Source organism: Lygodium microphyllum, chromosome 13 (genome assembly GCF_053477565.2).
Source record: "Lygodium microphyllum isolate KBCC chromosome 13, Lygodium_microphyllum_v1.1.10, whole genome shotgun sequence".
Lineage (NCBI taxonomy): Eukaryota > Viridiplantae > Streptophyta > Polypodiopsida > Schizaeales > Lygodiaceae > Lygodium > Lygodium microphyllum.
In genome coordinates, this window is record NC_141147.1 from 153,242,438 (window position 1) to 153,367,699 (window position 125,262).

The 125,262-nt window shown below is 42.0% G+C and overlaps 2 protein-coding genes and 1 pseudogene across 8 annotated transcripts; 1 reads left to right on the forward strand and 2 right to left on the reverse strand.

Moving 5' to 3' along the window:
- Positions 1–9,347: 9,347 nt before the first annotated feature.
- On the reverse strand, positions 9,348–101,222 carry LOC148027368 (trigger factor type chaperone family protein). Of its 7 annotated transcripts, none has more exons than XM_087691942.1 (17): positions 100,866–101,222; positions 77,887–77,970; positions 77,629–77,757; positions 68,193–68,281; positions 67,885–68,068; positions 67,680–67,770; positions 64,223–64,377; positions 40,392–40,484; positions 38,742–38,834; positions 38,539–38,619; positions 38,296–38,445; positions 35,040–35,135; positions 34,814–34,951; positions 34,696–34,734; positions 9,817–9,866; positions 9,693–9,724; positions 9,348–9,575 (listed from the first exon to the last, which is right to left on the reverse strand). In XM_087691942.1, exons 1-13 carry the CDS (start codon positions 101,139–101,141, stop codon positions 34,868–34,870), a joined length of 1,605 nt encoding a protein of 534 aa, XP_087548068.1. In that variant the 5' UTR covers positions 101,142–101,222; the 3' UTR covers positions 9,348–9,575; positions 9,693–9,724; positions 9,817–9,866; positions 34,696–34,734; positions 34,814–34,867. The 7 variants fall into 7 exon arrangements, with proteins under 7 accessions (XP_087548068.1, XP_087548065.1, XP_087548067.1 ...); XM_087691939.1 differs by having other exon boundaries at positions 34,671–34,734; XM_087691941.1 differs by having other exon boundaries at positions 9,348–9,724.
- Positions 16,671–18,725, reverse strand: LOC148027369 (uncharacterized; annotated as a pseudogene).
- LOC148027370 (uncharacterized) lies at positions 98,563–100,137 on the forward strand. The gene is made up of 3 exons (XM_087690659.1): positions 98,563–98,974; positions 99,227–99,567; positions 99,673–100,137. Exons 1-3 carry the CDS (start codon positions 98,563–98,565, stop codon positions 100,135–100,137), a joined length of 1,218 nt encoding a protein of 405 aa, XP_087546785.1.
- Positions 101,223–125,262: the final 24,040 nt, after the last annotated feature.

The following is a 125,262-nucleotide window of genomic DNA, read 5'->3' on the forward strand; positions in this document are numbered from 1 at the left end:
CTAAATAAGGCCAATACTGAGTTAGCCTCTGCTTAGGAGAAATTTTCTAACCTTTGTACGCAAATGGAGCAATACACAAAGCTCATAGATACTGAAAAAGATGAAATCTCTACATTGAAAGCTCTGTTGGTAGATGCTAGGTCTCAAGTTTGTTATTGTAACAGAGGAGAGGGATAGGTTCCAGAAGGAGGGTCAAGAGATGAAGACGGTAATAGCTGCCCAAGCAGAGAAGTTTAAATCCATCACAGATATCTTAGACCATAGCAATGCTTAAATCCAGCAACTCAAAGATTAGTTGGCTCTCTCTCGGTGTACTACACAGAGTCCTGGGCAGCCAGTTTTACTTTGCCTCCTGTGGACTTGGCAGTTCTCCAAAGACAAGCCACGTTATGCCCTTTGTTCTAGGCTGAAGTGGAAAGGCTTCAATCCATGATGGACTTATTCTGGTATTCACTTGAGCAGTTCCAAGAGTATGTTCCTCCAAATCACTCATTTGTTGTGCACTATCAGCAGCAAAAGTTGGCATTCTATATTAAGCTCTCAACGATGGATCTACCTCTTCGAGAGGATGGATGGACTGGGGCATGGTCTTCTGACTTGCTAACAGAAGTAGTCCGAATGGTTTTTGAAGACTCTGTGACTTCGAATACTATGCTTCTGTTCTATATGCATTTGAGAGGCGATCTATTAATTCCAAACAATGAAGATCCGGCTTGGTATGTTGGGGATGTAGTCCTGCAAGCTTCTTCGTATGTCCAGCATTTGGAGTTGATGATAGATGAAATGTTTCAGTGTTATTCTTCTAAACTGGCTACTTGCCTCTGACATTTCATGGCATACAATGTTTGATTATGTGATCCTAAACCAAAGATAAAACAAAGCATGTAATCATGTGCAGAACATTAACCAACTGAGGGTGAATCTTTTAGCCTATCTTTCTAAACAACCCCCATTTGATACTTTATTCTTTGACGTCTATCATCGTAGATCTCGTCCTTACCTTGTCTATCTTATTATCAACAAATGATGCTTATTTCTCCCTTTATAAATCCAACTCAACAGTCATTTTACCTCTCCTTTTCCAACCTCAGGGTGCTCCTCAAATTCCGATCTTTACCTATTGTTCTTTCATTGAAGATCGAGTATTCTTTCCTTCTCTGTCTTGTCCTTCCCCATCTATACATATTCCTTCCACCTTTTCTACTTATCAATTAACACATTTCTTAACCGATTCACCTAAATTCTCAGCTAATCCTTCTTTAGCTTATTCCGCATTTTATGATTTTGTCTACCCATCTCTTCATCCTCTTGTACCAGTTCCTCTTCCATCTCCTACCACTTCTATTTCTTAGCTCCCTCAGTTGGTAAGTGGACATGAAGGGTTTAATCAGTGGATTCCAAGAAGAAGAGGATGGAGTTCAATTGATTCTCTTACTGGACCATAGATTAATTTGCCATTAATTCCAGGGGAGTGGAGTACTGCCAGCATACCAAAATTATCTCCACTTTGCCCAACAATATTCACGATCTCCAGATCCTCAGTGAGATTGAGAGCCAACTTTGCTTGGTACCTAGCATATATGCATAGGCATTCACATAATGATCAAAAGGCCATTCCAAAGTTATATATAAATGCCAGTGTGAATATTGATTCCCAACAATTGAATATACTATATTTTCATTCCCTTTGTCTACCTAGTAGATGCCTTCTTTTGTTAGAACGAATGTGTTGCCTTTAATTCTTTTAGAATCCTCCAAAAACTTTTGTAGATGAATCCTTATCCCTGGATCATTTTCCTAATCATCAAGCCTTCAAGAGTGATCATTTTCACTGATACCTCTAGATGTATCTTTTATACTTCATAATGATATATCTCTCTTTTAGAGGTGCCATTTAGATGGTTATTTTGTGTTTGTGTTGTGTTAATTTTTCTATGTGATGAGTTCGTGGTGGTTGAATGATGGATTTGTTCGAGAGCTCTCTTTTCGACTATTTGCAGTGATGGTGATGATGGATGGAAAGTTCAAGATGCAAATATTAACAACATTTTATATCCTTTACAAATTTGTTATGATTTGGTGTTGTTTATAAGATATGTTAATGGATAAAGGTATTTTCCTTTTGTTGTATTCTTTGTTAGAACCGGGTTATAAATTGGGGTCATGGAGTTGGGTGGTTTCTTGAAGATGCTAAAGAAGATTGAGTTGAGCTCTTTAATGAACTTGTATTCCCTCTTTCTTCGGTTGTGAGAATATATTGAATGCTGAAATAACTTGGTTTTTTTGTTTGATTTTTGTTATTTTTTAGGTCTGAATGGTTGATTTTTTATGGAATTTGAATGATGATTGATTATTTTGAAAGTGTTTAGAGTATTTTGAATGAGGTTGATTATGTTTTGAAAGATCATGATGATTTTTAGTAAAGATAGGAGGCTTTGTGATGTTCTCACAAGTTCTGATGCTTTTCCATAGCTTCTATTTTGTTATGTTTTTCTTATCTATAAAGGATGGAGTAAAGATTGATGAAAGTTGAGGTTGTTTGAAAGCTCATTGAATGGTTTTTGATAGTTTGGAATGGTTTTAGTATGAGTTATGTGGCTCTGATGTTTTTTGTTGACCTTCTATAACCCTTTATTGAGCTTCTGTAGAGCCTCTATTCTTGTTTTGTTCTGTTCTTTATGCCTCTGTAAGTGTTTTGTGGAATGTATGTGTGACTTTGGAAAATTTTTCTAGCTTTGGAAAGAGGCAAATATAAGTTCAAAAGAGCTCAAGGAAGTGGAAAAAACAGTTGCTGAAGACTCAAGAGAAGACTGGAGTGAAGTGACAGTGATGAGCCATGAAGAGTCACTGTAGTGGCTTTGGTGACCTTTCATATCAAACACACCTTTTGGAAGGAGCATCCATGACCAAACAAGGGTTACTATGAGTGATTATTGAGTATTGTAGTGAGGAGATAATGTACTGTTGATAAAGCTAGAGAGAGAGAGAGAGAGTCACAAATAGTCAATTCTATGCAAGATAATGTATCTTTATATGAGAGATTGTGAGAGAAAACTATGAAGACAATGAATATGAATACTATGTGATTTTATTTGCATTCAAAGTGATGTTTCTATTATATTCTCTTTGTTAGTTGAAGAATTCTATAAAGATTATGAAGACAATGATCGATTTTGTTAAAGTTAAAGCCATTGGAGATTGTTTCTATAATGCTACATGAAGATTTCTTACTCATGGTGTTCTTTTCTTTAATGTGGTTCTCTAAAGAATGAAACAAAAGCTTGTTCATGATAAAAGATAGATTTTCTTACAGTAGAATCCATTTTTCCTTGGTGTCTCTCTTAGGGCTCCACTCTCGGTCTTGTGAAGGATGGTATGAAAGAGATGTGCATATGCGAGTAGAAGAGGAGTAGTTAGTAGTCAATAAATGAGGATTTGTAGAGGGTGGATACTAAGTAATAAGAATTGTTACCTTACTGTAACGAAGATACTTGAGGGGCAACTTGATGAGAAAGATAGGGGGTGCAAGTGGACTTACCTAGGGAAGTGATTTGAGTCCTTTAAGGTAGTAACATTCACAATCTTCATGGCACATCTTGCAAAAAAAGCTGCAAAATTTACGATGAGGGCACTCCCTTGGCACGTACTCTTGTTGACAATGAGTGGGTACACCAAGGAGTAGTAATCGTTATGCCACAAGTATCTACACTCTTGAGTTCCTCAATCTCCTTCCCTAAGAGTTATATTGCACTTTGCTCCTTTATTTGTGGCTTTTTTGTTTCCAAGGTATACAAGTCACGTGCTAATTGTGCAATAACATCATTGGAAGTGTATCATTAGGCCCAAGGATAGCTTGATGGTAATATAATGTATAATAATTTGTAATGCCTGTGAATTTGTCAATATATAAACTCCAGGACATTGAAAGAAAGGGCTATATTTAGTATGGAAATCTCTATGCAATCACCCCACACTCCTCCCTTTCCTGTGGTTCCTTTCTCAAACCCCACGCCCCCCCCCCCCGGGCCCAAAAAAAAAAACATCTCCTTTACTTTTAAGGTTAGAGGGGGAAATCAATGGATGCATATCCCTTATGTATATGCTTGTGCATTTTTTGACAAAAACCCCTCTCCCTTGTACTTACATGATTCCATAAGTTACCCATAGTGAACTCCTCAGGGAAGGTGAGAGGGGTTCCTCAAAGCAATATGCTCACTTTACAATCAATACATACTCCTTTGAATTCCTTAACATTGTTTGTTAATGCCCAAAGGACTAGAAAAGAAGATCTAGCAAAAGAGGAGAGAACATCTAGATAAAGAAAGGGGAGTTCGAAGATAGGAGAAAAGAGAGAAGATAGAGAAGTCTAGAGTCACGACTGGAGGTAGAAATTTTAGAGGAAAGAGGAAAGAGAAGGTGGTTTGAGACAAGAGACAAGGGAGAGAAGTCTAGAGTCAAGGATCATAGAGTGAGATGGTGACACCCGCAATGGAGAGAAACAAAATTACACAAATTTGCAAAGAGCACAGTTCTATTAGCACAAAATGATTGCTCAATGCACTAGTCACCTCCCCTTTGTTTCTATAGCTAAAGAGGGGGATCATCCACAATATCTAGATACCTTACAGTGGTGGAGAAGGTTTTCTCAAAACCTATGGCCAAAAAACTCTAGCTCAAGTAGCCTTGTAGGTCAAGTTCAATCTCCCTTACAAAGTCTCCAAACAAAAAGTCTAGAGAAAAATCTATGGTAGTGTGATTATTGAGGCAAGTTCGAGTCTAGTCTGCCAAGCTCCAAGAAGTCTCCTTAAAAAGTCTAGTCTTGAGGAAAGTAAAAGAATCTCTCTAGAGCGAAGACATAAGTCACTCACGTTTAAGTAGAAGATTAAGAAGTGACCTACTAAACTACCTTGTAAAAGATTGTTCCTATAATACATACAAAGTGAATACATCTTGAACACTTATTGCTATATACAAGTGTGAAATACAACTTAAAAACTTTTTATTCCATAAAAAAGAGCTCATGAACAATGTTCCCATGCGGTGTACAAGTCACTCACTGCTAGATGGCTCACTGTCCTTGGTGAGCATAAGTAAGTCTATCATCCAAGCCTTGAAAGAAATCATTGATAAGCATAAGTAAGTCTATCACCCAAGCCTCGAAAGAAATCATGGGCCTAAGGGTAAGGCGGGGAGGGGCATGGGTTGGTCCAATAGTGGGCAAGGTAGTGGGATGGCTCAAGTGGCGTGGAGGGCACAAACAGTCGCAGGGCGAGGCAAGGCGAGGCAAGGTAAGGTGGGGGGGTTGGCATGGCGAGAAATGAGGGGTTTGTGAAGTGAGGGTATGTCCAAGTCGAGTGAGGGCAAGGAGGGCAAGCAGAAGTGTACGGTGGGTTGATAAAGACAATGGAGTTTCAAGGGGGTCCTTGTTTTTTCCCCCTTTTTTTCATTTATTGCTTTTTTTCTCTTCTTTTACGCCTTCTTTTAACAAAAGTCATGTATCTCACTTGCCTATGCATGTATCAAGGCAAAGTGATATGTGCACTTCAAAAGTGAATATTGTGTGTGTGTGCATGTGCGTGTGCGTGTGCGTGTGCGTGTGCGTGTGCGTGTGCGTGTGCGTGTGCGTGTGCGTGTGCGTGTGCGTGTGCGTGTGCGTGTGCGTGTGCGTGTGTGTGTGTGTGTGTGTGTGTGTGTGTGTGTGTGTGTGTGTGTGTGTAGGGTACGTAGATATTATTTCTTCATGTAGCACTACACATGAATGTGTGTGTGTGTGTGTGTGTGTGTGTGTGTGTGTGTGTGTGTGTGTGTGTGTGTGTGTGTGTGTGTGTGTGTGTGTGAAAGAGAGAGAGAGAGAGAGAGATGTTAAATGAGTGCATGGGGTTGGTAGGACGGGATAGGAGCGGTTTAGAGAGCACGAGTATGTTGGGTCAAATCAAGGTGGGAGAGAGACGACTAAGGGAAGGGTGGGGTCAAGTAGTGGGATTTCAAGGTGATCCTTGTCTTTTTTTCTCATTTTTTCCTCTTTTTTCTCTTGTTTTTCTCCTCCTACAAGAGATGTACCTCACTTGTCTGTATGGATATCAACATGAAGTGATATGCGTACTTCAAAAGCAAATTGAGAGTGAGAGAGAAACAAAGAGATGGGAGGAAATATGCTTTCATCTATGGCAAGGAAACTACTTTATATATATATATATATATATATATATATATATACAGAGAGAGAGAGAGAGAGAATGTGTAATATATAGATATTGTTTCTTCATGCAACACTCCATGTGTGTGTGTGTGTGTGTGTGTGTGTGTGTGTGTGTGTGTGTGTGTGGAAAAGGATAGAAAGAGAGATGGTAGGGAGAGATATTAAAAAGAACAAGAATTTTACAATTAGAGGGAAAACTTCTTTACTGAAGATCCATTCACCAATGCTAAGGATGTATTGTTGTTTGTTTCCACTACCACTACTCCGTTGAAAAATATATCAATGACCGTGTATGCACTGTCCCATCATGGAACTAACTTAGGCTTCTAGGTGAGCTACTCTACATTGTAGACAAGGACTAGGTCTTCGATATGAAAGCTTAGCTTTAGAGGTGTCAATCATGCTAGGCCTTCCATCATTGTTGGATAGCATTTAGAGCTTACTCAGCATGGATGCAAATCCCTTCCAAAAGGTCACGACATCAAGATGTTGGAGGCAGCGAGTTATGTGTGGCTAACTTGAATGGCATGATTACTTCCGTGCCAACTAGAAGCTAAAAAGCTTTGGGACACATTGTTGTCGTGCATGTCGTGCCGTACGTCCATAAACAACCAAGCAAATTCACATCCCAAGGTTGGGGATGTAAATCATATGTGCAAAGGGCCTCCCATCATTATTGGATGGCATTCAAGGTTTGCTCAGCATGCATCCACATCTCTTCCAAATAGTGCAAATGTAGCAAGGGCTCCAAGAGGAGGGCCATGACATCGAGATGTTGGAGAAGGCGAGGTCTAAGTGTGGCAAACTTGCACCGCATGACCACTTCAATGCTAACTGAAACTTGAAAAGGTATGAAGCCCATGGTTGTTTTGTGTGTCATGTCGTACGCCCATAAACAACCAAGCAAAGTCTCATCCCAACGTTGGGGATGTAAATCATATGTGCAAAGGTGGCACAATGTTTTGTTGGTGTTTTTGCCTCAATCGTTGGCATGTGGATAGCAAGCATAAAATTACCAATGGAAAATCTTGCAAGGATAAAGAACATCATTTTGATAAGAGAACTATTAAATTGTGCGCCGTGATCCATCATAATAATAAGGGGGCAACCATAATGAGGAATTGCTCAGCATCCATCCACATCTCTTCCAAAGGGTGCAAATGTAGCAAGGGCTCCAAGAGGAGGGTCATGACATCGAGATGTTGGAGAAGGCCACGTCTAAGTGTGGCAAACTTGAATCACATGACCACTTCAATGCTAACTGAAACTTGAAAATGTATGGAGCCCATGGTCGTTTTGTGTGTCATGTCATATGCCCATAAACAACCAAGCAAAGTCTCATCCCAACGTTGGGGATATAAATCATATGTGCAAAGGTGGCACAATGTTTTGTTGGTGTTTTTGCCTCAATCGTTGGCATGTGGATAGCAAGCATAAAATTGCCAATGGAAAATCTTGCAAGGACAAAGAACATCATTTTGATAAGAGAATTATTAAATTGTGTGACGTGATCCATCATAATAATAAGGGGGCAACCATAACGGGAAAACACACAAACTCCTGCATATTGAAACCAATCTGCCTCACAAAGTCTAGGGGAAAATCTCCGATGGGCCAACTCTTGAAGCAAGCCTAAGATGTGTCCGCCAAGGTCCAAAAAGCCATTTATTGCATCAAGAGCAAGCTTCCATACATCAATATCAAATCATTGTGGTCAATGATTGTCTCTTCAATTGGTTAGACAAATTGTGAAGGAGTGAATCCTCAACAACTTGGTCGACTTGAAGAGGTTTTCCAATGAATTCAACTTTGAGAAATGGTTCATTTACATCCATCAAGAGAGCTTTTTCCTTATGTAAAGGTCACTCGTAGAGTAGCACAATAGATGCCCGTGAAGTTCCAAACCACCAATTCTCAAGAACCAAATAGATCACACTGAGCTTGTTTACACTAATTACTACTTTGATGACTCATGTCATGCAGAATCAGGAGCCCACTTCTGTGAAGGAGGCTTTACAACATGATCATCAGCGGAAAGCGATGGGTTGGAGTTGGATGTTGCTAATCTTCTAGATCATCAATGCCCACTCTCAAACACAATTCCCATAGTCCCCCATAATCAAGGAGATTGAGAAGCTGCTTCCACACCACATGAAGTTGAAGAAGCAACATGCCGTAGCTCACAAATCACCTCACATCCACCATTATGGGATTCAACAAAGATATGAAATAATAGACACACCACCAAACACAATGCACCCCTTGCAATGCTCCCAAGATCATTATGAATGAGTAAGAACACGTTCATCGATAAATGCAAGGATCAATTTCTGAGGTTAAGTCTTGATTTTAAGGCATTTAAAAGTGTGAAATAATTTACGCGAATTGTGCTTGTTTTAAAGGTTTTAACAATAAGTCTTTCTATAGCACCCTTCAAAAAGGCCCGACCCTAACCATTTGATTTGATGCATATATACCCAATAAGAAATTTCAAATGATTGGAATGTAGCTTGGTCGAGTGAACCCTTTCTTGTAGGTCCATTGAACACTTTAATTACAACACTGTTTCCCGGATCTGTCCAATGAGCTCTCTAGAAAATAACGAGACTAACTTGCATGCTTTTGTTAGTATTTGTCGAATCGTAATGCCCAGCTGCTAAAGTTAAAAGATGTTGAGGATATCTTCTGAATGAGTATGCCAATAGAAACTACTACTAAGTACTCTTGTTGATAAAGGCCCATTTATCTTGTTTTCTGCAACTTCATCATATAGTAGGCTATAGGGTTTTAAGACTTCATAAGTAATACTCTATCTGTAGGTACATACATATCCAGATGTATGCCTACCCATGGTACAAATGTGTTCGTATCTATACATTGTCTCCACGCAAACACCTTTTTTTTGTTTGGAGAAATGCGTTAAACGATGTAAATGCATGTTATGTTCAGTAAACAGAACAAGCAGTAAAAGCATTGAGAAAACAATGAATACATTTGTAGTCCATACCATGAAGAGAGAAGCAATCAAACAAAGAGTGCTGAAGTGATCTCAAAAAGGTGTAAGAGTCAAAGGATGAGTCTCAAAATAGTATGATAGTGAGACTACTCAACTGCCCATCACACCCAAGATCTCACACAATCAACAAAGTAGCAGCAATAAGTAAATATCTCAAAGCAGAAAGAAGAATGCCAAAGAGCCAGAAGCACATCCCAGATGCGCCACAAAAATCACACACACAAAAAACAAGGCTTCGGAGTCCTTGTATTGCATTTACATGATACCACTACTTAGTCCTTCTATTGGAATGAGAGACCTTATACCAGTTTTCTTGGACGATCTAGTCTGACAAAGGAACTGAGGAATCATAAATTCCTCCTGCACAACCAAAACCAGAGGAAGGATTGTGATCGTCAACCCCAACCCCGATAATTAGAAGTCCACAAGAACATATTATTTTCTCATCGAAATAATACAAAATCCTCTGATACATACAGAAAATATGCAGCCAGAGGAAAGAGCACCACCTATACAGTTCATGTCCAAACAAGCAATTTGTCAGCCATCATTTGGAAGAAGAATCTTTGTAGCCATTTACCAACTCTTCAATAGTCCATACCTCCAAGTTAGGTCTTGACAAGAGATATATCGCACTAGCAAAAAGTTACCCTGCACAGAAAGCAAGGGCATAGCACTAAAATAAGCAGTTGAAATGATAGTGTAATCAGCCCTCAGCCCTCCACATCAGAGAAGTCAGCAATTTTCACCAACTTAGTTTTTCAAATCATAAAAAACAGAAATAGTAAACTATCCTGGTTTGAGCCTATTTTCTCTGCCATATACAGCACAGCACTTTAACTTTACACGATTCTATATAAAGTTTTGAGATTCTTTTTGCATACAATGTAGCACTCCCTATCGTTCCAGTGGAAAAAAGACCAGATTCCTCTGTGTTCGAGCCCCTTCTTCTGTTACGCACTCTCACATGGTATCAAAGCATGGTGTTTGAGAGTGACACAGTTCATGAGGCCATCCACATCTGCGTTTGCTGAAAATACAAGCTCCTGGTAGCTGGCGACTGCATCTGGTGCTCAAGCATCATCATTTGGAGGCAGGCGATTGCTTCTAGACTTCCGGCATCAACATTTGGCATCAAGTGTAACATTTGGCATCAGGTGACATCAAGTCTACTAGCATTTTGATCAAAACACCCCCTACTAGGTGGAGGCAATCGTCTGTTGGCCAAGCAACTACCTTCTACAGTCATACGCAACCTTTCAAGAGCAAGGAACAGCATTCACGTCAGCGTTTTGGTGCTTCTGCATCCTTCATGAGCAATCAATAGTACTTCTCCCTCGAGTGAACTTTCTACATCGAGATCTTTGCATCTTGTAGCCAATTCCTCTTGTTTCAAAGCTGTCCATAGCCAAACACAACTTTTTGTGGGTGTTTTGTAGGTATATACAAAGATGTCTTATCACTAGTTCTTCGCCGACTTAGAGGAGGTCTCTATTCCTTCCTCTAAGAGAGGTCACCTAGCCCATTTGTACAGGATCCCTCTCCTCCCCATTCTCTCCATGTTTCACAAAAGGCCCATTCTGATGGCCTTCATATGGCTTCCATGGCACCCTCTATATAGGTGCTTGTACTCCCTTCTTTGCCCAAAGAAGACCAGCTTGATGGTTCCAACTACTTGCTTTCGTCATGTAAGGTGGAGTGTATCCTTTATACCTTTGATCTTTGGGAGTTTGTTACCCACCTTATTCCCCGTCCAGGATGCGCAAAGCAATGGAAGTGTGGACAAAGCTTGCTTCTTTGTACAATTAGAAGACATTTGCCCACTGGATTACTCTCGAGAAGAAATTATAGATGCTCGCTTTTGATCATTCTTCTTCCATGAAGAATCATATCAACAAGTTGGAGGATATGAGGGATGAGTTTGCATCCCTTGGCAGGATTATCTCTTCAGAAGATATGGCTACAATTCTTTTGACTCAACTTCCATCTCCCCGGTTTGATTTCTTCTACACCAACCTTGTTACATTGTGGACCTGTGAGAAGCTTCTATGGGAGGAGCTTGCCCTGCTTGTTTTGGAGCATGGCAAGCGCGCCAAAGAGGTAACCAATGGATCCACCTCCACCAAAGCTTTTGTTGCAAGTTCTAGAGATGGGATGAGAAGAAAGAGAAGTCAAAGGCTAAAAGATAGAAGAGTTCTTCAAGCTTTGACTTCAACTTGGAGAAGCCTAAATGCCTATATTGTGGGCAGGGGACACATTCAAAGGAGAAATGTTGAAAGAAGTACCCTCACCTTCATCCGAGAGCGAAGGATGGAGCTAATGCATCCGAGTATTCTATCTCTACTCCAGTAGGTACCCATGAGTCAATGTTCCTTCATGTTGTTGACTTGGAGGAGCCTTCTTCATTGGTTGCCTCATCTTCTGAGAGGCCTTGGCTGGATGATAGAGGAGCTTCTAGTCATATGACTCCACAAGGTGATTTGTTGTACAATCTATGCCCTTCTAAGGGTTCTATCACTGTTGCTGACACTGTTTCGGTGCCTATTTGTGGTGTTTGCACTTTGCCTTTATTTCCTGACCGCACGTCGACCTCCCTTTCACATGCCCTTTATGTTCTAAATTTGGGCTTTCCACTCCTCTAAGTTTATGGCCTTACTAGGCTTGGTATCCGGGTTGTCTTCACCGAGCATGCCATTTGTATCCAAGATTCTTCTACAAGGGCTATTATCGCAACAAGTTGGCAAGAGAGCAGGCTTTACAAGCTCCATTCCCCTTCTCTTATGCAGGGTCCTCCGAGGCGATTGTCTATTGCTACACCCGTTCCCGCTTATGCACCCTCTTTTCCATAGGTTCCTTCCCATCCCCCACCCTCTCCTCTGGTGCTTCCCTCCTACCCCCCATCCCTTTCAGAGGGAGGCACTCTGAGTGATATGGCTATGGATTTTTTGGCCCCTATTGTTTCAAAGGGGGATTCTTAGGATTGTGAGGAGCGCTTCTTCATCGACAGACTTCATCGACATTGGCATTCCTCTTACCATCCCAGGATCCGTTTCTTCCTTGGCCTTCTACCACATCCAAGATCTAAGAGGAGGTATTCGCAAGCATACTTGTAATGCCTTGTCATCTCCTACCTATGAGCCTCAATCTGAGTCAGACGAGGACTTTAGGAGCTCTGACCTATCTATCACCTCTTTTGATGGAGAGGGTAGCTCATTCTAGAGCACTCACTTTATTGTATTTCAATGCATTTTATCCTTCACTTGAGATTTTATGTGCATTTCCCGAGTAGTTTCTACATTCTTCAGCCTGCCTCACTTGTCAGACATTGTTCACCCGTTCTTGGATTTTTCTAAGCATTTCCAACATTTTTACCAGCATAGTTGGCTATATTTTTTGCCCCAGATTTCGAGTAGGTCAGTTTTCAGGATTTTTGGCTATTTATAGTCATTTCCCACTTGGCAGTCATATAGATTATTATCTTCCCTCCTTCCTTGGTAAGTGCACACCCCGACTTTATTATCTTCCTCTAGCTTCAGTGCTACCATCACCATTAGCCTAATCTGGTGTCCTGGACACTGACGTTGTGGACAGCGTGTAGGGACTGATCGATCCTTTTGCATTCAGCATTTGTTCCTTGTTCAGTGTAGGTTTCTTTTCTTCTTTTCTTGCAGATTCTCTCTCTTTCCCTGAGTTCAAATTCCTTCTTCCGTTGTGCACTCTCACAGAGCAAACTCAATAGATATTGGACCAAGAGTTCAACATGACAAACCTTGGGATTCTACACTTCTTCCTTCGATTAAAGATTTATCAGATGGCATAGGGCATTTTTATTTCCTAGCACAATTACATCTCTGGGCTTCTTTCGAAGTTTGGTATGGTCGAGTATCGGCCTATTTCTCCCATGGACCTCGAGATCCTCTTAGCAATACCATCCATTAATGATGCCTTGTTGGCTCTTTGATTTGCCTGATCCACACTCGGACGGAGATCTCTTTCGTAGTGGCTTTTTCTTTCATGAAGACTCCTACTTAGGCTCACTGATGAGCCGCTTTACGCGTTCTACACCTTCTAAAAGGAACTTGACCCTACGAGATCATGTATGGAGAGGGGACCACTCTTTTTGGATGGAGTGACTTCAATTCAATAGGTGATACGGATTCAAGATAGTCCACTAGAAGTTATGCGTTCTCCCTTGGATCGGTAGCTATCTCTTAGAGCAATAAGAAGCAACCTACTATGGCTCTTTCTTCTACAAAGGCCGAGTATTATGCCCCTTGGTCTACAAATATGGAGACAATTTTGGCTCTATCATTTGTTCGTGGAGATTGGCTTTCCACAGACACAACCTACAGAGCAGTGTGTGGACAACTGGAGTGAGTACCAAGCATTTATTGCAAGCAGCAAAACTGAAAATACAAATTTACCTATTAATCTTTGGACAATGGACACCCAATTTACCCCAAAATTGGAGCCCCTTTTGGTATTTATTTAGCTTTATTGAAGTAGAAATTGATTTACAATGGGATTCTCCCAATCCCCTTCCCAATCCAAACTCTCTTGGCTGTCTGAAGTGACCAACAAGTCTTCAATCTAATTTTTTCCCTTGATTTGGGGGGTTCTCTATACATTGCCATTGTGAATACTGCAAATCTAGTTCAATATAGCTTATGCGGAAGGATCCAACTGCATTGATATAAGGAGCAGAGACCTATCCAAAAAGCTTCCATACATCCAATGCCTTGTGAAGGTTCTCTCGTTCTGCTTTGAGAATCATGAATGTGTCATTTGCCAATGATTGAACCACAAAAGAATAGAGACCAGCCAGTTGTCCCGTGTCCACCAAATGAGAGAGCATGGAGAGGACTAGATGGATTGCCAAGGCAAAGGACAAGGGGCTCAAAGGGCAACCCTATCTAACCGAGCATGCAAGAGTGAATAGCTCAATGACCCCACCATTCAAGATGACCCACAAAGAGGCATCCGTGCTAACTTTGTGTATGAGTCAAGACATGCACGGATCAAAATTCATAACATACATGAGCTTTGCCACAAAAGACTAATCCAAATAATCAAAAGCCTCTTTAAGATCTAATTGAACTAGCTTGACTTCCTACTTAGAGTTTTGCACAATCAATGATGAGCTAAATATTCAGTACATTGTGCAAAATACTCCGATCCTTGATAAATCCATACTAACTAGAGTACACAAGGCCAGGGCCATACTTGTGGGGACAATTAACCATTACTTAAGAGAAGATTTTATACATAGATCCCATCAAAGAAATTGGCTGGCAATCAAGGGTGACTGCAATTTTAGAATCAAGTTAATGACTCCCACCTTCCATGAGGCAAACATAATTCCAATCTCCCTAACTTGTTGGCAGTGGCTATCAAGGGTTTCACCAAACTAGCAACATAGACTTCAAAAGACTCATTGGTCAAGCAGTCCCACCTTGGACTTTTGTCCTTCGGCAAATGCAACAAAACATCCATGACCTCTCCCTCCAAGATATCATTGTCCAAATCATCATGCATATCTAGCGACACCTGATCCTTGGCCAAGGCATAGAAAGCCAAGTGGGTATGGATGGTCTACTAAGTAGAAGGAGACAAAGAACCAAGAAGGTCAATGAAGTATTCTCTACACATATGCATAATGGACTTTAGATCCATAACCATCAAGCCATGTGTCTGCTGGAGATGCACCATATTCTCTCTAGCAGGAGAGGCATGCAAGCCTCGAAAAAAATTTATGCGAGTGGCATGAAGCATCTTGTCAAATCTTAGTCAAGCTTTGTAACTTGGCTTGCTGGTATGATCCCAACTAGAATTGTTAAAATGAGATTTGTCAACCTTCTGGTTGATGGTAGCAATCAATTGGCAAGGAGCAGACCAATGCTAGCATTGTTTCAGCAACGTGCTGATATTGCATGCAAAGAGAAGCATGATGAATACCATAATGCATGGCAACCCTCGGCACGTTATGGAGCAATTGCTCAAAAGAGTCACTGCCCCTAGAGGGGAAATCAAGCAAAAACTTGTCAATCAACTACTCCATATAACCATTAAAGGCTCGGTGCTTGAAAAAATATGAACTAAAATGCAATGGAAGCCATCCCAAAAATTATGCAAAAGGGATGACAAGGTGAGCAAGCATGTCAAACTACAAAGGGAAATGATCCAACAAAACATATTGTTGCAACATCTGGATGTCTAGAATCTCTAGCAAGAAAGCATCCTCATGCATAACATACATACAGTCCAAGCAAGACCATGTAGCAAAGTACAATGCTGATTGAAAAGTAAAAGTTGAATCCAATGGGTAGAGCCAAGATCAAATGTCCTACTTTAAAATAGCTACTACAAAATCATGCCACGCACAACTCTCAAGTGCATCCATCACCGAGTGCTCAGAGATAGACTACGAATGATGAACACACATATTGAAATCTCACTTCAACACTCCTAATCTACCAAGAGACAAGTAAGCTACCAACCAGTCCCACGGATCATGTCTAAACAACAAGTAATTTGGTGCATAGAGGCCTACCAACCATAATACCTCCCCTTCAAATAGAGTTTCAACAGCCAAAAAACAGCCATGGATGTCATTCTTAACAAGGACCACCAGCTGAAATTTAACATGCATGACCATAAGCACACTTGAATAGCGTCGAGTTGAGCCCTCTACATAGAACAAATCAAACCCATGGCAATCCACAATTTTGCCAGCTTCACCATGACTTTTATGCTCAAGAGCACATGATGCATCCCATAACCATAAATTGCTTCAAACAGAGTCATTTTAATTTATGTATGCCATGAATCTGGTTTGTTTGGTCCACTCTCTCTGTCTCTCCATTAGTCTGTGGATGAAATGCAGTACTCGTCCTTAGATCAATTTCAATGATCTTAAATGTGGTTTGCCAAAAGTTAGATGTAAATTTTGAATCTCTATCAAAAACGACACTTTTGGGCATACCATGAAAACAAAATGTTTTTTCACAATAATCTGGCTACATTTCATGCAAAATGTGCCATATATCGTGTTGTTTGCTGTGAACAAATGCCATTCACATTCCCCATGGCAAGTCTCATATGTCATAAAAAAAGGATTTCTCGTCCAAAGTCAAACAATTACTACAAATGAGTTTTAAGTCCCTATGATCCACCTTGGAGGTGGAGGGATCATTTCCTTGTTTTGGAGCAGCCCGGATACCCAAGGGATGGATCAAAAGCAAGCCATGCAAGAGAGTCCCGCAACCAGTCAACAGAGGCCTTCCAAGCAAAAGACTTTCGAGGACCCATTGACAATGCAACATTAGCAATAGATACAAACAACGCTTTATCTTTGCGACACACATAAGTGCATGAGAGGTCTTGTGAAGTGCTAGACATAGCTAGTGCTAAGCTCACATACGACTTTTACCTCTTCTCGCATTGACATTAACCTAATCCTACTTAGGGGAATCCAAAGGCTGCATAGCCTATTTCCCTTTATCCACAATAGTCTGCACTAGAGCCTCACTTTCTTGAAGGTCATCATCCATAGGAGCATTATTGACTACTAAAGCCAAAACCCCCATCCACAACAAAAGTCTTCTCCAAACATCTAGCCATGAAATGCCCAAATTGCCCACAAGAAAAGCAATGCCTGGCCTCTGCATCACTAGCAAATGCACTAGAAGAAGTAGAATCTAACTCAGAATGAGAGCTAGTAGAAGAGGGTGAGGCTGCAACTGCTGAAGTGCTGGCGCCATCCCGTTGCGAAGTGGCCCTCCATGAAGCTCATGTGCAATGGGCAAGAGCTGACATCTCCTCATACAACATGGTGTAGATATCCAACTTTTCACTAGGAATATTTGGTATGTCTTTCACCTTCTCTATGTCTGCCTTGTCGACATTCACTTGGCGAGGTTCAGGGAGAGGTAGAGGTGTGCTCAAGAAGGCAAAGGTTGCAGTGACAAAAGACCAGCCTCTCCAACTGAGCTGTGCTCAAACTATTCCTCTTCTTTGTGTGGAAGAGGGCCCAAGTGCTCCAATTTCTTTCACGTGGGCCTGAGCTGCAATCCTATGAAAGAACTCGAATAGCAAGACGTTTCTGTCACAATCCACAAGAAAAGAAATTTCAGATTGCACAACATTTCTAACGCGCAATGTATGAATACTTAGTACTTAAAAGCTAGAGCCTCAACCTAGAACTTACTAGGGTAGGTGCAGATGCCCCATATTTCTCCCACCAAGACACAAGTTGCAACTGTGTCTCTCGAAGCTGGGCTATCGAGCCACCAAAGGAGAGGCTATGGTTACGAAACAAGAGAAGCTCATCCTCAAGCCTCATGACCATCTGCAAATCTCCGCCTGCCCACTTCTCAAAGTAATCCTAAATATCGTTCTCTAGCTCATCATCAGCAGACTGATCCTCAATACGCCATAGGGGATGCAATACATGTGCAACTGCATGGATTGGTCTATGAAACCAATTCCATCGTGTCTACCATACACATCAAAGCTCCTCGATCCTGAATTCAAGATAGCCAATTGAAGCTATGGTGGATAAACATAAATTTGCAAACCATAAATGATAATACATATTTGCATAAACCATAAAAATCACTAACTTTCTACGAGGAAGGCAAGTATTGTTGTCCAAGGCCTCTCCAATCTTATCCATGTACTCATAGAGTAGCCCCATGGTGCTCCCCTCCATATCAGTAATGCGCAATACAGAATAGATGGGCTCGATTGATTTCACTAAGGCTTCAGCCTCCTCCCACCATCCTTGATCCATTACCATCCATGAGAAAGATATGTCTTTTGCATCTTGGCTATCCTCCAAAGCACACCACTCTCGGGACACCACTGTGCATATCAAGTCCTTGCGCACTCAAGCCCCTCCACAACAATAAACATATATGCAAACCTTGTGCTTGAGGGCTTGAGTAGCTCTAACTCACTGTGTGAACGGTAGATACTTTGCACCTTAGGCGGCTTTGTGACAAAATGCACCATGGACTTGGCTATTGAAAAAATCCTGTCAACCCAATCTAACTTCTCCAAGTCCTCCATAAGCAAGTCCAAAGAATGAGAAGCACATGGGGTCCACCTTATCTTCGGAAACTCAGCCTCAAGCATGCAACCCATGGAAACACAATTGGACCCATTGTCTGTGACTACTTGAACCACATTATCTGCCCCTATCTCCATGATTGCCTTGCGTATATGCTGCCAAATATATGAGCCAGTGACCACTGTGCCAGCCGCCGAAGCATCAATGGCCCTCAAGAACATTGTCCCCTTGCAAGATGAGACTAGAATGTTATAGACACTTCGTCAACGTACATCAGACCACCCATCACACAAGATCGTGCAACCATACTTCACCCAAGTGGCCTTCAATGGCTGCAACTGAACCTCTATGCGGGCTTTCTCATTTTTAAGCTCTCTTATCCGAATACCCTCATAGGATGGCCCTTCCCACTCACATCCAATGTGACTGACAGCCCTCATGGCTGATTTCCACCTCGGCGTGCACAAGACATGGAAAGAAATGGCACACTGAATGAATAATCGAGTAGCTCTCTAGTGGCCTCTGCAATGGCTTGCTTTTGAATACCCGCTTTGATACTAGCACCCTACAATGAACCTTTTGTTGCTTGAGGTGTCCCACGTGCTCCACCAATAGAACCCCTTGTATGTGCACCACTCATTGTGTCAGTCTCTGAAGCTCCTCTACTCCTCTTTATAGGACCTCCTGTTGCTGAAATTTCATCATCTCCATGGTTTCCCTCTCCTATACTAGATGCACCTGTAGGAGCCAAGCTGCAGAGCCTCCAATGCTCCATGGAAGCCTTAACATCAACAGGCACATGTTCACATGAAACAATGTCTACATTGGGCACATGGGCAAGATGATCTTTGATCCTTGTGGCTGCCCCTCCTCTTTGAATGCCGCAATAATTGCATTGCCACCGCCTGGAGCCACCACCACCTCCGTAAGCTTGAAGCACTGTGGCATGACTCCATGCTTGATCCTTTGGCATGTTGATTATTCCCGAATCCCACCTAAATTCTGAGTTTGTTGCGTCGTGTGTGTGTGTGTGTGTGTGTGTGTGTGTGTGTGTGTGTGTGTGTGATGCCAGGAGGCATATTCCACGGTGGATTCCGTGAGGTTTTACGGTGGATTCCGTAAACTTAGATGACCGCGGCTCATACACAAAGAGGATTCTTTGTGCGAGAAGTTGATGGGGACGCCTGTCCTTTTCCGACGTTTCATTAATTTAGTGTGTACATGGGTGATTCCATAGCAGGTGATTCCGCAAAATGCATATTAAATTAATAAACGTTTATGAGTTTAGAGTGCGCACTCGTAATAAATTAAGGTTAGGATTTATTTCTAACCAGTTGATTTATTTATGTAGCTGAAGACTGCTAGGTATTCACTTTTGTCGGTTTAATTGTATTATTTTACTAACGATTGTGAATGCTTCAGTTGATGTGTAGAGATAGCAGCAGTGGCGAAGGAAAGCATTGGAGTCTAGCGAGTATTCGACCTTTGGACTATATTTTGATAGGCGTCACGCCTATATTTTGTTATGTCTATTGAGACATTGATTATTGATTATTATTTTGTATGTGCCTATGCGCCCGGATATGTTATTTCTATTTGGACATTGAGATTGGGCATGCCAGACTCTATGGGCATCGTCCATTAGCTTTATTTTCCTATTTTTGTAGAAAGCAAACTCAAAAGCTAAAAGCTTGTCATATTTTTGTAAATTGGGCTATTATTGAGCATGAAAATTGAAATATACATAAAATACATGCTTTGTGAAGCGCTCACACAAGGCATGGGGGAGATTGAACCCAATTTGTCTCTTGTCTTTTGTCGTTCAAGCTTTTACATTGTTTTTTGTGCAAAAAGGTAGAGTTCATTGTTTTTGGGGACCTTCAGGGATTCACTACGTGAGCTATCTGCGACCGATCTGCGCACCAGTGTGTGTGTGTGTGTGTGTGTGTGTGAGAGAGAGAGAGAGGGACTCGGGAGTGAGAGAGAGAGAGAAAGAGAGAGCAACTTGAAAGTGCCAAGGCCCAGACTCCAGTGCCCACAATTATGTGTGTGCACTGTGTGTGTGTGTGTAAAAGTCTAGAGAGAGAGAGAGAGAGAGGCTAGAGCTCGAGAGGGACTCGTGAGAGAGAGAGAGAAGGCCAAAACGCAAGTGTGTGCAAAGCCCATGGTTGCCGGCAGCATTCGAGAAACGAGCATGCACAGGCTGCAGCAATTTTCAAATCAAGGCTCTCGTTTTTTCACGTGGGGGCTCAAAAACGTAGGGCAAAATCGCCTAAAAAGGCCTACAAAGAATGCGTTGAAAGTTAAAAAAAAAAAGGGGGGGGGGGGGGGGGGGGGGGGGGGGGAGAGGGGGGGAGGGTGTTTCAGAAACGGTATGCCGTTTCTGAGGGCGAGAAATGGCGTTTCATGCAACTATGCGTAACAGCACGGGATATCCCGTAGCATGCACATGTAGTTGCGGTGGGCAACCTGCAAGCTAGGGGGAACCAAAATCATGCCAATCATTCCCATAGCATCCTTGAGCAAAGGCTAGTAGACTGCATGACAGCATCAACTTCAACCCATATGGGGCATTTTTGCTGAAGCAACTCTTGGAAGTCCACCAATGGTCTCCAATCCACTAAATGCACCAAGCATCTATCAAAGAACAATGGAACTCTAGCCAGAAGATCATCCCGAGCGCTTGTCAGTTTGAGCACTATCTCATAGAAGCCTTGTGAGTCAACAACGATCTCATCTAAACACTCTCCCTGCAAAATGGAGTTTCCACGTGGGCACCAGAATCTTGCCAATGAGAAAAAGGATGACACCTCTTTCATAGAAGGCTAAAAATAACATAGGACAATCTTCATATCCACAGTAGCATCAAAAACGTCCTCTTAGATCTAGTCTGAAAAGGATTCTCAGTTGTGTTGAACATATTCACCCAATAGTATATTGGCAAATTCCAAGAGATGTTCCCAATCCAAGTCCTTGGACTCCTAAATGTTGGCCTATTTAGTGTTAAACTGGGCATTTATCCCAACACTAAATAGCTAAGGTCACCTACACATAAGAACGAGCACAATGCTTAGATTGTGGAGCAGCTTGAGAATCTGCCATTACATCGTCACTGCATCAAAGACATGTTTACTACATTTAACGGGGGATTGCACATTAGAACTGGGCTAAACTTCGGAACACCTAGCAACCATCTCCGTACAATGAACCATTTCTTCCCACTCTTCATCATCCGAATCAGGCCTGAAGGCATCCACCACCCAATCTATGAAGGCCATGTTCAGCTCAAGCATGGTGCAATACCTAGGTATTCAACCGCTGTCCATCATTGAACCTCTCCCGCCTGCTGGAACACAGCAGCCTGCAGAGAACAGGGAGCGCAGAGGGCAGGGCAGGGAATCCGCCAGCGGCACCATTTGATGGACACAGCAGTCAATCAACAACACTTCTGTCCCCCAGGACAGTTGCTGCAGCGCCCCCCCCCCCCCCCTCTCTCTCTCTCTCTCTCTCTCTCTCTCTCGCTCTCTCTCTCTCTGTGAAGGTCTGCAACTCTGTCGTCACCTGCCCTGTGTGCAATCAAGACCTGCCCCAAATCTTGCCCTGACGCTACCCCTAAATCTGAACCCTGAAGCTGATCACAATCTGTCTTGAAAGTGGCTGCACCTGAACTTGCATTCTGAAACAGATTGAGACCTGACCCGGAAGTGCGTCTGGTATCAGATCGTATGGCCTGCCCAGAATCAGGTCGTGACCACTCCTGAAAGGTGAGCCTTCAATCTGCTGGTAGATGTGAAATGTGCCTGCGTGCTGATCATGACCTAATGAGAGCTCGCTCTCTCTCTCTCTCTCTCTCTCTCTCTCTCTCTCTCTCTCTCTCTCTCTCTCTCTCTCTCTCTCTCTCTCTCTCTCTCCGTAATGAGTACTTTTATATTAATTCTGCAAAAAAGTACGATGTGTCAAGATTACAAAGTGCAGGTTGGCTCTATGCAATCATATATGAACCAAGTACAATGGATTCAATAAACACAACAAGACGAGTGCAAAAGGCACCCTGAGACTGAACAGACACAAAAGGTCGAGTTTTGGTGGGATTTAGGCACATGGGCCTGGGCTTTAGCTGCCAATGTCTCCAGTACACCGTCTTCAAAGACGTCCCCCAACACCACACAGAGGTTGGGCTGTTGATATTCAGACCATAAAGGCGAAGGCACATCCGCTAGGTGGGAAGAACAACTTGGATACCTTCAATCCCATGGAGTGATGACTCTACCAGCAACATCAAAAGCCAACTGAGATGGAGGATCATGCGCGCACGGCAATGATCGCGATGGTTGCTGATGTGGCCATTGCTCTTTGGGAGGTGGCGGTTCCTTGGTGACGGTAGGGGCTCAAGCCGTAGGCACATCCGAGGATTTGTCTCTGCGACAGGAATAAGTGCAGAGGGGTCCTATGAAGAAGAAGGGACAGCAAGTGTGGGAAGGACAAGAGTCTCCTTTGCCTTTCCTTTGTTGCATCAGGGCTTACGTCCCACCCTTGGTTTTCCAAGTCTAAAGGAGCAGGGTTGCTTGAACTGGGCTGAGCAATCTGTTGCTCAACAAAGTGAGAAGGCATGTTTTGGTCCCTCTCCATGGGCTGATCCTGAAACCAGTCTATGACTCACATGAAGCGGTAGTCCCTTCAATTAATACGTGGTCTTTTCACATACACACACAAACAAAGACCTCACTCCCTCGCTCAACACCAAATTGGCCCCGAAGTCCGAAGCCCCTTTCGGTATTTCTTTATCAATTAAAAGATGGAAAGTTACAAAAATGAAATGTTTCAAAGTACAAAGCCTATGGACAGTTGGCTTTCATCTTTTCTTAGCAAATTTCAGCTGCATAAGGACAGTATAGAACATCCAGAACAAGATCCCAAGTAGGAAAACACTTTCTGTGACCATAACTCAATAATTCAAGTGCAGAATTGCAATTTGCAGAACTCTGTATTTACTGTTTTTCACCTGTTTCTTGACCTGTTCCCAACCTTATTCCATTCCAGATCTGTTCCATACCAATTGGACAACAAACCCTTTGACCCTGGTATCATTCCAGCAGTTAAACAATTCCACAAACAGCACTAAATCAGAGCTGAAAACCCTGTTCTTGTGTGGTATGGTCATCCCTTTCTTTAGTTCTTGCATTGGAGAAGCAATCAGCTGCTCCTAAACCTGGACAGTGAGGCTCTAACCTCAACAAAAGAGCAAAGAAAACACAGAACTGTACATTCAATTGAATCAGCCCATCATGCAGAGCATTTTCTCTGAGAATAGAGAGAGAGCTGACCAGAGGAAGCAAGCTCTACCTCCGTACACGAGTTAAAGACGAAGAAGTACCCTCTATAGTTGTTGTACTTACAATAATTTGCCCTCACGCTTAGATCTGCCCCTCCTACCTCCAACGTTGCTGCTCTCTCTCTCTCTCTCTCTCTCTCTCTCTCTCTCTCTCTCTCTCTCTCTCGGAAATTTGTGCCCAAATTGTAACACATGGCATACGCGTAACAATTTTCCCGTTTAAACCTTCTAGTCTAAAATTCTCCATGTTTGGTGCAAAATTTGACCTTAGCACAAACCCGAAAATTAATCCTTGTGCAAAAACGAAGATAATGACACGAACAGATTCTAGGGTCCAAAAATAGTAACTCCCTAAATTTTAGGAATGGTGACCCCTACATTCCTCAAGTTGTTCTAAGCAACTTTTATCTTGCAACCACATCAAAAAGTGTAATGTGGCTCAGTTACGAAGACTTTTATTAAATGGGCATTCTCACATGTACATCTTCTATCTTGGCCAGGCTCATTGTCCTACACCCTCTCCAATGGCTAAGCACACAGTCCCAAACCACTGGCATTCTATTCTCCATGTTATTAGTGCCATCGCATGTATCACTTGCTGAAAGATGACACGGGGCGATGGTAGGAGTTTCCCCACTACCATTTGTGCCATTGCAAGTTTAAGTCTCATATAGGTGGAGGATCACATCTTGTATCAAACTATGGTTACTAGGAGCCTTTCTAATATACAGGTTTTCGGATGCAACACAGGGCGATAGCACGTATCCCCGAACTCATAGTTGCACTTGTACGCAGTACGAACTAGTTCGTACTACACGGTTCGCACTGTACGAATTCATATCAAAAAACAAGCACCTTTGTGTGTGTGCGTGCGTGCGTGCCTGCATGTGTGTGTGTGTGTGTGTGTGTGTTGTTGGTGGTGGTGTGGGTTGTTGACTGTTGTTGTTGTGGTGGTGGTGGTGATTTTGTAGCCTTGATCGATCAACCAAGAAAGGGGGTGGATGCTTGATTAGACTCCTCATACATATTTTGTTATGATTTATCCTAGAGCCAAAGGCCATACATAAGGTATTCAAATAGTTCCAAACGTTTCTAATTGATGTCCCATCATTTTTCACAATATGTTAGTGTCATCAATAAATAAATTCAGCACCATTTGAGAATCATCAAGTAGCTTAATGCTATTGATTTTGCCTTTGTTCACAGCTCATTTTGCACCACCCAACCCAAAGCATTAGTACATATTGCTAATAAAACTGGGCCAGAGGATAGCTGGGCCTAATGTACCTTCTGAGAGTACACGAATTAGTGAATGTAACATCGGTAGCTACTTTAGCCTTAGCAATGCCAAACAAAACCATAACAAAATTCATAAATCTTTTACCAAAACCTTTGGTGGTTTGTTTGGTAACTGTTGGTCTCACGTCATTTTGGCCTCTTGTAGACGTTAATAAAGCATCTCATGTCATTTCATCTCTCTCTCTCTCTCTCTCTCTCTCTCTCTCTCTCTCTCTCTCTCTCTCTCTCTCTCTCAAGCATACATGCCTCTTATTTGTATGATCATTCATGTATGATGTATCCACTCCTATGTATGTACTTGTAAGTTGTAGTGTATGTTGCGCATGCGGCATATGCCATAGAGGTTTTGGCGTGTTACCCTCAAGTATTTATCTTATATACTCCAATGGCATTGCTATTTAGACTTTAAACATCTGTTCTATCATCTATAGTTTAAAATAATGAAGTTAAATGTTTTTTCGTACTAATATCGTACCGTACCTTATAAAATCTTAAGGTACCATTTAGTACCGTATTTTGTCATACCGTACCGTACTGTACTTTTTGTACCTGACAACTATGAAGCCATTGACAATAAGGTGATCCGTTGCCACTCGGAAAGCTCCAACCGGTCTCCCCCTTTGGGGAGAAGACTAATAAGGCCTACCAAAAGACTCCCTAGCATCTGTCTTAAAGTGAAAATCTCCCGGAAGGCCATCACTAGGGGGTCCTTCACCACTTCCTAGTAAGTAGTGAAGAAGGCCTTAGAGAGGCCATCCTCTCCCGGGCATTTCTACCCATCCTATGTATGGAAAGCCTCCTCTAGTTTCTTCTCTATGAAGGAAGCTAGGAGGGAGCATCCCATCTCTGTGATGAGAGACGGGATGTGATCCCAGACCTGTTGTCTACAACTATGTCCTCTAGCTGAAGCTGTCTCTTGCTGGAAAAGGCGTGTGTAATAGTCGGTGGCAATCTCCATTACCTCGTCTGGGCTAGACAAGTCCTCCCATACTAATCCCGAAGGCTACGTATTTGCTCTCCTGCGGTGCGAGGCTGGTGCACCTGGAAGAACTCCCTGGCAGGCCTATAAGGGACTGGCAAAGATGATTGGTAGGCAACTTCACCTCGTGCTTCCAGACATCATCCATGACACACAGACAGGCTTTGTCCAGGATAGGAGCATCCTTGACAATGTATTTAACTTCTTTGATGAGGCGACAGAGTGGACTCAGCACAGTAGGCAAAGACTGGCCATACTACTCTTGGATTTCAAGAAAGCTTATGATAGGGTGGACTGGGATCTCCTAGGGGGCACCATGGTGAGGTTGGGATTCCCCCAAGTTTGGATTCGCACGGTCTCTGCCCTTTACAGATCGGCCACCAACAGGGTTCTCATAGGCGAAAGGCAAGGGGAGGAGTTTCGGCTGGAGAGATCGGTTCGACAAGGCTGCCCCTAGCCCGATACCTATTTCTACTCTTAGCAGAGGCGATGTCTCACTTCCTCAGGTCATGTGTGAGCGGATTATGCGACCTTTGACTTCCAGTGAGAGAGAAGGCTGAGTTGTTAGATTCATCATTCAGAGTATGCAAATGATACAGTACTCAACATAGAGAACGATGAGTTGATGCTGGAGAGAGTGAGGCTGGCTCTTGACGTGTACTATTCTGCAACGGGAGCGAAAATCAACTAGCGAAAGTTTGTCGGTTTCCTCACAAACCCGAACTCTGGCATGGAGTGGGGCGTCCACTTGGGATTTAGATGGGTGAGCAAAGGACAAACCGTCCGGTACCTAGGGTTCCAGATGGGACTCGATATCACTCCTGCCCAACAGTTTCTTCCTGTCCTTGATTCTATTCGGAGGAAACTGACCTACTAGAGCACGGCTCACCTCTCACTGGCTGGCCGAGCCCTAGCGGTTAACCAGGTCCTCCTAGCAACGGCCTGGTATATCGCCTCATGTTGGTACTTCTCATCATGCGTAGTGCAACTTTGCCGCCTAGTGCGGAACTTCTTTGGTCAGGGTCAAAAGGTTCCAGGAATTCCAAGGCCAAGGTGGCATGGGCGACCATCATACAGCATCGGTTAGTGGGAGGGCTTGGTATCATAGACCCAAAGTATTAGAGTATGGCCCTCTTGGGAAAGCTAGTTGTCCACGGCCTCACACCAAACAGGCATCCCTAGAAGGTCTTATTGCACGCAAGCCTCCAGGACTATAGACCGAGGCTTGGCAGTGAATGGAGGCCACCCCTAAGATGGATCTTCACATCAGCCCAGATTCCCCGCCCCCCCCCCCCCCCCTTCCCAGATCACCTTTCCTATGCAGCTTACTCCACGTGTGGCAGGGCTTTCGTAAGGCCCTAATCCAAAAACCCCCCAGGCTGCCAGGAGGCCGTCAACCGGTGGTTTGGAGCTCCCAGGTCGAAGATCAGGTTGGGGCACAAATCGGCAAGCGCCCCCACATCTAGCGGGCTGGTTGGGAGGCTAGCCTGGCTCGTACCATTAGGACATGGTGGGAGGTGTACAGGATGGCGAACGAGGAGGTGCTGCAGCAAGTATCAGGCTGCCAAAGAGAAGTGGAGTTGAGGAGGAAGGGAGATAGACACAGCAATACCTCTGAAGTGGCTTGCTCCCCCAATGCGAGAGCCGATAGAGCCCGGGGAGGTCTGGGCAACTAGGTTTTCACCAGAGTAGGCAACCCCCTACAGGTGGCAAGCAGAGTGGGCAACGCTCCACAAGGGACTTTCTTCGCTGTTCAGGAGAGGCGGGGCGCCAGGATGAGGAAATAGCCGCCCTTTAGTGGAGGAGGATTCAGGTGGTGGGCCTTCAAGGAAAGACATGGCGACTGGACCTCTATGTTTTATGGAAGGAGATCAGGGAGTAGCACCTTTGAATCTCAGAGGGCAAACCACTTGATGAGCTGGAGTGGGATCTAGGAGAGTGGCTATGGCCGGCCACCATAGCAATCGCCAAGAAGCCATCCAGGTTTCTGGAGTACGCTGCCAGGATTGGCAGACACGTACTGATGCAGGAGAATATGGATTGGGCGCCGTCATGTAGCAGCCACTAGGCGGAGCATAGCATCACGAAGCCTTTTCGACGGACCTTCTGACGCCGCCTATGGGATAGCTAGAGGCCAAGGAGGGTGTCGTATTTCTTATGGCTGGTGGCACATGGAGGCTTGGCAGTGGGAAGTTGGCTTGCCCAAATGCAAAAGGAGGGAGGTTGTAAGCGCTGCACACAGCAGCCTCTAGAAAACCCAAAGCACTGCCTTTGGTCATTAGCTTCCAAGATTGCAAGCCAGTTAGCACACCGATGGAGACTAGACTCAAGTTGTCTTTGCATAATGACAGTGATTTGTTTGACATTCATACATATGCTCCAGTAGATGGATGCCTCATTTATTTATGCAACATAAGGCCAGATATTCAATTTGCAATTTTAGCCTTGAGCAGATATATGCACAACCCACGCATGTCACATTGGCAAGCTGTGAAGCGTGTTTTTCGTTACTTACAGGGCACCAAGACTCTTAGATTGCTTTATGCCAAGGGGGAGCCACTACAGTTACATGCTTACAGTGATTCCAATTGGGTTTGTGATTTTGATTCAATCACTCTAAAAGTGAAAACTGTTTCTTTCTTGGCTCATCTTGCATTTCATGGCTTAGCAAGGAACAATCCACTATTGCCATATCATCTTGTGAAGCTAAATACAAGGCAGCTTTCACTACTACAGTTGAATCTGTATGACTGAGATGTTTGTTGTCTGATCTTGATGTATCTATCACGGAGCCTACTCCTTTGTTTACTGATAGTTAGAGTGCCATTGCAGAGACACAGAACCTAGTGTTTCATACACACACGAAACACACAAAGATACACTATCAATTTGTTAGAGAGAGGCTACGTGCAAGGGATATCAACCTTATCTACTGTCCTACCAACAACAATGTGGCAATCATCTTCACCAAAGCTCTTCCTCGTGACAAATTTGAAGTATTTCGCAATGCTTTAATTAAATTTAATCTCCTTTGGTGGATGATTCTAGTATGCTGATCGCTTTTCACTCCAGGAGGGTTTGCTGGGTTTGACTCACCCTACACTCACATAGGAGTGTCGGTGATCCACAGTAGGACACCCGGGCACTTATTACTCTCCGTAAGAAAGGTTTTTTCCCCCAATTACGTTATTCTCTATTTGTGTGTTTATGTTACATAGTTCGATCACTTACTGCACTTTCAAGTGTGAAAGCACCTTAAGGCACTTACACAACCCTTAGGTCTAAGGGTTGTACTTTGTACTTGTCTTACGCACTAGTGAATGAATTATGTGTCGAGCTAAGTCTACACTCTCTCAATTAGTCACTTTGTGTACTGAGCTTGGAGCTGCCATCTCCATCTTCAACATTTGAGCAAAGTGGAGAATCACTCCATTTCCATAGCTGGACCTGGGGCTTCAAGCAATGGATCCATGGCAGCCTGATCTAGGCCTTCCATGAATGGGCAGGCCCATCAGGTCATTCTCCCTCTGTTTCCATAGGCTGGTTTACCCCGACACACAACAAGCAAAGCCAGGAAGAGTAACAGGCTGTGCAGGAATATAAACACCCAACCATAGGTAGGACAGTCTGCACAAAGGGCAGGACAGTAGGGCAGCCTGCTCAGGAAGCAGGACGAAAAACAGAGAGGCAGGGTAGGTCCCTACACAGGTCATGAACAGGGAGCAGGACGGTCAACGGCAGCTCCCAGATGGCTGAAGATGTTGGAGCAAAAGTCACAAGGCAGAGGCAACTGCTGATGCAAGGCACACAGGGGCACAGGAGAAACCCTAGGCAGCAAACTCCATGGATGACACTTGCTGGAGCAGAAATCGCAGGACAGACAGGCACATATGCAAAACTTAGGAGTATGGTGTCATCCTCCCTCCCTCCCCCCCGCCCCCCTCTCTCCCCCCCCCACCATATGCAAAAACAGGGCAGCATGCTGTATATCAAAGGTGCAGGACCGCAGTCCCCAGGTCTGCACAACCTCAAGTGTCTGACGGTTCACAAGAGGGATGGTACCAAGCACGAAGATGCCTGCGTGCTCTCTTTTTTTTTCGTAATAGGTAATTGTATTGATTACAAAAAAAAGGTACCAAGATTACAACACTACAAGATGCAAGATGGCTCTAGGCCATCGTCCAAAATCTCAAAAGTACAGCATATCCAAGAGTACAAAGATAGAATGATGATCAAAAGTACAAAAGAACTAGGTGGCCTGCAGGGGGGCTAGAGAAACTACAGCATGCCTAGAAACCAAATCCTGTCTAGGGAGGATATCTGCCATCTCAATCATGTTGAGCTGCCAAGTGGGCTATGCAACTCTGCACTCATGAAGAATGAAAGATGAAGGCATTCCTCATAGTCCATATGTGCCAACAACCTCAGAAGCATAGCACAAGAAAAAGCACTTTCATATCAGTTTGCACAGCATCCCCCAACTTGGGATGTCCAAAGGCCCACTCTTCCAGGCACATCAATAGCCCAACCAATCATGACCAAATGGCTGATAGCAATGACCAAACCTTCTTGGCCACCTGACAAGAAAGGAGTTGATGGCGAGAGGTTTCCACGAATGTTTGACAAAAGAAAAATCTGATGCTTGGAGAGCTTAGATGCAAGAAGAAGGTCTTCATTTGGCGCCTCTCTTTTTTTTTCGTAAAATTTGGCACCTCTCTCTCTCTCTCTCTCTCTCTAGCTTCTCCACAGTGGATCACCTTTTCTCTATGCCGTGTATGATTTAGCAAGCCAGGCCTAGGAGACAAACACTCTACTATTACTTTGTAAAATTCTACAAAGCCTTTGATACATTGCCAAGGGACAAACTACTACAAGTCCTCTTGACCCTAGGAGTTTCTACCTAGATAGAGGATTGACAGTGAACCTTGGGAAAACCAAGGTCCTCATTTTCCACATCAGCTCAGATTCCCAAGAGATCATCTTTCACCCTAGATGGCCAGCCAATGGAGGTGGTGAGCTCATATGTTTACTGGGGAGTCACTTTTACTACCACGTTAGGTCGTTTTTCCATGGCACAGGTGACATATGACCAAGTTTACCAAAGGATATGCACATATAGAGAGGCCCCAAATTATTTTCCTATCATGGATAACAAGCAACAAACCCTCAGTACCACATGAGATTCTTAGAGCCAAGTTTGTTGCACAACCCATGGAGCTCTCTTTCAAAATATCAATTTTATTTAAAGAGTGCAGAGCATGACACCTGACAAGTTTAACATAGAGAGCATTGGACAGGCTTCGATTTGTTGATCGTGTGAGGCCCTTGATTACAGAGAAGGGTAGGAGTTGTTGTAGTAACCTTGAATGTGTATCTGATGTTTTTTAATTCCTGTGTGTGTGTGTGTGTGTGTGTGTGTGTGTGTGTGTGTGTGTGAGCAAGACCCCGACTCACCTTTTGTCCAGCTCTTACAACCAAAGAGGAATGTGATCATCAACCAGGACTTATGCAAGAGGCACACATACAGGACTTGGGTGGCAACCCCTGACCCCGTCCCATGAAGATGCAATACTATAAAGATCTTTTCATGAGCCTTAGCGAGGATGGATTCATCATCAAACCCTTGTACCTGGATTGTTACATGCCACAAGCCATGCGAGTTGCCATAGGCCAGCTCATAGTTTCATTACCCCAGCTAAAGATATAGATGTAGAGCCTCATAGAGTCCCCAAGGATGAGAGGATATGTAGACTATGCCGAGAGGAGGTTGAGATGGAGGAGCATTTCTTCTGCAAATGTAGTGCATATGGCCAAACATGAGAGAGATGTCACACATTGCTCCAAGGGCAGCACACCATTTAGTTGATGGTGAGCAAAATAGATTAGAGATATCTAGGCTGCTATATATTGAAGATCTGTAGAGTCGGAGCATCCCTATTAGTGGCAGGTACACAGTACAAAGTACAACAAATATCCCTAATAGAGTTTTATCAAGAGGCAGCACTAGTCCAAGGACATAAAGACATACAGACCGTGAGACCGAGAGGAGTATCCTTACGAAGGACACAAGATATTAGAGTTGCATGACGACCTAGTACCTTTAGCCAAAGGCGGCCCTACTCACACCAAAAGAGGTCACCTAGATTCAAGAGCACCATGAGATGTACTTGGCCCGCTACACCGCCTCTTGTACCCAAGAGATACTCAGGATCCTAATCCAGAAACCCCCCACCTTTGATATCGCATTTTACATCCCCCCCAACCTCACTAGATGGAATCAGATCTACATGGCATTGTTGTGCCTCACACACATATAGTCTCACATCCCCAAATGGACATACTTGTATACACTCATGGCTTGCCTAGATGATGAGGCACACACTCATTGCACATTAGGTAGTATTTTTCACTTTTCACTCTCCTAATACCATGAGGATATTGCATGCACCCCTACTAACCACAAAGCCTCACCCTCATACATGATTTTTACACTCATAAACCTGCCTCTAGCATGCCATTGAGTGTTGCCTTTGTTCCACTGCACACAAAATATCCCAGTTTCAAGCAAAAACAATCTTCCGCAATTTATATTGCTCGCTCCCAGATGAGACACCCTTGTCATCCCATAATGCTATCCTAAAATAAACAAGCAAGAGAAAACTATTGCTGCAGTGTTTTTCCCTTGGCATCTGCAGTGCCTGGAACCTATCCATGTTGCTGTGAATGACATCCACAAGATCATCCCTCTACAAACCAGCAATCGATGCCCAAGAAGGATATTGCTGCTGCTGAGTACAAAAAGCATCCTTGATGGAAGCAATCTTCCCCAAGCATCAAATTGCGAGGCAGAATCAAAAGAACTTTTATCAACCACACCTATTTCGAGCATATGAAACAATTGGAGCCCAGAATAAAATCATGTGCCCCTTTCCTACATTTGAGTAACATTAGGTGGGGATGCATGCACAAGAAACGAACAAGATTCCTGGCAAGCATGACACTTTACCACAGTCACCCAAGGAGCTTCCTTACGTGATTAGAAGGATGAGGCTCATCCATAAGCCTGGCATCATACAAATCCTTATTTTCAGTTTGCCCAATAGCTGCAAGAGGAGATACCTGTTGTTTCTAAGACAAAGTTTGAGGCTCCTGCTCTTGCATATGCATCTCAACCTCTAGATTCATATGATGTTGTGTATCCTCGAGGATCATGAGTACATTCAGATATAGAATGACCTAGCTGCCCACAACTAAAACAGTGACCTTCAAACATCCCGCATCTCTACTCATAAAACAAGGGATGCACACCAAAGGCTTGAAAACATATCTTAGTCGGGCCAGGTTTGCTTGTATCCCAGAGCAAACAAGTTGATTTCAAACATCCAATCTAACATTCTTCCACCTTTGCTATCAAACATTTGATGTAATTGAGAGAATATGAGGGAAAACCAAAAGGCTTTTCTTCCCCTGCCCCTCAAGTGGGAAGCTTCACATTAAATGCACACATATGAGCACTGACCCATACCCTTTCCATTTCGTGCACCCTTCTATTGTGATTTTCTTTAATGCCCATCTGTGCAAGTTACCAGCCCTACAGCATTCAACTGAGTTAAGTATCTTTTCTGGGAAATCAATGGTACTTCCATTGAGAATTCCAGCCTTCTATACAGTTTGTGAGCCACAGTTCATTAAACCGTTGTTACCCTGGATCTGTCAGGATGAAAAGCATCCACAATATGGTACAGCTTCATCATATCCAAAGGTTACCCATCACCATCCGACATTGTGAGCTCATAATCAGTGCAAAGTGAACGCTTACATACTGCCCTTCAGATCAGAAAGCTATTCTAATTCTGTTGCCACACTGCAACCTCTTACGGCCTGGTTTAGAGACCAAATTGAAGTCAAAAGGACCATGCTATTCCACAGTTCAAGGTAGATGAAGAGCAGCTCTATATCCAATGAACAGCATGGTCATCTTTGAAAACTTTAATTATGCATGAGGCCAATACTTTACCCCAATAAAAGAATCCATGCATGCATTGCCCAATACTTAATCTGATCCATGATTTTAAGGCACATTATACTCAGAGGATGGTTCTGGTTAGTCTTCCTCTGAACTCAATGCATACAGACTAGTAGACTTCATTGTTTCATTGAACTCCACGTTCTTCATAAAGGTTATCAAATATCATGCTTCTACTGATCTACAACGAAATGTGCAGATACCCTTCCACTACTTGTTTTATATAAATATAGATCCTTGGAGGTCTCAATTCCAATATATACATTCCCCCCTGCTAGAAATCCTGTTATGGCAACCTTTCACCCCTCCATTACCATACTTAGGTTTGTACTAGGGTGCAGTCCCCTGGTCAAAATCACAAAAAGAAGTCACAGACAAGCCTTCAACACGCTGATCATACAGGAGCCCAGTAGCTCAGTGTCTGCCTGCTTTCCTGATAAAAATCATCTATTAACTTATTGACAGAGAAAGTGCCTTATCCTTTAACAATGACAATTGCAAACTGATTGCAGTTTGAAAAGCCATTTGTAGAAAACATTCTACAGTTGGTAGTCAAAGCATCCCATAGTAATGGGTGCACTCAGCAGGATTCCCAAAACACCACCCCTCCGCCCAAAACAGAATAATAATAATAATAATAAACTTCTCTCTTTTCAAAAGTCACACAGACAGAATGCAGTATCAATAAGTGCTCCACAGGCAACATTGCATTATGAACTACTAAGGAAGTCGTTGGCGTATAATCATACTCAATAACTGATCTGGGTTGCGTACCACAGCTTGATATAATCTTTTCTTGTTCAGATGTCAAACCTGCAAGTCAGAAAGCGTACAGCTAGTTAACATAAGGTTGGAAAGGAAGGGCATGAATGCACAAAAATACAAGGTTTACCTGTTGAAAGTTCATGACCGCAGAAAATAAATATCGTCCCTTATGCTCTCTCTTTCACGAGTTTGTCTTGACATATGTGATATCAGAGTGTTCCATGAGAAATTCTATGACCTTTGAGCCCTCTAATAATTCCTTTGCCTGTACATTTAATATCACATTGTTAGGGACATTACAAGTTCTATATAATAGAGCAGTCGATTTTACACATGTTAGCTGGATGCTTTGCCTGTTCCACAACTCGATTCTTGTCATACTCCTGGTTGAAACGCTTGAATTCTTCCTCTGCATTCTCCACTTCCTTCTTCAATTCTTCATCTGAGTACTGCATCACAATATCTGGACACTCAGCATTGCGGTGTAACAAGCAGAACATACAAGTAAGCAGGCCAAAAATAACTTTTCTTCAACCCTCTTCAGCCACATTCCCACAAATTATATACTGGTGTTAGCAATTTCTGAATACACCCCACCATGTTTCCCGGGCACACAAACCTCCTTAGATTTCCTTGCATACAACTATACTTAAAAGATTTGACATTTTCCTGGACTGGGGAGAGTTTTCAGAGTGATGATATTGCCCAAACCCAGTTCTTGTAAGTTCTATTTGTCCTGTGTTTTCACTACCTCACAGGAAATCGTACCAACATAGTTCCAAGCATAGCCACAGCTGACATCAAACAGTATGGGGACAAGGGACAGGGAGGAATTGCCAGCACTTATGACTATCTAGTCACATGGAATGGGACATGGGACGAAAAGAAGCTACTGTCCCCACAATCCTCAAGTCCACAAATGACTGCCAGTTGACTATGGCTCTGATACTACATACGGTTTAATCCAAAACAATGATCAAGATCAAGAAATCTTGCTTCTAAAATATTAAAGAACTTGGTTCAAATGTCCCTGCATACCAAGAAAATGTCCCTGCAACCATGAAGAGACTGTGTCTGCATATGTGTGTCTGTGCACTCTGTACAACTCACCAATTCAGAATCGATGCAAGCTCAAATACAGCACCAGGTGCTAATACAATGTGAGAATGCTAGGGCTTGCAGATTAGACATATACAGACAAATGAACTCTTTGATGGAATGGGAATGAAGAAATGAACCCATTGAACAAACTAAGTAAAAGAGGTGTGAGATGCAATGGAAGGTCAAGGAGCAGAGTGCTGTCCACACAAACCACTCTCTCTTGGCAATCAAAATAAAGGCTGCACGAGGGAGAGTCCATCAGCTAGCTCCGGAACAGCCCAAAACACAGCTGCTCCTGGCTGTTTCATGTGCCAGGTTACATTCAAGCCAGAGGTTGTAGCAGTCCTCTTGGGTGTTAAAAATACAGCAATGTGGACCTCCATGGGAGATCAGCAACATGTGCAATGGGGAGCCTGGACAGCAGTGTGGGCAACCAGGGGAGTGAATTCCAACTGTGGATGCACTTGTGCAGGCTGCAATTCTTGTGCCATGAGCAAGCGAACAGGGGAACACCAGATTAGGTAGGGCAATGAGAACTAAAGATGATGATCATGTAGGCAATGGCAACAGTGAGAAAATCTTCAATAAGAGGGATGATATATAGCCTGCCCATGACTTTTTGAGCTTGTTGTCCTACCAAAAAACTTCTTTTTGGTAAAATAGTTTAAATTAAATTACTCATCCTTTTAAAGGTTGCATGAAAGCTAAATCATTCAGCAACTTAATTGTGATTAATATGTGGCTAAAACTGAGGCACCTTAATACCTCTTTTATTAAAGGAACCATCAAGTATCTACTCATGCTCTTGGTAACCACCCCCCTAGTGCTCTACCAAATTGTGTCTCTGTCTATCACATATCCGGGGGTCTACTGATGGATCCCAATAGTGCCATGTAATAATCTATAACTGCCTGTCTAACCTCCTATGGGATTTCAGCTATGGATCCATGTGATCTGCTAAAATCTAGGGTTGCGTGAAAGCCAAATCATTCAGCCACTAAATTGTGATTAATGTGTGGCTAAAATTGAAGCACCTTAATACCTCCTTTACTAAAGAAACCAAAGTATCTACTCATCTCTTCATAACCACCCCCCTAGTGCTCTACCAAAGTCTCTTTGTGTCAATATCCCATATCCGGGGGTCTAGTGATGGATCCTAAGAGTCCCATGTAATAATATATAACTACCTCTCTAACCTTCTATGGGATTTGAACTATGGATCCATGTGCTCTCCTGAGGCTCCTCACTCACTTTCTAGAGAGCCTGCCACGAGTCCCGTAGTGCATAGGAAGTCTCCATTCACCCTATCTTCTCTCTGCATCCCAAGGAAACCCTCACATGATAAGTATTCTCCCATCTGGCTTCCTTCATCACACCTATCTCTGCTTTGGTAGCATGCATCCTCTCTACCATATGTTTGTATCTTGGACATCTCTCTTCATCGCATCTACCTCTGCTTTGGTAGCATGCATCCTCTCTACCACCTATGACCTGTTTCTATCTTGGACATCTCTCCTCTCTTTGAAATGTTGCCAATGAGGCTCTAGCTTGCCTCTCTTTCCCCCTCCCCAACAAACCCTCTCTCCTCAAGGCTGCCTCTCTGAGTGTCCTCCTAATGGCTCTCATTCAAGTCCCTGGTCTAAACATGTACAATAGTCTCTCTATGATCATCATTGTGGTACAGGTTATCATACTAAAGCTACACCCTCTATACTTATCTGAAGGTGAACCAAGTGAATGGCTTAAAAGGGTGGTGCAAAAAATAATGTCAATTGGACCCCGTCTATTCAGAGTCCCCCATCATCTACCTGGAAGCTATCAAACTTGCCATTTGATGAGATGGAAGCCAGTCGAAATATCTTACCACTTCATGCCAAATGGAAATATTTGAAATTTGAAATGTATCATAGCAAATTGCTTATCCTATACCAATGGCTACCGCCACTAGCTTTTCCTTAGCTCAGGGGCTTTCAAGTTATTTTGGTTTTGTTTTGTTTTTTTTTTGCCAACAAGCAATGTGTTTTAGTTTCAACTTTCATTTGTAACCTTCAAATTCTATTTTTAGTGCATGTGTTTGCATGCTTCTTTCTGTCATTAAAGTCATGTATAGTGAAAGGATGCATGGAGTAAATTAAGATTTGCATAACTATGAATATTGTACTAACTCTTTTAACTCCTGCAACCTACTAGCAACCAGTAGCTACAAAATAGTGAGTGTAATGGGTTTGCTGGCAATGTAAGCAGCTAATTATGTAAAGGCTAAAGTAGTATACAATATACTACAACTACACTCACATGCACACAAACACACTCTCTCACACGCTTATATCTTCAGATCAAAGGCGAAACAGATTTTTCAACTCCGAAGCGCGTTTCCGTTTCCCCAATCCCCAAACTCCTGCAACTATGACTAACTCCTTAGAATTGTAAAAGATTTAGCATAGACCTCTACAACAAGGTATGAACAAGTTGAACAGAAAACATTAAAGAAACTGACAAAGAGAGAACCTTCAAACCCTCGAGCTTGAAAATCTCTGCAACAGCTAGAATTTGCTTAACAGAATCTGCTATCTTTTGCCTCTGAGACACTAGATAATTGGCAACCATTTGCTCACTTGATAAACCCGCTAGCTGATCTTTCTCGAAGTTATACTTAGCCTGTGAAAAAGCCATTGTCAGTCCTTTAAGCTTGTCAAAAAACCAAGTACAGAGTGCTGTACAAAATCGTAGTATTTAAATGTTAACTTTTACCTGCAGCTCAAGTAGCTTAGCAGCATACAAATTCCGGCCTTGCTCCTCTAACAATGAATTAGGCACCTCTATCTCAGCCACCTTAAAAATTCAGATGCAATATTTCAGTAGAGCAGTAACACCTGCAGCAGCAACAAATTTGCGCATTATGCATGTTTTAAAAAGCATCAATTTTGTTGCAAGTGAGAAGACGATTCTGCCACCTTAGCTAATTCCTCCATGATCAGTACTTGTGTTGCCTGTAATTTCTGCTGCTCAAATTCATCCATGTGCTTTTTGAGCAAGGCTTTTCTTACCTATCAACATGTAGTCCATTGTAAGAGGGATCAAAGGGATAAAAAGACAAACACACGCACAGATTTTTTGTGTGACCATAGCACACATGCACGTATGTACATACATCTTTTGTGAAGCCAATACACATTATCCCGTTAATATACTTTTCTGTTTTCCCTTAAACCACTGTTCATTATCTCATAGATATACCATCAGAAAAGAATTCGTAACAGCATCTTTCCCCAAAAGAACAGTAATATTGGTAGAACACATCCATAGAGATCTAAATCATATAAGAGTATTCACACAAACATGCACCCTTTTTTGGTTAAAACTACTTAATTAGTTTAGGACAATCTACAAAGAAGGTGATGCTTGGTGTGAACATATACCCTCTTTCTTGTCAGAACACTGCACATTATCTCAATTAACACACTTTTGTTTCTGAAACACATAGTCACAAGTGACGGGCGGGACCCTTGGGCTGCTGGGATGCTATCCCTGTAACGGATCCGTGACAGGACGCGCCACTTACAAAAGTGACATCAGTTAGCATCTGTCACACAGTAACAAACGGAACAGGGATGCAAAATCTGACGAGATGCCTGTTTGTGACGAATCCAGGATGGTAGTTCTGACAGGAACATCATCATCATCTTTCCCCTTGTCACTTCTGTCATCATCTCCATAATCCTTATCCTCTTCCTCTTTGTCCTGCTCTTCTTCAATAGTCCCTTCCACGGTCCCTTTCAAGGCTGGCAGGGCCTTTTCTATCCAGATCAGAGACTGTTTCTTTGCGCTTTGAGAGCTGATGTTCATTCGGCGGCTTTTGAGTGTTCTAGCCTAGTCCACTAGTTCTTGGACATAGTTCTTTGCACTTTGCAAGAAGCTGGTTCCAAGATTGGCTACAGTTGCTGAAATTACACCTTTATATGTTACTTTGATGAAGCACTTTCTGAATTTAAAAGTTAAAGGTTAAAAATTTGTTAATCTTTTAAGTATATTTTGATTCTTTTAATGCTGTCTGGGTCACCCATCCCCTACTTTTGGACGTCCCCATTATGTCCCCGTCACTTATGACTATGTCAAAACAAGTTCAATGATTTATATTACAAGAATATACAAGAAGGTGATGTTCAATGTGCCCATTCGCACTCTTTTTTGTGTAAGCACTCCTCATTATCTCAGTGTAACAAACTTTTTTCTGTGAAATGAGTTGAATGAATCATATAAATGTACAACTTTTAAGTATTATGTTCAGTATAGACATAACACTCATCAAAAAGCACCAAGGAAAATGTGAACACATGGTGAGGAGAGTAGCATCAAAACAAAGACTCCCAAAGTAAACTCCAAATAAGTGAAGGGAGAGGCATTCAAATAAGTAAACGAAACACCTCAAGACCCAAACACACACACACACACTCACTCAGTCACCCATGCTGCAAACACTGCCCCATGCTATCCACAATGCTCTAAACCATGACGTGAGTAGCAATGAGGACTTTAACTGGCAAAGGAACATCCATCATGGCAGCATTTCATACAGAATCTTACCAGAAATGTACATTATTTACCTCATCAATGGTGCTACAGTCTTTGAGAATCTTTTCTGCAACACTATCATCCAGATCTGGTAATCTCCTGTAGAAGTGTTCCTTGCAAAATACCTGTGCACAGTCAACATAGTTACAAGCCAACATTAGAAATGACTTCGAATCAGAAGGTCCTTAAATAAAAAGGTATATCATTGGTTTCTACATAACCTCACAGAAAGGGCATAACATCAGCAGACAGGTATTGGAATTAATATTGCAAGTTTGTACAGGAGGCCCCATTCTGCGAATGGAGTGGGATAGGAAAATTAAAAATAGCCAAATTTGCAAATTTTTCACTTGAAAAGTACTCAAAGAAACTACAAAAGCATCACTCTAAAGACCACATTGCACTAGTAACAAAAAGTATTTTGAGAGAGAGAGAGAGAGAGAGAGAGAGAGATCCTGCAGGAAAATCAGGGTACAAGTATCAAAAAGGAGTGTGAGTGGAAAATGCATGGCCCTTGCCAACCCGGTCCGTGCAAGGGGAATGGGACTGGAATGTTCCAACTAGAAAATGACTGTTGGGAGCCAGGATTGGAATGTTCCCCTCTCTTGGAATGCATTCCTTGTTCCTGACCATCAACAGCGCTCCACCATTCCAAGCCCATGTTCCCTCCATTCGGTGTAACTATGACTCAAGGTACCCCTCGCTTGCCCTTGTCGATGTCACTCATGGGCACATAGGCCCATTTTCTAAGAAAGAAAATAGGGTATTACAGCACTATGGGCTGAGATCCTTTCTTCTCCTTTGAGATCTCAAGCCTAGTTTGCTTTCTTGGCACCTTTGTCACAAAGAAAGTGACATTCTAGTAGTTTTATGGCAAGAAATCCCTCTGCAAGAGGAATAGTGTGGGGTCATATGAAAACTATGAAAGACAATTGCCTAGGCGAATGCTCCATGAAATTGGGTTCAAATGCTAGCTCTAATTTTTAGGGTTTGGCAGGCTGAAGCATTCATTCCCATTTTTGAATACTCTGCAATTTGTTGGAGACCAACATTCAAGGTGACAAGGTCATTGTGTGACCATGGATCAGTTGTGTTGCCAAAAATTGCTAAAACACAGCCATTTGTAACCAATTTCAAGCATATATCAGTAATCTAAAGAAATACCAAAAGAGGCACCGCACTTTGAGGCCAACAAGTGTCATGTGTGGTACAAGAGCACTCTAGCTCCAATTGTGTGTGGATTTTTACTAAGTATTTGATACAACGTGATCTATTGCCCTTTGGGCTTCAAAAGGCCGATTTTAGTAGGCCATAAAGTTTATACAAATACTCATCAATCAATTGTGACTAAGATTCACCGTGATCTCAATCATATGAGGTAACACCTATAAATCCATAGAAATGCACTCCATTTCTTAATGGGAATTTGTAAAGGATGTAACATTCCCGCTCATTTTTTATAGCAAGCCCATGAAGATTGTTTGAGACCACTAACTGCCTGATGAGGTCTAGAAGCAAGATTTTTATTATGTTATTAGGTTGACACAACAAGCACTCACCCATGTAAGACTCAACCAATGTCTTCATACATGACCAATAAAAGTAACAAGCAACCAAGGCCAAAGCTCAATCTATGCAAAGTGTAACATACTCAAAGCGTCATGACACTCTATTGATAATAATATTTTTGTGGATATCCTTGCGAATGTACTAGGATCATCCAAGTCCTATTTACAAGTCTCAAGGCCCTATTATGCACATTCTTGTGTGTTCACCACTCTTGGACTATTGGCCTATAAGCCATAGCATCCTGACACTAGAATGGTATGGCTCAATGGTATGGGACAACAACTCTTCGGACATGGTTGTGACCCAAATCGCCACTTGCTCCTATGCTCAAGGGTGAGCCCATTTGGGTTTGTAGCACAAAGATGAGTTTGATATCCATTCATCTTCCGGTCCTACATACTGCTTGTATCATATCTTCAATGCAAGGATCCTAGGTGGACGATTTATTGGTATGGAAATGCAAGGCGACTCATAGTGAGGATCATTCGATTAAGGTACTAAGCATATGGTGTGGTACCAATAATGCAAAATAGTATCAACCCTTCCGTACATGATACTAGTGCAACTATGACGACACCCACTAACCATAAGTATCACGTCCAATATGCAGAGGGCTTGGCAATGGATCATTGGGATCAGATGGTGCCAAAGTTGTTGAGCTAAAAAATGCATTATAACCTAATTAGCTCTTTATTAACCCAAAACTCAATTACTATCAAAGTCTCATTAAACGATGCACATTCCTAGAGAGTGTCTATGTCCCATAAGCCAAACCCTAATTTTGGAGAATCCGCACTTCTATAAATAGACAGGCTACCCACCACTCAACCATATCCTAGTTGGCAGATTGCTAGTGCATATCTCTGATGTCCACGCCCCATCCATGGAGGATATCTCAGTTCAAGATGTTATTTATTGCTGTCTACCAGCTGGCACCTACATCTAGATTGTCTCCTACTGCTAGCGACAGTTTGCAGTCTGCTTTCCACATCAAATTGCATTTGGTGCTGATTTACTTGTTCTAACCTGCGTTCTAGACTGTGCAACTATTGTTGGGTGCTAACATCATCATCAACATCTGCATTTACTGTCCAGCCCTGCTGTACAGCCTGCCACATCATCAAATCTGCTGCCTTTCATTCAGCTGCTGTCCCTTGCATCTTCTAGCACTTCTCCATTTACTGTCCAGCCCTGCTGTACAGCCTGCCACATCATCAAATCTGTTGCGTTTTCATTCAGCTGTTGTCACTTGCATCTTCTGACACTTTTCTAGCCTGCTGCCTACTATTCGTGGCACATGCTGTCCAACTTCATCCGACACTGATCCAAACACTCCCAAGTCTATGTTTGCTGCCCTCAGCAGCTATATACTGCGTTTTTGGGATATGTCTGAACCCAGCACACTACCCGGCCCCAATCCTAGAGACACAAGAGTTCAAGGGTTAGTTTTCACTTTGCATAGTGTGTTTGCTGCAATGAGCATTGTCACAAGGACATGAAATTTTACTGCTTGGCTTAGCATTTAATTAAAATGCTAATCAAATGTGCTAATGTGATTTGCATATGTGGGACCCGACCCCGAAATATCATTGGATGCTAAAGGCAAAAGGTGTACTGAGATATGTCTAATAGATACTAGGTAGTACTCAGTGTCAGATTTTGGCCTAGACCAATTTATTGGCCACTAATGTCAGTGGTTACCTTAAAGACTAGGCATTAATTACTTAATCAATGCTCGTCTAAGGGCTAATAACTGCTCAAGGATACTTGGAAGACAAATTGGCCTAGCCAAATCAATTATTGGCTGGTGGAATTTCTTTTTAGCAATAGAATAATTATTAAATTGATTTTTAAATTTAATATTCTGAAAAGTAATTTACTCAACTGGAAAATACTGAAAAATGGGATTAGAAGGCACCCACTTAGCAAAACTTGCCCGTTCAAGTGGAAAAGACGTTTTTAGGGGCTGGTGAAAGTCTCTATTCCAACCATTGTTAGAGAGAAGGAGGCTGTTAGAGAGCAAGGAGATGTTGTTGATGTGATTTGCAACCACCAAGGACTGTTCCTATAGCAAGTGATAGCAATTTGGAGCCCCCCAAGTGCAAGTGACACCAACCCAAGGTCCTTCTAGTGCAAGTGACAACATACAGGAGGGGCAAGCAGCCTTTATGGTGGTCCTAAGCTGTAGCTGACATCTTCCATGGCTATTTGAGAAAAATAGCAATAATTTTTCAACCTTTCTTACAATAAAACTCTAAAACTTCTCTCTACAGCATTCTCTCTCATCCTACAGCTCTCTCTCAAGTTATCTCAACAAAATCCAACCATTTGAATCATCAAAGATGGAGATATTGGAAAATCTCTACTATAAACCCTATATTACGACTAAAAATAGGACTTAACAGCCACCTCAAGATGTGTGCTCAAAATTGAAGGGCCTAAGACGTGAATTCTAGCAACTGAAATTAAAGAATTTCACGAAAGTTCAAGAGGCCAGCCAACCCATATTAAATTTAAGGCTTAATTTGTCTTCCAAGGACCAAGGTGAAGGCCAATCCTCACACCCCAAGCAAACCAAGGGGCAAAATCCATCCATTTGCAATAAAAATACCACAAGGAACACCAATTTCGGGGCCAATAACCTATCCATTATCCAGGATTAAAGTGGTAAAGTGTGCATTTTCAGTTTATGCGAATTTTATACTTGTTGTAATTGTGGACTAATCAAGTCATTACCACCCTCTCTGAGGAGAAAGGTTGGTTTCAAGCATTGTATTTATTCATTATCCATTAATTCATCCTTAGTGCTCGTTGACTCTTAGTGTTCGTTGTCTCTAAGTTACCCGAACCCTTCTGAGTTCCTTTATTAATCTATGCTAGGTCATAAAATTATGTTTGTTATCTTTATAGGAGTATTTTTTTATAGAGGTTGGATCTTTGAAGTGGATGTTATTCTTGGCATGCCATGGTTTTTTAATGAATCTTTCTCATTGTCTATAGACTATAAATCTCATGTAGTCTCTTTTGAACTTGATGGTCAGTTTTACATGATTGAGGATTGTCCACCATTCGAGATCATTGAATCTACTATACATATGATATCAGCCTTGGAATTCGGTTAATGTTTTCATAATCAAGATGTTATCTATATTTGTTTTATTGAAAAAATCTCAATCATCAATAATAATGCTGATAACACACTTGCATTCCGTGTACATACGGTATGTTTCATATGGTACTGTACGACTTGCATGCATTAGAACAATACAAAAAAACAGGCCATTTAAAATGTCCATATGTGCATTTTTTTGAAATTTTTTCCCTTTTTTTTGCCTATTACACATTCAAACTTCTCTTCTTTCACACTCCATCTTTCATACTCCTTTCTTTTCTCTTCTCCCTCACCTCAACCCTTATAATCAGCCTCCATCTTCATCAATCCCCCTCTCTTGAGCTCAACTTTCAAACCACTATCTTCTTCAATCGTCCTACTCTCTCTCTCCTTCTCCCTCCCCCTCTTCCTCTTCCTTTCCCTCGCCTTCTCTTCCTCCTATCCCTCTCCCTCTCCATTTCTCACACTCTCTCTCTCCTCTCCTCTCCCTATCCCTCTCCCTCTTCCTCTCTATCCCTCTCCCTCTCTCTCACTTTCAAGTTTCATTCATGCATCTGCAATGCCTAGGCCTCTTCATGATCTATCTTTAAGTTGCACGTTTTATATATGTATGCTGATTTTATTTATAATTTTCTATGTATTTTTTTAACGGACGTATGAAACAACATATTTTTTTCTTACAATTTTTAAGTTTGTTCCATACCGTATATATTCACGTGCCGAATTTCAACGTATAAAACTACCTTGGTTAATAATAATGCTAATGTGAATAAGTATCTGGATTTGATATTACATGAATTTGTTGATGTCTTTTCATCTAAAATACTTGACAAACTTTCGTTGTCTCATGATACATTAGATCATGGAATCAAGACATTGCCTATTAGTCATTCCATCTCAGCAACAATATAATCTTAACCCTAAAGAGGAGGACGAGATAGCTACATAATTTCATAATAACTTACCAAAAAGCTTAATTGAACATGGTAAATCTTTGAGGGGCATGCCTATCCTTCTCACAAAAAAGAAAGATGGCATGATGTGCTTCCATGTGCATTATAAAAATCTCAATAAAATGACCATTAAGAATAAACGTTTGTTACCTCAGATGGATGATCTTATAAATTGACTTTGCAGCGCGTGTTGCTTTATCAAGATCAATCATAGATCCCTATACCATTAGATACATATGACTCGTAAGGATGTCCCAAAAACTATGTTTTGCACATGATATAAACACATCAGTTCTTGGTCCTTCCTTTTGAATCAACAAATGCTCCCACTACTTTTCTACAAATGATGAATGATTTGTTTTCTCTATATCTTAGAAAAGGGATAGTTTTTTTCCTCAACAACATAATTATTTATAGTAAGCCATTGGAAAAACAGACAAACAATCTGTGTATCATCTTACATCTCTGAAGAGGATAATGCTCGTTTGCAAAACTCTCAAGTGCAAACTTTTTCACATAGAGCTGTTATATCTCAAACATGTCAACTTTATTAATGGTATCCGAATCAATCCAAAAATATTCAAGTAATACTCAATTGGTCTATTCTAAGGACCATAAGGCAAGAGAAATCTTTTTTTCATTTCACTCATTTCTTTCAGAAGTTCATTAAGATCCATACTCATATTGTGAAACCTTGATATGTTTGCTTAAGTATATCCAAACCAAGAAGAAGCATATTGCACATTAGTCTACCAGCTCTTTGGACTAATGAGCTCGATCAATGTTTCTAAATATTGGAACCCTTGGTTACTACCATGCTAATGTAGCAAAGTATTGATCCAAATAGATCCTTTTAGGTCCAAATAGATGCAAGTTATCATGCTGTAAGTATTGTCCTTTATCAAGACGGCCAACTTGTGACATTTGAGAGTCATAAGCTCACCCATGATCAGACACATTACACCATTCAAGAGAAGGAATTGTTAGTTGTCATCCATGCACTTAAGGTTTGGTGTCATTATTTATGACGTGCCCAATTCATTATTTAGACTGACCATCATTCATTAAAGTACCCCTATGATCAACTTGATCTCTATAGCCGTAAGGCAAGATGGGCAGAGCTTATGTAAACTCACAAGTTTGACTTTGACATCCATTGTGAAAAGAGTCCAATCAACATGGTTGCCCATGCACTTAGTTGAACCTTTGAAGTCAATGCATTGTCTTTCTTCCAAATTTCATGATGCATCGAGTGCAAGGAACCCTTCAAAATTTTGACTAATTTCTTTTTCTCTCTCAAGGGGCATTTGTCAAAACAATCCTCACTTTGGTAGGATGTCCCGATTGGTACAAGATGGACCTAGTAGCTCAAGAAGCTATGGTGGTCTAAACATCCAAAAACTAGCTACTAAGAGGAAGATGGTGAAAAAGTATTCAACAATAATAATTTAATATTTGAACATAGCAAAGTGTGCTTGTCTGATGACAAGAATATCCACGAAAAGATTTTGTATGAGAGTCATGATGCACTGAGCGCAAGGCACTTGGTGTACATAAGACTTTGGCCTTGGTTGCTCGCTACTTTTATTGTCTACAAATCAAAACTTTGGTTGAATCTTACAGTGTTAATGCTTGCAATATCAACTTAATAAAGCTGAATGGCACAAACAAGTGGGGACCTTATAGCCTATACAAATTCTTGATAAAAAGTGGAGTACCATTTCTATGGATTTTATAGTAGGATTATCATGTATGAATTGAGATCACGATGAGATTTGGGTAGTCGTTTTTTGAGAATTCGACAAAAATGCCTCAATTCATTTCAACAAAAACAACCATTAAAGCCATGACTTGGATAGTCTCTTTGTTGAGCATTGTATAAACCTTACCATTTGCCCAAGAAATAGTCAATGACAATGATCCTAAGTTCACTGGTCATTTTTGGCAACAATCTTCCTCTGAAACCCATGGACAGATCGAGAGGACAAATTAGATCAATAAGGATCTCCCATAGACAACCTCATTAGGAGAGTTATCTTTCTCTGATTGAGTTTATCTTCTAGCAATACTAAGCATTCAACTACTACTTATAGCTTGTTTATAATGATGTATTGTTATGAGCCAAAACCATCATTTGACATCATGCTCAAGGGGGTGAAAATGCAATCTAAGGTCAGCTTTTTGCACCATATGCATGAGAAATTCACAAGATTGCAAGAGAAAGCATTAAAACGGACCACAATCATGCTCTCTTTTATGATTTAAAAATCATACTCCTTAAGACCTCCAAGAGGGTACCTGGGTCTACCTTAGAAGCCCCAAAAAACTCCAATTCAACGACTAATGGCAAGTATTATAAATTATCTTCAATAAAATGCTTTCTTCTACTAACCCAGAAGATAAGTAGTGTGTCTTAGAAGTTAGGTTTACCTCCAGATATCCAAGTTTACTCGATGTTCCACGAGTTATTTTTTAAAGAACAACAGGGATAAGGTGAACTAATAGTTTTGATTGGGAAAGTCCCATGCCTAGTTGTCCACGTCCAACAAATGATGGCGAGTCAACTCGTCTGATCCGTCCTGTCCAATATGACACGTCTGATCACATCCGATAGTATCTGATGAAAACTATCAGATTGATTCAAAGTGCCTGTTTTTGACCATTTGGGGTCACTTTTGGGGTAAATTGTAGGTGTTGTTTAGGCTTTCTCTCCACAACACACTTGTGCATGGCCCCAATATTAATTACAAAAAAGTTTACATGATTACAAGATACACGATAGCTCTACCCCATCGTGTGTACACACTGACTCTTTACAAGAAGCAGACGGCCAGAGAGTTACAAAATCATGACAAAGACGCGGAGGAAATTGCCATATGCCAGGGGCGTAAGTCCTCCCGAGAGAGGATGTCAAAGTGCCGGAGAAGATCTTGTCAGAGATCATAGCCTGGTTTCAGGCAGGCAGCAGCTGCACAGTCCAGCTGCACAGTCGGACTGTGCAGTCGGACTGCCACGTGGCAGTCCGACTGCCTGCAGCCGATTTTTATCTGGCTGCGCCCTATTTTGGCGCCCCATTCTAGGCAGATTTTTGCCTATTTATTGCTGACGTTTTCAGCAGTCTGGCATTCATTCTCTGTCGCAGATTACAGACCGGTGCCGTGCAGATCTCTGTCTCTGTTCGCAGATTTCAGACAGCAGACAGTGCAGACTGCAGCAAACTTCGAGGTGGACAGCAGGTCGCATCGTCGAGGTGGAGACACGCAGTCCAGTGCACTGCGCCCGTGTATATCTTTGTATTCAGCATTCTTTATACAGCAGATCTTCAGTGTACACTGTCTCTTTCTCTCCCTTCTCTCTCTGCGTTCTCTCTCTCTCAGTCCTACGCTTCCGCACCGCTGCACTCTGACATGGTATCAGAGCAGTGTTTGAGGGCTGACTGAGCGCAGAATCAACCTGAAGTGGAGTTTCCATCGCGACACAAATTTGCGTTTTTTGCGTTTAAGGGCAGACAGGAGGGCTGCGCCTTGGAACAAGGCTGAAACGAGTGTGGGCGCACAGGAAAGAAGTACAGGTGGTGGATTTGCTGCTGTTTACTGCTGTTTGACGCGGAGAAAGTTTGAGTTTTCAACCTAAAAGTGCAGGTTTTGCTTTTTCATCGCCTCCGGCGGGTGAAGAAGCTTCGGGACGCTGAAGAGCCTTAGCAGGCTGAGTCTACTCAGTCAGAGGGGGCTGCTTTTGCGTTTGAGAAGGCATTGCAGGTGAAGATGTCTACAGAAATGGACCTGGAGTTCCAGGCGATTATGGACCGGAAGGTGCCTGTCCTACCGGCTCTTCCTACAGATCAGAAGCTCGACGGCGACAACTACCGCATTTGGCGCGTTATGATGTTGGCCATTCTGGAGTCCTATGATTTGGCGGAGTTGGTACAGGAAGATATTGACCGGCCTTCGGTAAGAGATGAGTCCAAACTCTCTTCCGATGCTCGTGCGGAGTTGGCCAGGGCCCAGTCTCATTGGGACAAACTGAATGCCAAGATTCGATCCTTTCTCTTTCTATCATGCACTACAGCCGTGATCGCTCACATCGAGCACTTGACGGTGGCTCGTGAGATATGGCTGGAGCTTGATCAAATGTACAATCGGATGACCCTAATGAAGAGGGTTTCTTTGGAGGTACAGATGCGGACCTTGTCCGTCAATAACTCTTCTTCGCTAAGGGAACACATTAACAAGCTAAGGCAGCTACAGATGCAGGTTCAGAATGCGGGGAAGCCGATCTCCTCCGAAGACATGGCGATTACACTCTTGTCCCAGTTGCCGCCACGATTCGGTACATTCTACTCTGCCCTTATTGCTTCGGGGCGAGAGTCTACTCTTCGGTGGGAAGAGTTGGTTCCTATGGTCTTGGACCAAGAGGAACAGCTAAAGGGACAGAATGCTTCCAAGACGGAGGCATTGACAGGTCAAGCCTCTCAGAAGAAGGGGAAGGACCAAAAGAAGAAGAAGGGGGATAACAAGTCCAAGAAGGACAAGGAGAAGGACAAGGACAAAGACTCCCCATGCCATATTTGTGGAAAGACTGGCCATTGGAAGAAGGATTGCCCTGACAAAGACTCGAAGGACACCAAGAAGAAGGAAACCAAGGATTCTGGAGCGGTGGCTGCACCCTCATCAGCTGCATTTCTACATTTAGTTGTCATTGAGGACGCTTCAACGAATGCTTCTGATGCTGCGATGGCGGCTTCCCAATCTCGAGAGTGGATTATTGATAGTAGTGCCTCACGGCACATGACTCCTTCATTAGATGGTGTTGCCCAGCTGCGACCTTCGCGTGGGCAGGTTCTCATTGGAGACAGCTCTTCTGTTTCTATTGCAGGTCGGGGTAAGATGCAGCTTATTCCGGATGGACGAGGTGGCACCCATACCTCAGAGGTTTTGCATGTACCAGGATTGGGGTACCATCTCCTTTCAGTCCATAAGATTTGCTCCCTTGGTCTTCTGGTGGAGTTTGACAGTTCTACAGTGCGAGTCCTTGATCGTGAATCGAGGAAGGTTCTATCATCTGGAAATGAGGAGAACGGCATTTACAAACTGAAGTCTTCCACTGCCCTCTCCACTCTTCTTCTTACCTCACAGTCACAGTCTGAATTATGGCATGCTAGGTTTGGTCACCTGAACTATGACTATCTTCGGAAGGCGTCACGGGGACAGCTTGTTCGAGGGTTGCCGGATATAGTGGTGAGCCAGCAGCCATGTGTCTCCTGCATAAAGGGGAAGCAGCATAGGGATGCCATTCCCCACACCGCTTCGCGGCGGTCTACTTCACCGATGGAGTTAGTATCTACGGATCTATGTGGCCCTATGAGGAATGAGTCCCTGCGTGGGAGCTCTTACTTCATGCTGATCGTGGATGACTATAGCAGGATGACATGGGCCTACTTTTTGGCACTAAAATCAGAAGCTTTCTCGCACTTCAAGGATTGGCTTCTCTTTGAGGAGAACCAATCAGGCCGGAAGTTGAAGACCTTGCGATCCAACAAGGGAGGTGAATTTGTCTCTAATGAATTTGCTCGGTTTTGTGCAGATAGAGGAATTCACCAGGAGTTTGCCAATACGAATACTCCACAAGAAAATGGTATTCTCGAACGGAAGAACCGTAGTGTGATCGAGATGGCGCGCACCATGATGGAGCACCGACAGACCCCCCAGGTTCTGTGGGCCGAGGCTGTGGCTACTGCAGTCCACATTCTTAACCGATCTCCTACTTCGGCCGTGGAAGGGATGACTCCATTTGAGGCGTATTTTGGGTCGAAGCCAGATGTTTCTTACTTTCGGGTCTTTGGGTGTGATGCCTATGTTCACATTCCCAAAGCTCACCGTGACAAATTCGAAGCGGCTTCCCGCAAACAGGTATTTGTTGGCTACAGCTCCCAGTCCCAAGGCTACCGACTCTATGATCCCCTCAAGCGGGATGTATATACTAGCCGTGATGTGCGGTTTGTGGAGGTTCCGGCTTCTTCAACGGGTGAGGAGCATCCCGTTCTTGGAGATCCAGGGGAGAGTTTGGCTCCTTCTACAGTTCCACTGGAGCCTGTGCCGTTTGATTATGATTCTGTTTCTGACACAGAGTCTACTGTTCCACCGGATCCTTCTGAGGAGTTACCACTGGTGGACATTCCAGAGTCTTCTACTGATGGAGAACGACGAGGGGAGGTTCGGCCTCCTCCTCGCTGGGCCCGTGACACACTCCGTGATTCAGGGATCGAGGGGGTTCCTGAGGAGTGGGGACCGCAGGATGGTCCGCGGCAGTCACGGAGGCACCAGGCGCATTCTTCGGAGCTTGTGTGCTCCAATTATTGCTTGATGTCCCGAGTTATGCAGGATCGAGAGCCCACCTCCGTGAAGGAGGCTTTACAGTCCGCCCCATGGAAGAAAGCTATGGAAGCTGAGTTGGAGGCTATTGAGAGGAATGGCACTTGGTCACTTGTGCCACGCCCCTCGAAGAAGAAGGTGATTGGAGTCAAGTGGGTCTTTAAGACCAAATATCTCAGTGATGGTACTTTGGATAAGCACCAGGCTCGCCTTGTTGCTAAGGGTTTTGCCCAGCGCCCAGGTATTGACTGTCATGACACCTTTGCCCCTACAGCCCGTATGGCAACCATTAGAGCTGTTCTTGCTTTGGCTGGCCATAGGAGATGGCCTGTTTATCAGCTGGATGTGAAGTCGGCCTTCCTGAATGGTGATTTGAAGGAGGAGATCTACGTTGAGCAGCCTCCTGGCTTTGGTTCTTCGGACGGGAAAGTCTACAGGTTGAAGAAGGCCCTGTATGGTCTCAAGCAGGCCCCGCGAGCTTGGAACGAGAAGATTGATTCGTTCCTCCAATCTCAGTTGGAATATCGGCGGTCCAAGGCCGATCCGCAGCTGTATGTTCACACTTCCGAGGATGGTTGTGTGTTGTTTGTATTATATGTTGATGATTTGATTGTCACAGGTGATGATGCACAGCAGGTCCAGGAGACAAAGTCAGCTTTACATCGGACGTTCGAGATGACGGATTTGGGGCTACTCCATTTCTTTTTAGGACATGAGATTTTTCTGTCTCAGAGGGGGATCTTTCTCTCCCAACAGAGATATGTCCAGGAGCTCTTGGTGTCTTTTGAGATGGAAGATTGTCGGGCCCTCTCTACTCCTATGGATCCGAACTGGAAGGCCACTTCCCACTCAGCTTCTCCTTTGGCGGATGCTTCCCGCTATCGACAGTTGATAGGGTCTTTGATTTGGCTTCTCAACACCAGGGTTGATCTATGTTTTGCTGTTGGGCTCTTGGCAGGGTTCATGAGTGAACCTAAGACGGTGCATTGGCAGGCTACTCAGAGGATACTTCGGTATCTGAGGGGGACGTCTGATTTGGGGATTCATTACCCCGCAGGGACAGATGGGTCAGATCTTGTACTTGCAGGTTGGAGCGACTCGGATTGGGCCGGTGACGTGGACCACAGGCGGTCTACAACAGGTTACTGCTTTACTTTGGGTGCAGGTGTTATTTCTTGGAGTAGCAAGAAGCAGCCCACGGTAGCCCTTTCGTCTACCGAGGCGGAGTATCGGGCCGCGTCTTCCACCACATGCGAGGTTGTGTGGCTTCGGAGACTGTTGGAGGAGCTTGGGTGCTCCCAGACTCGTCCTACATTGCTGCGATGTGACAATGAGAGTTGCATTGCCTTGGCGAGGAATCCTGTTTTTCATGCCCGGACGAAGCACATTGAGATCCAGTACCACTTCATCCGAGAAAAGCTTTTGGATGAGACCATCACTATGGAGTATTGCAAGACGGAGGATAATCTTGCGGATTTGTTTACGAAGGCGCTTCCTCAGGTTCTACTTCGGCAACATTCCAGATCCCTCAAGCTTCTGCCCTGTCCAGGCTCTGAGAGGGGGTGTCAGAGATCATAGCCTGGTTTCAGGCAGGCAGCAGCTGCACAGTCGGACTGTGCAGTCGGACTGCCACGTGGCAGTCCGACTGCCTGCAGCCGATTTTTATCTGGCTGCGCCCTATTTTGGCGCCCCATTCTAGGCAGATTTTTGCCTATTTATTGCTGACGTTTTCAGCAGTCTGGCATTCATTCTTTGTCGCAGATTACAGACCGGTGCCATGCAGATCTCTGTCTCTGTTCGCAGATTTCAGACAGCAGACAGTGCAAACTGCAGGAGACTTCGAGGTGGACAGCAGGTCGCATCGTCGAGGTGGAGACACGCAGTCCAGCGCACTGCGCCCGTGTATATCTTTGTATTCAGCATTCTTTATACAGCAGATCTTCAGTGTACACTGTCTCTTTCTCTCCCTTCTCTCTCTGCGTTCTCTCTCTCTCAGTCCTACGCTTCCGCACCGCTGCACTCTGACAGATCTATCTACCAATATAAGAAACCTTTAAGCCTAGCAATATGCCACTGAACATTATAAGCGGAATCAAAAAGGAAAGCATTCCGAATGGTCTAGTTGTGCCAACAGCCCCAATATCTCTCTCTCTCTCTCTCTCTCTCTCTCTCTCTCTCTCTCTCTCTTCATGAATATAATTGAATTAAGTAGTAAATATTTACATCAAACCATCAAGGCAGCATTCTCTCTATATCTCTTACTTTCTATTACATCATACCAGCAGGTCATCAAAGAAACTCTCTCTCTCTCTCTCTCTCTCTCTCTCTCTCTCTCTCTCTCTGTGAGTGTGTATACATTCTGTTGCATCAGACCATCAGGTCCTCAAAGAAAGTGACGAAAGACTATTAGGACTATATCACAAAGAGAAAATCACACTACTGGTGTACAATGGCCAGCCAGTGGGAAGCAATGTCAAGAAGAACCAGGAAAGCTGATATCATAGAAGAAATCTGCCACAGCACTAAACCTCGAATACATGCCACATGACCATGGATGCCCGAGACTAAATCAAAAATAAAGGCATTCCGAGTATGCCAAATATGCCACAAGGCAGTCCATCTAAGGAACTGGAACAGTCAGGAATAATCAGAATGCAAAGAAGGCGCGAATGGCAGCTTTCCCATAATCCATGGCCAGGCTGTTATCCGAAGCTGAGTCGCCGAGAGCCACACGCGAGAAATAAAACACCAGATTTGTCACGCAACTGGACGAGAGGCAAAAAGATGAAGCAATGTTTCATCACGTGTAGTGCAAAATACACAACGACCAGCAAAGATCTTTCGAGCACGCAACACCTCTCCAATTGGAAGACCACCAATCAGCAATCTCCACAAGAAGACTTTTCCCTGATAGGAAACCTTAGACTTCCAAAGCTAAAGGAATCTTTCCTGCCACTTCTTTTTGTCGTCCCGAATATGCCATAATTTATTCACCTTTATAGTGACCCATCTCTTGGCCTCCACCATCTAATGGTATATCTGGTTAGCAAACCTCTTCTCGAAATCATCCGGAATCACAAACTTCCAGTCACGCCATGGATACAATGGCTATAGCACTGGTAAAGGAGAAAACCTCTGAAGTTTGACCTATATGGATGACCAAATATCACAATATCCACGGGGTACCCGAAAGTGTTGACGAATACACCGAAAAGAGTAAAGATGGAACTGCCCCGGAATAACACCATCAAAAACTGCCTGCAACCCCAAACGAGCCATCCAATTAAACTTGAGTCTATGCAAATCTTTGTCCGGCCAATCCAACAACCTAGAGGAGGCTAAGACCTCTCCTTGCAGTGAATTCGCCTCCTTGCGAATCTCAAGAGGGCACCAAATTGAAAAACGTAAGATCTCCTACCAAGATGCAATCAAATGAGAAAGGAGAAAAGACTGGGTGGTTTTAATTGGCCTCGAGGAGTTGAGCACATGCCACCAGGAGGCACAAATAACCGTATTACCATGAGAGATGCCAATCTTTTCAATGAAAAATTTTGCAATGTCCAACCAAGGATGACTCTATACACATAATACCTGCAAAAGGGCCAACCTCAAGCTTTCATATGCAAATGAACATCCAACAAGGCTGCTCCCCCCATTCGTTTAGGAGTAGTCACATGCTGCCACAAAATCCAAACCTCACACAACCGATTCCCCTTCTTTTTCCACAACATAAAACCTGATAGGCTGAACAAGTTCCAAAAGGGACTTCTTAGTCCAAGGAAGCAGTGGCAAAAAGAACGATATCATACTGATCATAACACTTTGAGCAACTTTCAGTCTGACATGTAAAGGCCAGCCTTGAGATTTCCAGTACATGAACCTATCATAAATCTGATAGGCCATCCAATCCAGTAAGGCCCATGGTACTACCTCCACACCAATAGGATATCCCAAGTGTTTGGTTATATTTTCTTTTGGGATCACAAGTCCATGCCAGCCTAAGGCCTACAAATCAATCTCCGTACAAGAGGAAAGAGTAGATTTCTGCGTATTAATATAAAGACCAGATGCCAAATCAAAAAGATTCTGTGCCACCATTGCCCAACTAACATTAAGGCGATCAGCCTTAAGGAACATAAAAGAATCTGCTGCCAAAGATTGACCCACAAGTTGAGTACCATTGAGAAGAGTCAAGCCAACTATTTCGCCTTGATCAACCAACTTATCCAACAATGAGAGCATCGGGTGAGTGACCAAAGCAAACAACAAAGGGCTGAGAGGACGGCCTTGCCTAAGAAATCGAGATAAGGCAATTTCTTCCGTGATCCCTCCATTAAGAGCAAGACGAGCCACAGCTCCCTGATCAATAGTGTCAACAAGAGAAACCATGCGAGGGCCAAATCCCATTATAGACAATAATTGCCGCAAAAAAGGCTAGCTAACATGATCAAATGCCTTCTCAATATCAATCTGAAGCATTACTACTTGCTATCCTGAAGCTTCAGCATAGTCAATTCCCAGTTGAACATTCAAGATGTTATGCATGATATTCCGACCTTTAAAGAAACCATATTGACATGGATGAACTATGTACAGCAAAACTTTCTACAATCTGTTGGCAATGATTTTGGAGAAGATTTTATATATCGAGCCCATAACAGAAATAGGTCACCATTGTTTCAAAGAGGTTGGGGAGGGAACCTTGGGCAACAACCGAATGACAGCAATCTTCCAATCGAATGGCATGATACCAGAGTTCCACACTTGTTGACACAGGCGAGTCAATGGGTCTTTAAGCTACTGCACATTAGCTGAAAACAGCTCATAGGAAGCCCATCCCAGCCAAGGCTTTTCCTTCGGGTAGATGGGATAACACTTCTTCCACTTCATCTTCTGAAATATCCATCTCCATTAAGTCCACCCATTCTGGTTTGACCTGGTTGCTTACCAACTCGCAAATATATCGGCGACCAAAGAGGACAGCATCAAAAGAATTCTCTTGCGGACCCAGCAAGGACTTATAAAAGTCCACACACATACGAATGATGAAGGCCGGATCCGTCACCATAACACCTTGTTCATCCATTAAGCGCACAATATTTTCCCTAGCATGTTTCTGGTGCAAGCGAGCAAAGAATTGCTGGGATTGACAATTATTATCATATAAAGCTTCAGCTCTGGCTAACAATTTGTATTTTGCATATTCTTGTTCTTGAAGAGAATGAACCCTGCCTTTCAACCATTCAATGCATGTGATCAAGTCATCATTAGAATCCCTTGATTGACTTAAAGACAAGGAGTGGACCAATAAAGATTGGGCATTTTACAATTCAGCATGTAAAAAGAAAGCCTACTGAATACCATACTGATGAGATAATTGTCGGGTATTATCCCTAAAAACAGCCCATGCGTCCCTCCCTCCAAGGAGGACCTTCAAGCTAAAGAAAGCGATCAATTGCTGAACATATTCCAAAAATTGATTCTACCACAGAAAAGATTGATTAAAGCTAAGTGGCAGCCGAGTAAGAAGAGCCTTAAATACATGAATAGGTCTATGGGTCATTTCAAGAACCAAAGGGTGGTGATTTGATAAGGCATATTGTTGTTCCACCCACATGTCAATAACTACAAGAAGAAAGCAATCAATCTGACAAATATATATCCGATCCACTCTGGCCCAAGTGTTTGGATGCTGCAAAGATCGAAAGGTATAACCAGATTGTGATGGATACATCCAGGACCACATGTCCTGCTTCAAAGATCCAGCTACAAGGGCATCCTAAGCCTGTCGCTCAAGACCATCCATAACTCAATGCAAAGAAGTAGCGTGATCCCCACATAGACGTGCATTAAAGTCGCCCATGACAAAACCTTGGTGAGCCATGGAAAGGCAGTGCAGGTCATCCCAAAGTTGACGACATTCCCTTACCCTGGAAGGAGCATACACGCCCACCAACCACAAAAGCTCTCCCTCATAAAGTATCTCCAGAATCACAAATCGACCTCAAGGGTCTTGAGAAACCAGCAATGGCTGCATGTAGGATTTGACAGCCAACATAACTCTAGATTTAGATGGAGCTCCACCCCTGAAAAAAACAACATAATCCTTATAAACATAGGAGGATCAAGCCAAAGCATGTTGTTTTTACTCCACCGCACAAAATACATCCCACTTTCCAACAAACACAACTTTCCACAATCGATATTGCTTGCTACCCGAAGAGATACCTTTCACATTCCACAAAGCAATTCTCATAAAAAATCGGAAATGAGAAAACTATTGAACCACCGCTTTTCCTTTCCCTTTTACATTTATAGCTTAGCTGCCTAGAATCTTTCCATCTCACTTCAGATTACATCTACAAGGTCTGCCCTTTGCAAACCACCAATCGAAGCACGAGAAGAAAACTATTGTTGTCATGAACGAAAAACATCCCTAGGAGGCACAAGCCTCCCCTGTATATCAAAGCGCAAAGCAAAATTGGAATTCCTTTTCATCCCCGGTTGGAGCACGTGAAGATTGAGGGTTCATGTAAAACCCCCTACCTCTACATTGAAAGGTCTGAGTGATGGGGTGTGGCGATGGGTGGGCAAGAGCCAAACGAGAAGCTTGCCTTGAATTATGTCTAACCACCAATACCCAAGAATCTTCCCGATAAGACACATTCCGGTCAACCGGAAGGGAAGTACGCTCACTACCCACTTGAGGAACCTCCTCTTACCTTCATCCCGACCATGTTGGGGAGGCATCTCACGATCAGCCTGAGGCTACTGATGTATGTGGGGAGGATGGTGATCTTGCATATCCATATCTGAATCTATAGATTGCTACAAAACCTCCGGATTTTTGTCACATTCCAAAATAAAATGGCCCAATTGGCCGCATCGGAAACAGTGTCCTGCGAAAGTACCCCATTTCAACTCATAAACCAAGGTTTGCAATCTTGGAACCTAAAAACAAATTTTGGTCGAGTGAGGTTTTCCTGTGTCCCAAAGCATACATGCCTTGTTCCGATTGCAGGAAGCCAGCACTAAGGTTCTCAACACCAAAGGGAGGAGTCTCCAAAGATGCGCAGGGAAATTAACCATCTCCACCCGAATAGGGCATGCCTACCTCAACACCTCCTGACACTCGGCCATGGGCCTCCTAGGGACCATGTGAACCAACTACCCATCCAAAAACAAAGGGATGCGCTGCATGATGAATGACCGCACTTCCGAGGAGCAAAAGAGCACTTCAAAAAACCCCTTGGGACCATCATAAATCTCTTCGACAAGAGGAGCCTACACATGCCTGGAGCATCTTCTTGGCATTGTTGAACATTTACCAGCATAGACTGTAGCCAGGTACGAATCCTTGTGATCAAGGGAGTCCTTCTTGTAAAATAAAAGATGGCTGCCCTCTCATGGAAGGCAGCAATCTGCTGTAGAACCAGATCGATTCCCATGACTGCATCTACATGATCCCCTTCCCAAAAAGAGTTAGCTTTACTCTCATTAACATGAACGTAATCGGACATAAGATGATTGGCAGTGGCCAGCATGAACTGAAGAGACCCATCAGCCGAGACCTCTGGCAAAGGCAAATTTGGGGGGCATAATAGCAGATCTTCAACCAACATCTTCTGACGTTTACCTATCTCATCCCCTTCAGCCAACTAGCCGGAATCCTCCGCTAATGGATCAATGTCCGAATCCGGCAGAAGTTGGTCATTCCCATTCCCTAAATGCTGGTCGAGAAAGGCCACATCGATACCATTTGTCTCCTATAGATTCTCCATCACTGAGGTAGATGCTGAGCCTGAACTACTTTGTCTCCCTTGTTGCAGGCTTGAAGACCACAACTCTCTCTCTCTCTCTCTCTCTCTCTCTCTCTCTCTCTCTCTCTCTCCCTATATGTGTGTGTGTGTGTGTGTGTGCAGGCACTGAGCACTCTGATCTGTGCAGGGATGCAGTCACATCCTGCCAAATTTTGTCTCTCTCTCACATCTCGGCACAGCAGCGTGCACAGTGTCAAAACAGGTCAAGAATGATGTTCGCGAGCAGGGCAGAAGACGGAAAGGCAGAGCAGAAGGCGGGAAACAGGTCGCCGATGAGAGTCACGACTAGGGCAGAAGACGGACGAACAAGGCAGAAAACAGGAAGGCAAGAAGCGAACAAGGTAACGAGGCTCTGCATGTAGTCACGGCCATCCGCAGCGAGTCTTGTCCATCCACAGGTAGGCGTCCGCTTGCAAGTAGGTGTCCACTGGCAGGGAGTGACAACATCCACAGGTGGCTCAAGGACAAGGCTTCCACAAGCAGCTCATGGACAGGGCACGCTATCCTCTACCATCTCTAGCAACATATACCTCCCTCTCTTTTCCTCTCTAATTTCAAGCTCAACTTTCAAGCTCTCTATTCTCAAACTCTCTCTCCTTAAGCTCTCTAACCCCACTCCCTCAAGCTCTCCTTTGCTATATCTCCCCCCTACCTACACTTTCAAGCTCTCCATCGGCTATCCTCTCTATCCTCAAGCTCTTAATATGTAAACTCCTACTATAAAGTCTCTAAATGTTTAAATTGTATTATTTTGAGTCCCAACATTAAGTACTAGCATTAGAATTATATGTACAATTTTTTTCATCAAACGTAGATCCAAGATTATTAGTCCAATTAGTATCATACTAGTATTGAGCAGTACTAATCGAACACCATCAAACGTGACAACCCTAGTCCTGTCACTTAAGGACATTACTCATTGCATTTCACTTAAAATCAAATTGGTTCTTGACCACAAGACTAAACAATCCCATCAAACTACTTATTCCGAGTATTTGGTTAAGTGGAAGAACCACTGAAGGCAAACGCTACATGGGAGTCAATATGTTTATTAAAGAGTCATTTTTTCCACTTTGTTTCTAAGGATATCCAATATTGCTGACAACAACAATCATTCATAAGGGGGGAAGCATTATATCCTTCGACATCTAGATAGGTACTTGTCGAATCAATCGCACTTGTCATGATGTGACTCAATGTGAATGCACTAGGTGCAATTCACGGTTAGAGCAACTAAGTTCTATTTACAGAACTTAAGGCCTTACTGTGCACATCATTGTGTAATCACCATTATTGGACTCTTGGCCCATATGTTGACGCATCACACATTTGTATACTAGGATAGCGTGGGTTAGTGGTATCAAACACCGGCTCTTCAGCCGTATCCTAACTAGAATCATTGCTAGCTTCCACGCTCACGTGTGAGCTTATTTGGCTCTATGACTGGGGCTTGAGTCTAATGTCCATTCCTCTACTATTTGTTGATATAACTTGTCATATCTGTGGATATAGCTTGTGTCATGTCTCATGTGGAGGTGGATCCTAGGTGGACATTTCAATTGTGTTGTTCAAATGGTAATTTATTACAAATAGAATACTTTTCCACCATCTTCCTCTCAATTGCCAACTTTGGGGCATCCAAACCACCAAAGCTTCTTGGGCTACTAGGCCCTTCCAACACCAATCGTTAGGTCCTCCAAAAGTAAGGATCATCTAGCACCTCCAGTTGAGAGAGAGAAAGGGCATTGACTTCAAGGATCCGACTAAGGATATCAACAACCATATTGGTTGCACCCTCCCAATAATGAATCTCAAAGTCAAACTCTTGCATATGCTCCGTCCATCTTGCCTTATGGCCAATCAAACCAGGCTGATCACAAAGGTACTTTAATAAATCGTGGTCAATCCAAATAATGAACCACGCATTGTACAAATAGTGGTGCAAAATTTGAAGTGCACAAATGACCACCAACAATTCTTTCTTTTGAGTGGTGTAACATGTCTGAGCTTACAGCTCTTAAACGCCATAAGTCAATCATCATGATAAAGGACACCACCTATAGCATAATCATTACACAAAAATGGCCTTAAAGTCACATTGTCTCTTCTCTTCGCATTTTACGATTATCTACAAGAGATATCTTTAACCAAACCTTGGTCCAAAGAAGCAATTAAGCATTAGTAATAAATGTGTACTACACAACCAGTCAAATGTGGATATTAGATGCATTGCAGAGCTCTCAATATACTCTATCAATCCATCCTAGAGCTCTTATGCACATGATTTGATTTATGCATAAAATCCTATAAATTGTACCTACTAGTTTGCAAGTATGTGCATGTGCTAAGGACTTCACTAATCTGGTCAATAAACTCATACGAGTGTCCTAGCATGTGTCCCTTTGTATCTATGATGAGAGGACACCTATAGTGCCTTCATAAGTGCAAGTGCATCAATCCGCCAATCATTTCCTAGAACAGCAATGAAATTATAGGAACTTTAGTTGTAATATATCTTCTGCATTAGCCCCTTAACAATTGATCACTCTGCACAGAACCCCTTGTCACACTCTAATCAATCTTTCCAGACAATAAACATCCATCAAATCAGGTCTAGGACGCCACAAAATCTCAAGATAGTTATGAGCCCTACACATGCTCAAAACATTTGGTCCCTTTATGAAAAGCCACCATGCTAACTGCAACCTTGAAAATCTTTACACCCAACAGAAGTTTCCTGCATGGTAGCACCAAGAACGTGTTCTATCTTTGGCATCTCGTTCTCTGCTATTCTTCCTATTTAAACACAATCAATTGCATTAACAATGACCACCTGCACAATATTCTCTACATCTATTTCTTGAGTTGCACATTTGCAAAACATGTGTGATGCTGCATAATGAGTATCCGTATCACCATCATCCATGCCATATCGATACATCTATAGAACAAAAACACATAGCCCTCATGCACGAGGAAGGTCGACTAAAATAATTAGGGCCTCAACTGAATTTATAGATCTCCAATATTTCAATTTTCCACAGCTTCAGCATCTCATACACATGCCTTGGGACTTGAAAGCATTCTCCTAGGACCTATATCAAAGTCCTTTGTACCAAAAATGTGCCTTCAACCATGACAAATGACCAACAAATTCATCACCACAAATTTTACCAAACCACATCCCCATACAAGAGCTTGTGAATTTCTCCAATAAAAACCACATTGCTCCAAAAATTATCTAATGTCAGAGCATTATTGAAAGTTTTATTGCTGCTATAACCTGTGGCAAAAGAGACCTCTTGAGGAGTAAGAAAAAGACATAATTAAGCACATAATGTAGCCCATTATTTGGCACTCGTGATGATAGAGTAAAATAGGCTCAAACCAAGCAAAAATGTGGACTCAAGTTGGTAAAGTAAATTATCCTCACACTTAAGGTCCAAGCTAAAAGACTAAAGGATTTCTAATGACATACGCTTTAACAAGTTTGAAGGATTCGAGAGTCTCAAGAACGGTCTTTGAAGGCCTGAGAGACAAGGGCTAGGAGACTAGATTATCTAAGTGGATCTTCAAAATCTCAAGAAAACAACCAGCTCACAAAAACTACCTTTTAATAAAGAATTTGAAATTCTTGAAGATGGCATTGGAGCTGTATTGAACCAAGACAGACACCACACAGTAGCTTCTAACACCAGGATTCACAGAGACAGACATGGTCAAAACAAATCAGTAACCAGCACACCGTTATTATCCAAGTAATATCTTTGTAGCAGCTGATACTGAGCATGTTCATCCAGCATAATGCCTATATAAAAGTCATCCATCTTAATTCTCTTTATGTGTAAAATTTCCAAAGTCTTAAATCCAGGACGGAGCTTGACTGATAGATGTACTCGAGACTATACTGAACCCCACTGACATTTGATTGCATTTTACTTTCACAGAAGTTATGCAAATAATCCTCAATGGTGCACTTAAACAGACTTTACCAGTTATCCTGGCTGTACAAATAGATGATAAAATAGCACAGATTACCTTGAAACGGCCTGTTACACCACGTAGGGACTCTTGGCTCCACGTATCAGGGAAAATCAAATCAAAAACACGAGTATCACCCCTTTTCAAGCCAACAATTGCATCAACAAAACCTGGCAAAATGCTCAACCCCTCATCTGTGTCCAACCGAAAGCCTGCAAACAATGACATGTAAGTGAAGAAGGGAAACCTTTAGATTGTTTGTTTTATTGGTTACAAGACCAGCAAACCAAAGTCTAGAAAGAAAGGATCCTAAATTGGCAACAAAGAAGTATTGTGGACAGAATGTAAGCAGTTCTAAGACACAGAGCGAAGGGATGCCTTGAGAGCTACCAACAAGTCCTTCAACTGTGAAGAGGGATGTCACATAGCACATAACCATCTCACAGGAAAAAGGAAGTTCATGGAACACATGAACAGCAAGACCAAAGAGGCAAGAAGAACGCATTTGTTGGTTTAGTGCCAAATATGAGAAGCCCAATTCAAATGCTACAAGGTTGTGCAAGGCTTTCGACAAAGTCAAAGATCAAACAGCTTTGATCTTCTTTGACTCTCACACACAAGCAAACTTCATATCTCCATAGTTCGCAAGAAAACTAGGCATCCATCTACAGGACATGGGACTCATGAGTGAGATAAGTTTGGCTTTCCCTAGCCTTCATGAACCTATTGCACCTGTCATTAGGAAACTGAGTATCCATATTCACAGTCATGTGTCCTACTGAATGTGCCTTGGTGCCACAAGATTCATGGAGTGATGGACAGCTTCAATAAGAAGATAACCTCAAAGCAGAGAGGAAAGACTCATCATTTAGATGTAAAGAGTTTAAGGTAGAATTGGTCCCAACTGTATCAACTCCAGCTATTTCCCATGTAATGAAAAACCATCTTTCAACGTACTCAGTTTTTGCTAAGAACAAATGACAATGAAGCTAGAGTAAAGTTGTCTAAAATGGATAAAGATGTGACTCCTTTCATAAGGCATACAAGGGGTGTTGTTAAGAGACTTTTGACAATCATCCAATTGATCTAGTGTCACCAAACTAGCCCACCATAGTTTATACCAAATGAATGCAATGCAATAGGAAATAATTATATCTTAGATGAAGGACTGTTCAGATAAAGGGTTGATTCAGCCTACTCATCTGCTTTTTGACATTGTTCTTCCGGTCTAAAAGAGGTTTAGCTTGTGACACGTGTGTATTGATTATCCTGCCTTAAACAAGTTTACAATGAAACATCATTTCCCCATTCCCAAGATGCATGATACTATTAACATCTTGGAAGGACCCACAATTTTCATCTAGATAGATTTAAAGAGTGGGTATCATTGGATACACATTTGAAAAAAAATTTGTGCAAACAACTTTCAAGATAACCTTTTGGTTGCAGGAAATTGTGTGATGTTGTTTGGGCTTTATCAATCCCCTACAACATTCAATCGGATGATGGACTAGATTTTTTGTCAACATAAATCCTTCATGGGGACATGCTTTGATGATATCATTATCTATTCTAAAAACCATGGAAGTACCTGGCTACGGCCTTTCAAGAACTACTCAAACATTGTTTGGTTATTAATGGCGAGAACAGAAAGTTCTTCTTGAACAAGGTTCATTTCTTGGGGTACTGTCTCTAAAGATGGTGTCAAGATGGATCCAACTAAAGCAGAGACCATTCATAGATGGCCAGCATTGCAGAATGTGCATGATGTTTGCAGTTTCCTGGGCTTATGTTCTTATTAGAGAAGGTTCAATTTATTCCACCATTCTGTAAAATTTGCTTCTCCTCTTAATGCTCTACAGAAGAATGGAAAGCCTTACATTAAAGCCTTCAATAAGTTGAAAGAAAAGCTTACTTCAGATCCAGTTTTGGTCCTGACTGATCTCTGGAAAGCTTTTCTGGTACAATGTGATGCATGTGGGAATAGCATCGATACAGTTCTCATGCAAGATGGCCATACAATGGCTTATGAGAGTAGATTTTTGGTCATAAAAGTAAGTTTCCTTCATTTACTGAGTTAGGGCATGGACCAAAGTTTTGGAAAGAGAAATTTTGGAAAATGCTGTACAGGATGTAAATTGCAGTGAAAGGCATGAAACGCAGCTTTTCCTCAGAGAGAGCCTTTTTTGAGGACAGGGCATGGCTATCTGGGAATCGTCGCCGCCTAGGGCTGCTGGTTGGAGAAGATCTACACATAGTGCTGCTTAGCTTTCCAGTGAAGCTCACACAGGGCAGGACAGAGCTGTCCAGGGCTGGGTGGGGCTGTTCCAAGGTCAGGAGAAGCTGTCCCAAGGCAGGATGGAGCTGTCCAAAACTGGGCAGAGCTGTGCGAGACTGGACAGAGCTGACACAAGCTGAGTGATGCTGTTTGCTACTATGCAATGGCTGTTCTCAGTAGATCGAAGCTGTTCATGACTGGAAAATGCTACTTTGGGACCTTCTAAGAGGTTCTGGAGCTGTTATGTATTGTTTTGCTGAGATTTCAAGCTTTTCTGGAGAGATCTATCACAAGGGATTCATCAGATTGGATTTTTCCGGCAAGATTTGATGTCACATAGATTGGTCTTCTTGTGCCTCCATGGAACCTTAACCGTCTTAGTTCACATTTGCTGCTCTTTGATCTTGCCTAGGAAGAGTATCTAGAGAAGGTGTTAGATCACAGAGGATTCACTTCTAGATCCACTGTTTCATTTTGCTTTTCTATAAGTATCATGCATTTCTTGACCATCCAAAACATCAAAACACTTGCAAGAGCTGGCAAGAACAATGTAATGTTTATGCCTTCTGACTGAGCTCCTTTTAAAAACTATGGCACCTATAAATGATCTCCAAGCTTGTTGAAACATAGACTAAGATACTAGGAGTTTAGCACAGTTGACAAGGGCATACAGAGTAGGGGCGAACTTAGTTCATCAAGCTTGATGCCACTGAAAAAGCCTCATTCACACTGCTCAAAGATCTCTCATCAAATGCTTTGTAGAGGTTGGTTACAGTGACGATCTCATTGTTTGGCTAATGAATATTAAGTAACAAGAAGAGGAGAGCATTCAAATCCATGTCCCAAGGATGAGGAGCCTATTTAAACATGTTTCGATTATCTATACAAAGACTCATTGCCAAGGCTGTAATGAAAGCTTTCATTAAGGGCATTCGTGATGTAAAAATTTATGAGGCCATGGCAGGATACTTGGGTTTTAATTACTCTAGCATCAATGGTGTACTCCATGAGACAATTTATGGTGCCCATTAACTGCAGAGTCACCTTATACACTTTAGGGTTCCCAAAGCATAGCAGACATTTCAAATTCAAAATAGCTTGAATAACTTTTTAATAGCAGACCTAACTAGTTAAAAGCTTATGAACAAATATTGCTAAATTTCCAAAAAGTAAATTCTTTGGGCACTACAAGGCTTTCTCATACATGAAACCAAGAATGTCACCGAATCACAATACCTTCCTGCTCAGCCGATAAAATCTTGTCGCCTTCGCTACCATCATCATTTATGCGGTTACAATGAACATCGAGTATAAGAACGTCACCAATCTGGCACACCATATCTTATATCATCAATCCAAGTTACAGAAAATAGCCTTGTGTGCTGTTATAGATGGAGATAGCAAAACCCACTACATGATGTTCCAAAAACGTCCCAGATACCTCAACACCCCGGTCTTGAACAATGTGAAGGGAGCCGAGATCCTTGAGACGAGATTTCAGCTCTCTCTCTGCGGCTTTTTGAAAAGAGTCCTCGTGCTCAATTTCTACCACAACTTTAAGGTTTTTGTAGGCATTTGGTGTAATCCATCTTACCTCTGGCATTACATCCACTACAACATCATAGCTGCATATAAGGCCAAACATGAAAAGTTATCATTCGACACTTGAAACCAGAGAATGCAATCACAAAGCAAAGGAGACATACTGTTCTCACCTTAATGAAAAGAGAAGAAACTAGTGAACCATACCTCAGCACAGAAGTTGGTGAAAATGCTGCTTTCAACTCATCTACTTTCGTGACAATATGCTCGGATTCTTTCAACGCCCTTCCAGCAACCTAGTGACAGCCAATCCAGTATGAGACTACAAACTTTTGTTGATGCGGTTGATGCAAGAAGTATATGGAAGTAAGCCAATGCTTACTTCCATAAAAAACCAAAACATCCAAGAGCTGTATCATTTATCATTTGTGAATTGAGGGACAAAGCATCTGTTATCCACATGACAGTCAATAACAACCCACACTCAAGATCAGCTTGCCACTCTAACCTGGTATTCACCTACAATTTACATTGGCAACATCAAGTTGTTCTACAGTATGGGACAATTCTGCTTTGAGTTATGAGACAAGAATCATCAACTGGATGTTCACCTAGATAAGAGTGGACTGCACTACATGCTTGGTACATCTGGATATCCACATACAATGAGACTATTCACCAGCAGCGCACATCCATTTCTGAGACTCTCATTAGGCATAAGAATGTAGATCATGTGTACTTTGAAAAAGCAGATTGAAGAGACATCAGGCAGATTCAAAGCATTTGAGGAGGTGAGAGCCATACGAAAGTTTCAGTGAAACCAGCCTTCCTTCTTGGCAAGAGTGGTAATGACCTAATTACCCATTAATTACAATTCGCAGCAGGTATTAACATTCAAATGAACCAAAAGACAATAATTGCCACTTAATCTTGGACAACGGGCACCCTATAGGCCCCAAAACTGGCAACCCCTTGTGCTATTTTTGTAACTTGCATTGCAACTGGATGGACTACGCTAAGATTCCTTCAACCATCTCCACTAATCCAAATGCCTCTTTCTATCACAAATGACCAGCAAGTCATCCAACCAATTTGCCCCTTGGTTTGCTTGGGAATAGGCCTTCACCTTGCTCCTTAGATAACAAATTCTGCCCCAAATTCAACATTGGCTAGCTAGCCTTTTGGAATTCTCTGAAATTCACTAATTTCAGTTGCTAAAATTCAGGTACTATGCCCCAAATTCTGTGCACACTTCCCGAGGCAGCTATCAAACCCTAACTTCTGCTATGAATTAGGGTTCACATCAAAGAATCCAGAAAATTCAGATTTCTGTCATGAAGAATGGGCTGATCTCTATTGCTACCCTACTATAACCACCTCGAGAGCTGTCTGTTAGCAGGATTGTCAGCTCATGTGTGAGTTGTGCATGCCAGATGGGTTGGCCATTTTAATCTGTATTTTAGGCATTATATTAGTGATTTTTTGTATGGCATTTGTGGCATTTTATGCCAGTCCGTCAGCATTAAATGCTGGCCAGCCGACCAGCTGCCATATTTGGCACATTTTGGGCCTGTTTATTTTATGGCTCCTCCTCCTCCCATACGATCATCATCATTCTTTAGGTGGCCTTCCTATTGGAGAGAGGAGCCAGTGCCAGTGCCCATGCACCCATTGACTCTTTGTTGTACGCATCATTCTCGTGTTTGGTACAATGGATTCCATTTCCCAAGCACATCTCTAAGTTCTCTTCTTTTGACGTGTTCTTTTGTTTTCTCTCTTCTGACTTGTGTTCAGTAGTTTATTTCAGCACTTATCTATAATTCATTGCTGCACCACTTCTAACATGGTATCAAATTACAAGTATCTACATTCCTGCTACGATTTATCTACTGATTACAAGCCTTTCTTCCCCTTGCTGATCAGGCCTACGTTTTTCAGACCAACAACCTGTGTTCTTAGCCTGCTCCTGGATTCCAGCCTGCAATTGTCAATCTATTGCATTAAATGCTCAACCAGCCTATGTTTATCATTTTGTACCCCTAACCGTGGCTGAGTAGTTTTTTGCACAGACCGTTTTGCTGTTCTTAGCAGATTTTGACTAGTTTTTCTTCATTTTGCAACAGTTGGCCTTTGTTTCTGATCAGATTTTCTGTTACACTGCATGTGAACTCTCATTTTGAGAAGTCTTTGCTGTTGGTTTGAGTATATTCATATCAAAAGTGGTGCAGCAATGGAAGCATAAACATGTTCTAAAATAAATTGCTAAAATTGTATAGGGCTCAACATAGTCACAACAATGAAATTGGACATCAAAATCTACTCAATAAAATAAATTGGAATGTATATTGCAATAAGAAAACAATATAACTATCTTAACAGAGATAGTGATAACCACACAATGCTCAAGTACAACGAGTGAGGGATCATAGAACCTTTATGAACTCGAGCCAATCAATGAATATACAAGACAATGGTAGTACTATTGCCAGATGTTGTGACTAGGGACAATACAAGTGTTATCTCTACTACTAGGTAGCACTCAAGATGCTAGAGTTAAAGGATTGGTCGAAGGGACACATAAAAGATCTAATAGTCAAGTATAGAAACTCTTTTCCTTCGAATCCTAATTTCCCTTAGATACTTGATTGCGTGATCTCCTGGACTATGCAACCGTTGATCTCCTTGCTCCCTTCCTTCTTATATAGCCTATTGCCTATTACAACATTCTCTTCGCCTACATGTCGATGTCGATGTCGATCGTACTAGCTCCTAAAAATAGAGAAGAATCATAGCAGCTCTCATGTTCATCAATGATTCCTCTAATGCAGCACACATGACCACCCTGTCACCAATGCCGCAACGTATAAATGACCATGAATTCCCGTCCTTTAGCCAAACCGCCAAAGGGTCCCCTCATGTGAGCTCCAGACAAAAACCATCCGCTCTGTGTCTAATAACCAGCCCATCATGAACCCGGATGTCAATCCCAACTCTAAGATTTGTACCTGCTAGACTTCGGTCGATGTGTCAAGGATGTCCCTCTCTGGATCCTGTGCATCTGTATAGAAATATACATGAGGCGAGACTGCCCCATCTCACCACCCTCTCACACTACCTCTCTGGCACTGGAAAGTCGTGAGGGATGACCACATCACCACCACTAGAAAGCAGCTAAGGAAGGGGCCACCAAGCCCTTCACGTAATCCAAAGAAAAGGATCCCTTCCACGTCTTGGACTTCACCTTGGCTAGAGGATCTGAGTCGAAATTTGAGGCAGATGATGACTCGTCGGAGGACTCCCATCCCACTTCTTCTTCTGCTCCTTTTTCTTCCTCGAAACCGCTAACTCTTTGCAGTCCTTCCGTAAATGACCTTTCTTGCCACAATGGTAATACTAGGCCTTCGACTTCTTCGTCTTCGAATCCCTTTCTGAAGCTGCAAAAGCCTCACAAGAATCTCCATGTAGCATATCATCAGTGAATGTGCATGGAGCCATCTGTAGACGATTGAGAAGAGAAGTAGAGAAAAGAAGATAGTGGACGAGAAAACACACCCAAAACACGAGCAGAAACTGCACAAAAACAAGAGTTCACATACAATATAACCCAAAATCTCCCCAAAATAAGACAAAAGTTGCTGCAAAAAGTCAAAAACAGCAAAAACAGCTTGATAATGCAATCAACCAGTCAGGAGGAGATGCAGAGGCACCAAAACGCAGGCTAAAACAAACACACAGGCTGTACAGATGCTGACATCAGCAAAAAACGCAGGTCAAACAAGTCACTTGGTTGGAGCAACATTCGCCTGATCAACAAGGGTGAAAACAATCCTGAAATCAGCAAGAAAACACAAGAAGAGCACTAATCCTGAAATCCAATACCATGTCAGAAGTGGTGCAACAATGGAAGCATAAACATGTTCTAAAATAAACTGTTGAACACAAGACAAAAGAAAAGAAAGAGAGAACACAACACAGATGAGAACTTAGATGTATATTCGGAAAATGGAATCCATATACCAAGAGATGAGACAGTACAAAAGCAATGTGAGTCACCGGCTGTGGAGGCACTGGCACATGCTCCCTCTCCCCAAGAACTATCAGGAGATGAATGAATGAGGAGGAGGGAGCCTGAGAATATGTAGGCCAAATAAATACCATAAAATATGACTAGTCGACCAGCATTAAATGCTGGCCGACTAGCTGCAAATAATGCCAAATCCCCATATATACTGACAAATAAAATGCCTAAAATATCTCTAGTGCCCAACCTGTTGTACCACATGTACAAACTCAGTCATGAACTCACTAATCTGCTAACAATTCCCTGTTCATATACCCTCTATCCTCTATCTTCTCTTCTCCTCCTCTCCAAATGGCTCCTCCATGCACTCCTACACATGATAAGTTACATGGACTGAACTATCTTATATAGAGTGCTATGATGAAAACCTAGTTTGTGCAAAAGCGGATTTGATACATTGTATGTGGAGCTATTCCTCGACCTCATCGTCCTTTTCCTCTTCCCAAAGATTTTGATGAGGACAACCATGAGGAAGTTGTGCTTACGTGGCATTCGGATGATGCACATGCATATTCTGCACCGCTTTGGTGTAGTTCTAAAGAAGTTCTCTCGGCAATTACCTCTTGCAAGACATCACCATAAATACGGTCGAAGCTTTAGATGTTATACAAGGCACCTTTCCCCCTGCGTGTTGTGACCCTTTATGATGGACACCTTCAAGAAATGAAGTTTGAGTCGAAGGACACCATTCAATCATTATTGCTCTGTGTTACACATGTACAATATCAACTTCAACACATGCAATCTAGCCTTCCTGAGGCACATCTAGTGGGAACAATACTCTACAAGCTCCCCCAAAGTTTGATAGAGTCGCAAATGCTTTGCCGACACAGACATCCACTACACCTGTGCGCTTTTCCCGTATGTCCTCGGTGTTGCTTAAGCATGAGGTATCCTTGCATTTACAAGGGAGGCTTTAATCTCATTACAGAGGTTCCAGCAAGGCCTTTATAACTTCAGAGATGGGTGACAGGAAGAAGTCGAAAGGCCAGTGTTATCACTGTGGTAAAAAGGGCCACTTGCAGAAGGACTACAAGGAGTTAGCAACCTCAGGAAAAAAGAAAGAGAAGAAGAAGAAGTAGGGTGCCGACACCTCAGACGAGTCATACTCTTCCTCAAACTTTGACTCCGATCCTCGAACCAAGGTGAAGTCCACGGTGTAAAAGGGATCTATTTCTTCAAACCACATGAAGGGCTTGACTACCCCTTCCTCTACCTCTTTCTAGTCCAAGTGACGCAGTTACCCCTCACAACTCTCCAATGCCAGAGGAAGTGTGAGAGGGTGGTAAGATGGGTCAGCTAAGCCTCATCTATATGGGTGAGAAAGAAAATCACGCAATGGAGCCCAGATGGTACCGTCTAATGGAGATTACTATGCCAATTTTTAACGGGATTGTCTCCAAATTTGCAATGTCAGACCTGCTAAAGGACACATTTTTATCCTCGTTTTTTTTTGTTTGATTTTTTTTGGGCAAAACCTCACTTAAAGCATTAGATAGGTGCGCAGGTTCCAGAGAGAGACGTTCCTCACGCATCGACCAAAGTCTGGCAGGTTCAAGCCCTAGAGTTGGGATTGACATCCAAGTTCATGATGGGCTATTTCTTTGACAAAGTGCGGGATTGGCTCCTAGTTCAAGCTCACATGAGGGGACGCTTTGGCAGTCTTGGATAAAGGCAAGGAATCCATGGTCACAAATGTTCAAAGGCATTTTCATTAGGATAGTCTTGTATGCTACTGTGAGATATTGTTGACAAACACAAAGATTTGTTCTAGTGACTCTTCTCTATTTTCAGGAGCTGATACGATCGAGATCGATATCAAGTTCTCTCTGAGGCACCTTGGTGGTACCTTTAATCACCCATTGCTTAGATATCCATGGTTCTACTCTAGTGATTCTATGTTGTATGGACTGTGATGAGTCATTACCATTGTATCAAATTACCCATGTGCTGAGAAACCACATTAATCCGTACAGTTTTCCTTCTTCATTCGCATTTTTTGTTTCAGTTGCCAGCCCCAAAAAGGCTTTCTAGGGTCTTCCAACAATGTCAAAGCCCCATACAAGAGACTTCAATAGGCGAGACTCAAGGCTATTTGTGCCTATATATACGGCACCTCCCATTCATTCTTCACTTGTACTCAATACACTCTCACTTCTTCCAAGACTTTCCTCTCTCCTTTCTCCTTACATTATCCTCTTCAAGCGCCCTGTCACCTTTAGCATCAGGTTAGCATTTAGAGCCCATCCTACTAGCGTCAGCTTCTTCACCCTAGCGATAGCTCATCTCTGTCTCGCGTCAACATCCCCAACTTGACAACAACTTCCTTTACCTGTGGCCACTTCCCATCATCGAGTCGCACTTCTGGCTAGCCCTTCCATCTTCAAAGACTGTCTACATTTGGGTTTTCAATTTCTAGCTCGTCTGTACTCTCCGGTGTTAACTTTTCATACTCCACACATTTACATTTTGGTTCTTGACCACTCCCCTTCATCAAGCGCACACTTCCAACCGGCATTTCCATCTTCAGAGATTGCCTACATTTGCGTTTTTAGTTTCTGGCTCTTCTATTTTCGCCGGCATCAACTTTCCAAACTCCACACATTTGCATTTTGGTTCCTCATCACTCCTCTTCATTAGATGTCGCACTTCCAGCTGGCACTTCCATTTTCAAAGATTGCCTACATTTGCATTTTCAATTTCTCGCTCTTTCATCTTCTCCAACATCACTTCCCAACAATTGGCATTAGTCTTTAGGCCTACATTTGTAGACTCAGAGACTCCTTATTCTCCAACAACAATCTCCCTACTCCAAGCATCACCAATCATCATCCCTACATTGCAGATTCAAAGGCTCCTCTTCGACACCGATCTTCCTACTCCCAAGCAACACGTCATCATCTCTGTGTTTGTAGACTCAGAGGCTTCTTTGGCAATCTCCCTACTCCAGGGCATCCTTCGTGCTACGACACCCTTGTATTAGATTCCCTTCATTATTTCATTTCATTCATCTAAGGTTCTCTTCTCTTCTCTTCTCAGAGTTTGCCATACACACTTTATGTTCCTCCCTACAAACCCTACTCTCTCTGTGATTGCTCAATCATTTCTTGACACCATGATCTGAGAGAGGATATTAGCAGGATTGTCAGCTCATATTTGAGTCTATGCATGCCAGATGAGCTGGGCATTTTAGTTTGTATTTTAGGCATTATTATAGTGATTTTCTGTATGGCATTTTATGCCAATCAACTAGTATTAAATGTTGGCTGACCAGCTGCCATATTTGGCATATTTTGGGCCTATTTATTATGTGGCTCCTCCTCCCATACAATCATCATCATTCTTCAAGTGGTCTTCCTATTGGAGAGAGAAGCCAATCCCGGTCCCCACGCAACCATTGACTCATATTGTACGCGTCATTCTTGTGTTTGGTATAATGGATTCCATTTCGAGCACATCTCTAAGTTCTCTTCTTTTGTAATGTGCTTTTGTTTTATCTCTCTTTTGTCTTGTGTTCTAGAATTTATTTCAGCACTTGCCTATGATTCCATTGCTGCACCACTTTTGACACCATTCTCTACAGCCAAGAAGTTGTTGCCTGGCCACAAACTCCCCTATTGAGATGTCGTGTGCTGTCCTGAGGCCTTGGGCTGCTGTGGCCTGCTCCTAGTGTTGTTCCTGGTGCCTACAAATGGGCAAGAACTGCTGGCAACTTGCTCTTGCAACCTCCTCCTCAATTGAACCACCTCAAGATAACTCTTCTATCTCTCCCAACCTCCTCTCACTTGCATCCACAAGTTTTGCTAAGTAGCAACCTTCCCATCCATTTTCCAAATATTTCCAACCAGATTAAATTAATCTTCAAAATAGTAATTCTAAACATTAATCTAATTATTAATTCTTGCCTTTAAATTTAACTAGACCAATCAACAATTAAATTGGCCATGCCAATTCGTCACCCAAGTATTCTTGAGCATTTATTGGCCACTAAATTGGCATTAATCAATTAATTAACGCATAGTTCCTAATGTCACCATTGACATTAATGGCTAATAAAATGATCTAGGCTAAAATCTATCACCAAGTAACAAGGTATATACCACCTAATACCTATCAAGTACAACTTATTACAACCTTTGTCTTTGGCACCAAGTGATATCTCTTGGACTTCCACCTAACATTGTGAAACACCAAACTTGCACATCACATGTGCACCTCACATTGACAGATTTGATTAACAACTTAATCAAATGCTAAGCAAAGCATCAAAATTTCATGTCCGCGAGGCAAACCTCCCCTTGAAATTTTGGCAATCACCCTTGATTGCACTACTATGTACCAAAAGCAAATGACTACATTAGAATTTCCGTAAGGCATCATAGTAAAAATAATATTAGCCGCCAGCTATTGCTCAACCATGCTACTGCCAAACACTACCTGAAGATTTCCAATTGGAGAGGTGTAGGCTCAAAGCAGAGGTGGTCGAAGCCTGCACACCACTCTATCACTCAAGGTGTGCATTGTGAGGAGCTAGAGTAGTTAAAAATGTTGTGAATCTGCAACATAAGTGCATCATACTTAGACAAATCCTAGGAGGGGCAGCTAGCCTGCACCCAAAGGAGGACCCAAAATTACTATGTCTCCATGCCAATGACGAAGGAGATCTGTGTTTGGCTGGAGCAGCAAAACTTTGCTTTGGAGTGCAGGATGCCACATTTCTAATGGTGATGGTGTGGCAGGTCTGCAATAGCAGTGTGGATGTTAGGAGCAGAAGCATGGCAGTCTGAGGCAGTGGCCTGGCAGTCACCAGGCAGTAGAGAGGCTGGAAATTTCTGCATTTTGATGCAGGGAAGCAGCGTGCTCCCTGGGGACCTGAGAAACAGTTCACATCATCTGCAGCAGCAAAAGGGTCAGGCAACAGCTGCGTTTTGGCAGCAGACAGGTCGTTACATCAAAAGATCATGATGTGCCACGAGGTGAAGAGCCAGTCGATGCAGACTGCCACAGCTGTATTTTAGGATTGAAAGAGCAGAGTGGCAGATCTGAGAAGATGGGGATGATGAGGATACTAGGGAGGAAAGTTCGGCTGATCTGGGATGATGGGATAGATCTGGGAAGAAGAGTGGCCCCTCCTGATTCCCTTCAAATAGAGTTGGGTAGTACGAAAATCCAAGGAGAGATGTCTTAGTTTACCTTTTTGAGTCTGTATAAGAGCAGAATAAATTGCCTTTCCAATCGCCAATGTAAAAATTTTCAAATGAGGACTTGTTGGGATTGTTGACATCAACCAATTCAGCTTAATACATCTCATCTAGCTTGGCTCCAATTCCAATGTTTAAAACTTGTTGGCCCTCCCAAACTAGAAAGTTGAACCAAATAACAATGACAAGCTCAGCTACTCCACATAGAAACGCAACCATAAAGTCATGGCCCACACACTACAGACAATGGATGAAGAGACAAGCAACTGATTGTAAGGATTTCGAAGACTTTGCTGTGACCTCCTACAGCCCACAGAAAGTGTCTAATACCATATACTACTCATGATATACATATACTCACAGATGATAATGCTTGTGGCATTGTATTTCGCAAAACGGCTTCAATAGCTGCCATTTGGATCTGATCCTTCCCAACAAAGTTGACAAGAATTGGTTCAGGTATGCTTTTTCCCACCTGGAAACCTGGTATCTGAAATTCTAAACATACATGCTCTGTCATTGCCAGTTGAAAGGCAACCATTCAACAGAAGCAAGAAAGCAAGGCCACAACAATCAATTAACAACAATATGAAATGTATACTTAACATGAAATACTGACCTTTACCCTCTTGCTAAACTCCCTTAAAACCTGGTCATAACTTTGCTTGCAAATCTTGGGAGCTACTTTAACACTCAACTTCACCTGAAATGCATACAGCCGGTAAATATTCATAGCAGCAATTGTTGCAAGCAATGAAGCAAAAAAATATGGCAGCACAAACACTTTTTTTTCTTTGACACCAGGTTGCTTTACGTAATCAAGATACGATGGATAGTCCTAAAAGCAGTTGTCCAAAAACTTGTAAACAAAACCATGTGATCGACACGCACAGAGCATCTTTGGTATTATTGTCTAAGTCACATTAGCTATGTCTCTCTTTCTGAGTTGTCTAGACACCAATTGGTTGATGGCCTTCCTCACCTACAAATAGCTTGTCACATGTGCCAATCATGTGAGTTGGGGAAACAACATCAAACACCACTTCCGCAACAGTCTAAGGCTCCTTTCAATGGATAGTGTCGCTGGAATCATTGGTTAGGTTGCATTAACTTCTGAGTTGTCTAAACACCAAGTGGTTGATGGCCTTCCTCACCTAAAACTAGCTTGTGACTATTTACAAATGTTACATCCTTGGATTGTTAAGCTAAAAAAGGTCAATTACCATTTAAACAAGATGAATTACAAGTTAGCCCTTGATAAGCTCTTTTAAAACAGCCCCAAAACTCAAAATTACCAAAGTTTCTGCATCCCATAAGCAAAACCCCAAACTTTTGAAAGGATCCACATCTATAAATAAGAGGTTGCCCTACCACTTGCTCTATCCTTGTTTTGCAAATTTCTCCACCAGTTAGCGCCCTATTGTCCATTCCCCTCACAGAGGATATCTCAGTTCATGGTGCTGACAATCAGCCAACCACCCTGTTCAGCCCATCTACACTGCTGCATTTGCTGTTCATAACCTACTCTAGCAGGTTCGGGGTTGTGTACACCCTGGCAACTGCAGCAAAGGCTGCATTTACTGCTCAGCACTGCCATGCCTTTGCTGACATCATTATTTCAACAGTCACCTGACTTTGCTGCTTGCACCTGCCACCTCACATCTACACTATGTTTGGGAGCTGTTGCCTGCCTAAACTGCTGCACTTCCTCGCATCAGTCCACATCAGTTTCAGCCCTGAATTTTGAAAGAGAGCAGGCTGTGCTACTGTTTCTGATCATTTCCAGCAGCTGATCACTTTGCCAGAGGTTACCTGCTGCACTTCCAGATCCATTCAGATTACGATGTGCTCTCCAGTTCATCTCCGCCCCAATCCATTCTAAGACACAAAGGTTCAAAGTTTTGTATTCACTCATGCATAATGTGACCTTATTGAGCTGGAAAATGAATTATAAACCGATTAGCTCTTTATTACAGCCCCAAAACTCACTTATCACCAAAGTTTCATCAAATGGCATGTGTTCCTAGAGAGTACTTGTGTCCCATAAGCCGAACCCTAATTTGGGAGGATTCACACTTCTATAAATAGATAGGCTGCCCACCACTATGCCTTAATCCTGTTTTACATATTGTTGGCGCATGTCTCTACTATCCACACCCCATCCTCAGAGGATATCCTAGTTGGAGCTGTTGTCTACTGCTGTTCTACATCTAGTGCCTCCTGTCCACCCCTCTGTTCCTGCTGGTAACTGGTTTCAGCCTGCTGTATGACCAGATTCTGCTGAGTTTATTGCCACATCTTCAGCTGTTACCTGCATTTGTACCAGATTTGCTGTCATCAGCCTTCCAGGCTGTTGCAGGACCTATGTTTGCTGTCTTCTGCTGCTACCAAACCTCCCACATCATCACCAGCCTATGTTTAGTTGTTCCTAGCTGTGGCCTAGCTGCCACATCATCACAGCAGTCTGCCCCACTGAACACTGATCCAGCCTCCTCAGAGCTACGTTTGCTGTTGCAAAACAGCTTCAGATGATGCCTATTGCATTTCAGTATCCATTAGTCTTCAAAGTACGACACACTCTCCAACTCATACTCTCTACCCTGGTACTAGAGACAAAAAAGTTCGGAGGTCAATATTTACTCAGTTTAGTGTGTTTGTTGCGTTATGCATCATATATATTCATGATCCATTATTCATCTTTAGTGTTCATTGTCTCTCGGTTATCCTTATCCTAACTATGTTCTTTATAGATCAATGCTTTGTCGTACAATTGTGTCTGTTGTCTGTAGATGCATATTTCTTTACATGGTATCAAAACTAGGTACTCTCGAGAAACATAGGCCTTCGATCAAAAAGCTCGTCATCAAAAATAGGTTCACAGAGGGAAGATGACTTTGAACAAATCCACACCACTTCAATCTCCCAACCCCTCTATGCAAAGACCCGAGCACGAGTGGGCCTCAAAGCTTGCCCCACAAGGATCTAAGACAAGTGGAGAGACATCCAAGACTTTTCCTTCAGGGTAGGTGGGAAAGCACTTCTTCCACTTCATCTTCTGAAATATATGCCTCCATTAAATCCACCCATTCTGGTTTGACCTGGTTGCTAACCAACTCGCAAATATATCGACGAGCAGAGTGAACAACATCAGAAAAATTCTCTTGCGGACCCAGCAAGGACTTATAAAAGTCAAACACACATACAAATGATGGAGGTAAGATCAATCACCTTAACACCCTATTCATCCATTAAACACACAATATTTTCCCATGCATATTTTTGGTGCAGACGAGCAAAGAATTGATGGGATTGATAGTTATTATCGTATAAAGCTTCACCTTTGGCCAGCAGTTTGTATTTTGCATATTCCTCTTCCCGAAGAGAAAGAACCTTGCCTTTCAACCATTCAATGCATGTGAGCAAGTCATCATTAGAATCCCCTGATTGACTTAGAGACAAGGAGTGGGGCAATAAAGATTGGGCATTTTGCAATTCAGCTGGTAAAGAGGAAGCATGTTGAATACCATACTAACAGGATAACTCTCGCGCATTATCCCTAAAAACAACGCATGCGTCCCTCCCTCCGGATAGGATCTTCAAGCTAAAAGATGCGATCAATTGTTGAACACATTCCAACAATTGATTCTGCTGCAGAAAAGATTGATTAAAACGAAGTGGCAACCGAGTAAAAAGAGCCTTAAATACATGAACAGGTCTATAGGTCATTTCCAAACCAAAGGGTAGTGATCTGATAAGACATGTTGTCGTTCCACCCACATGTGAATAACTGCAGGAAGAAAGGAATCACTGTGACAAATATATATCCGATCTAGTCTAGCCCAGGTGTTAGGATGCTACAGAGAACGATAGGTATAACCAGATTGTGATGGATACATCTAGGACCACATGTCCTACTTCAAAGACCCAGCTACAAGGGCATCCCAAGCGTGTCGCTCAGGACCATCCATAACTGAGTGCAAAGAAGTCGTCTAATCCCCAGATACACATGCATTAAAGTCACCCATGACAAAACCTTGACGAGCCATAGAAAGGCAGTGCAGGTCATCCCAAAGTTGACGATGTTCCCTTGCCGTGGAAGGAGCATACACGCCCACCAACCACAACACCTCTCCCTCATAAAGTATCTCCAAAATCACAAATCAACCTCCACGGTCCTGAGAAACTAGTGGTGGTTGCAGGAAGGATTTGATAGCCAACATAACTCCAAATTTATATGGAGCTCGACCACTGAAAAAAACTACATAATCCTTATAAACATAAGAGGATCCAACCAAAGCATGCGGTTTATGCTCCACCACACAAAATACATCCCAACTTCCAATAAACACAACTTTCCACAACCGATACTGCTTGCTGCCCGAAAAGATACCTTTCATGTTCCACAAAGTAATTCTCATAATAAATTAGAAATGAGAAAACTACTAAACCACTGCTTTTGCTTTTCCTTTTACGTCTATGGTTTTTGCTGCCTAGAATCTTTCGATCTCGCTTTGGATTACATCTACAAGGTCTGCCCTTTGCAAACTAGCAATTGAAGCACGAGAAGGAAACTGTTGTTGCTATGAACAAAAAACATCCCTAGGAGGCACAAGCCTCCCCTGCACATCAAAGCGCAAAGCAAAATTCCTTTTATCATCCCCTGCCGGAGCACATGAACATTGAGGATTCATGTAAAATCCCTTACCTCTACGTTGAAAGGTCTGAGTGATGGGGTGCGGCACTGGTGGGTGGGCATGAGTCGAACGAGAAGCTTGTCTTGCATTATGTCTAACCACTAATACCCAAGAATCTTCCCGAGGAGACACATTCCAATCAACCGCAAGGAAAGTACGATCAAGACCCACTTCAAAAACCTCCTTCTTACCTTCATCACGACCATGTTGGGGAAGCATCTCAGGATCAGCTTGTGACTGCTAAAGTATATGGGGAGCATAGTGCTCTTGCATATCCATGTCTAGATCTATAGTTTGTTGCAAAACCTCTGGATTTTTGTCACATTCTGAAATGAAATGGCCCAATTGGCCACATCTGAAACGATGTCCTACAAAAGTATCCCATTTCAACTCATAAACCAAGGTTTGCAATCTTGGAACCTCAAAACGAATTTGGTCGGGCTTTCTATATCCCAAAGTATGTATGCCCTGTTCCTATTGCTGGAAGCCAACCGAGTCTCCACCAACACATCACCTAAGGTTCTCAAAACCAAAGGGAGGAGTCTCCAAAGATGCACAGGGAAATCAATCACCTCCACCCAAATAGAGCATGTCGGCCTCAACAACTCCTGAAACTCTCTCTCTCTCTCTCTCTCTCTCTCTCTCTCTCTCTCTCTCTCTCTCTCTCTCTCCATGTTCATTCTCTTTTCAATCTAGTCATACACTTCTACACTCGCAAAACTCAATAGCAAATTGGTAAGCTCATGAATGAATCTGGGCATGTGCATTTTTAGGCCAGAAACTATATTCTATTTTAGGTTTTTTTTTGTCATTGTCACGAGGACATGTATTTTTGAAACCTCACTTAACATGTGGATTAATTTTTAATCACATGGTTAAGTCAATGTTACACATGTGGGTTAGAGTAAATTTATGAGCCTGGGACCTGAGGAAATCACGAGATGTCAAAAATGCCCATGCAAGATTGAAGAACGTCTTTAGAGGCAGAGAAGAGGCATTCTTAGTATATTCAGCCTGCAAGAGAGAGGGAGGAGATGTTGTTGGTCTAATTTGCAGCCATTGGAGGACCTTCTAAGACAGCCAAGGGCATGAGAAGACCAATCAACAGCAAGTGACAGCATCTATAGGTTGTTGAGATAGGGCAGCAACAGTAAATGACTAATTTGCTTCAGTTCTTTGCATCTACAAGCTGTTGAGACAGGGCAGCAGTAGTAAATGACAGATTTTCTTCAATTCTTCACGAAGAAAGTCAAAATTTTCTCCCTCCTCAGTATTCTCTCTCATCTCCCAGCCTTTCTACAGTCTTGCTTCAAAGATTGCAACATTGAGATCACGAGAGGCTGAGAAATTTCAGATTTCTTTGCTGGAAATCCTAATCTGCAACAGAAATTAGGGTTTAGTAGCAGCCTCGGGAAGTGTGCCAAAAATTGGAAGCTCCAAGACTTAGATTCAACAAGGTTAAAGCTATTTTTAGCCTATTCAAGTGGAGGGACCAGCAAATAATTGAATTAGGGGCATTTTTCATCTCCATCAAAGTGGGTGAAGGCCAATTGATTGCCGAATCAAAGGGCAAATCTGGTTAAAGAATTGTTGGTCATTTTGAATAGCAAGGGGAGCTGGAATACCGAAAGGGATTGGGAGAATCCCATTCTATATCAACTTCTTCTTCAATTAAGTTAAATAAATACCGAAAGGGGTACCAATTTTGGAGCCAACAAGGTGTCCAATGTCCAAAAATATATAGTAAAGTGTACTTTTCAGTTTTGTGAATTTTTAATTGTTGTACATAGTGCTTAATCAAGTTATTTACCACCCTATTCGAGGAGGAATGCTGGTTACAGTCATCCTTTTGATGATTAAGGCCATTTGTTTTTAGTTAACTACATTATTATGCTAGCCAACCTGTTTATTTCTTGGTATTATTTTATGCCTATATATTCCGCTCCCTCCTTCTCAATTTGTATCATCATCACTTTTGCAAATCCTCAGTGTAGGTTTTATTGGAAAGAGGGAGTTGGTGCCAGTGCCCATAAGGGCTCTTACCTACAAAATTGTCCAATGTTAAAAGTTCTGCATAAAAGAACTAAACATTTTCTTTTGATAAGGCTAATTGTTGAATAGCGTGCATAGTAGTGGCAGTAGTGCAATGGAGGCTGAATCAAACCCAAATTAAAAATCTAACAATGGCGAGCCCTATGTGTTCTTCTACAATATTTATCAACCTACAAGCACTCATCAAATCTCGTCCACATCGGAGAAAATCAAGCAAAGGGTTTTGATGACTTTGCCCAATACATCAAAGCCCACCTGATACCAATTATTGAATTCACGATTGCAAAAATGTGCACACACAACTTGGAGAAGAATAAGCTTGAGAGCACACAACACAAAGTGTATTGAGTTATCTCAATATAGAAGATTTATAAGACTACTTATGCCCTAATGTGAAAACCACAATTAACTGAGTGCAAACCCTAACATTAGTGGTTCATTACGAAGCTTTAGATATGTTGTCTCTCTAATTCTAAATGGATCCCTTGAAAGAGGAGTAGGAGTGTGATGAGACCACTATCAACTCATAGCTCACCAAAAGGATAGCCTACTCAGATTTGTATCAATTCAATGACACATAGTGCATTGGTCAAATACAATCCATGCTTCAAGAAACATATACACTTGGTGGGCAAGGTTACACCCCAAGCCAAAGGCATGGTCGAAGTTTCAATCTATTTTTTGGAAGCATTTCATGACCAATGATCTGATTGAAAACTTTCATAATTTTTTGAGCTTGGCATAGGAAAGAGTCCTTAGATACGTACTCACAGGAGTTCAAGGATCTTCTACACAAGACGAAGACCTTGGACAATCCCTAAGCACTCCTCTACATGCATTAGCTTTTAGGGTTGCCACCAAATTACCAAAATGAGGTGTTGCACAATCCTTTTACTCATAAAAGGATATTTGCAAATATGCAAAAAGCTTTGATAACACTTTGGCAGCAAGCAAGGGAAGACAGTCAACAAGTGGTTCCCATCAAGCCTCCATAAGCTCAAAGCCAAAGAAAGCCCCCATAGCAACAACTCTTTATCAGACTACTACTGATTGATGAAAGCAAAAAGGTGGCAAGCAAGCACAAGACGACTCGTAGAAGGATAATTCCAAGAATCTCTATTTTGCCTGTCATCAAACAAGCCACTTCCTTGGAGATAAAGAGTATCTGCAAAGTCAAAAGCAAAAGACAATGAACTCCAAATCTTGGTAAGCACTATCCAAATTCCAAGTAATTTCCTCATATTTCAGCAAAGAATTGCTTTGATAATGCTAGTAGATGCCCAAGCTAGTCATGCAAACAAAACTGCCTCTAGTCTACATGACCTTCTTAATACCATGGTTTTATTGATGATTAGTCTATTATGATGTTTGACACATTTTACTCGCAATTTTCTTTTTTCTAGAAAGGTGTAAAGAATTTGGCTCCTCATAGCACCCACTATCCATACTTTTTGTGTCCAATATACCAAGAGCCGAGGTGTGAATTGTTGGGATTCTCAAGTACCACCATTGGATCTTATGATTCAGAAATATCACAATGTAATGTGTTACATCATTAGATATCCACATGGGCACTAGTAGCATCAATCACAATGGTCATAAAGTGACCTATTGTGACTGCACTAGGGGCACCACTTTAGGGTTAGAATAGCCGAGTCCTATTTAGCGCGCGAAGAGCCCAAAAGTGGTGATCAAACATTGATGTGCACAATGGGGCCTTGAATCCTATAAATGGGACTCAACTACTCTAACCCACTTCATTCTCAAGAATATCGTTTGAGACAACAATTATTCGTAGGGGGAAAGTGTTACCTGTCAAGGCTGGGCATGTTATCATTATTTCAAGCATTATTGTAGTGATTTATTTAAGGCATTTGTAGCATTTTATGATAGTCAACCAACATCTAATGCTGGCCAACCAGCTATTGTATTTGGCGTGTTTACTGCCTATTTATTGTGGGGCCCCTTCTCCTCCTCAATCATCATCATTCAACTTCCTGTTGGAGAGAGGAGCCGGTGCTAGTGCCCAGGCAGCCAATGATTGTTTTATGCGACTATCTCATGTTTGGTATATGGATTCCATTTCCCAAGCACATCCCTAAGTTCTCTTCTTTTGCAACGTTCTGTTTCTTTCTCTTCTGTCTTGTGTGTATGCTTCCATTGCTAAATCCACTTTTGAAATGGTATCAAATTGCAAGATCTAGGTTCCTACTACTGGTTTTCCTGCTGATTACATGTCCTTCCCTTTGTTGATAAGGCAACTTGTTGCTGATCGTTTTCAGCCTGTGTGAGGTCAACTGCTGCCTGCATTTTCTGCCCAGCACCCTGTGTTTTCAGCCTGCGCCAGTTTTCCAGCCTATACTCATCAGTTTGCTGCATTAATTGCTCAATTAGCCTGCATTTTTTGTTTTCTACCCCTAACGATGACTAGATGACCATTCCTACAAGCCATTTTTGCTGTTTATAGAAGTTTTTGACTGAGTTTTTATCAATTTACAGCACTTGCCCTTCTTATATGATCAGATTTTGGGTTATACATGTGAACTCTCATTTTGTGAAGTCTTTGCTATTCGTTTGGCTGTATCCTCTCTCTATTCTCTATCTTCTCTTCTTATCCTCTCCATATGGCTCCTCCATGCACTTCTACATATGATAAGTTACATGGACCTAACTCTAACATGGAGTGTTGTCATGAAAGCTTGGTTTGTACAAAAGCAATTATGGTACATTGTTTGTGGAGCTATTTCCCATCCTCAGCGTCCTTTTCCACATCCCAAAGATTTTAACAAGGAGAAAAATGAGAAAGTTGTGCTTGCATGGGATTTGCATGATGCGCATGCCTATTCTGCTCTTCTTCAATGTCTTTCTAAAGATGTTCTACCAGCAACTACCTCTTGTAGGACCTCTCCTGACGAATAGTTGAAGCTTCAGATGTTGTATGAGGCACCTTCCACCATGCATGCAGTGACCCTTTATAAACAACTTTAGCAGATGGAGTTTGAGTCTAGGACACCATTCAGTCATTTTGCTCTATGTTACACAAGTACAAGACCAACTTTGACACATGAAAATCTACCCTTCGAAAGACGCATCTCATGGGAGCCGTACTCTACAAGCTCTCCCCAGAGTTTGATGAAGTGGCTGATGCTTTGAGGGCACAACCATCATCTACACCTGTGAGCTTCACACATATGTCCTCGATGTTGGTTGAGTATGAGGCATCTTTGCGTATACACATACTCAAGTTTGGCAGCTTCACACCCTGGAGCTGGGATTGATATCCAGGTTCATGATGGGCTATTATTTGACAGATATCAAGCTTGGCTCCTAGTCTTAGTACTCACGTAAGGGGACACTTTGGCAGTCTATCCAAAGATGGGGAATCCATGGTCACGTATATTCAGAGACATTTTTTGACAGGATGGTTTTGTCTGTTACTAAGAGACATTGATGAAGGACACAAAGGCATGCCATGATAGTTCTCTATTTTCAAGAGCTAGTACGATCAACATCGACATCAGGTTCTCTCCGAGGCACCTTGGTGGTGGCTTGATCACCCACTCCTTGGGTATCTATGGTTCTATACTGGTAGTTCTATGTTGTATGGATTGTGATGCGTCATTATCCTTATATCATTGTCAGCTCACGTGTGAGTTGGTGCATGCTTGTCAGGGCTGGGCACATTATCATTATTTTAGACATTATAGTAGTGATTTATTTATGGCATTTATAGCACTTTATGTTAGTCGATCAACGTTTAAGGTTGGCCGACCAACAGCTGTATTTGGCATATTTAGTGCCTATTTATTGTGGGGCTTCTCCTCCTCTTGAGTCATCATCATTCACCAAGTAGACTATCTATTGAAGAGAGGAGCCAGTGCCAATGCCCACACAACCAATGACTCACCATTGTACGCAATTGTCTCATGTTTGGTATATGGATTCCATTTCCCGAGCACATCTCTAAGTTCTCTTCTTTTACAATGTTCTTTTGTTTCTTTCTCTTCTATCTTGTATCCACTTCTAACAAACTCTTCATGGAGCATATTCATCCTTCTCACTAAAAAGAAGGATGGCACAATGCGCTTCTTCTACATGGATTACAAAGATCTCAACAAGGTAACCATCACTGATTCTTAGAATGGATGACCTTATTGATGAACTCTATGGTGTAAAATACCTCGCTAAGATCAATCTTGAGTCCGAATAGCATTAGATATGGACTTTTGGGGTTGATAAATGCTCCCACAACTTTCCAATATGGGTTGTTTCGTTGATATCTAGAAAGGTGGATAGTCATCTTTCTTAATGACAGACTAGTTTATGCACATTGCCTTACATCTCTTAAGACAAGGTTGGTTATTTGCAAAATTATCTGAGTGCATGTTCTTTTGCAATGAGCTTTTGTACCTCAAACATGTCATTTCAATTGATAGCATTTGGATTGACCCCCAAAAAGGTAAAAGCAGTGCTCAATTTTCCTATTCTATAGATCATCAAGCAAGTGAAAAAATTTTAAAGTTTCACTGGATTCATATTGAAGTTTGTTAAGGTACCTTGGACATGTCATCTCTACTGAAGACATTTGGATTGGCTCCCAAAAAGTACAATTTTTGCTCAATTTTCCTATTCTATAGACCATTAGGTAAGTGAAATCTTTTTTAAGTTTCACTAGCTTCATTCTGCATTCATTCAGAACTATGCTAAGATTGTTGAACCCTTGTGTTAAGAAATGACTAAGCAACCAAAGAGAGACGGTTTGCGGGGAGAAACAGAAAGGGTGTATGGCAAACACCAAGAAGAGAAAAGAAACTCAAATGAACAAGATGATGTAGAACTAAAATAATGAAGTAAATCCAATACAAGGGTGTCGTAGCACAAAAGATGCCCTAGAGCAAGGAGACTAGCAAAGAAGCCTCTAGTCTACTAACATAGGGATGATGAGAAGTCAGCTAGAGTAGGGAGACTACCGTCAAAGAGGAGCCTTTGAAGGCCACACTAAAACACAATAGTAGAGTACCGTAGTAAAGCGCAACAATAGGACACCACAGTAAAACACAGCAGTAGAACACCATAGTAGAACACGAAGTAGAGAGAGAGAGAGAGAGAGAGAGATGATGGTCTCATGAAAAGAAGTGAGGTGAATGGTGAGAAATGAATGGGTGGTGCCAAATATATAGGCATAAGCAGTCTCTCAAGTCTCACCCATTGAAGTCTCTCAAGTAGCACTCAAACTCTCTTGAAAGGCCTTAGAAAGCCTTTTTGGGGCTAGAAACAAAAACTAAAAATGGGAATGAAGAAGGGAAACTATATGGAATAATGTGGTTTCTCAACACCCCCTCTCATGCACAAGGAGCACAAAAAGAGAAGTGAGACGAAGTGAAGATCCACCCTATAATCTGAGAAGGCCACCTAAAAGGAGACCTATAAAGATAGTCAGGAGACCAGATGAACAGTAGAACCTAAAACACAACTCAAGTGAGAAGCCACTAGCCTCATTATACCATGGTGGAAGGAATATGAAGGCCTAGTCATAAAGTCGCTATCCAAGGACCCCAATCAAAGGTAGATCCTCTAGGTATTGGGTTTTAGTGGAGGTAGAACTGCTCGAAAGAGAGCTAAACCTCAAAAGTAAAAAATGGTGTGTGAAGAACTTGAAGAGTAGTAGTGTTCTCCTCTCAAACTAGAGGAGGGGGAGGAGATGTCCCCTCTTAAGGATGAAGGAAGATGATCCCTCTTTGTATCGCCCTCTGAGAGAGAGAGAGGGCCTCCAACTCATGGATCATGGACTCCATTACATCTAATGATGGAGGTGCCACCAATCAAACCGAAGAAGGTAGTTGAGGCTTAGAAGGAGCAAAAGCCAAAGAGCTCCCAAAGATGTATTCTCGAACCTAAGTAGAAGAGGGCGGGGTAGGAGGCAGCTCAAGGTGAGCCAAGGGTAGGGAACAACCACAAGCTCTCAATGTGTTGAGAAACCCTTCACCCTTTACCCGCAGTTTGTGTTTTTGCGTTTCTGCGTTTTGCGTTTAGGATTTGCAACCCCAAAAAAGAAGCGCCATCCTAGACTGACTGTGCCTATTTATAGGCCACTCTCTCATTCATTTCTCACGGTTGATTCATTCAGTCCATCACCTCTTCTCTCCAGCCTCTACACTACCCTCATACCCCTTCAGGAGGACATAGCAATTCATGGTTTGTGGTTGTCTTCATCATCTTCCTTGTGCTATGGCACCCTTGTTCCCTTGTATCACATTCACTCCATGATTCGGGACTTCATCATTCCATTCATCAGAGTTTCTTCTCTCTTCTCTTCTTTTCTCCATGTTTGCCCAGTTCACTCCGTGTTCCTCCCCACCAACCCTACTATCTCGCTGGTACGTCATCTTTTGGCATAGTATCAGAGTTGGATTTGCTCAAATAGTGGCAAAGATCCTGCACTCCAGTGAAGGCAAAAACCAGTGGCAGGTTCGGCATCCCCTTCTCTTCTTCTTCTGCTGCATCAACATCTCGTTTTTTCAGGTTTCAGGTGTTTTCAGCTTGCTACCCACACCCCTTTCGCGGAGGACATCGCAATCTCAGTTGTCCCTTGCTGTTATCTACAGTCTAGCACCTGTTTCCAACCTTCCACTGGCAGTTTGCAGCTGTTTACAGCAGAACGATTGTTGTTGATCACTCTCCATTCAGAAAACAATCTCGTTTTTGCAGATTTTAGGTATTTCAGCTTGCTGCCCACACCCCAAACGCAAAGGACATCGCGGTCCAAGCTGGCCATTGCTGTCTACAACAGTCTAGCGCCTATTTCAAGCCTATCACACACTGTTCGGAGCTGATTTCAGCATATTGACTACCACTGCGTTTTTAGTCTTTCTCTCCCCTGCAAGCTGTCTTGCCTGCGTTTTTAGTCTTTCTCTCTCCTACAGGCTGTCCTACTTGCGTTTTTAGTCTCTCTCTCTTCACCTGCATTTTTCTACCGGTTGCAACCTCTTACTGCTGGTCTCATCCTCCTCCCACTGGCAACTCACTTCCAGCCCTTCCACTACCCTCCCACCCCTTGAGGCGGACATTGCAGTTCGTGCTTCACACTGCCCTCACACCCCTTGAGGCGGACATTGCGGTTCGTGGTTCATGGTGGCCGACCTCTTCCTTCTTCAGCAAGGCACACTGGTATCCATGGCTTCTTTACCAACAGATGTCCAGACTACTGGGTGCTTCTACTCTGGCATCACCGGATACACCACCGATGCTTGCCAACTTCGACCTTTGCTCCCCACCCGCCCAAAGTATATACGTCTTCCACCAAGCACTCCTTGTGCCACCTCTCCTTTCTGGGCCACAGAGATAGTTCTACATCAGCTATCAGAGTACTATGCTCAAGGCAATAAGACGCATCCGATGTGCACTAGTTCTTTCCAGCACATGGAGAATCGATTGGCGCTACAACCTCCTGGAGATCGTCGCAATGCCAGCAGCAGTCTTCTCCCACTTATTTTCAGGGACAGTGGCTTCCACGACCTACGGATCTGCAGTCCGCTCCATCGAGAGATAGTGATTGTTTAATACCGTCTCCTCATCAGCCCACTCCTGAGAGAGAGAATGGCTGCTCGACTCCTTCCTCTTCTTCGGCTACCCAATCCGCTAAAACTGAGAGACGACGACGGTTGCCCACCTCTTGCTCATTCTGAGCCCCACCCTTCCCTACCCTCGACTACTCAAGTTCGAGAGGCTATCTCTAGGACCTCTTCGGCACCCCAAATACCTTCTTCAGCACAACCAGCGGCACTTCCTTCGTCATCAAACATTTTGGAGTCCATGATCCATGAGTTTTTGGATTCCCTATCTATTTCAAAGGGGGATTCAGAGGGGGATGTTATTTCTTTGCCCTCAAAGGAGGCATCTACTTCTTCTTCGACTTCAAGGGGGGGCCCTCCACCTCCCACCTCAGAGGGGAAACCTACTCCACATGAAATTCTTCACCCATCCTCTACTTTCTTAGGGTGGCTGTCTTCGACCAGTCATCTCTTCTACTAATACCTAGGATCTTTAGGTACCACCTAGATCGAGACCTCGGAGGTTTAGCCACGACTTGGTGATGAGGCCTTCGTATTCCTTCCAGCATGGATGCACGGAGCTAGTGGCTTCTCTCTCGAAGTTGAGTTTCGAGTTCTCCAGTTCACTCTGTCTACTGGTCTTTACTACAGGTTACCTTTCATGTGGAAATCTTGGATCTTCAGGATCCCCTACATCTTCTTCCTCCTCTATCTTCTTCTTGCCTTCGTCCCTTGGCCAACATGGAGTCACCTCCCGAGATCGAGTACAAGTATATCCTTATGGCTCTCGACACCACACAAAGTTTGACATTCCTCCTATACATTGCATGTTTTCATCATCTTTGTACTAGGACGCTTGGGCAACGTGAACAATTTTCCCACGAGGGACACTGTCCAAGTGGCACCTGTTGCATGAGCATTCTTCAGCATGTAGCGTTGCATCTCCATGTCACTCTTCTCTCGTTCCCCTTTTTGGACCTGAGAGGGGGTGTTCAAAAACCCTTCACCCTTTACCTCCAGTTTGCATTTTTTGCGTTTCTGCGTTTTACATTTAGGGTTTGCAGCCCCAAAAAAGGAGCGGCATCCTAGACTAACTGTGCCTATTTATAGGCCAATCTCTCATTCATTTCTCACGGTTGATTCATTCAATCTATCACCTCTTCTCTCCAGCCTCTCCACTACCCTCACACCCCTTCAGGAGGACATAGCGGTTCGTGGTTCGTAGTTGTCTTCATCATCTTCGTTGTGCTACGGCACCCTTGTTCCCTTGTATCACATTCACTCTATGATTTAGAACTTCATCATTCCATTCATTAGAGTTTCTTCTCTCCTCTTCTCTTCTCTTCTCCATGTTTGCCGAGTTCACTCCGTGTTCCTCCCCGCCAATCCTACTGTCTCGCTGGTACGTCATCTTTTGACACAATGGAGTGGACTATAGAGGAGGTAGGCCATGGAAGCCACTAGACCCGAAATTGGATAGGGAAAACCTCCGTGTAGGGTGGTGGTCTCCAGAAGGATTGATCGGCTCGTAAGGTCTTAGAGCCTCTGGTTGCTCATGAGAACTAAGTGCGTGCCAAATGCGTCTTATTGCCTTAAGTGTAGTAAGCTAAGAGCTGGTGTAGAACAATCTCTATGGCCCAAGAAGGAGAGGTAGCACAAGGAGCGCCAAGTGGAAAACGCATATTCTCCGATGGTCGGGTAGGGAGAAAGGGTCAATTTCAACAATCTTCAAGGGTGTATCCATTCTTGCCGCAATAGGAGCATTCACTAGACAAGCTATCTGTCAGTGAAGATGCCATGGTACCATAGTATTGACTTGTAAAAGGGAGGATGGGAGGGAGAAGAATGATATATCCCAGTGGCGCAACGGAATTGCAGTAATAATCAGATGTTGTGCCGACTCCGCAACATCTCTTTGCCTTCTCCAATGCAAAGGATCTTTGCAGCTCACTGAGCACCTCGGGCTCTGATTCCATGTCAAGAAATGACTAAGTAACCAGAGAGACAATAGGGTTTGTGGGGAGAAACACAAAGTGTGTACAACAAATACCGAGAAGAGAAAAGAAACTTAGATGAATAAGATGATGAACTAAAAAAATAAAGTGAATCTAATACAAGGGTGCCATAGCACAAAGGATGCCCTAGAGTAGGGAGACTGCCGAAGAAGCCTCTAAGTCCACAAACGTAAGGATGATGAGGTGTCGCCTAGAGCAAGGAGACTACCGTCGAAGAAGAGCCTCTGAATCTACAAACATAGGGATGAAGACTATTGCCTAGACCAAGGAGACATCCGAAGAAGCCTCCAAGTCTGCAAACACAAGTCTAATGAGCTGACACCGTCAATTGGATGTGATGCCAGGTGGTGAAGATGAGCTATATGCTAAAAATACGAATGAAGAAAACCTCTGATGATGATGACGCCAACTAGAGGTGTGTCGCCAAATGGTGGAGGAGCTGCCAAAATGCAAAACACAAATAGTAGAATGCCACAATAAAACGCAGCAATAGAATGCGGTAGTAGAACGTTGTAGTAGAACCCCGCAATAGAATGTTGCAATAAAACGCAACAGTAGAACACAGCACCAGAACACCAACTAGAGATGGTAGATGGAGACGAGAGAGAGAGAGAGAGAGAGAGAGAGAGAGAGATGATGGTCTCATGAAAAAAAGTGAGGTGAGTGGTGAGGAATAAATGGGTGGTGCCAAATGTATAGGCATAGTAGCACGAAACACCGTTTCTAACCCTCAGAAACGGCGTACCATTTCTTGCCATTTCTGCTACGTAGAAACGTTGTTTCTGACCCCCCCCCTTTTTTTTCACTTTTTAACGCATTCTTTGCAGCCCGTTTTAGGCGATTTTACCCTACACTTTTTAGCCCCCCAGTGAAAAAACAAGAGCCTCGATTTGAAAATTGTTGCAGCCTACGCATGCTCGTTTCTCGAATGCTGCTGGCAGCCATGGGCTCTGCACACACTTGTGTTTTGGCCTACTCTCTCTCTCTCTCTCTCACGAGTCCCTCTCGAGCTCTAGCCTCTCTCTCTCTCTCTCTCTCTCTCTCTCTCTCTCTCTCTCTCTCTCTAGACTCACACACAGTGCACACACAATCGTGGGCACTGGAGTTTGGGCCTTGGCACTTGCAAGTTGCTCTCTCTCTCTCTCTCTCTCTCTCTCTCTCTCTCTCTCTCTCTCTCTCTCTCTCTCTCTCTCTCTCTCTCTCTCACACACGACGCAACAAACTCAGGATTCAGGTGGGATTCGGGAATAATCAACATGCCAAACGATCAAGCATGGAGTCATGTCACAGTGCTTCAAGGTTACGGAGGTGGTGGTGGATCCAAGCGGTGGCAATGCAATTATTGCGGCATTCAAAGAGGAGGGGCAGCCACAAGGATCAAAGATCATCTTGCCCATGTGCCCAATAAAGACATTGGTCCATGTGAACATGTGCCTGCTGATGTTAAGGCTTCCATGGAGCATTGGAGGCTCAGCCGCTTGGCTCTTACAGGTGCATCTAGTACAAGAGAGGGAAACCATGGAGATGATGAAATTTCAGCAACAGGAGGTCCTATAAAGAAGAGTGGAGGAGCTTCATAGACTGACACAATGAGTGGTGCACATACAGGGGGTTCTACTGGTGGAGCACGCAAGACACCTCAGGCAACAAAAGGTTCATTGTAGGGTGTTAGTATCAAAGCGGGTATTCAAAAGCAAGCCATTGCAGAGGCCACTAGAGAGCTCACTCGATTATTCAGTGTGCCATTCCTTTCCATGTCTTGCGCATGCCGAGATGAAAGTCAGCCATGAGGGCTATCAGCCGCATTGGATGTGAGTGAAAAGGGCCATCGTATGAGGGTGTATTTGGACAAGAGAGCTTAAAAATGAGATAGCCCGAATAGAGGTTCAATTGCAGCCATTGAAGGCCACTTGGGTGAAGTATGGTTGCACGATCTTGTGTGATGGGTGGTCTGATATACGTAGACGAAGTGTCTATAACATTCTAGTCTCCTCTTGCAAGGGGACAATGTTCTTGAGGGCCATTGTGTCAGAAGTGGAGCAGCGGTGGAAGCATAAACATGTGCTGAAATAAACTGCTGAAACACAAGACAAAAAGAGAAAAGAAAAGAACACGATACAAATGAGAACTCAGATGTATGCACGGGAAATGGAATCCATATATCTGAACACGAGACAGTCGCATACAACAGTGAGTCACTAGCTGCGTGGGCACTGGCACTGGCACTGGCACTGGCTCCTCTCTCCACAGAGTCTGCAAATGGTGAAGATGATGATGACTGAGGAGGAGCACTGAGTATAAATAGGCTGAAAAAGTGGGGAGCAATAATGCTGGTCGGACAGCATTAATGCTGGTCGACTGGTGCATAAAAATGCTCCACTGGCATAAAATGCCAGACCAGAAAAAACCTAAAATACCTAATAAAAATGGCCAGCCCAGATCAAGCTCAGACTCACACATGAGCTGACAAATACTCTGCTAACACCCTCTCTCAGATCATGGGTGATCTGATACAATACAATAGTACAATGAAAAGGGATCAGAAACTATACAACATAGAACCACCAAGTAGAACCATGGATACCCAAGCAGTGGGTGATCAACCCACCACCAAGGTGCCTCGGAGAGAACCTGATGTCGATGTCGATCATACCAAACACCTGAAAATAAAGAAGATCATAGAATGTCTATGTGTCCATTACCAATGTCTCGCAGTAGCATACAAGACCATCCTGTCAAAAATGCCCCTGAACATAGGTGACCATGGATTCCCCGCCTTTGGCCAGACCCCCAAAGTGTCCCCTCATGTAAGCTCCAGACGAAAGCCTCCTGCTCTCTGTCGGATAACCAGCTCATCATGAACCTGTATGTCAATACCAGCTCCAGGATTTGATTCCGCCAGACTGAAGTCGATGCGTCAAGGACGTCCCTCTCTGGAACCTGTGCACCTGTATAAAAGTATAGATGAGGCGCGGCTGCCCCATCTAAACACCCGCTCACACTCCCTCTCTGGCACAAGAGAGTCGTGAGAGATGACCTCATCACCACCACTAGAAAACAGCTGAGGAAGGGGCCACCAAGCCCTTCCCGCGATCCAAAGAAGAGAATCCCTTCCGCGCCTTGGACTTCACCTTGGGCGGAGGATCTAAGTCGGAGTCTGATGAAGGAGAGGACTCATCAGTAGAGTCAACATCCCGCTTCTTCTTCTGCTCCTTCTTCCTGGAAGACGCTAACATCTTGCAGTCCTTCCGCAAATGTCCCTTCTTGCCACAGTGGTAACACTAGGCCTTCAACTTCTTCTTCCCGTCACCTCTCTCTGAAGCTACATAAGCCTCGCCTCCATAATGTGCCGGAAGCCGCCCCTGTAAACGCAAGGATGTCTCATGCTCAAGAAGCATCGAGGTCATATGTGTAAAACTGACAGGAGTCGATGATGTCTGCGCCCGCAAAGCATTGGCCACTCCATCAAACTCCGGGGGGAGCTTGTAGAGGACCGTCCCGACGAGATGCGCCTCGGGAAGAGCAAATTGCATGTGCCAAAGCTGGTCCTGTACCTGCGTAACACGAAGAAGAAAAGACTGAATAGTATCTTTCAGCTCAAACTTCATCTGCTGGAGCTGGCCATAAATTTTGACTGCCCACATGGTGGAAGGTGCCTCGTACATCTGCTGCAACTTCTACCATACTTCAAGAGATGTCCTACAGGAGGTAACCGCCGGTAAAACCGCTTTAGAAATACACCGAAGCAACTCCGAGTAAGCACGGGCATCGTCCAAGTCCCATGTGAGCACCGCTTCCTCATGGTTATCCTCATCAAAGTCTTCAGGAAGAGGAAAATGACGGAGAGGTCGAGCAATAGCTCCACAGACAATGTACCATAACCGCTTCTGCACAAACCAAGCTTTCATGACAGCACTCCATGTGAGATAATCAGATCCATGTAACTTATCATTAGTGAAAGTGCACAGAGGAGCCATATGGAGAGGATAAGAAGAGAAGTAGAGAAGAGATGGAATGTAGAGAGGAAACACAGCCAAAACACAAGCACAGGCTGCAGAAAATGAGAGTTCACATGCAATATAACCCAAAATCTGATCAATAGAAGACAAAATCTGCTGCAGAAAGTCAAAAAATCAGTCAAAAACTGCCAAAAACAGCAAAAACGGCCGGAATTAACAGTCACCCAGCCACGAGAGACGCTGAATAAGCAAAACGCAGGCTGTAAACTGGAGCAAAACAGGTAGAAAACTGTCGCCAGCAGCTGCAGATGAAAAACGCAGGCAGCAGAGGGTGCGTAGGCAGCAGACGATGGCAAAACTGCAAAAAAACGCAGGCTGAAAACAGCCCCAAAACAGGTCGCCTGGCTGCGACAGCAGTCGTCTGATCAGCAAGGGTAGAAAACAGTCCTGAAATCAGCAAGAAAACACAACAGGAGCATAGATCCTGAAATCTGATACCATGTCAGAAGTGGAGTAGTGGTGGAAGCATAAACATGTGCTAAAATAAACTGCTGAAACACAAGACAAAAAGAGAAAAGAAAAGAACACGATACAGATGAGAACTCAGATGTATGCACGGGAAATGGTATCCATATATCTGAACACGAGTTAGTCGCATACAACAGTGAGTCACTGGCTACGTGGGCACTGGCGCTGGCATTGGCTCCTCTCTCCACAGAGTCTGCAAATGGTGAAGATGATGATGACTGAGGAGGAGCACTGAGTATAAATAGGCTGAAAAAGTGGGGAGCAATAATGCTGGTCGGACAGCATTAATGCTGGCCGACTGGTGCATAAAAATGCTCCACTGGAATAAAATGCCACACCAGAAAAAACCTAAAATACCTAATAAATATGGCCAGCCCAGATCAAGCTCAGACTCACACATGAGCTAACAAATACTCTGCTAACACATTGATCCTTCAGCGGTGGCTGGCACAGTGGTCATTGGCTCATATATTTGGCAGCATATACGCAAGGCAATCATGGAGATAGGGGCAGATAATGTGGTTCAAGTAGTCACAGACAATGGGTCCAATTGTGTTTCCATGGGTTGCATGCTTGAGGCTGAGTTTCCGAAGATAAGGTGGACCCCATGTGCTTCTCATTCTTTGGACTTGCTTATGGAGGACTTGGAGAAGTTAGATTGGGTTGACAGGATTTTTTCAATAGCCAAGTCCATGGTGCATTTTGTCACAAAGCCGCCTAAGGTGCAAAGTATCTACCGTTCACACAATGAGTTAGAGCTACTCAAGCCCTCAAGCACAAGGTTTGCATATATGTTTATTGTTGTGGAGAGGCTTGTGCGAGTGCGCAAGGACTTGATACACACAATGGTGTCCCGAGAGTGGTGTGCTTTGGAGGATAGCCAAGATGCAAAACACATATCTTTCTCATGTATGGTAATGGATCAAGGATGGTGGGAGGAGGCTAAAGCCTTAGTGAAATCAATCCAGCTCATCTATTCTGTATTGCACATTACTGATATGGAGGGGAGCACCATGGGGCTACTCTATGAGTACATGGATAAGATTGGAGAGGCCTTAGACAACAATACCTGCCTTCCTCATAGAAAGTAAGTGATTTTTATGGTTTATGCAAATATCTATTATCATTTATGGTTTGCAAATTTATGTTTATCCACCATAGCTTCAATTGCCCATCTTGAATCCAAGATCGAGGAGCTTCGATGTGTATGGCAGACACAATGGAATTGGTTTCATAGACCAATCCATGCAGCTGCACACGTATTGCATCCCCTATGGCGTAGTGAGGATCAATATTCTGATGATGAGCTAGAGAACGGTATTCACGAGTACTTTGAGAAGCGGGCAAACGGAGATTTGCAGATGGTCACGAGGCTTGAGGATGAGCTTCTCCTATTTCGTAACCATAGCCTCTCCTTTGGTCGCTCGACAGCCCAACTTCGAGAGACACAGTTGCAGCCTGTGTCTTGGTGGGAGAAATATGGGGCATCTACACCTACCCTAGTAAGTTCTAGGCTGAGGCTCTAGCTTTTAAGTACTTAGTATTCATACATTGGGCATTAGAAATGTTGTGCAATCTGAAATTTCTTTTCTTGTGGATCATGACAGAAACGTCTTGCTATTCGAGTTCTTTCACAGGACTACAGCTCAGGCCCATGTCAAAGAGATTGGAGCACTTGGGCCCTCTTCCATACAAAGAAGAGGAATCGTTTGAGCACAGCTCCCTTGGAGAGGCTGGTCTTTAGTCATTGCAACCTTCGCCTTCTTAAGCACACCTCTACCTCTCTTGGACCTCGCCAGGTGAATGTCGACAAGGTAGACATAGAGAAGGTGGAAGACATACCAAATATTCCTAGTGAGGAGTTGGACATCTACACCATGTTGTATGAGGAGATGTCAACTCCTGCCCATCACACAAGAGCTTCACAGAGGGCCACTTCGCGACGGGATGGCGCTAGCACTTTAGCAGTTGCAGCCTCACATTCTTCTACTAGCTCTCATTCTAAGTTAGATTCTACTTCTTCTAGTGCATCTGCTAGTGATGCAAAGGCCGAGGATCCAGATGATGAGTAGTCACTCTAGAGTCTAGATTCCAGACACGTTTCAAACATTTCAGCTATTTATGATTGTATCGAGCCTTGAGCCTTAACTCTTCATCTTTTTGGTATTTTGCTTTGATGATCCACTATCCATGCATGATTGCACATGTTCACAGTATCTTGTACTCTTCTTTTTGAAATGATATAGACACACATGGATGGTGGCAAGTGCATGTGTATTGCGTAATCTCGTTTGAACTTTAATTTGATTAGTGTTCTCTAATAATTGATTGTTGTGGCCTATAGTTAAGAGTCTATGAACTTATGAAGACTCTAGAGGGCCGAGTGGCCCGTGGGAGAAATAAAATGATATTCATCTTTGCTTTGGATTTGGATGGTCAATTGTAGACAATGGTTAATGAAACTGTTAAGTTTTTTATATTTTACATGTTTTTCCCATTAAATTGTTTCCGCCGTTTCTTGTCAGGACCGAAACTCCGTACAGTCATTTAGTGCGGTCAATTAGTAGACTGTATATGTACACACATAGAAATGTCTGTAGTATTTATATACCACACATCCACAAATTTCATATTTATAAGTGTGTATACAGTCGTCCAGTGCAGTCAAATAATAGGCTGGGTGCATTTCAAGAATGGTGGATGAGACACTGACCAAATGCGACTTAAGTTCATGAAGGTAATCAGAAGCAATCCGCTTATCTTGAGGAATGCGTCCTTTGGGAAGAGAGAAAATACTCACCCTGGAATTTGGTTCCAATGTCTCGGTAACTTGGACGGCATCAGCCACTGCACTGGCTCGGCAAATGAGGCCCTTTGTGAAAGGGCGAAAAGGCCTGTCCAAGGGAAGGGGCAACGGACGCAATCTGAAGGATAAGCTTGAAGACAATGACGTCGACGGCGCTTGATGAGAAATGAGCGGCAGCTGCACTGCTCTCTGCTGCTGGATTCGTGATGAGAACGGGAGGATAGCAGTGGACGTAGAAGCCGCGAGAGGGCGAGATGCCACGGCCTCCATGCCCGCAAATGCAGAGAACGAAGAGATTTTCTGAGCAACAGTGTATCTACACGGCTACTTTCTGGTACGTATAACGCCTGCCTTATCGACCTTCGCGAGTACTAATTAATATTAATACTATAAGATAAGATACGATAAGATTAAGATTAAGAAAATAAATATGAGATAAGATTAAGATTAAGAAAATAAATATGTTTAAAATATGAGCTCCTAGGGACTTCAGGATAGATCCTAGGTCACTCCCTACAAGAAGCAACATCCAACGGCACGTTTAAAATATACGCTATGACGAGGAGCTCGATCCACCCAACCATCCCAGAGTTATGTTCATGCATATGAGGGATCTCAATCGTAATCACGGTCTCATTCTCCCCCACAATCTCAATCTCAATTTTCTCAAACGAAGAATATGGTTTGTCTGCAATGAGTTGTTCTCTAAATGACTTCATGTGCCTTGAAAGCAACTTTTTCCAAAGGATGCATTTTTGCAAGAAATGAATAATATTAAGAAATAATATATAAGAAAGATATATATCATCTCCCAAGAAGTTCACAATAGGCCCTATGTTACTCTCTATATCCTATCCATGTACTTAAATCCTTGCAATTCTGATAAGTTCTCATCCTTAGGGATTGCCTCCACAAAAATTGTCCTCGTGATTCCTTTAAGAGACATGTCTTTTCTCTAGAAGGTAATGAGATCAATGCACTATTCTTTGGGTCCAAACTTAGAAAGCATGATCTCGCGAATGGCAAATGTCACTGTGGCTAGGAAGAAATACTAGGACATCTTTTTTGAAATAGATGTTTTGCACAACATGTCTGGGATCGGATGGAGCAACAAATTTGTATATTGGGAGATGAGTATATCGATTGATGGCTTTAGGAATTTTCGATGATGTTAACTTCAATAGTAAGTGTAAGTGTCTTATGATACAATCTATCAAGCTCTTTGCCTTGCACACATTGTGGGAGGCTAGGAATAGCTCAATCTTTAGTGGGGATAGGAAATCGATAACATAACTTCAATAGTAAGTGTAAGTGTCTTGTGATTCAGTCTATCAAGCTCTTTACCTTAGATGCATTGTGGGAGGCTAGGAATAGCTCAATCTTTAGTGGGGATAGTAAAACAACAACATGGCTAGAAATAGATTACAAGAAACATTGGTTCTAGGAGGTTTCTTAAGCTAGGTGAAATGGGCTCCTAAGATCTAGCCAAAATAGCTTACTTTATCAAGTACCAATGATCTCTTTTTGTAACTGCTGATGTTTATTTATTGAGTACAACTATCTTTTCACATCTATGTTTTCACTCTTTAGCTTTCTTCCATGCACTAGTTCTTTTGTAATGCATGTGAATAATGTTAAAAAACTAGAGATATTTACATGGCCATTTATGTATACCTCAAGATAGCTCCTTGGATTTATATAATTTAATGGAGCCTACTCTATAGCTCTTACACTTGCAATTAAATTCTTTCGAGACTATCAAGCTTTCATCCTTAACTTTCTACCAAAATTCACTAAGTTTAGCTTTCTTCCATGCACTAGTTCTTTTGTAATGCATGTGAATAATGTTAAAAAGCTAGAGATATTTACATGCCCATTTATGTATACTTCAAGTTACCTCCTTGGCTTTAGATAATTTAATGGAGCCTACTCTATAGCTCTTACACTTGAAATTTAATTATTTCGAGACTACCAAGCTTTCATCATTAACTTTCTACCAAAATTCACTAAGTACAAAGGATTGTCTCCAACCTTTAATGACAATTAATGTCAATACAAAGTACCCTCCTTTTGAGTAGTGCTAACTTGAGCAATTGACATGCAAATGAGTGAGAAAAACTTTGACTAAGGACAAATCAAAACTATACACAAAATCTAGGTTTTATATAAAATAAACAACAAATCTTTTTTTTTCCCTTCAAATCTTAAAGAGCAATTAAGTTTTAACAATTTTAAGTTTACAAAGTTCTTTGATAAGTACATCATAATTTCATTCAAGTTTGTGAGTTAAAGGTTTTTGTACCCATCACAAAATTATTTATTTTGTGTTCAACGCTCCTCTAGCAAGTTGAGTTAGTACACCTCAACAAAAGGGTACTTTGGGAATGTGTTGAAGTCCACATTTTGTGGCACAACTCTAATGAGGGCCTCTAGTAAAAGGAACATGTCTCTCTCCTTCCATCATGTGCACATGGTGGCAATGTCCATCTGGATCCATTGTTGCATGTTGTGGGGCCCACCATGTTTAATATTGTCAACTACAAGTTCTCAATGTCCATTGCACAAGTTAGAGATCAATTTTAATATGGATGTAATGTTCGAGAAAAGTTTGAGCTTCATTATTGGGCCACCTTCTTATAGTGTTCCCTCATCACCATCTCACATGCAACTTTAAGGCCACAATTGAATTGATTAAAGGGATCAACAAATAGTAGGCTTTTGTCCTCCACATTGCTAAAAGCAACTCTTATAAAAATGGCAACCTAAGTGATTGCAAGCAAGCCCACTTTATCAACTAATGCACAAATTAATTTTCAACTTTGGTTGTACATAGCAATGATGAGCTAGCTCATCTTTCAAACTAGCTCACTAATTTACTATCCATTAATTTGAAAAGAGTTTTCTAATCAATTCGTCTCGTTATTTTTGAATGTGACTTTTTGATAGTTCATGATGTGGCCCCATGCTACATAATGATGAGGATCACCATAATCTCAGTAAGCCAAGATGGTGTAGCCACAAAACATGTGTTTTCTGATCAACTCTCGATTTTTTCATGAGACAATACTCATGCTAGTGATGTCGTCTCATTATTTTGAAATGTGATTTTTTGATAGGTCATGATGTGGCCTCGTGCTATACAGGCAACATATGGAGTATGCCAAAGTCATATGTATGTGGCATACTCTAATTCTTCACTTTTGATAAAATTAGCTACACCTTGATGATTTTTGACATCATAACATCCCTTATAGGCAAACCACTAGACTTGAGAGAACTTCATATGATAGTTTGCATTTGTTACTAGCCTTCACTGTACAATAGATGAAATTTGATAGAAAATATAAAGAGGAAAATTTGCAAGAGAGAAGATAAATCCACAAGAGTTCCATGGCACAAGGTTGGATGCAATGTCCCCCCATGCATTGGTGAGCACCTCCACCATGCATGTATTTACAATATTGAATTAAGCTTTTGCCATCAAAATACATTAAAGGTATATTTTTGAGTTTTTACTTTTTCTTTTCTTGCACAAGTTGCTTCTGTGAAAATAAATCAAACATGCACTATAGCTTTGTAATCAATAATAATAATTAAATGTGTCTAATAAATAAATCCAAAATAAATCTATTTGTGCATGTATGCATGCAAAGTCCTTGCACTCATAAGCACATACAAAAATATAGTATTTTCATGCTATGTAATGTACAATTTTCAATAATATTTTTCACACTATGAAGCGTATGAATTGCATGCATTTAAATACGTATTCCAAAATAATCATTCTACATAACTCAGTCTAATAATTTGCTCACCACAACACAAATTCCTTTAGTATCATTTCATCTATCTACCAAACATAATGCGACTTGTATCACACGCATGCGTTCATATAATAAGTCATGAATCATGCAATAAATAGACAAAATCCATAATAAATAAAATAAAAACAATCTTATTTCTATAGTAAAATTCAGTAAATTAATGTCATAAATATAATTCCATAACATTTCTTGGGGATTAAAAAGCAACTCTAAATAGTTGATAACGTAAAGAAAAATGTTGATGCTACCTTCTGTAGTAGGGAATCTGCACCTTATGCTAATGATGCCTCCTGCAACAAATATGCACCTTCCTATAGATAAGATTTCATAGATTTTACATGAAACATTACCTCCTATAGTGGATCTCTGCTCATGGGATATTTAATGTGACTGAGTGGTATACATTTATTAATTTATCATATATCGAAGTTAGCACTAATTTTTGAATCCGTTGAGATTCTTCCATAGAGTGATTTATATACAAAACTAAATACCTACATTCTGTCTCTAGGCTGAGGTTAACCTTCCCTCATACAGATGATACATTCTTTTGCATATTGATGAGTATCCTTAAGCATTTTTTGACCACCATAAACCAACCTCAAGAATCTTCTTGCTTGTAATCTCACCAAAAAAGCGATCTCCTATTAGTCCCGCATGTGGCTCATGTAATACGGCGGGCTACTCTTCCACAATTACACATTTTCTCAAGACATTGTCAATGCCTCTCCTATAAAGCACTCCCATAATAGCCTGAAAGTGTCAGCTTTGCAATGCTCTCTCAACAATTCTTTACGCATTACTCCATCAAGCATGTAATTCAACATTTGGCCATAGAAAGAATTTAAATTAATGTACCTACACACTAAATAGCTCTCCATTTGGCAACTAATCGTTTACCCCTTGTGTAGGGTCTGTTGACTCAATCCTACTCAAGAAATCAGCTACTATTGCATGATCTTTCCCAGGTGTATGCACTATTTTATACTCAAACTCTTGCAAAAGAAGCATCCACCTTGCCAATCTTCTTGTAAGCTGTGGTTTATTAACGAGGTACAATAAAGCTTAATGATCCACATGAAAATTTACTTGATTTCCCAACAAATTGATGCCAGGAGGCATATTTCACGGTGGATTCCGTGCCACGGCGGATTCCGTGAGGTTTTACGGTGGATTCCGTAAACTTTGATGACCGGGGCTCATACACAAAGTGGATTCTTTGTGCGAGAAGTTGATGGGGACGCCTGTCCTTTTCGGGCGTTTCATTAATTTAGTGTGTACATGGGTGATTCCATAGCGGGTGATTCCGCAAAATGCATATTAAATTAATAAACGTTTATGAGTTTAGAGTGCACACTCGTAATAAATTAAGGTTAGGATTTATTTCTAACCAGTTGATTTATTTATGTAGCTGAAGACTGCTAGGTATTCACTTTTGTCGGTTTAATTGTATTATTTTACTAACGATTGTGACTGCTTCAGTTGATGTGTAGAGTTAGCAGCAGTGGCGGAGGAAAGCATTGGAGGATAGCGAGTATTCGATCTATGGATTATATTCCGATAGGCGCCACGCCTATATTTTGTCATGTCTATTGAGGCATCGATTATTTATTATTATTTTGTATGCACCCTTGCGCACGGTTATGTTATTTCTATTTGGACATTGTATTGGGCGTGCCAGACTCTTTGGGCACCGTCCATTAGCTTTATTCCTATTTTTGTGTAAAAGCAAACTCAAAAGCTAAAAGCTTGATATATTTTTGTAAATTGGGCTATTATTGAGCATGAAGATGAAATATACAAAAAATACATGCTTTGTGGAGCGCTCACACAAGGCATGGGGGGAGATTGCACCCAATTGGTCTCTTGCTCTTGTCGTTCATGCTTTTTACCTTGTAACTTGTGCAAAAAGTAGAGTTCATTGTTCTTGGGGACCTTCCGGCATTCACTACGCGAGCATACAGCGTCCGATCTGCGCACCACAAATAATGTCTAAACTTTTGGAATGCAAATATCCAAGGGCTTCTCTCTCGGTCACCATGTAATTATTCTTACCTCTGCTGTAATCCTTCTACTTGCATAGTAAACATGTCTAAACCATCCTACAACACTTTGTTGCATCAAGACTACACCCACTGCAATATTAGATGCATCAACAAATACATGAAATGGAATGTCCCACTATGGAGATTGTAGAATCAATGCCACTACAAGCATATTCTTTAATACACCAAAAGCTCTATCCTATTTATGCCTCCATACAAAATGAACTCCCTTCTTAGTAAGCAAAGTAAGCAGAGCATAGATATGAGCTAAATACTGAAGATACCTACTATGCCATTTCACTTGCCCCACAAAGTGCATCACTTCTTGAACTGTTGCAGGTATAACAACCTTCGAATAATAGCCTGAATTTTCATTGGGTCAATAGCCATACCTTCCTCTGTGATAATATGGCCTAAAAGAACCCCTCTTTTGGAAACAAAAAAATATCTAAATGGGTTAATTAAGAGACATCCCGAATTGATGGCATATTTCAAAACACAACCTAAGATGTTGCAGGTGGTCTACTTTCTTGCCAAATACACAAAAATTATCTGTCAAAACTCTCATAAAGGTAGTAAGATATGGATCAAATGTTTTATGTTCTGCACCCTATAATTTTGATGGTCCGTTCTTCAATCCAAAATTCATAACAATACTCGCAAATGCTCCCCATTTAGTTATAAAAGCAGTTTTTTCATGTCAATCGAATGCATTCAAATCTAATTGTATCCTGAAAAACCATTAAAAAAGCTATAAATCTCACGACTTGCTACATCATCCAAAAAAGAATCCGTGAATAGAAGAGGGAATGGATCAATGATGGTTGTTGCATTCAATTTTCTATAATCCACACAAACCCGTATTTTGCCATTCTTTTTGGGTACTATTATAATAGGTGACAGCCAATTCACTTCATTCACAAGCTTAATGAAGCCAACTCTAAGAAGTTTGTCAATCTCCTCTTTCACTTGTTTAGCAAAGTTTGGATTCATGCGATATCTTTTTTGAATTATAACTTTACCTTCTGCCTTTAAATTGATCCTATGTTGACACACCCTCAGATCAAATCCTTTCATATCAGTATACTCCCATGCAAAAATATATTGAAATTCTTTACATAACTGAAGCAACTGTTGCTTGAAGTCTTCCTCAACAAAAATGCTCACCTTTATCGATTAAGAATTTGATATAGCATCCAAATACACTTCTTGAGCATCATCTTCAAGCACTCTTGCTGACTTGCTCATAATATGTTCATATTTCAACTTAACATCAATAATGGCTTGTTGACTAGCTCTATCAAGGACCTCCTTTATCTCTAATGTATTCCTGCTCTTTAAGAGTCTCCTTATCGGTTCCCTTACTCCTCTTAGGGCTATCATTGCTTTGTGCATCCAATTTAGTGTCATGTTGTATCACGCTACTATTTTCATGTATCAAATCTCTTTTTGCTTGCAGCGATAATCCTACTGCCTCTACAGCGGAAAAAGTCTCTTCTTACAATGATGTTGCTATAACTACCTTATATTTAGACCCAAAAAAAAAAAATCAACATCGACCTCAAAAACTGGTACAATGGTAGGATTGGCATGTAAAAAGAGTTCTTTTTCATCATCTTCAATCTTAGCTGCATTATTTATTGTTCGAGCAACCAATGGATGGTACTTTAGTTTCAATACAACATGAGTAACTGTAGATAACTTTACTTCTTTGCCACCATGGGGAATAATTACCATATCAGCACCCCAATCTTGCTTCGATTGGGATAATCTAAACCAAGGCCTTCCCAACATCATCTGATATGAATCTCCTTAACCTTCCATGTGGAAAACAGTAAAGCTTACCTTAAACTTCAGCTTTGCAACTCAAATGAGTTGATTCTTTAGGATCCCCAAAGGTTGAAGCCTCTGCTGGTCAGCCGTCTTAACTTGAAATGGTGCTAATACAAGTCGTGGTAATTTATGTGCTAAATAGAGCTCTTTAGGTATAATGTTTACTCCAGAGCCTCCATCTAATAATACATCATCCAATTTACTACCCAAGTATTCCACTTGAATGGTTGGCACTTTGTAATCCACCACAATCCGCCTAATATCAACCACATAATGTTTCAACACTTTTTCTTGATTCACAATAATCTTTGCCAAAAGCTTTTCCTTAAATCTTGGGATCAAATCAAGGATCTGTTCCAAAGTTAAATATAATGAAGATTTAGCTAATGCAGTAAATAACTCATGAAATCTTCAGACTCCTCATATAAATTTCACACTTTACTACTGGCCACTAAAGTATAACCCTATAGATGGCAATTCTTGCTGATTTGTTGCATATTGCAATTGACTCTCCTATACTTCATATGGCAAACTTGTAGAATTGAGTTGTTTCGACTCCTTCTCCTACAACTTCTGAATTTCCTTAGAGGCTTGTTCTTGGTCATCCCAATTTATCTTTTGCTTGGCTTTAGCCCTAGTTATGGCTAAAACTATTGTCACTTCTAGACAAATTTCCACTATTATACAGTTTGAACAATCATAACCTACTTAAGGCTCTAACTCATGTTGGCTTACATTTGAAACACCCTTACTTGGCACGTGTTTTCGAAAAGCTTCTTTAATATTTTGCTCTAGCTAATGACCTATTGCCTTGCCCTTTGTGACTTGAGTAAAAGTATCTTGACAAGGACCACTCTTAATCTAGGTGTCGGGTGGTTGTTTTCCATGAGGTAATCATGCTGATTGCATTTCTTACTACTCTCAAATCTGCATTCCTCTTTCATCCCTATGGTGTACCCAAAGCTTGCAATTAGGTCCTAACATATGTTCTTGTCTACTACAGTAGTAGCAAGGCCCTCGCTATCTCTACTGGGAATTATTCCACTACCTTGGCTAGTCATTGCCCCATTGCTTAGGTGGCTGACCCTTCCTTCCAAAACCTCTAAATCCACACTGTTGTGCCATCTCAAGTGCAATTTGATTTATTGGTGCCATTGGCAATATTGGTTGTGGTCTTGAATTCCGTACCATTGGATTGTACTAGCACTCCTTAGCCTCATAGCCTACCTTCTAACATATGTTGAATGACTTCACATTTCTAGGAGTATAAATAACTCCCATGTCTAGCAATAGTTTCTTAAATTTATTTTCTAATCTTTTTTATAATGTTATATTTTCTTCCATTTCTTTTCCCTTCTTCTTATCCTTAAAAGCTCATTTGCCCTTTTTAGACTTTGTCTTTTAGCATCTTTACCGTCTTTTTGGTCTCTCATCCTCTTACTCACTTGATTCCGTATTCGAATCTAAGCAAAAATCCGAAGATGGCATGTCAGCATCATCCAATCTATTTAATAGATTTTTAAACTTTTGAGCATCATCTTGCACAAGTATTTGATCTTTGTTGTATCTGTTTCAACCTCCTTAAGACATCTGTAGTAGTTTTATGCTTCTTGAATCTGCTAAGAAAAGCATCTTTAAGGGAATTATATGAAATGAAATGAGTAGCATCATACGTACTATACCAATCCATGGCTTTTCCTTTAAAAGTTGCTACAAATTATTGTCGCTTAACTTGATCCCCATACATGGTATTAAAGTCGCTCGCAGTCCAGTGTCTTTCAAATTGAGTTACATGGCAATCTAGGTCTTCCCTCTTCCTGCCAGAATATTTTGAAGCTCTTACCTTGGGTTTAATTGGTTGATTAGGATTCATTGTGTACTACTGCTTAGGCTTCTTAAGTGGGGGTTAAAGGATTGAAATTCAAAGACTTATGTGATGGAAGTTTTGTATTCCACAACAACAAGATTGTTCTGCCAAGTACTATATGCTACAATTTTTCAATTGCGTGCTTAGGAGGAGTATCCTAGTTTCTTGGTGATGATATTATCTCCCCATCATCTCACACACTTGGTATACTTGCAGGAGTTGGAGGAGTTGTAGGATATACCATGGATGTTGTAGGAGATCGATATACTATTGCGGTATCAGAGGTACCTGCATCTCCATAAGTATCCCTATAGTTTGAAAACTATTATTCATTGAGTGTTAAGTCCTCTTGCTACTCCACTATCATTATTCACTTCCCCCTACTCTGTCGGTACTTTGCCCAAACTTTCCTCAATTCCATGGATTTGCTCCTAGTTACAATCACATTTGACTTATATGGATACTTCTCTGACATATACCCCAACTAACAAATTTAAGACATTAGACTGCATGACGTTGCTTCAAGTAGTCGGTTACTGTATTAGGTCTCTATAAAAACTCTAGCCTTTTGGTAGCAAACAGTCATTTGTGATCAAGTTTTAAGACCAATGATACAAAAAAATAGAGATACAAGAAGATAATGATAGGATCAAGGAAGGAAAAAGATGATCCACACACAACAAACCCTTCAACAGGAATTGAGATTTTCCTTCCATAAACAGAGTCATTTATTATAGGGGTTCAACCAGAGGTTCGGAAGGACAATGGCAGGATCACCAAAGTGTTTTAGCCCCAAATCTATATTGAATGCATAATAGGACTAATGGTAGGATTGCCAAAGTGTTTCAGCACCAAATCTATAATGAATGCATAATAGGACGGAACGGCCTCATACAAGAATATACGTCTCGCTGCTATAAGCATGTAGAGAACATAATCTTGTATTAGCAAGCGATTCATAAGAAAGCCAAATATAATAACATAAGAATCCGAGAATACATATTACAACACTAATGATACTTAGAGAATTTGAGATGTAAATAAGAAAAAATGTGCTGGAAATGGACAGAAACACAAAAAGAGAATGGCACCATCTAGCAGATTTCACGTATCATCATAAAAATCCATCATACATCAAGTCATGAACCTCAAGAATTATCTAAAATGAGAATGACACCCTATTTTCCTCTTCAGACCATGGTGAAACTGTCTACATAACTATAACTTCATGAGGGATTTTAGGATTGCTTTACACATAGAACTGCTATGACTAAGGTACTAACCATGCAAAGGCAAATGTTATGCATAAACTGTAAAGCCATGTATAACTGTATGGATTGGCTAGGTTCCTAATCAAGCAAGCATCCATAGTGAGCAATGAATAATCACCTTTAACAACATTGATGGAACCTTAGTTTAAGCTCATGGAAAGGCACAGAAACCCATATTACAATAAGCAAAAGCAAGTCTTCCAATTAAGGTCAAAGAAAAAGACTAAGGTAGATGCACCTACGGACCCTAAAGAATTGTCATTGCTTTGTGAATATGTTGACGTGTTTTCCAAATATCTAATTGAACTATCTCCTAGCCGATATGTAGATCATGAAATTAAATTAACCTTGAGGGCTAAACTAGTGGAAAAGAGGTCCTATGAAAAGTCTATTCTCAAGGCCATCACCATGGGATGCTCCTGTACATCTCCAAAAGAAAAAGGATGAAAATTTAAGACTTTGCATCAAGTATCAAGGGTTTAATCAAGTAACCATAAAAAATAAGTATCTCATTGCATGGATCAATGAGTTGCTTGAGAGACTTTAAGGTGCAAAGCTATTTTCAAAAGTTGAGGGAATCTCAATTTACCTTGCAAAAGTGTCTAGAGACCTCCTTAAACTATCCGAAAGTTGAAGGAATCTTAGCCGAGGGAATCTTAGTTGACCTTGCAAAAGTGTCTAGGAGTGGCCACCTCCCTAGACTATCCAAAAAATTTGAGGATTCCTAGGGCTCACAAGATGGTACCATATTTTCATCAAGGAATATGCCATTATTGCCACACTCCTAGTGAACTTCTCAAGAAGCAGACCAAGATGATATTGATTCCTACAAAGCAAAAGAGTTTTGATAAACTAAAGGAATGCCTTACTACTGTAATAATATTAAAGCTTCTCGACTTCTCTTAAGAATTCGAAGTCATCACCAATGCTAGCGCTATTGCAGTGGATTATGTGCTTTTTCAATAAGGCCAACCCATAGCCTATTCTTCTCAAAAACTCATGCCTTATGAGAAAAACTATACCGCACATTATCCAGAGCTTTTGGCAGTCATTCATACTCTTAAACTATCGAAACCATTATCTACTTTGTTGGAGATTCATCCTCATTACCGATCACAAAAACCTAAAATGAATCTTCATCCAACTAAATCTCAATATGAGGCAAAGAAGGTGGATAGAAGTCTCATAAGAATTCAACTTCAAGATTCAATACCGTTCTTGCAAAGAGAATGTGGTAGTTAACTAAGGACCATACAAGACAAGAGAATCTTGCAAGCCTCATCTCAATACGTAGTAACCCTATTTTGGAGACAGTGTTGGCTACTGAAGGTCCTAAAGATCTTGATTATCTAGAAGTGAATAAGATTATCTATCTAGAAAAGAAAACCCTAAAGGAGAAGGTCAAATTCAAAGATTATATCCTACAAAACAAATTTCTTTATCAGCAGAGGCTTTATGCATCCAAAAGCTAGGAGCTAAAGAAGAAGATTTTATAGGAAGCTTATAACAATCTAGTAGCTAGATATTCGAGGTACGCTAAAACTATGAATGTAGTCAGAAAAAACTATTCTTAGTTTGGAATGAAAGCAAATGTCCTTATATACATGATACAATGCCTGAGTTGACAAAGGATCAAGGCTGAAATAATCAAATTTTCCAGCAAATTACATCCTCTTGATATTTTGCAAATGAAATAGGAATATATCAGTATGGATTTTATAGTTGGTCTACCCAGTGGTCAAGAGGATATGATATTAACCTAGTGATAGTAGACATGATTACCAAGGTAGCTCATGCTATTTCGGTAAAATCAACCCATAAAGCTTTTGATATCACCAAAATCTTAATCAAGGAGATATTTTGTCTACATGAGCTACCAAAAAGAATCATCAATGATGGTAATGCTCTCTTTATCTCCAAATTTCGGACAAGTCTTTTCAAGCCATGTGGGGACTCATCTATGGTTTAGTACAACATACCACCCACAAATCAATGGTTTAACAAAAAGAGTAAATCAAGTCTTGGAGGATATTTTGAGGGCTTATTGCAACCGAGAGTCAAAAAAAGTGGATTGAATACCTCCTATTGGTAGAATAGGCCTATAGTGCTTCATTCCAACAAAGCATTGGAATGACCCCATTCCAATAATTATTTGGGCAAGAGTGCTTGTCTTTCCTAAACTTCTCCAATCCAAATGTAAAGTGGAAACCTCTAAAAGAATATTAGATGACATGCAAGAGCAGATCAAGACTCTCATTCGGCAAGATGTAAAAGCAACTCAGGATTGGCAAAAGGCCTACATTGATCCAAAGAGCATTCATTGACCTTTAAGGAAGGTGATATGGTCTTCTTGAGGATTCAACCCAAGAAAAGCTCTCTATCTCTTGGGAGGTTCAAAAAGCTTAGCCCCATGTAATGGGCCTTACAAAAATATAAAAATGCCTTGGGACACATGCATACAAGTATACAAGCTCGCCTTATCTCCTCATCTAAAGATCCATAATGTATTCCACACAAGCCTACCAAAATCCTATGATCCCAACCCAAAACATGTACTTGATGATGAACAATTTGTAATGCTAACTTAAGGAATCCTTGAGGTTCAACTTGATAGGATCCTGAAAATTAGGGAAAAGCCCTTAAGAAATCAGACCTTACGAGACTACCTATAATCGAATGGAAAGACTTCCTCGAGGAAGATGCAACCTAGATTGAGAAATCCATCCTCCAAAAGTAACATCCCAAGTTTCTCTCGAGATAAGGACATCTTGATTTCTCTAAGGCCAAGAGAATATAATATACCCAAAATTTCACAATCCAACATACTCGCTTTAGCCTTATTCATTGTTTGTTTCTGCTTTGAAATATATATAAAGAAAAGGGAGTTACAAGGCTTTAAGCCTTAATAGCTTAAGAAAGAGGCTAATGGGTCAAGGGGAGTTGTTGCTTTGAGTGGCTACCTTGTGCTGAACCCCCCCTCCCCCCTTTCTTCTTTATAAAAACAAAAACATAAGTTTAAAATTTTACACTTATTTTTTTAAAAATATGTTTTTTCTATAAAAGATGAAAAAATCACTTCGATAATAAAACAAAAATAGGTCTCTATTACTAAACCCTCACTAAAAGACGAGAATATCCTCTATTTCTCCCCCAAAAACTATTTAAAGGAGGGCTCCTCTTCTCATTTGAAACACACGACGATGATAAGTCAACTCTTGATAGTGAGAAAGGGAGTGAAAATTAATGAGTTAGAGGTAAGAAGATTCCGCAAAAAATGAGTTAGCAACAATTTGCTAAAGACCATTGTTGTGTCTTTAGGAAACTACAGATCAATCCTTGTGGGATGAGACTGGATGCTTCACATGCAAGGTAGACCTAGGGAACACCTAAATTCACTCACTAAAAGTTATATTGTATTGTGTTAATTAGGACTAGTCTCTAGATGACTATTAAACTACCCTCCCTAAGGAAATTAGGGTCTAATATGTATCACTCACTCAGCCCTTCCACCTTTCAAGTGGTATTAGAGTGGGCATTTAAGGAGCTTCATCGACATTCACTTTAGCCCAAAAAGAGAGCTTCATTCTCAACTTCCATAGTAGCCACTCGAGGTATGCATCAATCCCATTACTCCCTAATTATAGCTCCCCACCTTCCCAACTTATTTCCTAGCCTTTTCAACATTATTTATTAGTGCTAGGAGCTCCAACTTGATAAGTAGTAGCCAAGAGCACCATTAGGGAACAACCCATATTTTTTGGTGCAATATTAGGCATGTTCCCTATTCCTCATGTCTCAGCCAATTGGCTTTTATTGCTCTTGATAATCATTGTTGTAAGAAAGCAATCAACCATGTAATGAAATCTAACTGAAATTGAAAATTAACTAAGCAAAAACAAAGAATTAACAAGTCTATTGCACCAAGACATCCTCATCATGTATTAATGGTTGGGAATTCAAGAATACGTGACGGCCATGGCTGAGTGCTTCATAGGCTAAGAAGAAGCTAACTCCAAGAAGATGGTAAAGCCAAGATTATTGAATGATCAAAAGATGTCTTGCCTTTGGCCTCTAGTCCCTTTTGTTCTAACCCTCTTTCCAAACTTAAGGGCTGTTCACACATGTACACATAGGCTAGGGCTGAATTTACAAAGGCTGGAATTAATCCAAGGTGCAAATATTAATGTTGTATTTTCCTTCATGACAAACCATCCCGTCCTAAAGATGGTTTTGTCCTCAAAACCAAGAAGTAATGGACTAAATCCAAGTCAAGGATGATAGTAATCATGCCCATTCATCTTCCAAGTGATAAGAAAGCACTGTCCATGAAAAGAAGACCTTTTTGCATGCCAAACTGTGAGAAAACTGGCTGCTGTCCAAACAGGGCTGATTCACTAAAACTGCCATAACTTTTGATATATTTGTCCAAATGAGGCGTATGAGGTGTAGAAACAAAGTATATACTCCCAAGCATCACCCCATAATATCAAAATCAAATTTTGATGAAGTCAGGACAGTTTTATTGTCTGCAGAAATTTCATACAGCAAGCTGTCTCTGCACAGTCACTGTATACTGCATCATATATCATCCTGTAATAACCAAGGAAAGTTACTGACATAAGTGGATGGTTGCCAAGAAGACTCTTCAATGGGCAAATTCTTCCACTTAATGAGATACTCAATGAGAGTACGATTTCTGAGAACTTTCTCTCTCTTTTCAATAATGCTTTCAGGTTCATATATGATCAGTCCTGCCTCATCCAATGGTAGTAACTCTTCCAATACTTGTACATCGGGCCCAACATACTTCTTCAGCTGTGAAACATGGAATACATCATGTATTCTAGTAGAAGATGGTAGCTGAAGTTTATAAGCAAGCTCTCCAATTTTGTCCAAGATCAAGTATGGCCCATAAAACCTATGAGCAAGCTTATTGTTCCCACCCTTTAATGAAGCATAATGCGTCTTGGGCACTTTGAGAAATACCCAATCTCCAACCTTGAAGTCTAAATGTCTTCTTTTCTCATCTGCATAGACCTTCATTACCTCTTGTGCTTTCCTTATGCTGTCCTTGCATTGCCTCATGAGCAACTCCATTCTTTCCAACTCTTCCTTTACTTGTGGGTTGATGTCTTCATGGAATAAAACTGATGGAAGTTGGACTTTATACCCATAAAGAGCTTTAAATGGAGACATCCCAATGCTCATGTGGTGCGTGTTATTATAGCAAAATTCAGCAAGGTGGATCCAACGATCCCATGAAGCTTGTGTGTCATGACAATAATGCCTAAGGTACACTTCCACCCAATGATTGACTCTCTCCGTTTGCCCATCAGTCTGAGGGTGATAGGCCGTGCTAGGAGTGAGGAAAGTACCCATAGATGAGAATAGACTTTTCCAGAAGTTGCCCATAAACTTCGAATCACGGTCTGATACTATTCTCATAGGCATACCATGTAGTTTGAACACACCTTCCATAAATTGCTCGGTGACTTGCCTTGCTGAAAATTGGACTTTAGTTGGGATAAAGTGGGCTGATTTGGTCAATCTATCAACTACCACATAGATACTGTTCCATCCATGACTGGTAGTAGGCAATCCCATTATGAAATCCATGGAAATATCTGTCCATTTGCCCGTAGGTATGGGTAAAGGCTAAAGTAAGCCGGCTGGTAATAGAGTGGAATCCTTATTTTGCTGACACTCCAAGCACTGAGATATATACTCTTTAACATCTTTCCATAGACCTTTCCAATAGAAGCTTTGATGAACTCTATCAAACATCTTGAAAAGGCCCAAGTGACCAGCCATTGGCGATGAATGCATCTCTTGAAGCACCTTCAGCTTAAATTTACTGCTGGGAATCAAGTACACTTTACCCTTAAACCATAAGAGGCCATTATGCACTTTAAATTTAGGAAATTCAGCATCACACCCTTGCTGTAATTTCTGTAAAATATGGGCAGCATGCTCATCAAGCACATATTCCTCTTGAATGTCTTCAATCCAATCCTTATAGATGGTAGACACAGTAGATAGACTACATGCCCACATTCTTGATAATGCATCAGCCACCACATTATCCTTGCCAGCCATGTATGATATTTCAAAATCATATGATTGCAAAGTGGCCAACCATCTCTTTTGCTTGGGAGAAAGATTGGGATGCAAGAGAAAATATCTCAAGACCCTATGATCGCCTTTGACTTTGAAGTGTGTCCCATAGAGGTAGTGGTGCCATTTCTTGATTGCATGTAACATAGCACGCATCTCCTGCTCATAAACATGCATCTCTCTCTCTTTGTCATCAAATTTTCTGCTCTCAAATGCAATGACACCATGCTCCTGTACCAAAACTGCCCCCAAACCTCTACCACTGGCATCTGCATAAATGGTAAAAGTCTTGGAGAAGTCAGGACAAACTAGTATGGGTGCTGAAACAAGCAATTGCTTCAACTCATTAAAGCTCTTGTCAGCGATCTCATCCCAAAAAAAGGCCTCCTTTTTCAGCCGATCGGTAAGAGGAGCTGCAACATGAGCATAGTTCTTCATAAACCGTCGGTAAAAGGATGACAAACCAAGGAAACCTCTTAATGAAGTGGCATTGGTTGGCGTAGGCCATTCTTTGACGCACTGAACCTTCTTAGGATCCACTTTGATTCCATCTTCTCCCACTATATGACCCAAGTACTCAACTTCCTTTGTCATAAAAGAGCATTTAGTGGCCTTGGCAAACAGTTTGTGTATCCTCAATATGTCAAAGACCTCTTTTATATGCTGCAAATGGTCTTCTTTATTCTTGCTATAGATCAAAATGTCATCAAAGAATACCAAAACTGTTTTAAAGAGCAATGGCTGAAGTATCTTATTCATGAGAGACTGGAATGTGGCTGGAGCATTTGATAACCCAAAAGGCATAACCATAAACTGGTAAAGACCCCTCTCCGTCCTGAAGGCTGTTTTAAATTCATCCCCTTCCTTCATGCGTATTTGATGATATCCCGATCTCAAGTCAATTTTGGAGAACACCTTGGCATCCTTCAATTCATCTAAGAGATCATCTATTCTAGGTATTGGATACCTATTCTTGATAGTGACCTTGTTGAGATCGCGGTAATCAATGCACATTCGAAAGGAGCCATCTTTCTTCTTCACAAGAAGGACTAGAGAAGCAAAAGGTGATTGGCTTGCCTTAATGAGACCCATTTCCAAAAGCTCTTTAACTTGGCGTTCTACCTCTTCTCTTTCCACTTTGGAGAGGCGATATGGTGGTTTGTTGATGGGCTTTGTATTGGGCAGCAAGTCAATGGGATGATCCACTTCTCTTTTGGGAGGAAGAGAGGTAGGTGGCTGAAAAATATCATCATATTATTTTAGCAATTTACAAAGACATGGGTCCATATTGTTGGTAGGAGAAGAGGGCTGATCCTCTTCAATCTTGGAAAGAAGAATGGTGAATATACATGCCTTTGCATTTATCTCTTTCTTAACCTTCTTGGGGCTGATCATCTCCATTCTTTTCTTTTCAACTCCATGTAGTGTTACTTGTTGTCCACACCATTTAAACTCCATTTCCATGTTGTTGAGATCCATGGTAAATCTGCCCAAAGATTTCAGCCAATTGCAGCCAAGTATTATATCAATGGGACCCATTTCTAATGCAATTAGGCTCACCGATGTAGTGCACAATGGGGAAAGGGTGATAGGTACATTTGGACAGCATTGATTGCTCTTCTCAAAATTTCCATTTGCCACTTGGATTTTAAGTGATGTAGGTATTTCATGCGTATTCAATTTCAGCCCATTGAGTGACCTAGCATTAATGAAGCTATGTGTACTTCCCGTATCAATGAGTATATGAGCGGTCCTTCCCTTGATTTGACCTTTAAGGCATAGGGTATTATCCCCTCTTGAACCACTCCATGCATCACTTGATATGGCACATAGTGATGGATGTAAATCAGTCCATGAATCATCCAAATAATGACCGCCCGGGTTGAAAGGAAACCCGTCCATCGGATCATAGAACTCATCATGGACATTCTCTTCATTTTCATGCGCCTCTTCTTGAGTTGTTGTGACATCAAGCTGAGCCAAGCTTCCTTCAATAGATTCAACATCGGAATCATCCTCGATGATCATGCTAATCTTCATATTTTTGGCCTTGCATTTGGACTTATGATCGGGTGACCATTTCTCTCCACATTTGAAGCATAGTCCTTTAGCATACATATCTTTGAGCTTGTCATTCGATACATGTTTGCCTTGAGTAGGGGCTGAAGTTTTGGCACTTATATCAGTCCTCTTTCCATCAAATCTATTTTCAGCATTAGGTCTGAAATTACTGCTTTGTTTTGACCCAAAAACAGTAGGAAAAGTGGGTATCTTGCTGTAGGTATTGCTGAAAGTATTTGATGGCTTCCCAATATGCTGAAAATCAGTTTTAGCATGCCCATAATGGCCTGATGTCCTTGAGAACTGCGTAGGCTGAAAAGAATGCCCTGTTTTTGGCTGAAAACCCTTGTATTTCTGCCCATAACGTTCAGCCAATTGAATGGCAGCTTGTAGGGATGTAGGATTCAAGGCTCCAACTTCGGAAGAAAGAGTAGGTTCCAAACCAAATATGTATTTATTCAACTTGGCACTATCGGAGACCCCATGAACATACATCGAAAGGTTCAAAAACTGATTTGAGTACTCTCTAACTGAGAGACCACGTTGCTCAAGTGCATACCACTTCTTCTCTAACCGCTCTTTTTCAATAGGGGAAACAAAGACTTCAATCATAGCATTTTTCAATGCATCCCAAGACAAGAAGTCATGTCCCATCCTCGCCATATATCTCCACCAAGTGTGAGCATAGCCTTCTAGATGAAGGGCTGCAAATTTTACTTTGGCATTCTCGGGCCTTGGGTAAAGGGAAAAATACATCTCTAACTTGTCAAACCACTCCTCCAACTCCGTGGGTGAAGGGTTCTCTCCCTTGAAATTTGAGATAACTATTTTCTCCTTGTACTCTCTCTCGTATTGAGGAGGTTGTCCATTATAGTGCTGCTGCCCACTATGGTGTTGTGGCCCAAAAGAATTGCCAAAAGATCCTTGCCTAGGATATTCATTATTTCCATGCCCTTGTGCATAAGGAGTTTGCTGTCCATAATGCATACCATGACTTTGTGGCTGGAAATAATGTCCTTGAGGCTGAAAGTATGTGTTGCTCACATTGGGAGGTTGTCCATGGTACCCTTGAGGTTGTCCATGCATAGGTGAGTTGAAAGGTGGTTGCTGCCCATTATTTTGCTGATTCCAACCATGATTTGACATGGGACTTGGCCTATTGGGCTGCACTTGAGTAGAGAAATTATGTTGTGGCTGTCCATAAGCATTTGGGGCTGAATTCACATGTCCATGTGGCTGCCCATAAGAGTTTGGGGCTGAATTAACATGCCCTTGCTCATAGCCACCAACATTTGCTTGAGGGTAAAATTGCTTGTAGAAAGAGTTGCACCCATGGATGTCTTCATCATGCTTTGAGTTTGTTTGCACTCTCTCTTGAGGATCTTGCCCATGTGGCTGAAAGTGACCCTTTTGTTGATGGAATTGTGGTTGAAGTGAAGTGGGCTGAACAAAATCCTTAGCTTTAGATGACTCTCCAACTTCAAATTGACCTACCACCTTAGGAGTAGGTGGTTTAGGTGGTTCTTCAGCCATATGAGGATGTGGGACATTAAGACTAGTTGTAGGTAACATTTTCTCACCAAGAAGTGCTACAAGCTTGTCAATACCCAACCTCATACCCTCGAAGCCTGATTTCATATCCTTTATGTCATTTGACAATTGTTGAAAACTGTTTGAATTCATTGAGATATGAGACATCTCTATGGGTTGATTGGTAGGGGAGTGGGTGGAACTTGCATCGACCTCTTCATTCTCATAGTGCATTCGGTAAATGGCATCTTGAGAAGTGTCATGTTCACCCCTTTCCTGTTGATATTCCCTCAATTCTTCATTGATAGTATCCAAAACAGGGTCTCTCTTCTTATTCCTAGCCATGGGTTGATTTCTGTCCTGAATTTCCTGCAGTAGAAAAACTTGATTATCTTCACTTCTAGAGCTCCAAATTATGACATCTTTGGCTCTGTTCGAAGCTTGAAGAGTCCTCTATCCAACGAGCTATCAAGTGCAGAAAATGGATGAGTACAGAAATTTCTGTAAGGGATTTTCTGTTGCTGTCTGAAAATTCCTGCAGGCAGTGAATACCCTGTTCTAGTCAATTAATGACTTGTACCATCAATACCAAGCATGTACCAACTTCATAAACCTGTAGGAGAGTCTCATACATCTGCCCATACTGAAAATGACCTCTGTAATCAGTAAAATGGATGTCTAACTCAATGTAGACTGCAATCCTTAATGAGGGTATGCATACATACTCTGTCCCAAACTTTAATGCTGAACCATAGTGTCTTTACCATAGGATGCATACATTTTACTGCAGCCATTTGTCTTCATACATTTGCCATACATTCTCCCATGCATTCTTTCAACATACATTTGCCTTGTCCATACATTTGCCTTCCAAAACTGTCATGCATTTGCCTTCCAAAACTGTCATACATTTGCCTTCCAAAACTGCCATACATTTACCTTCCTTGAATGCATTTTCCTTCATACATTGATACTTTCCATGAGTACCATACATTTGCCAATACATCCATGAGTACCATGCATTTGCCAATATCTCAAGAACTCGCTACCCATAAACTCATGCTGTAGGCTGATTTCAAGTGCCTTTGAGATTTGTACATGCACCTAAACTTGAAAATGCGTGGGATCCGAGACCCGAGGGGTTTGCAAAGTTCCCTCTCGAGCCGGGTTGCGCTCCCCTTCAGGGTCCTCGTCGGTAGGGGAGGGTCACCTCTCTTTTGTCCTACCAACTCGCCCGGCATCCACTTTTCCTCATGGGCATGTACATGGCAAGTGAATTCTAGCTCTAAAAATCAGTATGATATGCATGGAATAGGAAGGAAATACAATTGCCTTTCATTTGCCCTTTCATGATATGCAAGATTGGAATTGAAAAGGCTGAAATGTAAATGAGAAATGGAGAGGTATTTACCTCAGCAGTGACTCACTGCTTACAAAGCTTTTCTCACTTACCAATTGGGTAATGATTTTCTTATGATCAAGAGGCAAAATAGGCAATCAATTTCATGTCAGGGTTAGGCAATAAAGATTGAGTAATGAAGCTCAAGAAATTACTGATTTCAGTGAATGAAAGTAGATGGGTAATGCTCATTCATTATGGAAGAGTTTGAGACATTTAGAGCTGGCCATTTCAGTAAATTGAAGAGGTTTAGTAAAGACAATGACTGACATAACCTATAGGCTTCATGTAATGCATTAGGCTATGAATGAAAGCTTCATTAATCCTCTTATTTCTCTTCAACAATTGGAAATGAGATCAGCAATTGGATGTAAAGAGAAATTAAGAGTGATTAGAGTACCTCATTTGATTGATTGGAGAAGAGCATTGTTGATGGAATGACCTTCAATCCATAATGCTTGACATAGGTGAGTTGAGCTTGATAATCCTTCTAAAATCAGTCCAAGAGATCTTCAATCTTCAAGAATAATCCCTTCCTTGATAAGCTTCAGCTTCATTAATCCCATGAAAGCTCCATGACTCCATGAATGCTCCAATTTGCTCCAAATGAGGGTTGATGAAGACCGATTACCTTCTCTACTTGAAGTAGGTTGCAATAGGTAATAGAGAGGGCTTCAATGTGTCCAAGAGATCCCTAAATTTGAGAGGGAATGCCAAAATTTAATGGCATAAAAGCTTCATGCTGTCCATTGAATACCTAGACCTCCATTGGCTTCAATCTCCTTCAATGTCGGTCCAATGTTGATGGATTCTTGAGGGGAAATGGTTGAGGAAGCTTCAAAGATGCTTTGCCCACAAAAGCCCCATGATTTGCTTCAAAAATTTCAGGAATCTTTGATGCTGTCCCAAACTGCCATAGCTAGGGTTTTGAAGAAGAGGGAAAACTCCAAAATGGTAAGAATCTTGAAGAAGCTTGTGAGAGACCTCTTGCCCAGGGTTAGAAGGATCATTAGCAATGCTCAAAGGCCATCATATTTCTGAATTTTCCACGTAGTAGGGGAGTGTGTGCATGCGGCGCAAACAGCGTGAGGACATACTCATGTATGAAAAGTCCAAGACAATGCTAAGTAGCTATATTAGCTACTCCAAATGAAGCTCCTGAAGTAGGGAAGAAGGTCATGTAATCCATTCTCATGATAGGAGTGAGAGAGAGAAGATCTGATCTTGTCTTGGCCATGGATTCTTGTGGACAGCTTGAAGGAAAAGAGAAGAAACCCTTGTTTCATGAAAAGTAACTCTAACTTTTCCCTCCTCTAAGTCCTGTAACCATTAGTTTGTCCACTTACCCCAATTTTTGGCTCAAATCTTGGTCACGACCTGCTATTTTGGCTGGAGCCCGCCATTTCTTCCATTAGTAATGCCAAGAATCACCATCTTCATCCCTGTTTGTAGCAGACCTTCACATGTAACTCCGGTTTGAAGCCTTCATGTCCTGTCAAGTCCTATCACTCAAATTCCTAACTATGGTTTGCTCTCCCTAGCCTAGGAAACTGAATCTAGTACTTGAAAATGACTTCTGCAAGGATCTAAGCTACTGCTCTGATACCAATGTAAGAAAGCAATCAACCATGTAATGAAATCTAACTGAAATTGAAAATTAACTAAGCAACAACAAAGAATTAACAAGTCTATTGCACCAAGACATCCTCATAATGTATTAATGGTTGGGAATTCAAGAATACATGACGGCCATGGCTGAGTGCTTCATAGGCTAAGAAGAAGCTAACTCCAAGAAGATGGTAAAGCCAAGATTATTGAATGATCAAAAGATGTCTTGCCTTTGGCCTCTAGTCCCTTCTGTTCTAACCCTCTTTCCAAACTTAAGGGCTGTTCACACATGTACACATAGGCTAGGGCTGAATTTACAAAGGCTGGAATTAATCCAAGGTGCAAATATTAATGTTGTATTTTCCTTCATGACAATTGTTCTTCATTTGGGGGTCTTTTCACTTCCTTTGCCTTTGTCTTCAGCATTATTTGAGAAGTTTTGGATCACCCATCACTGCACAATTCAGGGTAGATTGCTATTCACTATTTGGGTAGCAAGTATTTGATTGTTTAATGCCCTAGTAATGCTTATAGGTCATGTTTGTGATGCCTAGATGATGTATTGATGCTCGGGAAAGCTTCTTAGATTGATTAGAGCTTGTTTAGCTCAACTTTTGGAAGGTTTATTGCTATAATACCCTATGGACAACAAGGATACAAAGTGAATGCATATATACTTTATGTTTTTATGCCTACATGCCACTCGGGATGTTGTATGGACTCATGGATGCTTGCCACATTGATGTATATACTTAGATATGCTCTTATTGAGCTTTGAGCGTTGATCTTGAGCTTGAATTTTTACATACTTGCAATGGCTATTTGCTTTTGGAGCTTTA

Coding starts and splice junctions, on each gene's coding strand:
- LOC148027368 (XM_087691942.1), bottom strand. CDS start 101,141: ATGGAGGCCGTGGCATCTCGCCCTCTCGCGGCTTCTACGTCCACTGCT. Junction 35,136..38,295: donor TCAAGCTCGAGGGTTTGAAG/GTTCTCTCTTTG, acceptor ATTGTGATGCAG/TACTCAGATGAAGAATTGAA. Junction 34,952..35,039: donor AGAATCGAGTTGTGGAACAG/GCAAAGCATCCA, acceptor TTAAATGTACAG/GCAAAGGAATTATTAGAGGG.
- LOC148027370 (XM_087690659.1), top strand. CDS start 98,563: ATGGAGATAGGGGCAGATAATGTGGTTCAAGTAGTCACAGACAATGGG. Junction 98,975..99,226: donor AAAACACATATCTTTCTCAT/GTATGGTAATGG, acceptor TATCCACCATAG/CTTCAATTGCCCATCTTGAA. Junction 99,568..99,672: donor GGGCATCTACACCTACCCTA/GTAAGTTCTAGG, acceptor GGATCATGACAG/AAACGTCTTGCTATTCGAGT.